Source organism: Hemitrygon akajei, chromosome 3, assembly GCF_048418815.1.
Source record: "Hemitrygon akajei chromosome 3, sHemAka1.3, whole genome shotgun sequence".
Lineage (NCBI taxonomy): Eukaryota > Metazoa > Chordata > Chondrichthyes > Myliobatiformes > Dasyatidae > Hemitrygon > Hemitrygon akajei.
Window position 1 is genome coordinate 209,417,469 of NC_133126.1, and position 108,997 is coordinate 209,526,465.

The following is a 108,997-nucleotide window of genomic DNA, read 5'->3' on the forward strand; positions in this document are numbered from 1 at the left end:
ATTTTCAAAAAAGATAGATCCAACCAAACAATATGTTATGACTAGTGTTAAACTCCTCTCAATTCTAAAGGAAAAAAATAAAACAGACAAAACAATGTCTGGGCAGACATAAAACGTAGATTAAACTTTCAACGATCCAGCTACAAAGGACTCCCAGCTAAGGATTAAGTGTTTAAGTTGCTTGCAAGACAGGCTTAAACTCCTTTATAAATTTCCAAGCCTCTTCTGGGGAGACAAACTGCTTTGGGCGAGCGTTAGGCGAGAAGATTCTCAAACGAGCCAAATAACGCAAAGAGGGAGGACAGTTCTTCTTATAAAGTTCAGCCATCACTTCCCGATATTTAATTCTTTCTGCATAAACCTCTGCGGCAGAATCTTCAATGATACGAATCTCTACTCCATTATAAATTAGCTTCCGCCGCTTCCTAGCATCTCAACGAATTGTTTCTTTAGTAGCAAAGTAATGCAGAAATAAACTCACCAGGCAGGGTTTCATCTCCACTGAAGGCTTTGATCAGAGGATTCGGTGAACTCTCTCTATCATCGGAGGAGCTTCGAGTATCTCACTAAAAAGTGAGTATAGCACATTCATAAAGAACTCTAGTGGCTCACAGGTTTCCATGTTTTCAGACAAACTCAGCATACGTAAATTCATCCAATGACTTCTGCTTTCCAGATCAAGCGTTTTCTTCTGAATTCTAAATAATCGCGAAGAAACCTCAACAATTTTCTTTTCTATATTAGATATCTTTAATTCTTGTTCTTTAATCACTTGAATCACTGCCTCATGTTCTCTTCCGATTCTATTAATGTCCTTTTTAAGCGTCTGATATTCAAATTCCAGATTCCTCAAAGATTCCTGGACAGCAGAGACGGTTGTTGCAAGCTTTTCATTAGCATTCGTCAGTCTATCAATTTTGCGTCCACCATTCTGATCCTGGTGTTGATATCTTGCAACAAAGAAAACATTTTGTTCTGACCGAGAGATTTCCTCAGCCTCCTTTGTCTGTTCAGCTTCAGAAGCAATTTTGCCACTGCGGTAAACTATGTATACCTGACTGGACAAGCCCCTCTGCTGACTGCTCCTGTGGCTCCTCCCACAGACCCCTGTATAAAGGCAATTAGAGGCACTGCTCCTCCCTCAGTGTCCGAGATGCCGTGCTCCATTTTGCTGCGAATAGAAGCCTATCGTTCACCTCCCGTCTCCGAGAGTTATTGATGGTGCATCAGCCACCTCTTAATTCGATTCCAGTTCGGTTTCCAGCCATTGTAATTACATCGTAAATCCTTCACTAACTGTAATAAATCTTCAAAGTTAAAAAAAAAAACTGGCAGTGGAGCGTAAGTTGTAAAAGGAAGGAATAGCCCCAACATGCGTCTTACTCCATGGGCTGCCGAAAGAAGACTCTCTAAATATTTAAGGGGAACATGAAAGAATTGCCTTCACTCAGAAGATGGCTGCTCGATTCAGCGTTTGGAAAATTAAATGCAATTTTATTGTCGTTATTTGCTGAAAACTCTACAAAATGCTTTTTGATTAAAATGACAACATCCAACAACCTAAAGACAATGTTAGTATATTGATAGGTCGCCAACGTGGTCGGCTATGTTTTTAGCATTGTATATTTTAATATCATGAGACATAGGAGAAGAATTATGCCATTCATCCCATTGCGTCTGCTCTGCCATTCCATTAGGGCTGACCATGGATCCCACTTAACCCCATTCACCTGCCTTCTTCATAATATCCTTCGATGCCCTGATCGATCCGGAAACGATCAACTTCCACCTTAAAAACTTCCACAGGTTTGGCCTCCACCGCAATCTGTGATAGAAAATCCCGCAGATTCACTACTCACTAGCTAAAAATAAATACTCCTTATCTCTGTTTTAAAGAGTTGCGCCTCACTTTTGAGGCTGTGGCCTATAGTTCTGAATACCTCCACCACAGGAAATGCCCTCTCCACATCCACCCTATATAGTCCTTTCAACATTCGGTATGCTTCACTAAGATCCATGCTCATTCTTCTAAATTCCAGGGAGTACAGGCCCCAATCTGCCAAATGTTCCTCATATGTTAACACCTTGAGTCCCAGAAGGATCCTCATGAGCCTCCTCTGAACTATCCAATGACTACATGTCCTTTCTGAGGTTACAGGCCCTAAACTGTTGGCAATACTCGAAGTGCAGACTGACTAGTGTCTTATAAAGGCTCAGCATTTCTCCTTGCGTTTTTAGTCATTTACCACTGAAATAATTGTCAACATTGTATTTACCATCTTTACCAAAGAATCAACCTGGAAATTAACACTCTGCCAGTTTTGCATGAGGGCTCCTAAGTCCCTCTTGCACCTCTGATGCTTGAATCTTCTCAGCATTTACATAATACTCCGCACTGTTGTGCGAAGGACGTCTGGAAAGAGTACCCCCAAATAACTAATTTGCTGAATTAACAACTTTTATATCAAACACATAAAATTTGTTTAAAGTCAGAACTCTAGATACGTGTTGCCTCTGGCATCCACAAAGCTCTCTGACTGATATCACACTCGAAGGCTGTTTACCAAGAGAACAGACGTCTTCTCAAGTTCTTCCGTTGGATAATTTTTATCTATCAGCTATGAGTTAAATCACGGCATGGCATGGTTACCGATGAATAAATAAATAGATACTCATGAGAAGATCTGTATGTTTTATTTGGGCTCTGAAAACGTGTTTGATCTTTATAATGCAATGTATTTCGATGTGGAAACATAGAAACATAGAAAACCTCCTACAGCACATACAGGTCCTTCGGCCCAGAAAGTTGAGCCGAACATGTCCCCACCTTTGCAATTCCTAGGCTTACACATACTCTCTATTTTTCTAAGCTCCATGAACCGATCCAAAAGTCTTGTAAAAGGCCCTATCGTATCCGCCTCCACCTCCGTTGTCGGCAGCCCATTCCACGCACTCACCGCTCTCTCCTTAATAAAACTTACCCCTCTGTACCTACACCGCAGCACCTTCAAACTTTGGCCTCTTGTAGAAATTATTTCATCCCTGAGAATAAAGCCTCTGACTATCCACACGATCAATGCCTCTCATCATCTGAAACACCCCTATCAGATCAGCTTTCATCCTCCGTCGCTCCCAGGAGAAAGCGGCGAGTTCACTCATGCTTCCCAATCCAGTCAACATCCTTGTAAATCTCCTCTGCATCCTTTCTACGGCTTCCACATCCTTCCTGTAGTGAGTCGACCAGAGCTGAGCACAGTACTCCAAGTGGGGTATGACCAGAGTCTTATATCGCTGCAACATTACCTTTCGGCTCCTGAACTCAATTCAATGATTAATGAAGGCCAGTACGCCATACACCTTCTTAACCACAGAGTCAATCTCCGCAGCAGCTTTGAGTGTCCTGTGGACTCGGACCCCAAGATTCCTCTGATCCTCCAGACTGCCCAGAGTCTTACCATTAATACTAGATTCTGCCATCATATTTGCCCTATGTTATGAAACCAGTAACTGGTTTCACTTACCAGCAAAGATAGATATGTCAGTTGAAGTCCAATGGTACTATTTTCAAAAGTTTTATTAATAAAGGGGCACAAAAATTAAGGTTAATACAAACATTCAGATAACATGCGTCAATACTCAATCTAAAACGCAGGTACATTAATAATCACTCAGAAATAAGCTCTTTCGTTGTCTAGGGTATAATACTGAGTCCAATTGGAAATATAAAGAGTCACTCTGAAGTCTGCAGGCTTTTCCCTTTTGGTTTCACGTGTTGGAGAGAGAGAGAGATAAAACGGAAAAACTTGCCCAAAAACATCCGTGGAATCAGGGGAGCGATCTTCCCCGTTGTTAGTTAAAAGCGATCTTCCGTTGGTTCCAGCCACAAACCCCGCATTCGGAATTTAACGCACGTGGCTTACTTCAAAATGGCTTCCCGTTCCCACGGGAAGCGGTATCGTGCTTCTTGGTGTCTCCTTGGTGCGTCTGAGGGTCGTCCTCTTTCAGACCCTTTATACTGCCTCACGGGATCTCAGGTGTCAATCAGGTTGCAGGTGATGCAATCTCTCTCAACCAGCCCACTTTGCCCGAGGGCTTTACAATGTCCCTGCGAGTTGGCACGTCTGCAGTTCCCAGGTGTCTCCTGAGAACAATGCCACAGTCACCAGCTTTTGTCCCAGTGGAATGCGGTATCCAGCACGTCGCTGTCTTTCCATTTCCTGTGTCCATTCAGCCTGTCTCTCTCTCTCTCTTGCTCTCCCTCTCTCTCGGGTCATTGACCCCCCTTTCACTAGGGCTCTTGCAATTCTCACAAAGGAGGGGGCTGGTATCATAACACCTACCAAAATGAACCACTTCACACATCTGGGTTAAACTCCATCTGCCACTTCTCAGCCCAGTTTTGCATCCTATCAACGTCCCGCTGTAACCTCTGACAGCCCTCCACACTCTCCACCACACCTCCAATTTTTGTGTCATCAGCAGACTTCCTAACCCCATCCATCCACTTTCTCATCCAGGTCATTTATAAAAATCACGAAGAGTAGTGGTCCCAGAACAAATCCCTAAGGCACACCACTGGTCACCGACTTCGATACAGAATTCTACCCGTCTACAACCACTCTTTGCCCTCTGTGTGCAACCCAGTTCTTGATCCACAAAGCAATGTCCCCTTGGATCCCATGCCTCCTTATTTTCTGAATAAGTCTTATATGGTGTATCTTATCAAATGCCTTGCTGAATCCATACACATTTGGAGACTGTTATTTCTCCTCTCTATCAAGGCAGTAGAATTGGCCACAGTACCTGCGTGCAAACTGCGAGGAACGTTCTTCGTTGTGTTTATCAACTCGTTGATGTCATGCTGGGAGGTTTCTACCCCATACATTATCAAACGGCTCTAGTGTGCAGTATAATACATTTCGATTTCAGCCTCAACCGGCTCGTTGCCTTCAGTAAGTGAATTTATATCTTAAACTCCTCCCGCACGCTAGGATTGATTCACATGATATGTAAGAATAATTCTGAGTTCGCTATGAAAATGTTGTCCCCATATTTAAAGCAGCATCTCGCGAGACAGGGGTAACCACCTGAATACAGGAGATTAGCGATTAGCGCGGCGATAATACTGTTCGAGGCATCGAAGTTTGGGGTTCAGCCCCGTCCCGTCTGTGAGATATGTGTACATATTCCCCGTTAATCGCGCGGGAAGCTTTGGTTCTCGCCCACACCCGTCCGGGCTTTCCGCGTACTGATTAGTAGGTTAATTGATTATTGTAAATTGTCAGGTTATAGGCTGGGGTTGAATCGGTGGATTTCTGAACAGCGCGGCTTGAAAGGCTGGAGAGGCCTGTTCTGCGATGTACCACTAAATAAGTAAGTAAATAAATAATTGATGACACTTTAGAGAGAAAGATAATAAAGAAATGAATAATAGAAATTGCTGCAAAACGTTTCAAAAATTATTAGTGGCATCATAGATGCTGGAATTAATATATTGTCGCCATTAGTAAGACTTGATTGAAGGAAGAACAGCACTGGAAGCTCAGTATTCCAGGGTACCGTTGTTTTAGACGCGACCCAGATTGACAGATGAAAGCAGAGACCAAAAGCGCCGATGGTTGGAGTAAAATGTACACATCGTGCACAGCCATCGAGGAACTGGCGTACATCTGCGATCGTGGTGGAGCACCAGAACCGGCTTCGCAGAAATTTCAGAGTTTATTATGCGTTCAGATTCCCGAAGTGGGCTGAGGTATAGGCCCACGGAAGGGCGTCCGGCCCCCGACATGTACGTTGGGTTGCCAGGCTTGTGATGTACGGCCTGGCGAACTTGTTTTCAAAGTCCAGAACGATCAGGGCGAGGATGTGAGGGGAAATATTGATAGGCTTAAGATCGGACTCCGTTTCAGCGAACATACAGCGAACGGATCTGACAGGGCTGTCTTACTGTTCTTGGAAAACAGTCAAAGGTAGTGAAGTTGAATTAGTCGAAGAAGAGAGCCCATCAAGCATGATGTTGGTCGCAAAGTGGTTTTATTGTGGTGATATGTGGCTCTGATGGTAATTCCATATCAAGAAGGTCACGGCGTTTTTCATCAGCCAAATTCTCTGTTCTCTAGGTCCATGTAATAGAGAGTACTTCCCTGTCTCATACTCCATAACAACACTGTGTAGCCTTCAGATTGCCCGAAAAGAAGGAACGAATGTTTGTCTTGTGGTCCAGTCACAGCTAAGACAGGATGAGGCACCATATCTCTCTCTCTCTCTCCCTCTCTCTCTCTCTCTCTCTCTCTCTCTCTCTCTCTCTCTCTCTCTCTCTCTCTCTCTCTCTCTCTCTCTCTCTCTCTCTCTCTCTCTCTCTCTCTCTCTCTCCCTCTCTATGTATCCATCTATCTATCTATATATCTATCTATCTATCTCTCTTCTTCGCTCTCTGTTGATATTTATTTTCTGACATGCAAAACATCTACAGACAATTGTATCTCTCTGGGTATTCTATTTTACTATTTCACTTTATTTTCTTTTACTTATAATGCAGGGCTGAACAAATCCCTCTCGTCCCTCGAGCTGCGCAAACCAGCAACCAATCCATTCAACCCAGGTCTACCCACCGGACAATTTATAATAATAAACTTACCTACTAACGGGTATGTCTTAACTTTGGGAGGTAACCGGAGTACCCGGAGAAGATCCACGCACACACGGGAAGGAAAGTACAAACGGTCTTACAGAGCAGGCCGGAATTGAACTCCGAACTACAACGCAGCGAATTGTAATAGAATCGCGCCAACCGCCGCACTATCATCGCTCCCCAATGTTTTATAAGACCATAAGACCACAGAATATAGGTGCAAAACTAGGCTATTGGCTCATCGGGTCTGCTCTGCAATCAATCATAGCTATTCTTTTCCCCCTACTCAGCCCGACCTCCAAACCTTCTCCCCTGTACCTTTGATTCCTTGGCGCATTAAGAACCTTTCAATCTCCGCCTTAAATAGAGTCAACGTGCAGGACTCCACAGTTGCCTGTGGTAACAAATTCCACAAATATTTCAGCCTCTGCTAAGAGATATTTTTCCGCTTCTCTGTTTTAAGTCGAAGAACCTCTTCGGCTTTGCCCTCATATCCGACACCACTCTTCCATGAAAAACAGCCATTCCACATCTGCTCTGTCTAGGCTTTTCAACAGCTGAAATGTTTTAAAGAGATCGTCCCTTATCCTTATGAATTCCATCAAGTACAGGCCCAGAGCCATCAAACATTCCTTATATGATAACTGTCATTCTCGGAATCATCCTTGTGAACATTCCCTGAACCCACTCTAGTGGCACTAAATCTTTACTGGGATAAGGGGCCCAAACTGTTGACAATACTCAAGGTGAGGCCTCACTGTGCCTGATAAAGTTTCATCATCACATTTCTGCTCTTATATTCTACACCACTAAAAATGGGTACGAACATTACATTTGCCTTCCTCACCACAGACTCAAGTTCCAAATTAACCTTTAGGGAGATCGGCACAAGAATTCCCGAGGGTCTTTGCGACTCAGATTTTTGGATTTTCCCTTCGGTTAGAAAATATTCTGCATATCTACTTCTCCCACCAAAGTGCATGGGCATGTACTATCCGACTTTGTATTTCATTTGACACTTTTTTGTCCATTTGCATAATCTACGTCCTTCTGCAGCTTTCCTATTTCCTAAACAATCTGTTTCCCATTCAACAAACTTTTTATTATCTGCAAATTTGTCAACAAAACCATCTATTCCATTGTTTAAATCATTGATATATAGCATAGAAATAACCAGTCCCAACATCGACCCTTATGAAAGCCCACTAGTCACTTGCAGTCTAACCGGAAAGGATCATTTTATTTCTAAACGTTGCCTCCTACCAATCAGCCTAAACTTTAACCATGCCAGTAACTTTCCTGTAATACCATGGTATGCAGCTTCATGTGTGGCAACTTGTCAAAGGCATTCTGAAGAACCATATACCCAAAATCCACTGCATCCTCTATATCTAACCTACTTGTAAACTTCTCTAAGAATTCTAACAGGTTCGTCACGCAAGGTTTTCCCTTAAGGAGACTATACTGACGTTGCCCTCTTTTGTTCGGCGTACCAGGTATTCCACAACCTCATTCTTAGCAACTGACTCCACCAACTTAAAAACATTGAGGTCGGGCTAACTGGTCTATAGTATACCTTCTACACTCATTTGAAATTTAAAACTGGCATTTGAAAATTTTATGTCGTCTGGATCCATGCCAGAGTTCAACGACTCTCAAAAGATCATGACCAATGCCTCAACAGTCTCTGCCGGAACCTCTTTCAGAACACTCGGGTGCAGTTCATATTGTTCCGGTGACTTATATGCCTTTGGGGCTTTCAGATTTTTGATCACCTTCCCCTAATGCTAACTGCACTTACCATTTACTTCTGGCATACACTTCAACGCCGAGCATTGCTAGCGTCTTCCACAATGAAAACTGATACAAAATTCTTAATTAGTTTATCTGCCATTTCCTTATCACCGTTGTTAATTCTCCAGCCTTATTTTCTAGCGTCCTTATATGCACCCTTGGCTCTCCTTTATTTTTTATGCAATTGAAAAAGTGTTTTTTTTCTATCCATCTTCATATTGTTTGCTAGCTTCCTTTCATATTTTATCGTTTCCATCCAGTGATATTACATGCGTTCTGTAGGTTTTTAAAAGCTTCACAATATTCTAAGTTACCGCTAACTAACGCTTATTTGTATGCTCCCTCTTGGCAGGTGTACAGACTTTACATGTTCCTGTTGTAATAAAAGGTAAGACTAACCGATTCATGGAACTTTGGTTTTCGAGGGATTGTGAGGCTCTGGCCTAAAACATCCTCAATATCTCTTTGTGAGTGTACGAGGAAGTCGAAGCGCGGGAAAAACGCACACAGCCAAGAAGAAATGTTTAACCTCCTTACGGACAGCAGCACAAGTGAACCAGGGCTGCTAACACTGCACATTGTTACGTTAACCACTACGCTATGCTCCAGATACAGGGTGGTCAAGTGAAGATGCGATGCGGTTAACTGAATAGAGAGCAAGTCTGTTGAGCTGAGTAACCCCCGCTTGCTATGAAGATCATGTGCTGGTAGGCCAGACTGCACTCTAGGTAGGGAAAAAGAGGCCGGAGATAAAGGGAGGTCGAGGAGTTGGTAGATGAACTAGATGAGTATTTTGCATCAGTCTTTACAGCAGAATGCACTAGCAGTGCCCAGATGTTGAGAGGTGTGAAAGAAGAAAAGTGAGTGGAGCTGCAATTACAAGGAAGAAGGTTCTCAAATAGCTAAAATAGCTAAGGGTACATAAGACACCCGGGCCAGAAGAAATGCAACCCAGGATTCTGAAAGGGGTAACCATACAGATTGTGGAGGCAATGGTAATAATCTTTTGAATATCATCGGACTCTAGCGTGGTGCAAGAGGAACGAAACTATGCAAAGGTCACTCCACTATTTAAGAAAGGCAATAAAAAGGAAATTATAGACCAGATAGCCTGATCTCGGTGGTTGGGAATATGTTGGAGTCAGTTTTGAAGGATGGCTGAAGAATTCTATCAGTCCATGACCGAATGGCAGAGCAGATTCGATGGGAAAAATGGACTACTTCTGCTGCTATATCGTCTGGTCTTATGGTCTTACATGGAAAATCCCTGACCCTCCAAACTGGTTTTACATTTCAGACGTCTTGGCTCAACTTGTTCCATGTAGCTCTAGACTCTCCTGCCATGAGAAAAAGCCTGGTACCTAGCCCCCCTTCCGTTTGCTACTCATAACTTTATGCACATCTGTAATGTCACCCGTTTTCAGGGCAGCTCGTCCACGTTTGGTCCCCACCTGGTGCTCACCTCTCAACTGTGGCTCCAAGTAGCTGTAGCACGCGCAACGGCTACACGCTGCTAAACTGTTTCGGCAAAAAAGCCAAACCAGGTGAGGGTAGACGACGGGTCTTCGACCCTCGGTGGGGTAGGGGATCTGCCTGTCCCAACGTGTGAAGTCTGGCCATGGCAGATTGAGTGAAAGAGACTGATTAATGCTCCAACGGTCAAGAAGGCAGACCAGCAGGCGTTATAGAGTACTAAGAACACGACAAGGAACTTAGACGTCCTCGTTATCGACTGCAAGAGGTGGTGATCTCTTTAAATTCACCCGGCAGAAAGTAAAGGCAAACCACTACTGTAACATACCACTACATGATTTCCCGATATGTCAGAGCGGCGTGGAGGGAAATCATCCGCCAACTGGAAATTCCTAACGACGAAAGACGAATCGCCAACTGCAACGTCAATCGCCGGAACAAATTTAGGTTGAATTCCACCTGCCTATGCTCAGCCCAGTTCTGCAGAAGAAATAAATTCAATAAAAACAATGCATGTTTCAAACTTAGAAACTTCTTCAATAAACGACATATTCACCGTCTTCTGCGATCATCCCGATCCAACGGTATTGGAAGCACAGTACAAGTCTGCCCAATACTTTGATCAGAACGGCATCACTAAGAACAGTTCTGAAGAACATTGGGATCTCACTCTTATCACTTAGGCAGGAGCAGGACGAAAAATAGCTACCCTGGAATTTAATGCACATTTTATACAACGGATTAAGCACATTTCTCAACTATTTGAGAAACCTCGATTAGAACCTCGGGGTAAATAGAGTAGGGTTGAGCGGAGCCCTCCACTCAACTGTTAAGCAAATTACATATCCAAGGAGGGTGTGAGGAAAGTGCTATATTTTTTTCAAAAATAAAATGATGCTATTGAAAGAACAGCTTTAAGTGTTTAGCTTTATTTAACCATATGACCATTTAACAATTACAGATAAAAACACAAAATGCTGGCAAAACTCAGCAGGCCTGACAGCATCTATGGGAGGAGGTAGTGACGACGTTTCGGGCCGAAACCCTTCATCAGGAGTGTCTTCTTACCCGGATCTGTACCTGCTAAATTAATGAGACTATGTGCCCAAAATAGCTACCAGACGTTTGGCAGAACTGCCGCTTGACCAGGGAAACTTTAACCCTTCAGCTTTCAAGCAGCCCAGCGCCTTCATCAGCCTCGCTTCATGTTCTTCCAAGGTTGATCCAAACACTGTGAGGTTATCCAGATACACCAATACATCATTTTTTCGGTCATCCGCTACAATGCCAGAATCTATCGATTCTTGAAAGATCATTGTTAGTACATCCGCAATCTCGCCAGCTACTGCCTTCGGAACTCGTGGGTGTATTCCATCAGGTCCAGGAGATTTATCCATCCTCTGACCATTAAGCTTCCTGAGCACCATCTGAGTCGTAATTTGCACTGCACAAATCTCCCTTCCCTGACACTCTTGAATGTCTGATATACTGCAGACGTCTTCCAGTTTGAAGACTGATGCAAAATATGCATTCAGTTCATCTGTCATCTTTGCATCACTCAGTACAATATCTCTAGCGTCATTTTGTATTTATCCTATATCTACCCTCTACACTCGTTTATCCTTTGTACACTTAAAAAACGCTTTTAGTATCTCCTTTGATATTAGTCGCCAAATTCAATTCATAATTCATCTTTTCCTTCCCAATGACCTTCTTAGTTTTGTTTAGCAAGTTTTCAAATGCTTCCCAATCCTCTATCTTTCCACTAGCTCTGGCTCATGCAAGTTCATAACCACTACCGTCTTCTCCATCAGCCACTGAAAGTTTGCAGTGGCTTCCGATATGCACTGGGACATCCTTTCGAACTGGAAAAATCCCAGGGGGCATATAATTGGCGTCTTCTCTTTGTCGGCCTCACTCATGGGGATCTGGTAATATCCACTGCTCAAGTCCAGCCGACTGAACCACTTCGCATCACTCAAGCTGTCAATCTCCGCAGCAGCTTTGAGTGTCCTATGGACTCGGACCACAAGAAGCCACTTGTCCTCCAAACTGCCAAGAGTCTTACCATTAATACTATATTCTGCCATCATATCTGTCCTACAAAAATGAACCACCTCTCACTTATCTGGGTTGAACTCCATCTGCCACTTCTCAGCCCAGTTTTGTATCCCATCAATGTCCCGCTATAAACTTTGACAGCTCTCCACACTATCCACAGCACCTCCAGCTTTTGTGCCATCTGTAAATTTACTAACCCATCCTTAAACTTCCTCATCAAGTTAAAAAAAAGAATCAGAAAGTGTAGAGGTCCAAGAACAGATCCCTGAGGCACACCACTGGTGACCGACCTCCATGCAGTATATGACCTGTCTACAACCACTCTTTGCCTTCTGTGGGCAAGCCATTTCTGGATCCACAAAAGAATGTTCCCTTGGATCACATGCTTTCTCACTTTATCAATAAGCCTTGCATGGGGTACCTTGTCAAATCCCTTGCTGAAATCCATATACCAGTGCCTAAAAAGAATATAAGTTGACAAATCTCACTCCTGTACTCACTTTCGTTACCACCTGAGATTCTACCAACAATGGTTTTATCGTCAGCAAATTGATAGAAAGTATTTGCGCTATTCCTAGCCATACAGTCATGTGTATATAGAGAGTAGAGCAGTGGGCTAAGTACATACCTCTGAGGTGCGCAGTGTTGATAGTCAGCGCGAAGTAGATGTTATCACTAATCCACACAGATTGTGGTCTGCTCTGGAAGTCGGGGATCCAATTGCAGAGGAATGTACAGAGTTCCACGCTCAGCATCTTCTCAATCAGAATTGTGCGAATGATGGTATTAAATGCTGAGCTATAGTCGATGAATAGCGTCCTGACGCAAGTGTTTGTGCTGTACAAGTGGTCCAAAGCTGTGTGGAAAGCCATTGAAATTGCGTCTGCCGTTGACCTATTGTGGCGACAGGTAGTTTGCAATGTCTCCAGGTCCTTCCTCAGGCAGAAGTTCAGTCTAATCATGACCAGCCTCTCAAAGCATTTTATCACTGTCGATGTGAATGTTACCGGGCAATAGTCATAAAGGCAGCCCACATTATTCTTCTCAGGCACTGGTACAACTGCTGCCTTTTTGATGCAATCGGGAACTGCCGCCCGTAGCAGTGAGATGTTGAAAATATTCTTGAATACTCCCGCCAGTTGGTTGGAACAGGTTTTCAGAGGCTTGCCAGGAACTCCAGCGGGAACCTTCCGCCTTGCCAGGGTTCACTCTCTTTAAAGACAGCCTAACATCCGCCTCTGAGAGGGAGATCACAGGGTCATGAGTTGCAGCAGGCTCTTCACAGCTCTAGTTGTGGGTTTTCCCTTTCAAAGCATGCATAGAAGACTTTGAGATCATCTGGTAGTGAAGCATCGATTCCATTAATGCTGTTGGGTTTCACTTTGTCGGAAGACATGTCTTGCAGACCCTGCCAGAGTTGCCGTATATCGGATGCCGCCTCCAACCTCGTTCGAAATGTTCTCTTTGCACTTAAAGTAGCCCTCTGCTAACCATACCTGTTTCTCTGGTGCAGGCCTGGGTCACCAGACTTGAATGCCACAGATCTAGCCTTCATCAAAAGACGTACCTCCTGATTCATCCACGGATTTTGGTTTGGGAATGTACAGAAAGTTTTTGCTGGCACGCACGTATCCACATAGGCTTTACTGAAGTCGGTAACAACTGCAGCATACACATCGAGGTCCAGCTAATCGACATTCCTTCGCCCAGTCCCTGGCATGGGATTGCTGTAAAACAATACTTTTTTTATAACGATGATTAGTGAGAGATCTATGTTTACTGACAGGAACCTTTATTTATTAAAATAAAAATTACGTGAATTCATACACTAAATGCCTTGTGTGCGCATCCTGACAGCCTAAGTATACCTGACTCTCCTGAATAATCAAAGAATAGCAAAGGTATTACCCGACAAAGGAGTCTACGCTGGCCAGGCATTCTTCGTGTTCCCGATTCACTCGCCACGTGTTTCACGCAGGGTTGCTCACGCTTGTATCTGCGATGCTTATTCTTAGAAGTTACTGCTACAAACACACGAAGTGTCCATTTTTATATCCATTCCTTATCAATCCAAATATTACATTCCAGTGCCATTGGCCATTGTGTCTGTTCTTTAACACCTTGTTATTGGCTCTGCTCCAAGCCAGCAAATGTTTGTTGCCCTCTTCCCATCAAGTGACAGTCAATAATGTATGGCTCTTTCTTCTCTTTCAGCAACGAGCTTGAATCGTTCCAGGAAGGCAGCAACCCCGACATTCACAAACCTGCATATTATACCATCCGAAGAACATCTCTCAAATAACTTCTTACTTGGAAGTTATCGTCAATCCAGCAGATTACCTAAAGTATCATTCTGTCTTCTTTAAACGTTGATCAAGGCTTGCTATCATACTCACAAAGTGGAGATTAGAGTGTCTTTATAAAATGGCAGTCTCAAGCATGAGGCAAGAACAAAGACAATAAGTCTGTCTGCTTCTACTGTTCACTGATTTGTAGACTTTCATGCTTTCTGGCCAACAGGGGTCCTTCCTTATGATGGTGGGTTTTTCTTGAGAGAGTTAAAGCTGATAGCAAAGTGTCCGATTTCATACTCGTCCCTTACTAATTCAAATATTGCATTCCACCATCATTGGTTGCAGGTCATCTGACTGAACTTTAACACCTTTGCATTCGTTCTGTTCCAGGCCAGCATCCATTTATTCTTCTCTTCCCAGCAAGTGACAGACGATAATTTATGGTTATTTGTTCTCATTCCGCAACCAGCTATAACCACTCCAGACAGGGAACAACCCCAACATTCACAAACCTGGATATTATATCCAACCAAAGAACATCTGACAAATAGCATCTTATTTGGAAATTATCTCCGGTTAGCAGATTACCTGAAGCATCACTGAGTCCACTTCAAAATACAGAGAGCAAAGCAACTCCATTTCTCAAAATGGAGGATGTAAAACAGTTCCCCGTATTGGTAGCGTCCTTCTCCAAGCAAATGGCAGGAGCAAAACCAATTGATCTGTCTGCTTCCACTGTCCTTGACCCATTCGAGTTTAACGTTTTAAATCCGCTTTGGCCAGCACAGGACTCCGAGAAAGTTAATTTACGGTTAGTCTGTGGTAAAGAAGGCAAATGCAATGTTGGTTATTTATTTCAAGGGGAATAAAACATAAAATCAATGAGATAATGCTTAGATTCTATAAGGCTGTAGTAATACCACTCTTACAGTATTATCAATATTTTTGGGCCAAATATCTCAGAAAGGACGTGTTCTCATTGAAGAGAGTCGAATGGATATTCACAGGGATTATTCCGGGAATGATGGGGTTAATTTCTGAAGTCACAGATGTTCAGTGATTCAAGGTGAAAGGTTAAATAAGTAAAGGAAACATTAGAGAAGCGTCTTCACTCAGAAGGTGTATATTACCTCCCCCGTTGGAAAAATTAAATGCCGTTTAAATTGTCATTATTAGCTGACGACTCTGCAGAATGTTTTTTGACAATTGATAACTTCTAACAGCATAAAGATAACAATGACAATAGCAGCGTATAGTTGAATTCTGAAAAATCGTTACCTGTGGCTTTAGCATTGAATGTTTTGTGTAAATTGCGCCTATAGAGAGTTCTCCCAAATACCTTATTCACTGAGGTAGCAACTATCATGTCAGTCACAGAAAATTTAATTAAAATCTATAACCCAGACACACGTTGCCTCCCGCATGTAGAATTCTCCTTGATTTCCGTCTCACTGCACACCTGTTTATCAAGAAAACAGAAATATCCTCCGGTTATTCCGGTGGGATGATTTTATCCGGCAGCTGCGAATTCAATCACATCTGCAATGCTTGTTTACCAATGGGTATATAAACAGGTATTCATCAGAGGATCTGTATTATATTGTGAGTGTGCTTCGAAAAGTTGTTGAAAACATTTATAATGCAGTTTCTGTCGATTTGGAGACTATTATTTCTCTTCTCAATCAAAAACGCAGATTCTGCCAAAGGAACTACGTGCAAACTGCGAGGAAAGTTCAATCGCGGCATTTCTCAACTCGGAGATGTCATGCTGGGAGGTTTATTCCCCATACATTTTAGAACGGCTCCAGTGTACAATACATTTCGATTTCAACCTCAACCTGTCCGTTGTCATCAGTAAGTAAACTAATCAGTTATTAATAACTAATCAACTCCCACCCTCACGATAGGATTGGTTCACTATATGGTGCAATTTTTTTACAAATAATTTTCAAGTTGCCATGAAACTGAATCATCAAATCAGGACCTAGCGAGAGCGGGATTAACAACTGAATACAGTGGCTTCGCAATTAGCGAGTCGTTATTACAGCTCGGGGCATCGAGTTCGGAGTTCATTCCCCGTCTCCGTCTGAAAGGTATGAGTACTTCGTCACGGGATGCCAGCGGTATGTTTTTGTTTCCTCCAACTTCATTAGGACCACCAGATGATAGGTTAATTGGTTGTTGTAAATTGTAATTTTATTAGCTAGATTGAAGTCGCTGATTTACTGAACGGCACCACTCGTAGGGCCAGAAGGGCCGGTTCGGCGACGTACCACTAAATAAATAAGTATAAAAGTAAATGAATGATAGATGGATTGATAGATAGAGAGACAGACAGACAGACAGACAGACAGATAGTATAAAAATACAACTCTAAATAAATGATCTGATTGAAACATAATATAACATATAAGATTATTAAAGGATTGGACACGCTGGAGGCAGGAAGCATGTTCCCGCTGATGGGTGAGTCCAGAACTAGAGGCCACAGTTTAAGAATAAGGGGTTGGCCATTTAGAACAGAGGTGCGGAAAAACTTCTTCACCCAGAGAGTGGTGGATATGTGGAATGCTCTGTCCCAGAAGGCAGTGGAGGCCAAGTCTCTGGATGCATTCAAGAGAGAGTTAGATAGAGCTCTTATAGATAACGGGGTCAAGGGATATAGGAAGAGGGCAGGAACGGGGTACTGATTGTGTATGATCAGCCATAATCACAGTGAATGGCGGTACTAGCTAGAAGGGCCGAATGGCCTACTCCTGCAACTATTGTCTATTGTCTACTGTCCTTTGAATGCCAAATGCTGCAAAATGTTACAGATGTTATCAGCGGGCATCGGAGAAGCTGAATTATGATAGTGTAGTGAATAGTAAGACTTGGTAGAATGAGGGGCGGGACTGGAAGCTCAATGGGGCGCCGTTGTTTAGAAGCCACACAGCGGGAGAGATGAAAGGAGGCGTTACTATCCAATGACTATATCACAACAGTGCTCAGTCAGCACAGTCTGGAAAACTCGCCTAGTAAGGCGTTGTGGTTGGAACTGAGTAATAAATAAAGGTATCACCACGTTAATGGGATTAGAGACTACTCAGCGATCCGATGGATTTAGATGAGCACATTTGTAGAGAGAGCGCAGACTCCTGAAAGCAACATAAGGTTGGTATTACTCAGTTCCAAGCATAACGCCTCACAAGATGAGCTCTCCAGTATATTCTGACTGACACAGCTGTGACTTTCAAATTTGCACATATTTGCTGGGAATCCCATTCTATAAAAGGACTAAATTGGCTAGGGTTTCTCAGATGCGTTCAAGAAAGTTTTCTTAATCAGCACATGGACGTCCCAGCGAGAGAGTGTGTGATATCTGATCTGCTATTGGTGAACTAGAAAAGGCAAGTGATCATAATATAATTAAATTCATGCTGTAATTTGAGAGAGGGGAGCATAAGTCACATGTACCCGTATCGCAATTGAATAAAGGCATGAGAGACGAGCTTGCACAGCTAGATTGGACGGGGATACCATCGAGGATGACGGCGGGACAAAGATGGCTGAAGCTTCTGGGGGTATTTCACAGGACGCAGGGTAGATATTATCATATAGGAGAAGATGTCCTCAAATGGCAGAAGTAGGTACCGTGGCTGTCAAGGAATGTTAAGGAAAAGCCAAGTAAAGGGCATATAAGTTAAAGAAAAAGTGAGTGGGAAGTTGGATGATTGGGAGGCATTTTAAATCCAACAAAAAGCTACAACTAAAGCTCTAAGAAGCGAAGAGACTAAATATGAGGGCAAACTATTCAACAATATAAAAGAGGTCTGAAGGTGGGAAAGTCACCTGGTCCAGAAGTCTTGAGAGAGTCTTGAGAAAGATTGTTGAAGAGATAGCGGATGTTTTGGTCATGATCTTTAAAAAAATCACTTGATTCTGTCAGGGTCCAGGAGGACAAGAAAAATTGTACATGTCACTCCACTCTTTAAGAAGGAAGGAAGACAAAAGAGATGAAATGAAAGGACAGGTATCCTAAACTCAGTGGTTAGTAATGTGCTGGTTTCTGTGAAGGGAAATCTTGCCTCACAAACCTTTTAGAACGCTTCGAGAAAGTAGCAAGCTAGGACGACAAAGGAGACGCATTAGATGTCATTTACCTGTATTTTCAGAAGTCATTGGATAAGGTGCCACACATGAGGCTGCATAACAAAATAAAAATCCTCTGGCGTCACAGGAAAGGTACTGGCATTGATATAGGAATAACTGACAGGCAGGAGGCAGCGAGTGGGAGGAAGGATGCCTTTTCAAGCCGGCTGCCAGTGATTAGTGGTGTTTATTGAGGTCAATACGGGGTTCGCTACTTTCCAATTTTGGCAATAATTTTGATAACGGCATGGATGGGTTTGAGGTAATATTCGCGGATGATACGAAAATAGGTGGAGGTGTAGGTAGTGCTGAGGAAGTAATGCGACTGCAGCAAGACTCAGGCAAATTTGAACAATGGGCATAAAAATGGCAGAAGGGATACAGTATTGGGAAATGTATGATAACGCATTTTGGTAAAAGGAACAATAGTGCGGACCATTATCTAAATGAGGAGAAGGTTCAAACAGCAGAGGTGCAGAGAGACTTCACAGTCTCTAATTTACAGTTTGAATCTCCGGTAAAGAGACCAAATGCAACGTTGGCATTTATTTCAAGGGGAATAGAATATAAAAAACATATAATACTGAACATTCATAAGACAGTAATTAGGCCGCCCATGCAGTATTGTCAACAATTTGGGTCCCCATATCTGAGAAAGGATGTGTTATCATTGGAGAGAGCCCGAAGCAGTTTCATGTAGATGATTCCAGGAATGGGGGGAAATTAGCATATGAGGATCGTTTGAAAGTTTTGAGCCTGTACTCTGAAATTTGGAAGAATACGGGGCGCAGGTTTGGGTGGAGGAGAGGATCTCATTGAAGACTACACAATGTTGTAACGATGAGATAGGGTCGATGTGTGGAGGATATTTTGTCTGATGAGGGTACCCAGAACTAAAGGGCACAGCTTCCAATTCGAGGGCCGACATTTTGGAAGAGAGGAAAGACTTTTGTCGCCAAAGATTAATGAATCTGTGAAATGCTCTGCCACAGACGGCGGGTGGATGCCTGGTCCGTGGGTACAATTAAGGTAGGAGTTCGTAGTTTTCTGATCAGTCATGGCGTCAAAGAATGTGGCGAGAAGGAAGAAGTATGGGGATGAGTGGGATCCGGGATTAGCCGTGACAGAGTGGCGGAGCAGACTCGATGGTCTGAATTGCCTAATTCTGCTCCTATATCTTATGGTCTTATGCTCACAGAAGATTGTGTTGGTGAACACTTTCCATCTAGTGATCACATTGCCATTAATTTCAAAGTCAATATGCAAAGAGATGAGTTTGCTTCACGAGGTCAGATTTTAAATTGAAGAAAGGTCAAATTTTGTCGGATCAGAAATAGTCCATTAAGACAGTCTGATCTCTGACAAAAGTGTACTTGGTAAGTGGAGCCTTTAAAAGTGAAAGTTCGAGAGTATGAACATTTTTGTGCCTATCAAAGTAAAAGGTAAAGACAACCTAGGTTTTAATAGATATTGAGGTTCTGGTTAAGAGCAAAAAGGAGGTGCACAGCAAGCATAAGGGGTAGGAACATATGAGGTGGTTATGGAGTACAAAAATGCAAGATAATAAAGAAATCAGGAGGGCAAAAAGAAGTCATGATATTGCCTTAACAGGCAAGTGAAGGATAACCCTGAAGGGTTCTGAGATGTGTTAACAAGAAAAGGATTGCAAGCGATAAAATTGTTCCTCAGGAGGATCAAAATGCAATCCACCGTGGAGTTAAAAGAGATGGCGGGGGATCTTAAATATATATCTTTCCGTCTGTATTTACTAAAGAGACGGGCACAATGTCTATAGAACTAAAGCAACTTCAGCGAAGGTATGCAGATTAGAAATCAGTATGTGTTTACTGTCTTTACGCAAAGTAAGATGAATAAATCACCAGGGCCTAACAGTGTGTTCTTTCGGACCCTGTCAGAGGAACGTGCAGAAGTGCCGGCGCCCTACCAGTGACATTTAAATCATCCTTAGCTGCAAGTGGGGTGCCGCGGGATGGCGGGATAGCCAATGTTGTTCCGTTGTTTAAGAAAGGCTCTAAACATGAACCAGGAAACTGGAGGCCGATTATTGGAAGGTACTCTAAGTGACCGGATATATAAGTACTTGGTTAGACATGGACAGATTAAAACCCATCAGCATAACTTCGTGTGTAGTGATTAACGTCTAAGCAATCTTATGTTCTGAGTTCCAACCCAGTTCAACGCTCCGAGTCCCAGTACAGGCAAGACTCCGAGTCCAAGTCAAGTCCTAGTCCGCCTCCGTGCATGTGTCCTCCACTTGGGTTCGCCCCCAGTCCCTCCTTGTAACAGCCAGAATTCCAAGCAAGGCACAAAGAGTAAATATTCCTGACTGAGAGCCCTGATGAAGCGTCTCGGCCAGAAATGATGACTGTTTACACTTTTCCATTGATCCTGCCTGGTCTGCTAAGTTCCTCCAGTACACTGTGTGTGTGTTTCATGGATAGCAGCGGGAACTGAACCAGATGGAAAAAGGGCTGAAATGGCAGATCGAATTTAATGCCGATAAATGCCAGTTGTTGCACTTCGGTTGTGCCAACCAGGGTCGTCTTATACAGTAAACGTCAGGGTTCTGAGGAGTGTATTGGATCAAATAGATCTCGGCATGTAGGTCCCGAAATCATTGAGAATTGCGTCACAGGTCTATATGTCTCGTAACGAAAGCTTTTGGTGATAGGCCTTCTAAATCAAATACTGAATACAAGAGATGAAATGTCATGTTGAAGTTGTATAATGCATTGGTGAGGCATAATTTAGAATATTTTGTTCATTTTTTGTCACCTACATACCCAAATGTTGCATATAAAGTACAAATGATGTAAAAATAAATTTCTAAAGGATGTTGCGGGCTCTTGGGGGACCTGGGCTATATCGAAAGATTGACTACGTTAGGATTTTATTCCTTAGAAGTTAGAAGATTCAGAGGACATTTGATAGAGGTATGCAATATTATGAGGGGTTTAGATAAGGTAAATGCAAGCAGACTGTTTCCATTTAGGTTGAGTGGGACTACAACTGGAGGTCATGAGTTAAGTGTGACAAATACAACTTTTCTCGGGAACGTGAGGGGAAACCTCGTCACTCAGAGTACTGTGAGAGTGAAACGGTAGAAAACGTGAAGGTCATGGGGAAAGTGAGTGGAAACTTCTTCACTCATCAAGACCGTAAGACTGAAAAGAGTGAAGAGTAAAAGATGTTAACTTTATTGGGAAGGTGAGGGAAAACCTGTTCACTACAGGACTATAAGTGGGTGGAATGAGTTTCCTGCGCAAGAGGTGCATGAGAGCTTGATTCAAACGTTTAAGAAATGTTTGGATAGTTACATAGAAAATAGAGGTATGGCGAGCCATTGACCTGGTGAAGGTAGACTGGAGAAGTTATTTTAAGCGGCTTGGTACTAACAAGATGGGCCGAAGGGCTTACTCCTGTATTGTACTTTTCCATTAATGTACACGGCATCACAGAAAATGAATCAGCTGGAAGGTCGAATTCAGGGAGTCAACATCTGTTGTATATCTTTTCACCTGCTGAATAGCTATTTGTCTTGATTGACAGGGAGATACAATGATTGAGGAAATTTCACCGTATACAACACTGGTGTTAACTTCCATACGGGAATTCACAGTTCATAAGAAGACAAACCAATGAAATCCCGCACGTAATAAGACGGACAAACAACCAACGTGCAAAAGACAATGAACTGTGCAAATACACTAAAAGGTCATCTATTGATAATAATAAATAAGCACGAAATATTGAGAACGAGTTGAAGAACTCATCTCCATAGCTCCTGGACTCTCTTACAAACACTCTTCACCTCACGTTCACTTCAAGATCCATTTCATTGAACTATAGAAAAGTACAGCACTGTGGTTCAGGCCCTTACCACTCTCCACTTAAATATCTGACCGTCCAGTCTTCTTTCAAATTTCCCCACTCTTGGCTCAAATCGTTCCATCCAGATTTAGCCTCCCCTGCCTTGGGAAAAGACTGATGATCTGAGGGGAGATGCTCAGAATTTTATAAGCATCTATAAGGTCACTCTTCGTCCTCCTCCATTCCACTGAGAATAAACGCATCCGATACAATCTCTCCTTTTAACTATGGTGCTCTATTCCAGGCTGTAATCCACTGAATCCCTTTTCCACTCTCTCTGTTACGACCACGTAACGTGAAGAGCAGAATTATACACAGTGCTATGACAGTGTGGACTGACTAATATTTTTGCATGTCTCTCCAATATGATGACAGATCTCTTGTATATTTACTAGATTCCGGCAAGGGGAGCTCGGTTGGGCACAGACGATGATTTTCGCAATTGATGAAATAAACCAGAATCCGGATCTGCTTCCCAATATAACTCTTGGCTATAGGATCTTTGATAGCTGCCATGCACACTCCGAATCGCTCAAAGGAGTCCTCCAGTTACTGAACCAGGAAGATGAACCTGAATCCAGTTACACTTGCTCAGCACTCCCAGCAGTGGCCATTGTTGTGGGCGACGCCGCGTCTTCGGAATCAATCGTTGCTTCCCGCCTGTTGGCTCCGTTCAATATCGGCCTGGTAGGATTCCTTAATTTACTGTAAGCTGTACGGTCTGTAGAAAATAGTGTCTGGCCTAAACTGTACAGGCTGTGCTCTACAGTCTGTTGAATGTCACGAGGTATAAGTAGGCGGAGCTGAATGGCAAGATTATTGATTGTCTGCATTGTCTGCATTGAAGCACGTAGAATTATTTGGTTACAAATTTACTGACATAGGTTATTTTACTATCACTAATGGCTACCTATAACTTCCATTGTTAGAACATTTCTAGGTTGAACTCCTCCTGCCACTTCCCAGTCCGGCTCTGGATCCTGTCAATGTCCTGTCGTAGCCTATCAATCTCCACACTGTTCAAAACTTCACTATCCTTCCTGTCATCTGAAAAATGACACCAAGGATATCGTGTGCGTCCAAATACCCCGATCCTTCAGCACCTTCGCAACCACTGAGATCAGACTAACTGGCCTATAATTTCCTTTTTTTTGTCTCCTTCCGATCTTAAAACATTTGATTTTTGAAAGATCATTACTTATACCTCCAGAATCTCTTTTGCCACCTCTTGCAGAACCTTGGACTGTGTACCATCTGGTCCAGGGAGCTTAAGTACGTTACGACCTGTCTGATTCTGAACCATGGTATCCATTGTAAAGGGAACTTCACACACTTCTGCCCCCTGACCCTGGCGAAATTCCGGCATGCTGGCAGTGTCTTGCACAGTCACGACTGATGCAAAATACTTATACCGTTTCGTCCGCCATTTTCTTGTCCCCCATCACTCCCTCTCCAGCATCACTTTCCAGCAGTCAGATGTCCACTCTCGCCTCTCTTTCATTACACGTTTTAGTTGCCTTCTGGTGGCTTTTCAAAGCTTCCCAATCCCTTAAATTTCTTTGACGTTTCCCTCTATCATATGCCCTCTATTCAAATGTTATGTTTTTTTTTACTTCTCTTCTTTAGCCAAGGTAATGTCACTTTCTCTATAGAATACTTCTTCCTCTTTAAGAGGAGTTTCTGCGCCTTCAAGTCGCTTCCAGAAATTCCAGAGATTGCTGTTCTGCTCTCATCCGGCCAGTGTTTTTTTTTTCAGTTTTGGCTAGCCCCACTCTCATGCCTCAGCAATTCCTTTTATTCTATTTTAATACTGATACATCTGACTTTAGTCGCTCCTTCTCAAATTGTAGTGTAAATATTATCACATTGTGTTCATTCTCCCTTAAGAGTACCTTTACCTTAAGCTCTCTAATCATCTCCAGATCGTTTCTCAACACCCAATCCAGAATAGCTGACCCTTCAGTCGGCTCAAACACGAGGTGCTTTAAAATACAATTTCGTATGCATTCTAGAAATTCCCCCTCTTGTGATCCAGCATTCACCCCATTTTCCTAATCTACCTGCATACTTAAATACCTCGTGATGATTGTAATATTACCCGTTTGGCGTGCATTTTCTGACTCCCGTTGTAACCTGTAGAACACATCCCTGCTACTGTTTTGTAGACATTTAACTCCCATCAGGGCTTTGTTTACATTTGCAATTCTTTGGCTCTACCCACAACGGTTCACACCTACTGTCATCTCTTTCTAGTGATTTACTTATTTTTGACAGCAGAACATTAACAGCCCCCCTGCTACCTGCTTCTACTTTCGATACAAAATGGATCCTTGGCTGTAAAACTCCAAGCTATAATCTTCCTTCAACCACAATTCAGCGATGCCCACAATATTATACGTACCAAACTGTAATGTGCTGCAAGTCCATCTTTTTCCGTCTATTGCAACCATTCCGATATAAGAATATAGCATATAATTCTTATGGAATATATAATTGAAATGTAATACCATAGCATATAATTCTTATAAGTGTTATTGTGCAGAAATAGTGTTGATTATTTTTTTTAGTTTTCAGTTCCACAAGGTGCAGTTTAACTTGTGAAACGATTGGAGATGTTCCGAAATGTTAAAGAAGTTACCTGAGTATATTAAACACAACAGACTCTCACATACCAGAATGCACAGGAAATACTGGAGGAACTCAACGTGTTTAGCAGCATCGATGGAGGGGAATGCATGTTCAACATTTCGAACAAAGACCCGACATCAGGACTGGTCTCAGTTTAATCTGCTGCTTTCTGTTAAATGCTTGATTCCAAACGAATGTGTTTCCTCCAGGTGCTCCGATTTGCTGCCTCAGCCCAATTGCCTGTCGGTTCGGATTAGTGAGAAGTGAGCATGAATTGGTGGCACCCTAAACGTGGCAACGCTTACAGCTTCCCCCAGTGTAATCCCGTGAATTTGATTTGACCGAAAACAGAGCATTTCTCTGTATGTTTCGATGTATGTCAAATAAAGCTAATCTCTTTAAAGCTAATACTTCAACAAGATTTTAGTTTTTTTAAAAAAATATAGTTCTTTTTCAGTGTCTCCTTATAGCCGAATTTACTCTGACAGACTAATGAAAATAAATTTTGCATAACCAAACTGTTTTACCCCAAAGTCGGAATCAAGGACTCTCAAATGCTAGAGAACTGTGCTTGATGTGCTGTGTAACATGTGTTTTCTCTTCCAGATCAGCTACTCTTCTTCCTGTACCTGCCTAAGTGACAAGAGAGAGTTCCCAACGTTCTTCAGAACTGCTTCTAGTGATGCCGTTCAGATCAAAGCCTTGGTCAGACTTGTACAGCGCTTCCAGTGGCTTTGGATCGGGATTGTCGCTGATAACGGTGAATATGGTCGATTCGCGATATTGTCGTTTATTCAAGAAGTTTCTAAGTTTGAGACATGCATCGCTTTTATTGAATTTATTTCTTCTGCAAGCACCAGATCTAAGCTGATACAAGTGACAGCGACGATGCAAAAGTCCTCTGCTAAAGTGGTAATTCTTTTCACTTTTGAAAGCGATGCAATGTCCTTGGTGAAGGAAATGCGTCTACAGAACATTACTGACATTCAAATCATAGCGAGCGAGGGCTGGATAACATCGGCCCATCTGTGGTCTGAGGAAAGCCGTGAAATACTTTCAGGAACTATCGGGTTTGCGATCAAGAAAGAGGAAATTACTGGTCTGAGAGAATTTCTGGTCAAACTCCATCCGTCCTCGGCACCAGACCACCCATTTGTGGATGAACTGTGGCGGGATGTTTTTGGCTGCAGTCCAAAATTGTCAAATCAGATTCTGTACGGAAACGCGTCGTTCTCTCCAAATAAACTGTGCAACGGTTCGGAGAGTCTAGAGACGGTGGAAAATACATACGCTGACGTTTCACAGTTGAGAATCTCCTACAATGTGTATAAAGCTGTGTACGCTGTGGCGCATGCTCTTCATAATTTACAATCGTGTACAGACGGAAACGGACCCTTTGTGAACAAAACCTGTGGCCAAAAATCAAACATTTTACCCTGGCAGGTAAGCAACAAGCGGAATATTCCCGTCTGGCAAAAAGTACTTTCTATATTAGTCAAGAAAATTTACGGAGCGATAGCATAGCGGTTAAGAGATGTTTTACATTCCATTGGGGTTCAATTCAAGGATCGAAGATTAAGGATCAACTTTATTTGGTACTGGGCGGCACAAAAGCACAACAGTTAGCGTAACGTTTTCCAACGCCAGTACCAGGGTATAAATCCCACCGCGGCCTGTAAGGAGTTTGTCCATTCTCCACGTAACACGTGGGCTTCCTTCGGGTGCTGCGGTCTCCTCCCACTTTCTAAAATGTCAAACTGGTAAGTAAGGTTTCATAAGTTGTGGGCACGTTTTTTGTCATCGGAAGCATTGCGACACCAGGAGAGGTTCACCTGTGTTAATTGTGGAAAGGAAGTACGTGTGTGAGGCAGGTGTTCTCTGCTCGGTTTCAGATTTGGGAAGTCTTGAAGTCTCCCAGCCTCCCGGAAGGCCATACCTGCAGCCGGCGTGTCGAGCTGCAGCTACTAAGGGACCGCGTTAGGGAAGTCGAGTTGCAGTTCGATGACCTTCGTCTGATCAGGTGGAGCAGGGAGGTGGTAGAAAGGAGTAATATGCAGATGGTCACACCGGGGCCTCGGGAGGAGAGGGAAGGGGAAGTGCCAGGTATGAGAGACTACCCCTTTGGCTGTCCCCCTGAACATAAGTACACCGGTCTGAGTACCGATGACTGGGACAGCCTACCTGGGGGAAGCAACAGTGGCCGTACCTCTGGAACAGAGTCCGGCGCTGTGGCTCAGAAGTGTCGGGAAGGAAGAGAAAGACAGTAGTGATAGGAGACTCTATAGTTAGTGGATCAAACAAGCGATTATGTGGACGCAGTGAAGAAACTCGGATGGTAGTTTGCCTTCCAGGTGCCAGTATCCAGAATGTTTCAGATCGCGTTCACGATATCCTGCAGTGGGAGTGAAAACAACCAGAGGTCGTGGTACATATTGCTACTAAGGACACAGGTAGGAAAAGGGAAGAGGACCTGAAAACAGACTACAGGGAGATAGGAAGGAAGCTGAGAAGGAGGACCGCAAAGGTAGTAATCTCGGAAATACTGCCTGTGCCACGTGACAGTAATTATATGAATAAAATGATGTGGAGGATAAATGTACGGCTGAGGAATTTGGAGCAGGGGGTAGGGATTCAGATTCCTGAATCATTGGTACCTCCTTTGGGGCAGGTGTGACCCATACAAAAACTTGAATCCTAGGAGGACCGATATCCTGGTGGGGAGGTTTGCTAAGGCTACCAGGGAGATTGTGGAAGAGCTGTTTGGCTCACAAATAGAGAAAGCTTGGAGACAGTGTGTGAAGGAGGATAGGCGGGTGATAGAGAAGGGATGCACTCAGACCGACGGTTTGAGATGTGTCTATTTTAAGGCAAGGAGTATTGTGAACAAAGCGGATGAGCTTAGAGCATGGATCAGTACTTGGAGCTATGATGTGGTGGCCATTACAGAGAATTAGATGGCTCAGGGACAGGAATGGTTACTTCAAGTGCCGGGTTTTAGTTGTTTCTGAAAGGACAAGGAGGGAGGCAAAATAGGTAGGGACGTGACACTGTTGATCAGTGATAGTGTCACGTCTGCAGAAAAGGTTGACGTCATGGAGGGATTGTCTACGGAGTCTTCGTGGGTGGAGGTTAGGAATAGGAAGGGGTCAATAGCTCTTCTGGGTGTTTTATAGGCCCCCAATATTAACAGGGATATCGAGGAGCAAATAGGGAAACAGATCCTGGAAAGGTGTAATAATAACAGAGATGTCGTGGTGGGAGATTTTAATTTCCCAAATATCGATTGGCATATCCTTGGAACAAGGAGTTTAGATGGAGTGGAGTTTGTTAGATGTGTTCAGGAAGGTTTCTTGACACAATATGTAGATAAGCCTACAAGAGCAGAGTCTCTGCTTGGTTTGGTATTGGGAAATGAACCTGGTCAGGTGTCAGATGTCTCACTGGGAGGACATTTTGGAGATAGTGAACATAATTGAGCACTGGAGAGAGATTAGAACAGAGAAGTTAGAAAGGCGTTTAATTGGAATAAGGGGAATTATGAGGCTATCAGACAGGAACTTGGAAGCTTAAATTGGGAACAGGTATTCTCAGGGAAAGGTGCAGGGGATATTTGTGTGGAGTTCTACAGAGGGACGTTCCAATAAGACGGGGACGTTATGGTAGAGGCAGGATTTATGAACATTTGGAGAGGTATAATATGATTAGGAATAGTCAGCATGACTTTGTCAAGTAAAGGTCGTGCCTTGCGAGCCTGATAGAATTTTTTGAGGATATGACTAAACACATTGATGAAGGAAGAGCAATAGATGTAGTGTGTATTGATTTTAGCAAAGCATTTGATAAGTTACCACATGCAAGGCTTATTGAGAAAGTAAAGAGGCATGGGATTCAAGAGGACATTGCTCTGTGGATCCAGAACTGGCTTCCGCACAGAAGGCGAGGGTCATTTATAGATGGGTCATGTTCTGCATGAAGGTCGGTGAACAGTGGTGTGCCTCACAGATCTGTTTTGAGACCCTTACTCTTCGTGATTTTTATAAATGAGCCGCATGAGGAAGTGGAGGGATGGGTTCGTAACTTTGCTGATGACACAAAGGTTGAAAGTGTTGTTCGTAGTGTGCAGGGCTGTCAGAGGTTACAGCGGCACATTGATAGGATGCAAAACTGGGCTGGGAAGAGGCAGATGGAGTTCAACCCAGATCAGTGTGAAGTGGTTCATTTTGGAAGGTCAAATATGATGAGAGAATATAGTATTGATGGTAAGACTCTTGGCAGTGTGGACAATCAGAATGATCTTGGGGTCCGAGTCCATAGGACGCTCAAAGCTGCTGCTCAGGTTGACTCAGTGGTTAAGAAGGCTTACGGTGCATTGGTCTTCATTAGTCGTAGAATTGAATTTAGGAGCCGAGTGGTAATGTTGCAGCTATATAGGACCCTGGTCCGACCCAACTTGGAGGACTGTGCTCAGTTCTGGTCGACTTACTGCAGGAAGGATGTGGAAACCATTGAAAGGGTGAAGAGGAAATTTACATGGATGTTGCCTGGATTGGGGAAGCATGCCTTATGCAAACAGGTTGAGTGAAATCGGCCTTTTCCCCTTGAAGTGACGGAGGATGAGGTGACCTGATAGAGGTGTATAAGTTGATGAGAGGCATTGATCGTGTGGCTAGTCAGAGTCTTTTTATAACCATATAACCATATAACAATTACAGCACGGAAACAGGCCATCTCGGCCCTTCTAGTCCGTGTCGAACGCTTACTCTCAGCCAGTCCCACTGACCCGCACTCAGCCCATAACCCTCCATTCCTTTCCTGTCCATATCCCTATCCAATTTTACTTTAAATGACAATACCGAACCGGCCTCTACCACTTCTACTGGAAGCTCGTTCCACACAGCTACCACTCTCTGAGTAATGAAATTCCCCCTCTTGTTACCCTTAAACTTTTACCCCCTAACTCTCAACTCATGTCCTCTTGTTTGAATCTCCACTACTCTCAATGGAAAAACCACATTCACGTCAACTCTATCTATCCCCCTCATAATTTTAAGTACCTCTATCAAGTCCCCCCGCTCAATCTTCTACGCTCCAAAGAATAAAAACCTAACTTTTTCGATCTTTCCCTGTAACTTAGCTGCTGAAACCCATGCAACATTCCCAGGTAACTTTTTTCCCAGGACTGAAATGGCTGCCGCAAGAGGTCACGTTTAAGAGTCTTTGGAGTAGGTACAGAGTAGATATCAGTGGTAAGAGTTTTATGCAGAAATTGGTGAGCGCAGATAAAATAGGGTCGTTTAAGAAGCTTAGGATAGGTACATGGATCTTAGGAAAGTCGAGGTCTATGGGTAACACTAGTAATTTCTAAGTAGGGACATGTTTGGCACGACATTGTGGACCGAAGGGCATGTATTGTGCTGCAGTTTTCTATGTTTCTTTGACACTTGAGGGTTATCCCCAGCACGTTCTCGGTCGGTGTTGGTCCTTGACGCAAACTATGTATTTCATTGCAGTTTTCGATGCTTCGATGTACTGGACATGTGAAAAATGAATGTAATATTCATTGCTGTCTTTCAAGTACAGATGTGTGCACTGTTTTAAACTCCAGTCAAAAGGAACCTGGTTTAATATAGTTATTTTAGATATTAAGCATTATTCAATGAGTAAAAGGTTTAACTTAATGAATGTTGTTGTATCTGCAGCTGTTGCACTATCTTCGGGAGGTCCGCTTCACCAATCAGTTCGGAGAACAAATAAGCTTTGATGAGAATGGAGATCCCATCGCTTCCTATGACGTGATAAACTGGCAAGGACGAATGGACGGTTCAGTGGAGTTGGTTAAAGTTGGATATTACGATGCTGCCCTGCCTCCGGGGAACGAATTTACCTTAGAGGAAAGTGAAATCGTTTGGCACGGATCTGGACACAATGTAAGGAACTCAAGTTTATTATCACGGACATAAGTTGAAAAGATTGTTCTGATGCTTTTACAAATGTATTTTCTTTATTCAAATGTGTATATATAATATGCAGTATAAACCAAAAAATCAAAACACACTGAGTAATTGTACATTGCAATGTATGATTATGATAAAATATTACTATGAGATATATATAGTGCAAAAACAGTGGGGGAAAAACAATACTCACCGGTTCCTTGTACATTCAGAAACCTGACGGTGGACGGTAAGAAGCGGTTCCTAAAATATTAAGTGTACAACATAATACTCTCCACATCATTTTGTTGTCGGTTGGAATTTTTATTCCTTTTCTCAAGTGCAGTTTTATATAAGACGAAACCATCCGTTTACTCAACACACCTGCCAGAGTTCAGAATCACAGACGTTACTGCAGCCGCGGGACACACAGGTGAGAGTGTTCTGCAGCAGCGTACCAGGGCTTAGAAAGAAACTTCCTCACTACAATCCAAATCAATCTACGGTCCTCATCTGATCTCTGTGCTAAAGTTGCAAAGCAAAAAAAGTGATGCAAACTATAAATCTCGGCCCCACTGAAACGGGCCCTTCAGCACATCTCATCCATGGCGACCAAGATATTTATGCTCGCTTCCTACGTACAGCCGTGACAGTACACAAGCTTTGCAAATTTCTTTAAGTTCCCTGACTTCCCGGTGAAAGATGTAGTCAAGGGCTCTCATACGGATCCTGTCTTTTTGTCTGCTACGTGGAACAATCCATGTTCCAATCCTACACCGGAGTCGCTCACCAAATCTGCCTACGCTACATGGATGATTGCATTGAGGCTGGTTTGTGCTTCATGGTCAGCTCGTCGATTTCGTCAAAATTGCCTCTAACTTTAACTCTGCCGGCAAACTTACGTAATTCATTTCCGACACTCTCTCCTCTTTCTCGATCTCTCCGCCTCCATCTCTGCAGACAGTCTATCGGCTGATATCTTTCATAACCCACTGACTCTAACAGATATCTAGTCTTTTCCTCTTCCAAACGTTCACTTAAAAGATTCTACGCCTTTCTCTCAGTTCCTCTGTCGTTGCCACAACAGCTCTCAGGATGAGGATTTTCCTTCCAAAATAACCAAGATATCCACTTTCAAAAAAGGAGGCTTCCCATCCTCCACAATGAATACTGCCCTCACCCATATACCGTTTCGCGCTCATCTATTTATACCCCATCCTCTCGCCGTCATACAAGGATAAGGTTCCTTTTACCCTCACCTACCAGCCCACTAGCCTCCCCATCCAGCACATAATTCTCTGCCATCAGAAACTTCCGCAATCTTCACGGGATCCCAGCACCCAGCACAGCTTTCTCTCGATGATCCATTCCGCCCCCACCCCCCCAATTCTATTTTACTCTTCTTCCAAGGTTCGCACCCGAAACGACTCTCTTATCTGTTTGCCTCTCTCCACTGATCTGCCTCCTGGTACATAGCCTTCCAAGCGTAACGAGTGCCATAACTGCCCCTACACGTCCTGCCGAATTACCATTCAATAGGTTTCAATATATACATTGAATGTCAAAAAAGGCTTCATCCCTGATGCAATGTTTTTCATTGAAACATCGGTTATGCTCAATACCTGTACCCAGCTGGAAGCTCGAGTGGAGTTTATTCCTTTTACAATCCATCTGAGTAACCTCCTACCTGTTAGCATGAATATCGATTTCCCGAAATTCCCGTAATGCCAGCTCTCTTCTCCCTCACCATTCCCCATTCTTTTTTTTTTCCTTTCCTACCTTTGTCTCTGTCCCTGCCCATTCGCTCATCTTGTTCTCCTCCACCTTTGGTTTCTTCCAAGATTTTCTATCTTCTCCTATCAGTCAATTCTACAGCCCTTGACCATTTTTCACCAATCAACTACACCCATTCTCTTCTTCCAGCTTCACGTATCACCTGCCACCATGTACTTCTTCCTCCCCGCTGCCCAACCTTCTTAACCTGACTTCTCCCTTCCTTTCCAGTCCTGGAGAGAGGTCACGGTCTGAAACTTCGTCTGTTCACTGAACATAGATGTCCAGTGATCTGTTAAATTCCTCCAGCGCTGTGCGTTTTGCTTTTGATTTCCAGCATCGGCAGATTTCCTCATGCTTGTGATATTACTCGTTCTACGAACTCTGTACGACAGATGCATAACCTGAAGAAGTTTCAATCTTCCGTTAGACGGGAGTTCAATGAAACCCTCTCTCACTGTTCCCCCTCTGTGACCTCTGCTGCCCTCCGCCATCTTCGACCATTGTCTCATCTAGACCTGCTACCACAACCATGCAACCTTCCTGGGATTCGTCTCCGCCGCCAGGTTGTACCATATTGCTTCCAGATCAGTTTCCAAACTTGTCGATTTAGAGCCTCTGAGGACCCCAGTTATTCACTTTCAATTGATGCTTCCCCACCTGCTTTTCATTCCATACTCTAGAACACCGAACATAGAAATCTATAGCACATTATAGGCTCTTCGGCCCGCAATTTTGTGCTGAACATGTTACCTACTCTAGACACTGCCTAGAATTACCTTATTGCATAACCCTCTGTTTCTCTAATCTCCATGTACCTATCTACGAGTCTTTAAAAAGGCCCTATTGCATCCACTTCCACCCTGTTGCCGGCAGAGCATTCCTCGCACCCACCACTCTTTCTACGCGCCACTCTTTCTAGAATGCGGAGAAATCTAGTGGTCCTGTCGAATCGCTGCCACAGATCCGGGATTCTCACTCCTCCAGACGCAATAGATCTCTCCAATACTTTGTCTCTGCCGGATCCAAGTTTTCGATCGCTGGTTCCTCGCCTTCCCCGCGTCAGCAAGGATCGGCAGATGGCTCATCTGAAGACTGCGGAGCCGTCGTCTTCAAAGCCGACGGCCCACTAGGGCCCTAGACTGCAATCCCTGCTACCTCAGAATTGAGCCTCGATTCAGTTGGATGCCCCTAGATTTCGAATTTCTCCGCATCACTTACCGTCCCCGATGGCTCTGGACATCGTCAACACTGGTCCCACTGATCCTGAACGGATTCAAAACCCCAATTCTACCGCCGGCAATGCGTGTTCCAACGATCCCGGACAACTTCGAACTGCTAAAAACGCTGTATCCAACTTTGCCTCCAGCCTAGAACCTAACGGACCGCACGTCCAAGCCGAGAATTAGGCGTTGTCACTGGAACCCTAGTATCAAATTTCCCCTCACCACTATGCAATCTCGTGTCTCTGAGGCCGCACAATGGACTCTTTGTGTCCGACCAGTTTCCATCTTCGTCCCACCATAGATACCCTCAACACTCTCCCCACACCTCCTCAGACCACCCTCCTCCACCCTTTGGTCCCAGCTCTTATTGGTGAAATTTGAGCCTTTGATTGCAGACTGCAATCAAGGGCCTTTTCTGTTGACCTGACAGTTTACCGTAGAAGTACTATTTTGTGGGAGAATGCTGCACCAAACCAGACAGTAATTCCGAAAGAGCATAAGTTTAATGTGACAGTGGAATGATTAAACCGGGAGCTAATGGGCATGTTTTTTTTTCATCCAGTAGGTAGTTAGTATATGAAACGAACTGCCAGAAGAAGTAATTGAGGCAGATATAGGACTTGTATGTTTCCACGACAAGCGGGCAGGGAAAAAAAAATATCGTGGAGACTACCCACTCAGCAAGCTCTTCTAGAGTTCCCTTTGGAAAAAGTGATGAGGCTATTAACATAAACAACGACTTAAAAGCTTCTTTCCCTATACAATTAATCTGATCAAGCATTCTCGCTAGCCCTCCCGTTCCCATCTTTCTATTACAATGCGCTGCAAACACTTTAAACCAAGTCTTATTATGCATTTACATTTTAAATACATGATGGTATTTATGTATCTGTGTACAGTTATTACATATTGGCAGCTTTTCTATTTTTCACAAAACTTTATTTCTTCTAACTTTTCAATTTTTTTTTGTTAGAACATAGAACATTGATATCTACAGCATATTACAGGCCCTTCCGGCCACAGTGTTTTGCTAACAATGTAACCTACTGTAGAATCTGCCGAGATTTACCCTCTTACTTTCTATACGCTCAACTGTTTCAGTCTGCTGTAAGTCGTCCTCAGAGTTAGCAAGATCCTTTTCCCTGGTGAAAACTGAAGCAAAGTATTCATTAGATGCCTACGCTACCTCCTCCGAGTCCATCCACTTGTTTCCATTGTCGCACCAGATTGGTCCTCTTCTCACATGGCTATCCTCTTGCTCTTCACATAGTTGCAGAATGCATGGGGATTATCCTTAATCCTACTCGCCAAGGCCTTCTCATGACCCCTTCAAGCTCTCCTATTTTAATTCCTATGATCCTTCCTGGCAACACTAATTTTCTAGAGCTTTGTCAGTACCTTGTTCGTTGAACCTTTCGTAAGTCTTTCTTTTCGGCTAACTTGCTTTTGTACACCTTTTGGACACCGTCGGTTTTCTACCCTATATCTTTTATCTGACTCACTGGAACAGACCAGTGCAGAACGTCATGATAATAATCCCTGAACATTTGCAACATTTCTGCTGTGCATTCCCAAGTTTATGCCTAATAGCACCATGTTTACCCATAGCCCAAATAAATTATTTCCCACATTCTCTGCATTTATCTCTCTACAGCACTATGGTAAAGGAGATAGAGTTGTGATCATTAACTCCAAAATGCTCCAACACCGAAAGGTCTGATACATGACCAGGTACATTTCTCAAAACCAGATCAAGTACACCCACAACTGCAGATCAGCACCATGTTGTTGCCTATTGCACCAACACACCACAACAAATTCCTCATACATATGAATATATATGACGAAAATGTTTCTTCTTATTTCGAGATACAGTAGATGGAGGCCCTTCCAGCCTAAAGAGTCCGCGGCACCCAATTAGACTCAGTTGCCCAATTAACATGCTAACCTGTATGCCTTTGTAATGTGGGAGGAAGCCGGAGCACCCGGAGGAAAGCCACACAAACACGGGATGAACAAACTCCTTACAGGCAGCGGCGGGAACATAACCCGGGTCACCTGCGCTCCAAAGCTTTACGCAGATCAGTATCCTATTACCGCCCCTCTACTGGATAAAGTTAATCTTTAATCCTGGAAAGAAAAACTCACAAAAGCGTGACATGTCCTGCGATTGCGCATTAAGGGAGTACCGTTCAGTGAGGAATGTTCTGACTCCACAGGTTCCAGTATCTGTCTGCAGTGAACCGTGTGCTAAAGGTACAAGAAAGGGAGCTCGACAAGGTCAGCCCGTCTGCTGCTTCGATTGCTTACCCTGTTCTGACGGAGAGATTAGCAATCAAACAGGTAAAGTACGCTGATCGAATTAGAGCCGATTGTATGCCAAAGAATGACAGTGTAACACCTCCCACTATAGCTGATCACATTGCATTTTCCATCCACAGGTTCCACAGAATGTATCAAGTGTCCTGTGGATTACTGGTCGAATGATCGAAAAGACCGTTGTGTTCCCAAGCAGATCGAGTTCCTCTCCTTTCGCGACAGCATGGGAGTAATACTCGCGGCCATGTCCCTGTTTGGGGCTTGCATCACGGGAGCTGTCGCTGCTGTGTTCCTATATTTCATAAACACGCCCATTGTTAGGGCCAACAATTCGGAACTGAGTTTCCTTCTGTTGGTCTCGTTAATTCTCTGCTTCCTGTGTTCCATTGCGTTTATTGGGCAGCCATCAGCGTGGTCGTGCGCAGTGCGTCACACTGCCTTCGGGATTAGTTTCGTGCTGTGCATTTCCTGCATTCTCAGCAAAACCCTGGTCGTCCTGATGGCCTTCAAATCTACCTTGCCGTCTAGCAATGTGATGAAATGGTTCGGGCCTACACAGCAAAGATCCATTGTCCTTCTCTCCACATTGATTCAAGTTATTGTGTGTGTGATCTGGCTACTAACTTCCCCTCCATTCCCGGCGAAAAACACCAAATATCAAAGTTCAAAGATTATTCTCGAATGTGCTGTGGGTTCCACTGTTGCTTTCTTCTGCGTCTTCGGCTACATCGGACTACTAGCGTGCGTATGTTTGATCTTAGCCTTCTTGGGCAGAGCATTACCGGACAAGTTTAACGAGGCTAAGTTTATAACGTTCAGCATGCTCATCTTTTTTGCAGTGTGGATAACATTCATTCCAGCGTATGTAAGCACTCCCGGGAAGTACACCGTCGCTGTGGAAATCTTTGCAATTTTAGCATCAAGTTTTGGATTGTTAAGCTGCATCTTTGTTCCAAAATGTTACATTATTTTAATCAAACCGGAAGAGAACACGAAGAAACAGTTGATGGGTAGAGCAGAGAGATTATAGAATAATATACATCGACACATCACAAAAAGAAATGTTTTGCCTTATGTGTCCTTCGTGTGATTTTAAAGATTTAATTCTACATGTAGCGTATTATATGCAGCTTTATAACACTGCGGTTAAATCACATCTGGTCCATTTTGCACATATAACACATATAATTGCGTTGTCAGAAAAAACATCGTCACAAACTAATGAAGTTAGTAATACTCTAGCTATCGTTCGTGAGTGTCAAAGTTTGTGGATTTATCGTGTATGGATTCTTTCCTAGGCCCACATTAATGCAAGTACAAACCTGAGCAGTTTTGAGTAGACTGTTGATAGGGACTGCACATAGACAACAGGAGTGTGGAAAGCTGTCTCTCGGGTTCATAACGATGCAACCAGTCAGATTAGATGGGCTAAGAGGCCGGTTTCTGGCTGTCGTGTTCTATGACACTACTCGTTCTTTCCATATAACATCCTTGTAGACCTTAACCGTGCCCTCTCTTGCTTAATCTTATCTTGTTAAAGGAAACGTCGAACTGAAGATTTTTAACTTTAATGTACATGTATATAGTGAAGTGTGTTGAATATTTCACTCGCAAACATTACCATTGATCAGAGGTGTATCGTGTCTTTATCAGAACATAGAAAACACAACAATACAACACAGTAACAGCCCTTCAGCCCACAATATTGTGCCAAATAAACTAATTTAATATACAGCTAAACTAATCATTTCTGCATACACAATGGAGCTGCAAGGCCGCGTCGCAGTTGACGTATCACTATAACACCTGCGATCACTGATTGGGGTTCAATTCCTGCCACTCTGTGTAAGGAGTTCATACCTTGTCCCCACAACTGTATGGATTTCCTCCCACATTCCCAAGTTGTACAGGTTAAGGGTAAGTGAGGTGTTCGCATGCAATATTGGCACCGAGAGTATCGTGACTTTTGCAGTTTTCTTTTTTTTTTGTTACACAGTCCACGCTGATTTGATTTTCCACAAATGGCAGATTTCACTGTTTTCTAGGTGTTGGAGACTTGGAGACTTGAAGTTCTTGGAGTCTTAGGTAGCTCGAGTCTAGAGTCTTGGGGCATGGAGTTTTTGAAGGCTTGGGTCTTGGGGTTTGGAGTTCTTGGAGGCTTGAGACTTGGAGCTTCGATTTTTTGGAGGCTTGAGTCTTGGAGCTTCGAGTTTTTGGAGGTTTGAGTATTGGGGCTTGGAGTTCTTCGAGGCTTGAGTATTGGGTTCTTCCAGCTCGACTACTGGGCGGGTAGCGGGACTCCTGGGCAGGTCAAGGGACACAACCGGACCGAGGCAAGAAACTGGAAGGGATGGAACCAATCGTAGGGTAACGGCAACTGGCCAAGCTCACCCAACGGCGGCGAGGAACAGGAAGGGGCAGAACCATCCGTAGGGTAACGGTAAAGGGCCTGGCTTACCCGACGAAGGCAAGGGACAGAACCAACCGCTGGGTAACGGCAACTGGCCTGGCTTACCCGACGGAGGTGAGTGACAGGAAGGGAGCTCGGCCTCGGGTGGCTCCAAGATTCGAGGCTGCCGGTAACCTCGGCGGGCTACGGAACAGCCAAATCCATAACTCACTGAGTGAACGAGCCTTCCACTGATGGGTTACTCCAAGTGGAGACTGACGAGATGACCCCCCCCCCCCCCCAACTACACTCAATCCCAGAGCCACTTATATTCCCAGCCACAAGATGAGCATCAGGTGCAAATGCTTGAGCCCAACTGAAACAAGGGACAGTTGGAGGACCCGGAGTCCGTAGTCCGCAGACCGGAACCTGAACCGGAATGCAGACTTTGGACCAGACCATGACAGGTACTGGACATTTCACCCTGGGGAAGTGATAGCAGTCGCTACTCTGTGCCTCACATAAAACTAAAAAATCCCGAAGAGATCTTTTCGCAGTCCCATCATTACAGCGAACACAACACAAATTTATCCAGGCCTTCCACATACGCATGCCCTTAAATTCAAACAATATCCCGGTAAACATTATGTGCACCCGCTCTACAGACACAACCTCCTTCGTAAAATGAGGCGACCGCAACAGAATACAATACTCTAGATCGATACAATACTCTATATCGAAGCAAGACGCTGAGAGGGAAGGAGTAAAGGCATTTCGGGGAGAAGTCATTTCTTCTTTACTGCTCGGGAAAAATAAACTAGACTGCGCAGGTGCGTGAAGTAGAGCGCCAAAAGTTTAAAAAAAGACCGCCATATACAGTGGTCATCGTCAGAGTGGACTGAGTCAGAGTGGGACGGCTTTGGCACATCAGGCTTCGGCGTGAACGGGCAGAGTCGAGGGTAGGTTCCAGCAAGTTTTCTTTTGTTTGTTTCGAGTACAGAGAATGCCAGGCAGTATGTTGGAATGCACCTTTTCCAGGATGTGGTCAGTCAGGGAGACCTCTGCTGTCCCTGACAACGACACCTGCAAGAAGTGCATCCTGCTGCAGCTCCTAACAAACCGTGTTAGGGAACTGGATCAAGAACTGGATGACCTCCGGATCATGAGGGAGAATGAGGAGTTTATAGATAGTAGTTTCTGGAAGGTAGTTACGCCAACGCAGCAGCGCACAGGTAATTGGGTTACCATCAGGCAAGGGAAAGTGAAAGTGCAGGCAGAGCAGGGCTCCCCTGTGGTCATTCCCCTCAAAAACAAGTATACCGATTTGGATACTGTCGGGTGGGATGACTTACGTGGGGCAAGCTGCGGCAGCCGGATCTCTGGCACTGAGTCTGGTTCTGTAGAGCAGAAGTGACGGTGGAAATAGAGGAGAAGGGTAGTGATAGGGGACTCGATAGTTAGAGATACAGACAGGAGATGCTGTGGTCGTAACAGAGACTCCCGGATGGTTTGTTGCCTCGCCAGTGTATTATAAAGCCTCAGCATCACATCCATGTTCTTGTAATCTAGCTCTCCTGAAATAAATGCGAACATGGCCTTTGCCTTCCTCACCACCCACTCTGCAATTTAACCTTCGGGGTGTTCTGGACAACGACACCCAAGTCCCTCCTGCATCTCAGATTTCTGGAATTTCACCCCGGTTAGAAAATAGTCCGCACATTTACTTCTACTACCAAAGTGCATGACCATGCACTTTCCAACATTACTTTTCATTTACTAATTTCATTCCCATTCTCCTATTCACCATCCTTCTGCATCGTTCCGCGTTCTACTTATTTCCTCCTCACTACCTGCTCATCCACCAATCTTCGTATCAAAGCCATCTATTCCATCATTTCAATCACTTATATACAGAATGGTGTGAAGTGGTCCCAACATCGCCCCCTGCAGATTACCACTATTCACTGGCAGAAAACCAAGAAAGGATCCTTCTGTTCCCATTCGCTGCCTTCTACCAATCAGCCAATGCTCTATCCATGTTAGTAAATTTCCTGTAATACCATGGGCTCTTAACTTCTGAAGCTGCCTCATGAGTGGCACCTTGTCAAAGGCATTCGGAAAGCGTCCATTTCATCCCTTTTATCTCTCCTGCTTGTAATCTCCTCAAAGAATTCCAACAGTTTCGTTAGGCAGGATTTTCCCTGAAAGAAACTATGCTGACGTTGTATTATCTTGCCCTGTGTCACCACTCCATCACCTCGTCCTTAACAATTGTCTCTAACCTCCTTCCCTACCACTGAGGTCAGGCGAACCTGTCATTTAAAGTAATATGGATAGGTATATGGACAGGAAAGGAACGGAGGGTTATGGGCTGATTGGGGGTCAGTGGGACTATGTGAGAGTAAAGTTCGGCACGGACTAGAAGGGCCGAGATTGCTTGTTTCCGTGCTGTAATTGTTATATGGTTATAATTCCCCTTCTGCTGCCTTCTTCCTTTTTGAAAGAGTGGAGTAACTTTTTGCAGTTTTCCAGTCCTCTGGCACCACGCCAGACCTTTGATTTTTGGTATATTCTAGTCCTCTTGAAATAAATGCTAACATCGCATTTGCCTTCCTCGCCAATGACTCAATCTGCAATTTAACCGACAGAGAGTCCTGCTCAAGGAATCCCAAAACCCTTTGCGTCTCAGTCTTTTTATTTTGTATTTTCTCCCCATTTCGAAAATAGTCAGCCCTTTCATTTCTTATTCCAAAGTGCGTAACAATACATTTCCCGATACTGTATTCCATCTGCCATTTATCTGCCATTATCCGAATCTGTATAAGTCTTTCTCTAGCCACTCTACTTCGTCAAAACTACCTGACCCTCGGCCTGTCTTCTGTCAGTGGGTGAGCATCTGGGGGACAGTGATCACCGCTCCCTGGCCTTTAGCATTATCATGGAAAAGGATAGAATCAGAGAGGATAGGATTTTTTTTAATTGGGGAAGGGCAAATTATGAGGCTATAAGGCTGGAACTTGCGGGTGTGAACTGGGATGATGTTTTTGCAGGGAAAAGTTCTATGGACATGTGGTCGATATTTAAGGATCTCTTGCAGGATGTTAGGGATAGATTTGTCCCGGTGAGGAAGATAAGGAATGGTAGGTTGAAGGAACCATGGGTGACAAGTGAGGTGGAAAATCTAGTCAGGTGGAAGATGGCAGCATACATGAGGTTTAGGAAGCAAGGGTCAGATGGGTCTATTGAGGAATATAGGGTAGAAAGAAAGGAGCTTAAGGAGGGGCTGAGAAAAGCAAGAAGGGGGCATGAGAAGGCCTTGGCGAGTAGGGTAAAGGAAAACCCCAAGGCATTCTTCAATTAAGTGAAGAACAAAAGGATGACAGGAGTGAAGGTAGGACCGATTAGAGATAAAAGTGGGAAGATGTGCCTGGAAGTGTGTGAGGTCCTCAATGAATACTTCTCTTCGGTATTCACCAATGAGAGGGAACTTGATGACGGTGAGGACAATATGAGTGAGGTTGATGATCTGGAGCATGTTGGTATTAAGGGAGAGGAGGTGTTGGAGTTGTTAAAATACAATAGGACGGATAAGTCACCGAGCCTGACGGCATATTCCCCAGGCTGCTCCACGAGGCGAGGGAAGAGATTGCTGAGCCTCTGGCTAGGATCGTTATGTTCTCATTATCAACAGGAATGGTACCGGAGGATTGGAGGGAGGAGAATGTTGTCCCCTTATTCAAAAAAGGTAGTAGGGATAGTCCGGGTAATTATAGACCATTGAGCCTTACGTCTGTGGAAAAGCTGTTGGAAAAGCTGTTGGAAAAGATTCTTAGAGATAGGATCTGTGGGCATTTAGAGAATCATGGTCTGATCAGGGACAGTCATCATGGCTTTGTGAAGGGCAGATCGTGTCTAACAAGCCTGATAGAGTTCTTTGAGGAGGTGACCAGGCATATAGATGAGGGTAGTGCAGTGGATGTGATCTAAATGGATTTTAGTAAGTCATTTGACAAGGTTCCACACGGTAGGCTTATTCAGAAAGTCAGAAGGCATGGGATCCAGGGATGTTTGGCCAGGTAGACTCAGAATTGGCTTGCCTGCAGAAGGCAGAGGGTCGTGGTGGAGGGGGTACATTCAGATTGGAGGGTTGTGACTAGTGCTGTCCCACAAGGATCTGTTCTGGGACCTCTACTTTTCGTGATTTTTATTAACGACCTGGATGTGGGGTAAGAAGGGTGGGCTGGCAAGTTTGCAGATGACACAAAGGTTGATGCTGTTGTAGATAGTGTAGAGGATTGTCGAAGACTGCAGAGAAACATTGATAGGATGCAGAAGAGGGCTGAGATGTGGCAGATGTAGTTCAACCAGGAGAAGTGTGAGATAGTACACTTTGGAAGGACAATCTCCAAGGCAGAGTACAAAGTAAATGGCAGGATACTTGGTAGTGTGGAGGAGCAGAGGGATCTGGAGGTGCATGTCCACAGATTCCTGAAAGTTGCCTCACAGGTAGGTAGGGTAGTTAAGAAAGCTTATGGGGTGTTAGCTTTCATAACTCGAGGGATAGAGTTTAAGAGATGCAATGTAATAATGCAGCTCTATAAATCTCTATTTAGGCCACACTTGGAGTACTGTGCCCAGTTCTGGTCGCCTCACTATAGGAAGGATGTGGAAGCATTGCAAAGCGTACAGAGTAGATAGTATGGATTATCATCAGAGATCAAGGGATCTGGTGCTTTACTCTTTGGAGAGAAGGCGGATGAGAGGAGACATGATAGAGGTGTACAAGATATTAAGAGGAATAGACAGAGTGGACAGCCAGCGCTTCTTCCCCAGGGCACCACTGCTCAGTACAAGAGGACATGGCTTTAAGGTAAGGGGGGGGGAGTTCAATGGGGTTATTAGAGGAAGGTTTTTCACTCAGAGAGTGGTTGGTGCGTGGAATGCACTGCCTGAGTCAGTAGTGGAGGCAGATACACTAGTGAAGTTTAAGAGACTACTAGACAGTTATATGGAGGAATTTAAGGTGGGGGGTTATATGGAAGGCAGGGTTTGAGGGTCGGCACAACATTGTAGGCCGAAGGGCCTGTACTGTGCTGTACTGTTCTATGTTCTATGTTTTATGTTCTATATTGTCTCTGACGGCACAAACTCAAATTGCATGGGGCTCAAAGCTCCTGTTTCTCAATGTATTGTAACTTACTTGAATGATCAAAATCGATTAAAACAATTAGTGATTTATGATGATACTGGGGACTTTGCTGCACTTAATCCAAGGGGAATAGAACTGGACCACTTACACCACTTTGTCAGAGGTGCTTACAGGGTTTCTGGATTGCGGAACTTCTGCTGTCAGATGTTTGTTTCTCAATACGCAATTTCCTCGGACTGAATCCCAGCAGAATTATTCGCCCGTTCCTTTACTGGATCTCTCCGTATTTTTACCTCTTCTCTGTTTGATAGCCGCTGATTTACTTTCCGAAGATTTGTCTGTCCCTAGCACTCCCGTTTGAAATGTCCATCTTTTCCACAGACAATACCGATCACTTCTCTGGTCATGGCTCTACATTCAGCAGAAGCCCTCCGATTGAAATGTCCCATCAGTGGGTTAGGTTCCCTATCGGCTTAGACATTCGTGGGACAGTACTCGCCGATATCAACCGAGATACCTCAGCTCTCAAATCTGCCACAACCTCCGTTTCTGGGACAACAGTGGTTTCTATGTTTTATGTTCTACCAGCAATACATTCACAATAACGTTGTGATCAGATTATAAATCCTTTTCGCCCTGAAACAGGACCCAAAAAGAAAATAAAAACCCCCAACGTTATCCTTGCACTCCCATCTTTACCCTGTAGCGATGTATTACATACAGAGCTAGAGATAACGACACGCTGTCGGTAAGTCGTTTCGAGACTAGTTTATTCAAACTTCGCGGCGCTGGCATTTAATCCCTAGCGCCCGTCTTCACCAGGCGCAAATGAGGTCAGAGGTGCATTACCAAAGTCTCTCCCCGCGCGCTGGCTATTTGTGAGCCGGTTCGCCTGCGGAGAAAGTGGGTCGCCACAACCCCATATTACCGTTATTCACCCACAAATATCAACAGACATCAGTCTCATTTCCTTTGTGCAATCTCGCATCATTTCTTCACAAACATGTTCATAGTACATGCAACCATTAAGAGCGTTCGACCATTATGAGGCCAATCATCAGTCGTATTCCAACACTAATTGTCATGGGTCGTTCAGAAATCCGCATTCCAGTGCACGGCCTGGTTCACGTACTCCGGACTCCAGGTTCTTTGGATGTCCGTAGTTTCGGTTGGACTTATTCAATAAGCACCTGATGCTCATCTTGGGGCTGGGAATATCAGGGCCCTGGGATTGACTGTGGTTGGGGAGCCGTCTTGTCAAGATTCCGTGGGGGCAAAAGGCTGGTGGAAGGCTAGATCGGCCACTTGCCATCTTTAGGACGCGTTGGAGAACCATTGCTTCCTGGAGCCTTGCTGTCAATAGTCGGAGCCGTCATTGCGGTATGGATTCGGCCGTTTCCCGGGCCAGCTGCGTGGCCGTCAGCCATTCCGAGCTAGGTAGTAATCCGGTTGTTTCCATAGCCAGCCATGGTTGCTGGTCATAACTGGGACTCAGAACAACCCCGATGCAGAGATGGAACTGTTTGTCATTCTTCGGTGTCTGTCTCTTACTGTCCTCGCCCCGTGGGGTAGGTCTAGCCGTTCTGCCGTTGCCCTGCGGGGGAAATCTGTCTTGTCTTTGCCTCTGTCGGTAGGTCTGGCCTTTCTGCCGTCACCCGACGGATGGACCTGCCCCATCTTGGTGTGGAGTGAAAGTTGAGTCCCGGCTTATCTAAGGATAAGTCCCGGCTCTATGTTGATGTACAGTTCCTAGTCTGCCTCCAAGACCCCAGCCTCTAGCCTCAAGCCTCAAGACCACAGCCTCCAGCCTCAAGACCCCAGCCTCCAGCCGCAATCCTCAAGACCCCAGCCTCCAGTCTCCAGCCTCAAGCCTCAAGACCCCGGCTTCCAGCCTCAAGCCTTAAGCCTCAAGACCCCGGCTTCCAGCCTCAAGCCTTAAGCCTCAAGACCCCAGCCTCCAGCCGCAAGCCTCAAGACCCCAGCCTCCAGTCACCAGCCTCAAGCCTCAACACCCCGGCTTCCAGCCTCCAGCCTCAAGCCTCAAGACCCCGGCTTCCAGCCTCAAGCCTCAAGACCACAGCCTCAAGAACCCAGGCCTCTTCACGTCTTCGCCTGGTTTGGGGTCCAAACCCGAGCCACGACCCACGTTTTGGGTCCTTGTGCAGTCTCGGGCTCGGAATCCATGCCCAGGCTCCTTGTTCCCCGTCCCATTTCCTGGTCCTGCTTCCCTAGCCTAGTCTGCGACCTGCTCCCGTCCTTTAGTTTGTCCGGTCTGTTCCTAGTACTTCAGTGTCTGTGACCTGCATTTGGGTCCATTCCCAACGCCCCGCCCCCCCCCCCCCACATTTACACCAATCATTTCTGAACAGTGAGGAACAATTTGGCTTGTATCACAGCTTTCGATTGGCAGGTTTTCCTTCATTACCACATTAACTGCTAGCTGAGACAATGTTTGTCCTCCAAAAGTCAGATCTAAAATCTGGTGAAATCGTGATTTTTCAAAGGCATTATTTACATCCATTGCATTTAACTTTGGTGCTGCTGTTATACAATATGTCTCTGTCTTCATTGCATATTGTAAGGAAAAAATATTATTCACAAGCGAAATAAACAATGACAAGTTTCTATAGGTAGTGAAAGCACAATTTGTAAGTTTTGTCTCTTGAATTTACCCACATCGGGTGAACCTTTTCACTCTAATTGCCCCTTGTACAATATTCGCCTGTGTAGAGTTACTACTGTTCAAGGCATCCTTTGAAAAATACTTGACTGCAGCCAGCTCAACGGATATAGTCACTCGAGCATTTCTCTTCCCATCCTATATACACGAGGAACTGTATACAACAAGATAAAAGATTTTTCCTTTGTGTTTTGTTCTCGAGTATTGGTTCCTCATCTTCTTCCACCGCTCCCCTTATTGGTCATTTGCTATCAAATCGCAATACCCCAGAACAATGAAGATTACCTGCACGGAAGGTAGAAACTTTAATGCCCTTTCCATCTGTATGCCAGTCCTTCGGCGCCAAGGATAACTGATGAAGACATTTAAACTCAAACATCTAGCTGTAGTGGCAAGTTAAATGTCTGTTTTAAGATGATGAAGGAATTAATGCTGAAATGCTGTGTGAACCCTCCACTTGAAATTTACATGACAAAATACTGATCACTGCAAAATTATTTTCCAAGGAATCTGAAACTTAAAATCAATGTCAAAAGTCTTGAACAGCATCTTCCATGTTCTGTAAAAGAAAGCAGTCTTGTTAGTTAAATATTTTTAGGATATCTCCTTGAATACTCCAATCGTCACAAAATTATTAATTTCAAATTCGCAATTGAACTATAGAGTAATAAACAAATTCTCTGGATGCCACTTTTCACACAGAAATATGGGCATCTCATTTCCGGATTAGAGGTGCAGAAATTTCCATTTCAAGTAAGATTACGTATGGCCCACATGGATTCCAGGATTCCCTAAAATCAGTTCCATGGAAAGCAAATATGAAACACAAACTAAAACACAGAAGTCCATGCTTACACTGTTTTTCCTACAGAACCTTCCTCAATGAACTACAAAACTTAAAATAACCATTAATTTCCATTATGCAAAACTTTTCCTAAGAACCAAGAAAAAAAAACGATAAGACCATAAGACAGAAAAGCAGAATCAGGCCATCTGGCCCATCGCCTTTGCTCCACCATTCAATCATGGCTGTTATTATTTCTGTCTCCTCCTCAATCCCAATTCCAGGCATCTCCCCGTAACCTTTGATGCAATGCCTAATCAAGAACATATCAATCTCTGCCTTAACCACACCAAACGACCTGGCTTCCACAGCTTTACGTGGCAATGACTTCCAAAAATTCACCACCCAGTCGCTAAAGAAATTTCTCAACATCTCTGTTTTGAAAGGACGCCCCTCTATTCTGACGTTGTGCTCTCTTGTGCTAGACGATCCCACCACGGGAAACATCCTTTGCACATCTATTCTGTCTAGGTCTTTCAACATTCGAAAGTTTTCAATGAGATCCCTCCTCATCCTTCAGGATTCCAGCGAGTACAGACCCAGAGCCAGGGCAGGACTTTAGGCAAGGCTAGTCTGGGCTGCAGCCAAGGGGCCAGGGTTGCAGAGGGGCCCAAAATAAACTAAATATATAAATAAATGCGTATGAATTTTATTTTTCGCAAATACCTTTACTCTGGTCGCTGTGCTTCGCGCGTGTTTTCAATGTCAAAAGACCTATGGGACAAGCCCTGGGAAGCAGTCATCTGATTTGTTTAACGGTATGTCTATCAAATTTGCCTATGGGTTATTGGTTTAAACTTTTGTCAGTGGGAGGGTTACAAGGTCGTGCTCAGCATCCCTACATCACTGATCCTGCTCCCTGGGGAAAGGAAATTTTTGATGATTCAGTCCGAACATACTGGGCTAAGAAAGGGCCGGAGTCCTGTCAGAATAAGGATATGGATATCAAAGCTTTGGAACGAGAATACAAACAGCAGAGACGTTTTTTCTCCAAATTTCATTTCGAACGCAAGTTCGTAAATGGCGAGTATGGTACATATCAAGGCAATGGCTCTTATATTCCCCTTCCGTTGGAAGGGGAGTACTTCGTCTTCCTCATAACTTTACTAAGCCAACTAAGCCTAAGTCAATTTTTGAGAGCATTAGATGCTGCCCTTCAAACTAAGAATCTGCATTACTTTCTGTCCTCCCTCTTAAGGCCTGTAGCTTCATAGCCTACGTGTTGTACTAAACCAATTGTCATGGTCCGCTCCGAAGTCCGCGTTCCGGTTCACAGTCCAGTCTGCGGACTCTGGACGCCGGGTCCTCCGGCTGTCCCTTGTTTCAGTTGGACTTAACCATAAGCATCTGATTCTCATCTTGAGGCTGGGAATATAAGTGGCCCTGGGATTGAGTGTGTTTGGGGGGTCGTCTTGTCAAGATACCGTGGGAGCAAAAGGCTGGTGGAAGGCTAGAACGGCCACTTGCCAACTTAAGGCCGCGTTGGAGAAACATTGCTTCTTGGAGACTTGCTGTCAGTTGTCGGTGAGGTCACTGCGGTATGGAATCGGCCGTTTAACGGGCCAGCTGGGTGGCCGGCAGCCACTCCGAGCTAAGTAGGAATCTGGTTGTTTCCATAGCCAGCCTAGGTTGCTGGCCGTGACTGCGACTCGGAACAACCCGATGCAGAGATGGAACTGTCTGTCGTTCTTTGGTGTCTGTCTCTTACTGTCCTCGCCCCTTGGGGTAGGTCTAGCCGTTCTGTCGTTGCCCTGCAGGGGAAATCTGTCTTGTCTTGTCTTTGCCTCCATCGGGTAAGTCAGGCCGTTCTGCCGTTACCCGTGGATGGACCTGCCCCACCTTGGTGTGGAGTGAAAGTTGAGTCCCGGCGTTTTGAAGGAGAAGTCCTGGCTCTATGTTGATGTACAGTTCGTAGTCTGCCTCCAGGCTCCAGCCTCCGAGTTATGCAAGCCTCAAGACCCCAGCCTCAAGCCTCAAAATCCCAACCTCAAGCCTCTAGACCCCAGCCTCCAGCTCCAAGAACCCAGACCTCGTCACGTCTTCGCCTGGTTTGGGGTTCGAGCCCGAGTCAAGACCCAGGTTCTGGGTCCTGGTACAGTCTCGGGCTCGGAGTCCACGCCCAGTCTCCTTGTTCCCAATCCCTCGTCCTGGTCCTGTTTACCTGGCCTAATCTGCGACCTGTCCCGTCCGTTAGTCTGTCCCGTCCTGTTCCTAGTACTTCAGTGTCTGTGTCCTTCATTTAGGTCCATTCCCAACGCTCCCCGTTAAATGTCTTGGACCACAGCTTTGACATTTAGACCAGTACGACCGTTACTCTTCTTCTTGCCTTTTTTTGCCTGGAACAGCAGCATTTTACGGTGTCGGCAGGGGCCTATCAGGGCCTCCAGCCCAGTGGCTCCGGCCCCACTAATTCCGGCCCTGGGCCAAAGCCATCAACACTTCCTCGTATGAGAACTTTCAATTCCTGTATTCATCTTTGTGAACCTCCACCGGGCCTTCTTCAATGCCAGCACATATTTTCTAAGATATGAGGCCCAAAGCTGTTCACAATACTCAAGGTGAGGCCTCTCCAGTGCCTTAGAAAGACTCGGCATCACATCGTTGGAGCTTGATGGGAGCGCCACATTAATGCATTGATGCAACCTTTTTAGAGCACAGCCATTTAGAAGTCTTTGCACTTTCTCAGACACATTCTGTCTGCACTTATGCAATACTCCACCGGGTCACCTCGATTAGCCCCATGCAGCTTCTAACATAGCCTTGTGGCGGCTCGCCCTGCTCGACTCAGTGTGTTGTTTTCACTCGTTGCGTATCACCACGGCTACAGCCTCCTGTAAATCCCCTAGTGTCCCCTGGCCTTGTGCCTATTTCTCTGGTAGGACTGGGTGTAATACTGAAGTTAAACACAGAAGGGTTAACTTCCGTTCCTCCGTTTTATCTTTACTTCTGAATGCACTGGAAAGTTCCCTAGGGTCGTCACCCAATTCCACACTTTGGTTTTCTCGTAGCTACAATAACCAATTGGGACACACGGAAAAGGGGTAGGATACAGTGTCACAACAAGTGCCCCTGACAGTGGTGTTTCCTGAACTCTCTCCATTATCACGGGCGCCATTGGTGATTTCTATACTTACTCTTGGAAAAATCGATAGGGGGAGGGCCATTTCCCCAATCATCCTCACTATTGTAATGTGCGACCTCATGCGCTAAGTCACCCAATCTATATCGCCATCACCATCAGCCCTCGCACTAAACTCCTCTCTGAGTTGAGTTGAGATTGCAGCTTTTCGATTTGTTTTAAACACTTAGTGTTGTCAGCGCTGCCTTTGTTCTGTAGGGCGTTCATTGCAGTCCGTAAACCCTGACAGTGACTTTTCCATTCCCCCATTTCTGTACTGTCCGTTGTATATTCCTCTTTCCGCTTCTCCTTTTCCCGCGTTCTCACTGAGTCTGAAACTCATCCATGTGGATCAAATTCTTCTGATCCTGCGCCCTCGGAATATCATTTCCTTTTCTCTTCTTCTCCGGTTCTTCCTTTCACATGTACAACCCCTCTGTCAGTTTCTGGCTTTCTCTCTCCACGTCAATTTGATGACCCCGCATACATCCATTTATAACGGCTTTTCTTCAGTAACCCCTTGCAATTTATTTAAATTATTTTCACTAACTGCTTCGAACAATGCATCACCCAGTGTACCTGAAACTCCACTCTCAATCTTTGTTATCCATGCCTCATAGTCGGGCCATTTTCTCTGCATGGAGGTCGGTGACCGTGGTGTGCCTCGGGATTCTACTCTGGGACCCCTACACTCTGTGATCTTGATAAGTGACCTGGATGATGAAGTGGAGAGAAGGGTTACTAAACTTGGTGATGACACAGGTTGGGGGTGCTGTGGATAGTGTGGAGGTCTATCAGAGGTTACAGTGGGACATTGATAGGATGCAAAACTGGCCTGAGAAATGCCAAATGAAGCTCAACCCACATAGGTGTGGTCGATCATTTTGGTAGGTCAAATGTGATGGCATAACATAGTATTAAAGGCAAGACTCTAGGCAGTGTGGAGGATCAGAGCGATCTTGGGGTCCGAGTCCATAGGACCCTCAAGGCTCCTGCGTAGGTTCACTCTGTGGTTAAGAAGGCATACGGTGCATTGGCCTTCATCAATCGTGGGACAGAGTTTAGAAGCCGAGAGGTAATGCTGCAGTTATATAGGACGCTGGTCAGACCCCACTTGGAGTACTGTGCTCAGTTCTTGTCACCTCACTAGAAGAAGGATGTGGAAACCATAGAAATGGTGCAGAGCAAATTTACAAGAATGTTGCCTGCTTACGGGCATAGGTTGAGTGAACACGGACTTGGAGCGGCGGAGGATGAGACATGACGTGATAGAGGTGTATAAGATGATGACAACCATAGATCGAGTCAGAGGCATTTTGCCAGGGTTGAAGTGGCTAGCACGAAAGGGCACAGTTTTAAGGTGCGTGGAAGTAGGTACAGAGGAGAAGTCAGGGATAAGATTTTTTTTTATTCAGAGAACAGTGAGTGTGTGGGATGGGCTGCCGGTGACGGTGGTGGAGGCAGATACGATAGAGTATTTTAATCGACTCCAGAGTAGGTACGAGGAGCTTAGAAAAATAGAGCACAATGGGTAACCCTAGGTAATTCCTAGGGTAAGGACATGTTCAGCCCAGCTTTGTGAGCTTTGTGAAGGGTCTGTATTGTGCTGTGGGTTTTCTATATTTCTAAGTTTCTAAATATTTTAGAAACTTGCCCCTCCAATTGTCAAAACCTTTGTGCTTATCTTGACCTCTACTTTTCCCATTTTAATATCGTAACGACGTGAGTGGTTCAACTTGAAACTAAGGGCCCTGACCTTTTTCTCGAGAGTACCCTGGGACACCAAATTGTTTATATAACCAAATAACTATATCACAATTACAGCACGGAAACAGGCCATCTCGGCCCTTCTAGTCTGTACCGACGCTTACACCCACGTAGTCCCACTGGCCCGCACTCAGCCCATAACCCTCCATTCCTTTCCTGTCCATATACTGATTCAATTTTACTTTAAGTGACAATACCGAACCTGCCTCTACCACTTTTACTGGAAGCCCATTTCACACAGCTACCACTCTCTGAGTAGATAAATTCCCCCTCGTGTTGCCCTTAATCTTTTGCCCCCTAACTCTCAACTCATGACCTCTTGTTTGAATCTCCCCTACTCTCAATGGAAAAAAGCCTATCCACGTCAGCTCGATCTTTCCCCCTCATTACTTTAAATACCTCTACCAAGTACCCCCCTCAACCTTCTGCGCTCCAAAGAATAAAGACCTAATTTGTTCAGCCTTTCCCTGTAACTTAGGTGCTGAACCCAGGTAACATTCTAGTAAATCTTTTTCTGTACTCTCTCTATTTTGTTGATATCTTTCCTATAATTCGGTGACTAGAACTGTACACAATACTCGAAATTCGACCTTACCAATGCCCTGTACAATTTTAACATTACATCACCACTTCTATACTCAATGCCCTGATTTATAAAGGCAAGCATACCAAAAGCTTTCTTCACCACCCTATCCACATGAGATTCCACCTTCAGGGAACTATGCACAATTATTCCTAGATCACTCTGTTCTACTGCATTCTTCAATGCCCAACCATTTACCATGTATATCCCATTTGGATTATTCCTACCAAAATGTAGCACCTCACACTTATCAGCATTAAACTCCATCTGTCATCGTTCAGCCCACTCTTCTAACTGGCCTAAATCTCTCTGCAAGCTTTGAAAACCCACTTCATTATCCACAACGCCACCGACCTTAGTATCATCTGCATACTTACCAATCCAATTTACCACCCCATCATCTAGATCATTAATGTATATGACAAACAACATTGGACCCAGCACAGACCCCTGAGGCACACCACTAGCCACCGGCCTCCAACCTGAAAAACAGTTATCCACCACTACTCTCTGGCATCTCCCATCTAGCCACTGTTGAATCCATTTTACTACTTCAATATTAATACCTAACGATTGAACCTTCCTAACTAACCTTCCGTGCGGAAGCTTGTCAAAGGCCTTACTGAAGTCCATATGGACAACATCCACTGCTTTACCCTCGTTAACTTTCCTCGTAACCTCTTCAAAAAATTCAATAAGATTTGTCAAACATGATCTTCCACGCACAAATCCATGCTGACTATTCCTAATCAGACCCTATCTATCCAGATAATTACATATACCATCTTTAAGAATACTTTCCATTAAGTTAGCCACCACTGACGTCAAAATGACAGGCCGATAATTGCTAGGTTTACTCTTAGAGCCCTTTTTAAACAATGGAACCACATGAGCAATACGCCAATCCTCCGACACCATCCCCGTTTCTAATGATATTTGAAATATTTCTGTCAGAGCCCCTGCTATTTCTACACCAACTTCCCTGAAGGTCCTGGAGAATATCCTGTCAGGGTCTGGAGATTCATCTACTTTTATATTCCTTAAAAGTGCCAGTACTTACTCCTCTTTAATTATCATAGTTTCCATAACTTCCCTACTTATTTCCCTTACCTTACACAATCTTTCTCCTTAGTGAATATCGAAGAAAAGACATTGCTCAAAATCTCCCCCATCTCTTTCGGCTCCACACATAGCTGTCCACTCTGATTCTCTAAGGGACCAATTTTATCCCTCACTATCCTTTTGCTATTAATATAACTGTAGAAAACCTTCGGATTTATTTTCGCCTTACTTGCCAAAGCAACCTCGTATCTTCTTTTAGCTTTTCTAATTTCTTTCTTAAGATTCTTTTTACATTCTTTATATTCTTCGAGCACCTCATTTACTCCATACTGCCTATATTTATTATACATCTCCCTCTTTTTCCGAACCAAGTTTCCAATATCCCTTGAAAACCATGGCGCTCTCAAATTTTTAACCTTTCCTTTCAACCTAACAAGAACATAAAGATACTGTACCCTCAAAATTTCACCTTTAAATGACCTCCATTTCTCTATTACATCTTTCCCATAAAACAAATTGTCCCAATCCACTCCTTCTAAGTCCTTTCGCATCTCCTCAAAGTTAGCCTTTCTCCAATCAAAAATCTCAACCCTGCGTCCAGTCCTATCCTTCTCCATAATTATATTGAAACTAATGGTATTGTGATCACTGGACCTGAAGTGCTCCCCAACACATACGTCCATCACCTGACCTATCTCATTCCCTAACAGGAGATCCAACACTGCCCCTTCTCTAGTCGGTACCTCTATGTATTGCTGCAAAAAACTATCCTGCACACATTTTACAAACCCCAAACCATCCAGCCCTTTTACAGAATGGGCTTCCCAGTCTATTTGTGGAAAGTTAAAATCTCCGACAATCACAACCTTGTTACAACCTTGCTTACTACAAGTATCTGCTATATCCTTACAGATTTGCTCCTCCAATTCTTGCTCCCTATTAGGTTGTCTATAGTACACCCCTATAAGTGTTATTACACCTTTCCCGTTCTTCAATTCCACCAAAATAGTCTCCCTAGATGAGCCCTCTAATCTATCCTGCCAAAGCACCGCTGTAGTATTTTCTCGGACAAGCAATGCAACACCTCCCCCTCATGTCTCTACAAGATAGGCCTTGTCCCTACCTTGCGCAGCTGGATCCTAGACTTGTAAGAGTGAGCTCCCTCACCTCCAACGCTCCGACACTCAATACAGAAGGCCCCTCAAGGCTGCGTACCGTTCCCTCCTTTTCCCTCTGCATACACATGACCGTTTCGACACCCGCAGCTCCAATCTACTAATTACGTTTGCTAACGACACTGCATTGATTGGCCTTATCTCAAACAATACTGAGGTGGCCTACCGGGAAGAAGTTATCTCTCTGACACACTGATGTCAAGACACAACCTCTTCCTCAAAGTCGCAAAAACAAAGGAGATGGCTGTAGATTACAGGAGGAATAGAGACGGGTTAATCCCTATTGACATCAATGGTTCTGGTTTTTAGAGGGTAAACAGCTTAATTTCCTCGGCATCCACATCACCGAATACATCACTGTACCTCCGTTAATCGCAGGACACTTCAGACAACCCAGCGCATTGGTAGTTGTGAACCTCTCATGATTCCGGACATATACAAGGATAGGTGTGTAAAAAGGGCCCATAGGATCAGTGGGGACTCAAGCCATCCCAACCATAAGCTATTCTAGTTGCTACCATCCGGGAAGGAGTACCGTAGCATAAAAGCGAGGACCAACAGGATCCGGGACAGCTTATTCCAGCAGGTCATCAGACTGATGAACTTACGCTGATTTAAGTGTACTCTATATTACTTTGACTATTCTATTTACTATAAATTATTGTAAATTATTATGATTGCACATTGCACATTTAGATGGATTCGTAACTTTAAGATTTATACTACCCATTTATGTGAAAGATGTAAGAAATAAAGTCAATTCAGTTCCATTCAATTCAAATACCTTGTGTGCACGCCCGCTATGTATCCCTGACTCTGCTGAATAGTACAAGAATTGCAACGGTATTACCCGAGCAAAGATGTCTACGATGGCCAGACGTTCCTCGTGTTCACTATTCACTCCTATTCACTCGCCACGTGTTTCACGCAGAGTTGCTCAACCTTGTATTTGTTATTCTTGGAAGTTACCGCTACAAACATACACAAAGTGTCCAATTTTATATCCATTCCTTAACAATTTAAATATCGCATTCCACTGTCATTCCCCACAATTCACGTGTCTGTCCTTCAACACCTTGTTATTAGCTCTGCTCCAAACCAACATCTATTTATTGTCCTCTTCCCATCAAGTGACAATCGGTAGGTCATATCTCCTTGTTCTCAATCAGCAACGAGCTTGAAGCACCAACCCCAACATTCACAAACCTGTATATTACAGCCATCTAAAGAACATCTCACAGGTACATTCTTATTTGGAAATTATCTCCAGTTCAACATATTACCCGAAGTATCATTGTGTGTTCTTTAAACCTTTGATCAAGCCCAGCAGTTCCACGTAATGTTACCCTCCATTTCCAAGCACATGGTAGCGACAAAGACAATTGATCTGTCTGCTTCCACTATCCTTGACCCATTCAAGTTCAAAGTTTAAATCCGCCATGGCCAACATAAGACTCTCAGAAGGTTAATTTACAGCTTACTCTGAGATAAAGAAGGAAAATGCAAAGTGGGAAATTATTTCAGGGGGAATAGAATATAAAATCAAAGAGAAAATGCTTAGACTTTATAAGGCACTAGTCAGACCGCACTTGCAGTATTATCAACAGATCTAGGCCATATATCTCAGAAAGGATGTGCTGTCGTTGGAGAGAGTCCAGAGGATCCTCACAAAGATCATTATGGGAATGAAGTGGTTAATATGGGAGGAACGTTTGGCAGCTTCAGGCCTGTACTCACTGGAATTAAAAGAAAGTAGGGGATCTCATTGGTGATTCCATCGTGAGGGGAACAGACAACAGATTCTGCGAGCCGAACAAGGATACCCGAATGGTGTGTTGCCTCCCTGGTGCCAGGGTGCGGGATATCTCGGATCGGGTCCAGAGTATTCTGAGAAGAGCGGGCGAGCAAACAAAAGGCTTGGTACATGTTGGTACCAATGACGTAGACAGAAAAAGAGAGGAGGTCCTGAAGGTATTTTACTGGGAGCTAGGAAGAAAATTGAAATGCCAGATCTCCAGAATAATAATCTCAGGATTACCGCCTGAGCCGCGTGCCAATGTGATAAGAATAGCAGAATTAAGCAGATGAATGTGTGGCTAAGTAACTGGTGCAGGGGGCAGGGCTTCAAATTTTTAGATCACTGCGATCTATTTTGGAGGAGGCATAACTTATACAGAAACAATGGGTTACACCTGAACTCAAAGGGTACTAATATCCTGGCGGGATTTTTTAATATAGTTGTTAGGGAGGGTTTAAACTAAGTTGGCAATGGGAAGGAAAATGAGTGCTAGGGTCGAGGAAGAGGAAAATAGAAATAAGTCAAAGGTACTGTGCAGCAAAGTTGGCAAGAAGGACAGGCAGGTGAATAGACAGGATAATTTGCTGTGCGATAGACATATAGCAAAATCAGTAACAGATACTGATCTAAATTTACTATATTTAAATGCCCGCTGCATTAGAAATAAAGTGGATGACCTTGATGTACAGCTACAGGTTAAAAGATATGACATAGTAGCCATCACTGAGTCATGGCTAAATGATGGATGTGATTGGGAGCTGAATGTTCAAGGACACACAGTGTATAGGAAAGATAGGAAGGTGGGTAAAGGGGGTGGCGTGGCCCTGATGGTAAGCAATGATATCAAATCAGAAGAAAGAAGGGACATAGGATCAGAAGAAGTAGAATCCCTATGGGTCGAGTTAAGAAATGGCAAGGGTAAAAAGACACTAATAGCAGTTATATACAGGCCTCCAAACAGCAGCCGGGATGTGGACTACAAGTTACAGCTGGAAATAGAAAAAGCTTGTCAGAAGGAAAATGTCAAGATAATTATGGGAGATTTTAAAATGAAAGTGGATTGGGAAAGTCAGGAAGATACTGGATCTCAGGAGAGGGAATTTGTAGAATGCCTACGGGATTGCTTTCTCGAGCAGCTTCTCCATAAGCCCACCAGGGGATCAGCTGTTTTGGATTTGGTGCTGTGTAATGAGCCTGAAGTGATTAGGGAGCTAGAGGTTATGGAACCCCTTGGAAGTAGCGATCATAGTATGATCGAGTTCAGTTTCAAATTTGAAAAGGAGAAGCTGGTATCAGGTGTATCAATATTTCAGTGGAACAGAGGAAATTACAGTGATATGAGAGAAGAACTGGCCCAAGTTGATTGGAAAAGTAAGCTAAATGGAGGGGCAGTAGAGCAGAATTGGATGAAATTCCTACAAGAAGTAAGGAGAGTGCGGGAAAAATATATTCCAAGAAAAAAGAAAATCATAAAAGGAAAAATGACACAAATGTGGCTAGCGAGAGAAGTTACGGTTAAAATAAAAGCAAAAGAGCCAGCGTACAATGAAGCAAATATTAGTGGGAAAACTGAGGACTGGACGAATTTTAAAAATTTACAGAAGAAAACTAAGAAAATCATTAGGAAAGAAAAGATGAATTATGAAGGAAATTGGCAATTAACATTAAAAAGGACAGTAAGAGTTTTTTTAAATATATGAATGGTAAAAGAGTGACACGGGTTGATATAGGACCTATTGGAAAGGATGCTGGAGAAATTATAATGGGTAACAAAGAGATGGCAGAGGAACTAAATGAGTATTTTGCATCAGTCTTCACAGTGGAAGACATTAGCAACATACCTGATAGCCAGAGGTCTCAGGGAATAGAATTAGGTACAGTCAAGATTACTAGAGAGGAAGTGCTTGAGAAGCTAAATGGACTAAGGATAGATAAGTCTCCCGGACCGGATGAAGTTCATCCACGCGTTCTGAAGGAGGTGGCTTTAGAGAATGTGGAGGCATTGGAAATAATCTTCCAGGAATCAATAGATTCTGGCACGGTTCCGGGGGGCTGGAAGGTCGCAAATGTAGCTCCGTTGTTTAAGAAAGGGGGCAGGCAGCAAAAAGAAAATTACAGACCAATTAGTCTGACATCGGTAGTTGAAAAGTTATTGGAGTTGATCCTCAAGGATGAGATTATGAATTACCTTGAGGTGCATGACAAAATAGGCCCAAGCCAACATGGTTTCATGAAGGGAAGATGCTTCTTCACCAACCTATTGGAATTTTTCGAGGTAATCTCAAATAAGATTGACAAGGGGAGGCTGTGGATGTTGTGTATTTGGTCTTTCATAAGGTGCCGCATAAGAGGCTGCTTAATAATATGAGGGCCCATGGAATTACAGGAAGGATATTGGAATGGGTGGAGCATTGGCTGTTAGGCAGAAAGCAAAGAGTGGGAATACAGCGATCCTATTCTGGTTGGTTGGTTGCCGGTTACTAGTGGTGTTCCGCAGGGGTTGTTGTTGGGGCCTTTCTTTTTACACTGTATATCGATGGTTTAGATTTTGGATTAAATGGTTTTGTGGCTTAGTTTGCGGATGACACCAAGATAGGTGGAGGAGCAGGAAGTGTTGAAGAAACAGAAAGGTTGCAGAGAGACTTGGTCAGTTTAGGAGAGTGGGCAAAGAAATGGCAGATAAGATACAATGTTGAGAAATGTACAGTTGTACATTTTGGAAGAAGAAACAAGCGGGCAGATTATTATTTAGATGCAGAGAAAATTCAAAAATTGGAAGTGCAAAGGGACTTGGGGGTCTAGTGCAGGATACCCTAAAGGTTAACCACAAGGTTGGATCGGCCGTAAGGAAAGCGAATGCAATGTTGGCATTCATTTCATGAGGAATAGTGTATAAGAGTAAGGAGATATTGATGAGTCTGTATGGGGCACTGGTGAGACCCCATTTGGAATACTGTGTGCAGTTTTGGACCCACTATCTTAGAAAGGGTGTGCTAATGCTGGAGAGAGTTTCTGAGAAGATTCAGTAGGATGATTTCTGGAATACAGGGACTAACATATGAGGAGCGTTTGTCGGCTCTTGGATTGTATTCATTAGAGTATAGAAGAATGAGAGGGGATCTCATAGAAACATTTCTAATGTTGAAAGGATTGGACAGAGTAGATGTGGAAAGGCTGCTTTTCTTGGTGGGTGTGTCCAGGACAAAAGGTCATAGTCTTAGAATTAGAGGGTACCCATTTAAAACAGAGATGAGGAGAATTTTTTTAGCCAGAGGGTCGTAGATTTATGTAATTCGTTGCCACGTACAGCTGTGGAGGCCCAATCATTGAGGGTGTTTAAGGGGGAGATTGATAGGTATCTAATTAGTAGGGGTACCAAGGGATATGGGGAAAAAGCCGGAAATTGGAAATAGATGGGAGAATAGTTTAGCTCATGGTGGAGTGGCGGAGCAGACTCGATGGGCCGAATGACCTACTTCTGCTCCTTTGTCTTGTGATCTTGTTATCTTCTGAAAACTACGAGATGTTGAAAGCACTAGATAGGTTCCTGTGTTGGGGATGTCCAGAACTAAAGGGCAACGGCCTCAAAACTGAGAGGCGACCCGTTAGAACAGAGGTATGGAGCATTTTTTTTTTAGCCAGAGAGTGATGATTGTTTGGAATGCTCTGCCACAGACAGTGGTGGAGGCCAAGTCCCTGGAATATTTAAGACGGACGTTGATATTTTCCTGGTCGGTCAGGGCATCGAAATACGGCAAGAAGGCAGCCGTAGGTGTTTGAGTGGGATCAGGGTTCAGCCATGACGGAAGAGCGAAGAAGACTCGATAGGCTCAATCGACCCAACTACAGGAATGCTGCCGCAGCAACAACCTGGCACTCAAAGTCAGTAAGACCGAAGAGCTGATTGCGGACTTCAGGAACGGCAAGATCAATCGTCATAGAGGGATCAACAGTGAACAGAGTGAGCAGCTTCATGTTTCTGGGTGTCAAAATCTCTGAGGATCTAACTATAGAACCATAGAATATTATTGCACACAAACAGGCATTTTGGCCGTTCGTGGCTGCGCCGAACCATTTTTCTGTCTAGTCCCACTAATCTGCACCTAGACCATTTCCCTCCACTCACTTCTCATCCATATACCTGTCCAAGATTTTCTTAAATGCTAAAAGTGAGCCTGCATTCACTACTTCAACTGGCAGCTCATTCACACTCCCAATATTCTCTGTGTGAAGAAGCTCCCCCTAATTTTCCCTTTAAACCTTTCCCTTTTCATGCTTAACCCATGTCCTGTGTTTTTATTTTGTCCCCTTGCCTCAGTGGGAAACGCCTGCTTGCATTCACTATATCTATACCCATCATAATTTTATGCACCTCTATCAAATGTCTCCTCATTCTTCTACGCTCCAGGGAATAAAGTCCTAACCTACTCAACCTTTCCCTGTAACTCAGTTTCACAGGTCCCGGAAATATCCTTGTAAACCTTTACTGCACTCTTTCAACCTGATTAATATCCTTCCTGTAATTAGGTAATCAAAACAGCACACAATACTTCAAATTCGGCCTCACCAATGTCTTATACATCCTCACCATAACATACCAGCTCTTATACTCAGTACGTTGATATATAAAGGCCAATGTGCCACAAGATCTCTTTATGACCCTATCTACCTGTGATGCCACTTTTAGGGAATTACGTATCTCTTTTGCCAGATCCCTCTGTTCTATTGCACTCCTCAGTGTCCTATCATTTACCGTGAATGTTCTACCCTAGGCTGTCCTTTCAAAGAGCAATACCTCACACCTGTCTGCATTAACCTCCAGCTGCCATTTTTCAACCCATTTTTTCAGCTGGTCCAAATCCCTCTGCAAGCTTTGAAAACGTTCCTCACTGTCCACTACACCTCCAGTCTTTGTATCATCAAATCTGCTGATCCAATCTACCACATTATCATCCAGATCATTGATATAGATTGTTATGAGAGATGAACAGCTCTGATGGGCAGAAGGGTGCAGAGTTGCCTATGTTCCCCCATATTATGACTTCTGAAAGACTTATGGCTTCTGAAAGGATTGTTTACCTTATACTATTCTGTTCATTAAAATTCCTCGGCGAACAGCCAGAGTGGGCTGGTTTGATGGACAAAGCCATTCAAAACTGATTGACACCTGAGACCCCGTGAGTAGGGATAAAAGTGAGGTCTGGGGAGACACCCCTCAGACACACCAGGAGACACACTAGTGAGCACTGCTTGAGTGTTGGAACCCACGTGAAGGTGTGGGGCATCGGAGACCGAACAAAGGATCGGTCAGTTTAACTCACAGTGTTATAGCAGGGCCGGTGGGGGCTTGTGTGTGTGTCCGGCCTTGCCTGGGTGACGTGTACACCACAGAAGAACGGTCCAGCTGAAGGACAGAGGTGTCATACATGAATGGCCACAACACATCGACGGATCAAGAACGTAAAGGAAGGTTTGCCTGTCTGTAGCCTTTACTGCTCGTTCGCTCTCTCTCTCTCTCTCTCTCTCTCTCTCTCTCTCTCTCTCTCTCTCTCTCTCTCTCTCTCTCTCTCTCTCTCTCTCTCTCTCCAACAATTACAACACAACGAACACAACGACCAACGTCTACCTCAGCAGGTATGAACTGAACTGAACTTTATATTCACATATGACAATTCATTATCCCCTAGACATCGAGAGAGCATGTTTATTATTGATTATTATTATTATACCCACACTTTTAGGTTTAGTATTGCTAACGTGTATAATCTATATATTTGCATTGTTGATATTGATTTGTGTATTTTACTAATAAACACTGTTTGAAAATAGTACTACCAGACTCCAACGGATACTTCTTTCTCTACTGGTTGGACACCCAGTTACGGGGTACATAGCAAGTTGACAAATAACAATGGGCCCAGCACTGATTCCTGTGGCACAACACTAGTAACAGGCCTCCACTCCGAGAAGCAATCCTCCACTACCATTCTCTGGCTTCTCCCATTGAGCCAATGTCTAATCCAATTTACTAGCTCACTTATGTATATCTGCCGAATAAATCTTACTAACTAACCTCCCCTGCGGGACCTTGTCAAAGGCCATGTAGACGTCATCCACTGCCTTCCTTTCATCCACTTTCCTGGTAACCTCTTCTAAAAACTCTAATAAATTGGTTAAACATGACCTACCACGCACAAGGCCATGCTGACTCTCACTAATAAGTCCCTGTCTATCCAAATACATTTAGGTCCTATCTCTTAGGACCCCTTCCAAGAATTTACCTACTACTGACGTCAAATGTACCGGCCTATAATTTCCCGGATTACGATTAGAGCCATTTTTAAATAACGGAAAAACATGAGCCAACCTGCACTCCGCCAGAACCTCACCCGTGGATACATCGTCCAAGGCCCCTGCAATTTCAAAACTAGTCTCCTTCAATGTCCGAGGGAATACCCTGTCAGTGCCTAGGGATTTATCTACTCTGAGTTGCCTCAAGATAGCAAGCACCTCCTCCTCTTCAATCTGTATTGTTTCCATGACCTAACTACTTGTTTGCCTTATTTCCATTGACTCCATGCTAGTTTCCTTAGTAAATGCAGAGGAAAAAAAAAACATTTAAGGTATCCCCCATTTCTTTTTGTTCCATACATATCCGACCACTATGATCTTCAAGAGGACAAAATGTATCCCTTACAATCATTTTGCTCTTAATATACCTGTGGAAGCTCTTAGGATTACCCTTCCCTTTGACTGCCAAAGCAATCTCATGTCTTCTTTTTGCCCTCCTGATTTGTTTTTTTAAGTATTTTTTGCAGTTTTTATACTCCTCAAGCACCTTATTTGCTCCCTGTTTACCATACATGTCATACATTTATCTCTTCTTCTTTATCAGATTTCAAATATCCCTAGACAGCCAATGATCCTTATTCTTATTCACTTTGCCTTTAATCCTGACATGAACATACAAACGCTGCACTCTCAAAATTTCTCCTTCGAAAGCCTCCCACTTACCAATCACATCCTTTCCAAAAAACAACCTGTCCCAATCCACGCTTTTTAGATCCTTTCTCATTTCTTCAAATCTGGCCTTTTTCCAGTTTAGTACCTCAACCCGAGGACCAGATCTATCTTTATCCATGACCAAGTGGAAACTGATGACGTTATGATCACTAGACCAAAAATGTTCCCCCGCACACACTTGACTACCTCGTTTACTAATAGGAAATCTAATATTTCATTAGGAACTTTGGTCCCAACATATTGATGTAGTCTTAAAGAAGGCAAGACAGAGACTATACTTTATTAGGAGTTTGAAGAGATTTGGCATGTAAACAAGTACACTGAAAAACACCTATAGTTGTACCATGGAGAACATTTTGACAGGATCCATCACTGACTGGTATGCAGGGGGTACTGCACAGAACCAAAAGAATCTGCAGAAGAGTGTATATCTAGTCAGTTCCATCTTGGACACTAGCCTACAATGTACCCAGGACATCTTTAGGGAGTGGTGTCTCAGAAAGGTGTGTCCATTATTAAAGAACTCCAGCACCCTGGGCGTGCACTTTTCTCACTGTTAGGAGGTACAGAAGCCTGAGGGCACACACTCGGCGATTCAGGAACAGCATCTTCTCCTCTGCCATCCGATTCCTGAATGGAATTTGAATGTTTGGACATTACCTCACTTTTCTTTTTCAATACACAATATGTGTATTTTCAATATGGAGTAAATATAAGCGAGCTGTTTCCACAGACGTTGGCTGAGACTATAAGTAGATCACACGGGTTCAAGGTGAAAGGTTAAATATTCGAAGGGAACATTAATGGAAATGTCTTCACTCAGGTGGTGTGTGTCCGCCCCGCGTTTGGATATATAAAATGCATTTTAATTGTCATTATTGGCTGATGACACTGCAGAATGCTCTTTGACAACTGACAACTTCTTACAGCCGAAAGACAACAATGACAATCGCGTCATATAGATAAGTTCTCAAACGTCATTCCCTTTGCTTTTAGCATTGAATGTTTTGTATAAAGGGCATCTATAGAGAGTTCTCCAAAATTCCTTATTCGCTGAAGTAATATCTTTCATATTAATCATAGAAAATTTCATTAAAATCTAAAATCCGGGGACACGTTGCCTCCGGCATGCAGAAACCTCTCTGATTAAGTCTCACTCCACAACTGTTTATCAAGAACACAAAAATTTCCTCCAGTTATTCCGGTGGGATGATTTTATCCGGCAGCTAGAATTCAATCACATCTGCAATGCTTGTTTACCAATGGGTATATAAACAGGTACTCATCAGACGAACTGTATAATATTGTGAGTGTGTTTCGAAAAGTTGTTCATAACCTTTGCAATGCAGTTTCATACGATTTGGAGACTATTATTTCTCTTCTCAATCAAAAAGGCAGATTCTGCTACAGGACCTACGTGCAAACTGCGAGGAAAGTTCAGTCGCGGCATTTCTCAACTCGGAGATGTCATGCTGGGAGGTTTATTCCCCATACATTTTAGAACGGCTCCAGTCTATAATACATTTCGATTTCAACCTCAACTGGTCCGTTGTCATCAGTAAGTAAACTAATCCGTTATTAATAACCAATCAACACCCACGCTCACGAAAGAATTGATTCACTGTATGGTGCATTTTTCTCAAATTATTATGAAGTTGCCATGAAACTGAATCATCATATGTAAATCAGGACCTAGGGAGAGCGGGATTAACAGCTGAATACAGTAGCTTCGCAATTAGCGAGTGGTTATTACAGCTCGGGGCATCGAGTTCGGAGTTCATTCACGAGGAAATCCGCAGATGCTGGAAATTCAAACAACAACACACACAAAATGCTGGTGGAACACAGCAGGCGAGGCAACATCTATAGGGAGAAGCGATGTCGACGTTTCGGGCCGAGACCCTTCGTCCTGACTAGCCTGCTGTGTTCCACCAGCATTTTGTGTGTGTTGTTGTCGGAGTTCATTCCCCGTCTCCGTCTGAAAGGTGTGAGTACTTCTTCAAGGGATGCGAGCGGTATGTTTTTGTTTCCTCCAACTTCATTAAGACCACCAGATGGTAGGTTAATTGGTTGCTGTAAATTGTAATTTTATTAGCTAGATTGATATCGCTGGTTTACTGAACGGCACCACTCATAGGGCCAGAAGGGCCGGTTGGACGACGTACCACTAAATAAATAAGTATAGAAGTAAATGAATGATAGATAGATAGATAGTACAAAAATACAACTCTAAATAAATGAATGTCAAATGCTGCAAAATGTTAAAAAATATTATCAGCAGCATCGGAGAAGCTGAATTATGATACTGTAGACATTAGTGAGACTTGATAGAAACGGGAGCTGGACTGGAAGCTCAATGCAGTTCCGTTGTTTAGAAGTCACACAGCGGAAGAGATGAAAGGAGGCGTTACTATCCAATGACTACATCACAACAGTGCTCAATCAGCACAGTCTGGAAAACTCGCCTAGTAAGGCGTTGTGGTTGGAACTGAGTAATAAATAAAGGTACCACCACATTAATGGGATTAGAGACTACTCAGCGATCCGATGGATTTAGATGAGCACATTTGTAAAGAGAGCGCAGACTCCTGCAAAGAACATTAGTTTGTTATTACTCAGTTCCAACCAGAGCGCCTCACAAGATGAGCTCTGCGGTATGTTCTCACTGAGCACGGCCGTGACTTTCAACTTTGCACATATTAGCTGGGAATCCCATGCTATAAAAGGACTAAATTGGCTAGAGTTTCTCAGATGCGTTCAAGAATATTTTCTTAATCAGCACATGGACGTCCCAGCGAGAGAGTGTGTGATACTTCATCTGCTATTGGGGAACTAGAAAGGGCAAGTGATAATAATATAATTAAATTCATACTGTAATTTGAGAGGGGGAAGCATAAGTCACATGTACCCGTATCGCAATTGAATAAAGGCATGAGAGACGAGCTTGCACAGCTAGGTTGGACGGTGATACCAGGGGGGATGACGGCAGAACAGAGATGGCAGAAGCTTCTGGGGGTATTTCACAGGATGCGGGGTAGATGTTACCGTGTAGGAGAAGATTTCCTCTAATAGCAGGAGTAGGAATCCGTGGCTGACAAGGGAAGTTAAGTAAAAGCCAAGTAAAGGGCATATAAGGCAGTAAAGGTTAGATGGAATTTGGATGACTGAGAAGCATTTAAAATCCAACAAAAAGCCACTACTAAAGCTCTAAGAAGCGAAAATACGAAATATGAGGGCAAACTAGCCAACAATATAAAGCAGGTCTGAAGGTTTGAAAATCATCTGGTGCAGATGGATTATATGACAGAGTCTTGAGAAAGGTTGTTGGAGATATATAGATGTTTTGGTCATGATCTTTCAAAAATCAGTAATTCTGGCAGGGTCCAGGAGGACAGGAAAATTGCATATGTCACTCAAATCTTTAAGAAGGAAGGAAGACAAAAGAGATTAACTGAAAGGCCAGATAGCCTAAACTCAGTGGTTAGGAAAGTGTTGCTTTTTGTAAAGCGAAATCTTGCCTCACAAACGCATTAGAACGCTTCGAAAAATTAGCAAGCAAGGAGGACAAATGAGACGCAGATGTCATTTACCTGGATTTTCAGAAGGCATTGGATAAGGTGCTACACATGAGGCTTGGTTAACAAGATAGAAATCCTCTGGCGTTACAGGAAAGGTACTGGCATGGATAAACGAACGGCGGACAGGCAGGAGGCAGCGATTGGAAAAAAAAAGAACCTTTTCAAGCTGGCTACCAGTGACTACTGGAGTTTCTTCAGGTCAATAATCGGGATCGCTACTTTCCACATTGTTGTCAATAATTAGGATAATGGCATGGATGGCTTAGAGGTAATTTCTGCGGATGATACGAAGACAGATGGAGGTGAAGGTAGTGCTGAGGAAGCAATACGAATGCAGCAGGACTCAGACAAACTTGAAGAATGTGCCACAAATTGGCAGAAGGGATATAGTGTTGGGAAATGTATGATAACGCATTTTGAGAAAAGGAACAATAGTGCAGACCATTATCTAAATGATGAGAAGGTTCAAACATCAGAGGTGCAGAGAGCCTTCACAATCTCTAATTTACAGTTTGAATCTCTGGTAAAGAGACCAAATGCAACGTTGGCATTTATTTCAAGGGGAATAGAATATAAAAGAGAGATAATACTGAGATTCATAAGACAGTAGTCAGACGCACATGCAGTATTGTCAACAATTTCGGTCACCATATATGAGAAAGAAAGTGTTATCATTGGAAAGAGTCCAAAGCAGTTTCATGCAGATGATTCCAGGAATGGGGTGATTAGCATATGAGGAACGTTTGAAAGTTTTGGACCTGTGCTCTGAAATTTAGAAGAATACGGGACAGGGGGTTGGTGGGAGGAGAGGATCTCATTGAAGACCACACAATGTTGAAACGTCGAGATAGGGTCGATGTGTGGAGGGTATTTCCTCTTTTAAGGGTATCCAGAACGAGAGGTCACAGCTTCCAATTCGAGGGCCGACATTTTGGAACAGAGGAAAGATTTTTTGTCGCCAAAGATTAGTGAATCAGTGAAATGCTCTGCCACAGACGGCAGGTGGATGCCTGGTCCGTGGGTACAATTAAGGTAAGAGTTCGTAGATTTCTGATCAGTCAGGGCATCAAAGAATGTGGCGAGAAGGGAGAAGTATGGGGATGAGTGGGATCCGGGATGAGCCATTACAGAGTGGCGGAGCAGATTCGATGGTCTGAATTGCCTAATTCTGCTCCTATATCTTCTGGTCTTATGCTGACAGAAGATTGGTGAACACTTTCCTTCTAGTGATCACATTGCCATTAATTTCAAAGTCAATATGCAAAAGGGTACGTTTGCTTCACGAGATCAGGTTCTAAATTGGAGAAAGGCCAATTGTTATGGCATCAGAAAGATTCGATTAGGACAGGCTGAGCACTGACAAAAGTGTACTTGGTAAGTGGGACCTTTATAAGTGAAAATTTGAGAGTACGAACATTTATGTGCATATCAAAATAAAAGGTAAAGACAACGTTGGTTTTAATAGATATTGCGGTACTCGGTAAGAGCAAAATTGAGGTACAGAGCAAGCATAGGGAGCAGGAATATATGAGGTGGTTATAGAATACAGAAATGCAAGATTAGAAAGAAATCAGGAGGGAAAGAAGAAGTCATTATGTTGCCTTAACAGGCAAGTGAAGGGCAATCCTACAGGGTTCGAGATGCGTTAACAGAAAAAGGATTGCAAGCGACAAAATTGTTCCTCTTGAGGATCAGAATGCAATCCACGCGTGGAGTTTAAAAGAGATGGCGGGGGATCTTAAATATATATTTTTGCGTCTGTATTTACTAAGGAGACGGGCACAGTGTCTATAGAAGTAAGGCAAATTCAGCGACGGTATACAGATTACAAATCAGTATGTGTTTGCTGTTTTTACGCAAATTAAGATGGGTAAATCACCAGAGCCTAACAGTGTGTTCTTTCGGACCCTGTCAGAGGAACGTGCAGAAGTGCCGGCGCCCTACCAGTGACATTTAAATTATCCTTAGCTGCAAGTGGGGTGTCGCTGTATGGCAGGACAGCCAATGTTGTCCGTTCTTTAAGAAAGGCTCTAAACATAAACCAGGAAACTAGAGACCGGTTATTGTAAGTTACTCTAAGTGACCGGATATATAAGTACTTGGAGGGACATGGATGGATTAAAACCCATCAGCATAACTTCGTGTGTAGTGATTAACGTCTGAGCAATCTTATGCAGTTCTTAAGGAAGTACCAGGAGGGTTGATGAAGACAAAGCAGTGGATGTGTTCCACATGGACTTTAACAGAGTATATGACAAGGCACCGCTTGGGAAGTTGGTCAATTAGATTCAGTCACTCGGCATTCTAGATGAGTTAGCAAATTGGAGTGGGCACTTTCTTTGAGAGAGAATCCGGACAGTGAAGTAGATGGTTGCACCGCTGAATGGAGATCAGTCACTAGTGTACTGGCACAGCGATCGGTATTAGGTCTGTTATTTTTTGTCGTCTAACTCTAATACTAACCCTCACCCTAATGCTCCGGATGATAATGTGATTAACACTACTTTTGTGGATGACACCAAGATCTGTGATGTTGTGGGCAGTGAAGAACACCTTCATGGCTTGTAACGGAGATACGAGAAAATTTGCAGATGCCAGTGGCATGGTCTGGTCCGGTAACTACTCATTTCAGTTAATTTCCTTTCCCCGTGTTCCACTGTTCTCCTAATCCTCATTCGAACCGACAGCATAAGAACTCCGGCTTACATCTACTCGCTGCTGGTTCGTCACCTCAGCAGTCCGGTCATGCTCGTTCCGGGTTGCCGAGAGTGAGTCGAGTCGAGAGCCTTCCTGTCTAAGTTCCGGGGTCGAGCCGACAGCCCGTCATCCGCTGTTCCTTCTTCGTGTCAAGATGCTGGATAGTCACTGTGGCCAGGACGGCGATAAAAGTTCCAAGCCGCCGGATAAAGGGACCGTCTTCAGAGCCGCCAAGAATAAGGGGCCGACTTCATGAACTTCCCCGTGTCGAAATACGTTTTGACTGTTGTTGTTTGTTTTTGTCTTCTCGTGTCCAGCTGAGTGTTGCCAGCCGTTTTGCGGCTGCTCTTAGCCGGGATGCGAGTGGTCTGACCTTGTTTTCTTTTGTTGGCTCTTGGTCCCAGTCTAAGTCAAGGCTCAAAGACCCTGTCCAAGGCTTCAGGCCCCAGTCCAGTTCAAGGTTCCGGGTCCCAGTCCGGTCAAGTGTCTGGATCCCACTCCGGTAAAGGCTCCGGCTCCACGTCCTAGATCTGAGTCCAAGTCAAGTCCTAATACGTTTCCTTAACTGTGTTCTGCACCTGAATTCACCCCCAGTCCTTCCTTGTAACAGCCAGAATTCCAAGCAAGACACAAAGAGAAAAGATTCCTGACTGAGTGTCCTGATGAAGCGTCTCGTCCAGAAATGATGACTGTTTACCCTCTTCCATTGATCCTGCCTGGTTTGCTAAGTTCCTCCAGTGCTGTGTGTGTGTGTTTCATGGATGGCAGCGGGATCTGAACCAGATGGCAAAAGGGCTGAAATGGCAGATTGAATTTGATGCCAATAAATGCCCGTTGTTGCAATTCGGTTGGGCCAACGAGGGTCGCTTTATACAGTAAACGTCAGGGCTCTGAGGAGTGTATTGGATCAAAGGGATCTCGGAATACAGGTCCAGAATTCATTGACAATTGCGTCACAGATCGACAGTCTCGTAACGAAAGCTTTTGGTGATAAACCATCTAAATAAACGTACTGAATACAAGAAATGAAATGTTATGTTGAAGTTGTATAGTGCATTGCTGAGGCCGCATTTAGAATATTTTGTTCAATTGTGGTCACCTACCTAACGGAATGCTGCAAATAAAGTAAAAATAAAATTTAAAAGGATGTTGCGGGCTCTTGGGGGACCTGGGCTATATGGAAAGATTAACTACGTTAGGATTTTATTCCTTGGAAGTTAGAAGATTCAGAGGATATTTGATAGAGCTATGCAATATTATGAGGGGCATAGATAAGGTAAATGCAAGCAGACTGTTTCCACTTAGGTCGAGTGGGACTACAACTGGAGGTCATGAGTTAAGTGTGACAGATACAACGTTTCTCGGGAACGTGAGGGGAAACCTCGTCACTCAGACTGTGAGAGTAAAACGGTGGAAAACGTGAGGTTCATGGGGAGAGTGAGTGGAAACTTCTTCACTCATGAGGCCCATAAGAGTGAAGAGTAAATGATGTGAAGTTTATAGGGAACTTGAAGGGAAACGTAAACACAAAAGTACACTGCAGATGCTGGGGTCCAGGTACCACATACAACACGATGGAGGAACTCAGCAGGTCGGGTAGCATTCGTGGAAACAAATAGTCAATGTTTCGGGCCGAGACCCTTCGTCAGCACTGAAGACGTGGGGGCATGGGCCCTATAAATAAGTTGGGGGAAGGTGGGGAATGAGAAGGCTGGTAGGTGCCAGGTGAAAAACCAATCAGAGGAAATATCAAGTGGTGGGGGAGTGGAAGCAGGGAGGAGACAGGCAAGAAAGGTGAAGAAAGAATGTAAGGGGAAAGCACTATGTGCAGTAGAAGAAGGCAGAAATATGAGAGAGGTGATAGGCGGCTGGAATGGAGGAAGGAAGAGGGAGGGAATTACTGGAAGATGGAAAATTCGATGTTCATGCCAAGGGGCTGGAGACTACATAGACGGTATATGAGGTGTTGCTCCTCCAGCCTTAGTTTGGCCTCATCATGGCAGTAGAGGAGGACATGTATGGCCATATCTGAATGGGAATGTGAAGCAGAGTTGAAGTGGGTGGCAACCGGGAGATCCTGTCTGTTGTGGCAGACGGAACGAAGGTGCTCGGCGAAGCGATCCCCCAATCTGCGTCGGGTTTCGCTGATGTAGAGGTGGCCGCATCGGGAGAACCGGATGCAATAAATGAACCCAACAGACTCACAAGTGAAGTGTTGCCTCACCTGGAAGGACTGTTGGGGAAACTTGTTCACTATAGGACTGTGGGAGTGTGTCATGAGTTTCCTGCGCAAGAGGTGCATGAGAGCTTGATTCCAACGTTTAAGAGATCTTTGGATAGTCACATAGATAATAGAGGCATGGCGGCCAATTGTCCCGGTGAAGGTAGTTTGGAGTAGTTATTTTAAACGGCTTGGCACTAACAAGATGGGCCGAAGGGCTTATTCCTATATTGTACTTTTGCATTATCACAGAAGGCGAATCAGCTGGAAGGTAAAATTCAGGCAGTCAACATCTGTTATATCTCTTTTTACCTGCTAAATACCTATTGTCTTGATTCACAGGGAGCAACAATCATTGAGGAAATTTCACAATCAATTAGTCGGATGATATTTTTTGCGATTAATAGCCTTCTCTGTCCTTTATTCCTTTAGCCCTGAGACCTCTGTAACTAGAGCATTTCTACAAGTAAAAATTTTAAGTTCAATACGTGTTTTTCTCGTTTTTTAAAAGGTTATTGAACTGCAGTGCGTGCGCCCCAGTAAAGAGCCATTGAAACATTCTATGGCATTATTCAAAATCAAAGTTCAAAGGTTTATCGGCAACACACATATATGCCACCATTTACAACACTGGTGCTTGCTTCCATACGGGCATTCACAGTACATAAATAGACAAACCAATGAAATACCGCACATAATAAGATGGACAAACAACAATGAACAGTGCAAACACACTAAAATGTCATATATTGATAATAATAAATAAGCACGAAATATTGAGAACGAGTTGAAGAACTCATCTCCATAGCTCCTGGACTCTCTTACAAACACTCTTCACCTCACCTTCACTTCAAGATCTATTTCATTGAACTATAGAAAAGTACAGCACTGCAGTTCAGGCCCTCACCACTTTCCACTTAAATATCTGACCCTCCGGTCTTCTTTTACATTTCTCCTCTCTTGGCTCAAATCGTTCCATCCAGATTTAGCCTCCCCTGCCTTGGGAAAAGACATGATCTAAGGAGAGATTCTCAGAACTTTATAGGCATCTGTAGGTCACTCTTCATCCTCCTCCACTGCATTGAGAATAAACGCAGCCCATACAATCTCTCCATTTAACTATGGCGCTCTATTCCAGATTGTAAACCATTGAATCTCTTCTCCATTCTGTCTATTGCAACCACATCCTTCCAGTACCGTGAAGAGCAGAATTGTACACAGTGTTGTGAAACTGTGGACTGACTAACATTTTTGCATGTCTCTCCAATATGATGACACATCTCTTGTATATTTGCTAGATTCCGGCAAGAGCAGCTTCGTTGGGTGCAGACAATGATTTTCACAATTGATGAAATAAACAAGAATCCGAATCTGCTTCCCAATATAACTCTCGGATACAGGATCTTTGACAGCTGCCATGCACATTCCGAATCGCTCAAAGGAGTCCTCCAGTTCCTGAACCAGGAAGATGAACCTGAATCCAGCTACACTTGCTCAGCACTCCCAGCAGTGGCCATTGTTGTGGGCGACGCCACGTCTTCGGAATCAGTCGCTGCTTCACGCCTATTAGCTCCGTTCAATATCGGCCTGGTAGGATTCCTTAATTTACTGTAAGCTGTACGGTCCGTAGAAAATTGTGTCTGGCCTAAACTGTACAGGCTGTGCTCTACAGTCTGTTGAATGTCATGAGGTATAAGTAGACGGAGCTGAATAGGAAGATTCATGATTGTTTGCATTGTCTGCTTTGAAGCACGCAGAATTATTTGGTAACAATTTTACTGACATAGGTTATTTTACTATCACTAACGGCTACCTATAACTTCCATTGTTAGAACATTTCTAGGTTGAACTCCGCCTGCCACTTCCCAGTCCGGTTCTGGATCCTGTCAATGTCCTGTTGTAGCCTATCAATCTCCACACTGTTCATAACTTCACTGTCCTTCCTGTCATCTGAAAAATGACACCACGGATATCGTGTGAATCCAAATACCCCGATCCTTCAACACCTTCGCAACCACAGAGATCAGACTAACTGGCCTATAATTTCCTTTTTTTCTGCCTCATTCCGTTCTTCAATCAATTGATTTTTGAAAGATCATTACTTATACCTCCAGAATCTTTTTTGCCACCTCTTACAGAACCCTGGGCTGTATACCATCTGGTCCAGGTAGCTTAAGCACGTTAAGACCTGTCAGATTCTGAACCACTGTATCCATAATAAAGGGAACTTCACACACTTCTGCCCCCTGAGACTCGCGAAATTCCGGCATGCAGCCAGTGTCTCAACACAGTGACGACTGATGCAAAATACTGATTCCGTTTCGCCCGCCATTTTCTTGTTCCACCATCACTCCCTCTCCAGCATCACTTTCCAGCAGTCAGATATCCACCCTCGCCTCTCTTTCATTACACGTTTTAGTTGCCTTCTGGTGGCTTTTCAATGCTTCCCGATCCCCTAAATTCCTTTGACGTTTCCCTCTATCATATGCCCTCTATTCAAATGTTTTTTTTTACTTTTCTTCTTTAACCAAAGTAGTGTCAATTTCTCTTTAGAATACTTCTTCCTCTTTCAGAGGTATTTCTCCTGCACCTTTTATCGTTTTCAGAAATTCCAGCGATTGCTGCTATGCTGTCATCCCGGCCAGTGTTGTTTTGTTTTTCAATTTTGGCCAGCCCCACTCTCATGCCTCAGCAAATTCCTATTGCAATACTGTTAAATCCGACTTTAGCTTATCCTTCTAAAATTGTTGTGTAAATATTATCGCATTGTGTTCATTTGTCCTTAATAGTTCTTTTACCTTAAGCTCTCTGATCATCTCCAGTTCGTTGCTCAACACACAATCCAGATTAGTTGACCAACCAGTAGGCTAAAAATCACGCGCTGCTTTAAAATTCAATATCGTATGCATTCTAGAAATTCTCCCTCTTGCGATCCAGCCTTCACCCTATTTTCCCAATCTACCTGTATACTTAAATCCCTCATGGTGATTGTAATATTGCCCCTTTGGTGTGCATTTTCTATCTCCATTTGTACTTGTAGTACACATCCCTGCTACTGCTGCTTAAGCTTAAACTCCCATCAGAGCTTTGCTTACATTTGCAATTCTTTGGCTCTACCCACTAAGGTTTACACCTTCTGTCATCTCTTTCTAGTGATTTACTTATTTTTGACAGCAGAACTTTAACAGCCCCTCTGCTACCTGCTTCTACATTCGATACAAAATGGATCCTTGGCTGTAAAGCTCCTCGCTATAATCTTCTTTCAACCACAATCCAGTTATGCCCACAATGCCGTACGTACCAAACTGTAAAGTGCTGCATGGCCGTCTTTTTCCATCTATTGCAAGCATTGAAATATAAGAATATAGCATATTATCATTATACAGATTTAATTGTTATTGTGCAGAAATAGAGACCTTTTTTTTAGTTTTCAGTTCCACAAGGTGCAGTTTAACCTGTGAAACGATTTGAGATGTTCTGCAATGTTAAAGGTTAAACACAACAGATTCTCACATACCGGAACGCACAGCAAATGCCGGAGGAACTCAACGTGCTTAGCAGCATCAAAGGATGGGAATACACATTCGACATTTCGAGCCAACACTCGACATCAGGATTGGTATCAGTTTAATCTGCTGCTTTTTCTTAAATGTTTGATTCCAAACGAATGAGTTTCCTCCAAGTGCTCCGATTTGCTCCCTCAGCCCAATTGCCTGTCGGTTCGGGTTAGTGAGAAGTGAGCATGAATTGGGGGCACCCTAAGTGTGGCAACGCTTACGGCTGCCCCCAGTGCAACCCCGTGAAGTTGATTTGACAGAAAACGAAGCATTTCTATGTATGTTTCGAAGTACATGTGAGAAATAAAGCTAATCTCTATAAAGCTAATCTTACAACAACATGATTTTATTTTTAAAAATATAGCTCTCTTTCAGTCTCTCAAAGCCGAATTTTCTCTGACAGACGAGTGAAAAAATGCACAAACAAATTGTTTTACCCCGAAGTCGGAATCAAGGACTCTCAGATGTTTGTGAACTGTGCTTTAATGTGTTGTGTAACATATGTTTTCTCTTCCAGATCAGCTACTCTGCTTCCTGTACCTGCCTAAGTGACAAAAGAGAGTTCCCAACGTTCTTCAGAACTGCTTCTAGTGATGCCTTTCAGATCAAATCCTTGGTCAGACTTGTACAGCGCTTCCAGTGGCTTTGGATCGGGATTGTCGCTGATAACGGTGAATATGGTCGATTCGCGATATTGTCGTTTATTCAAGAAGTTTCTAAGTTTGAGACATGCATCGCTTTTATTGAATTTATTTCTTCTGCAAGCACCAGATCTAAACTGATGCAAGTGACAGCGACGATGCAAAAGTCCTCTGCTAAAGTGGTAATTCTTTTCACTTTTGAAAGCGATGCAATGTCCTTGGTGAAGGAAATGCGTCTACAGAACGTTACTGACATTCAAATCATAGCGAGCGAGAGCTGGATAACATCAACCCATCTGTGGTCTGAGGAAAGCCGTGAAATACTTTCAGGAGCGATCGGGTTTGCGATCCGGAAACAGGAAATTCCTGGTCTGAGAGAATTTCTGGTCAAACTCCATCCGTCCTCGGCACCAGACCACCCATTTGTGGATGAACTGTGGCGGGATGTTTTTGGCTGCAGTCCAAAATTGTCAAATCAGATTCTGGACGGAAACGCGTCGTTGTCTCCAAACAAACTGTGCAACGGTTCAGAGAGTCTAGAGACGGTGGAAAATACATACGCTGACGTTTCACAGTTGAGAATCTCCTACAATGTGTATAAAGCTGTGTACGCTGTGGCGCATGCTCTTCATAATTTACAATCGTGTACAGACGGAAACGGACCCTTTGTGAACAAAACTTGTGGCCAAAAATCAAACATTTTACCCTGGCAGGTGAGCAACGAGTGGAATATTCCCGTCTGCCAAAAAGTAGTTTCCATAATAGTCAAGAAAATGTACGAAGCGGTAGCGTAGCGGTTAAGGAATGCTTTACATTCCGTTGGGGTTCAATTCAAGGATCAAAGATTAAGGATCAACTTTATTTGGTACTGGGCGGCACAAAAGCACAAGTTAGCGTAACGTTTTCCAACGCCAGTACCAGGGTATAAATCCCACCGCAGCCTGTAAGGAGTTTGTCCATTCTCCCCGTGACACGTGGGCTTCCTCCGGGTGCTCCAGTCTCCTCCCACTTTCATAAAGTCGGACTGGTAAGTAAGGGTTCATAAGTTGAGGGCAGTTTTTTGTCATGGGAACCATTGCGACACCAGGCGAGGTTCACCTGTGTTAATTGTGGAAAGGAAGTATGTGTGTGTGGCCGGTGTTCAATGCTCAGTGTCAGATTTGGGAAGTCCTAGAGTCTCCCAGCCTCCCGGAAGACCATATCTACAGCCGGCGTGTCGAGCTGCTGCTCCTAAGGGACCGCGTTAGTGTACTGGAGTTGCAGCTCGATGACCTTCGTCTGGTCAGGGAGAGTGAGGAGGTGATAGAAAGGAGTTATAGGCAGGAGGTCACACCGGAACCACGGGAGACAGACCAGTGGGTAATGGTCAGGAGAGGGAAGCGGAAGTGTCAGGTAGTAGAGAGTACCCCTGTGGCTGTCCCCCTTAACAATAAGTACGCCTGTTTGGGGACTGTTGGCCTGGACAGCCTACCTGGGGGAAGCAACAGTGGCCGTGTCTCGGGAACATAGTCCGGCGCTGTGGCTCAGAAGTGTACAGAAAAGAAGAGAAAGACAGCAGTGATAGGAGACTCTATAGTTAGGGTGCCAGACAGGCGATTCTGTGTCATAAGGTGGGCGCGGGGAGCGGACCCAAATGCAAGACACAGATACTGAAGGACTAGGAACTGGACTGGACTAGAGATAGGGACGGGACAGGGCACAGACTAGGATCTGGGACAGGAACTCAGATTTGGGCTATGGCTTTGGATAGGTAAGCGGGACCAGGACAAGGAACTGGGAACTAAAAGCCTGGGCTTGGACTCCGAGCCAGAGACTGGACAAGGACCCAGAACCTGGACCCCGGAACTAGGCGAGGACATGACGTGGCTACAGGACTGGACATGGCTTGGGTTCTTCGAGGCTTGGCTACCGGACTAGGCGAGGTTTGGGTTCTTTGAGGCTTCGCTGCAGGACTAGACATGGAACTCCTGCACAGGACAAGGCACAAGGATAAGACAAGAACCCAAAGCCTTGTCTCGATCTTAAAACACCTGAACAAGGAGCTTAGGTCTTGAGATAACAGGAACACGGGTCCTTGGTCTTGAGTGAACAGGAACAGAGGGTCTTAAGAGAGACAGGAACAGGGGTACATGGAACACAGAGCCGGGACCCCTCCTTATGAACAGGGCTTGGGGCCGGTGTTCTACACAGAGTCAGGAGTAGGACGTAGGGCCGGAACTCGTAGAGACAACACAAAGAAACGGTTCCCAACTTAAGGTAGCGGCAAACGGCAAGACCTACCTAGCGAAGGTGTGGACACAGAGACAGTTCCAAACAACGATAGACAATTTATTTTCTCGCTACAGCAAGGTTCCGGTCTTGCCCCAGCGGTAGAACACCACAATACAGGCGAGAACGCAGGCGATGTTGCAGGCAAAGCTTCGGCCAAAGGCTTCAGGAGGATGGTGAAGGGAACAGTCCAGCAAATGAAGCTGAACCGGGGAGCTATTTATGTAGCCAGCCCAAAATGAGAATCAGGTGCCTCAATTAGAGCACAGAACAGGGGGAAACCGGAAAACCTGGAAACAGGAAAGATGGACCAGACCGTGAATCAGAATGCGGACCACCGACAGAACCATGACATTTTGGGGGAAGCAGGAAATAAATTCGGATGCTAGTTTGCTTCCCAGGTCTCAGCATCCGGGATGCTTCAGGTCGCGTTAACTATATCCTGCAGTGGGAGTGAGAATAGCCACAGGTCGTGGTATGTATTGGTACTAATGACATAGGCAGGAAAAGGGAAGAGGTCCTGAAAACAGACTACAGGGAGTTAGGAAGTTAGCTAGAAGCAGTACCGCAAAGGTAGTAATCTCGGGATTACAGCCTGTGCCACGTGACAGTAAATATCCGAATACAATGAGGTGGAGGATAATTGCGTGGCTGAGGGATTGGAGCAAGGGGCAGATATTCAGACTTCTGAATCACTGGGAACTCCTTTGGGGCAAATGTGACCGATACTATAAAGGATAGGTTGCATTTGAATCCTAGGGGGACCGATATCCTTGCGGGGAAATTTGCTGAGTCTACTACGGAGAGTTTGAACTAGAATTGTTGGGTGGTGGGCACCGGACTGAAGAGATTGGGGAAGAGCTGGTTGGCTCACAAATAAAGAAAGCTTAGAGACAGTGTGTGAAGGAGGATAGGCGGGTGACAGAGAAGGGGCGCACTCAGACCGACGGTTTGTAATGTGTTTATTTTAACACAAGGAATATTGTGAACAAAGTGGATGAGCTTAGAGCATGGAACAGTACTTGGAGCTATGACGTGGTGGCCATTACAGAGAATTGGATAGCTCGGGGACAGGAATGGTTACTTCAAGTGATGGGTCTTAGATGTTTCAGAAAGGACAGGGAGGGAGGCAAAAGTTGTGGGGGCGTGGCACTGTTAATCAGAGATAGTGTCACGGCTGCACAAAAGGTGGACGTCATGGAGGGATTGTCTATGGAGTCTTTGTGGGTGGAGGTTAGGAACACAAAGTGGTCAAGAAGTCTACTGGGTGTTTTTTCATAAGCCGGCTAGTAGGCCTATAAAAAACACCCTGTAGTAACAGTGATATCGAGGAGCAGATAGGGAAACAGATGCTGGAAAGGTGTAATAATAAGAGAGATATCATGGTGGGAGATTTTAATTTCCCAAATATCGATTGGCATCTCCCTAGAGCAAGGAGTTTAGATGGGGTGGAGGTTGTGAGCTGTGTTCAGGAAGGTTTCTTGACACAATATGTAGATAAGCCAACCACAATATGCAGAGCGGAGACTCTACTTGATCTGGTATTGAGTAATGAACCTGGTCGTCTGTCACATCTCTCAGTGGGAGAGCATTTTGCAGATATTGATCATAATTTTATTTCCTTTTGCAATAGCATTGGACCATTTGCAATAGCATTGAAAATAGGAACAGACAAGTTGGAAAGCGTTTAATTGGAGTAAGGGGAATTATCAGGTTATCAGACTGGAACTTGGAAGCTTAAATTGGGAACAGTTGTTCTCAGGGAAAGGTACGGAAGAAAAGTGGCAAATGTTCAGGGGATATTGTGTGGAGTTCTACAGAGGTACGTTCCAACGAGACGGGGAAGTTATGATAGGGTTCAAGAACCGTGATGTTCAAAGGCTGCAGAAAATCTAGTCAAGAAGAAAAGAAAAGCTTACGAAAGTTTCAGAGATCTAGTTAATGTTAGAGATCTAGACGATTATAAGACTAACAGGAAGGAGCTAAAGAAGGAAATTATGAGAGCCATCAGGAGCCATGAAAAGACGTAGCGGGCAGGATTAACTAAAACCTCAAGGCATTCTACAAGTATGTGAAGAGCAAGAAGAAAAGACGTGAACGAATAGGGCATATCAAGTGAGAAAGTGTGTATGGAACCGTTGGAAATAGTAGATGTAATGAATACTTAACTTCAGTATTCACTGTGGAAAACAGACTGGTGACTGTAGTGATGACTTGCAGCAGACTGAAAAGCTCGAGCATGTAATAAGAAAGAGGATATCCTGGAGTTTTGGAAAGCATCAAATTGGGTAAGTCGCTGGGACTGGATGAGGTGTACCCCAGGCTACTGTGGGAGGAGAGGAAGGATATTGCTGAAATTCTGGCAATGATCTTTGCAACATCAAGAGGGACGGGAAAGGTTCCGGAGGATTGGAGGGTTTCAGAAAAGGGAGTAGAGATAGCCCAGGAAATTATATACCAGTGACTCTTCCTGCAGTGGTTGGTAAGTTGATGGAGAAGATCCTGAAAGGTAGGATTTATGAACATTTGGAGAGGTATAATATGATTAGGAATAGTCAGCATGGCTTGGTCAAGGACAGGTCGTGCCTTACGACTCCAATTGAATTTTTTGTGGATGTGACTAAACACATTGATGAAGGAAGAGCAATAGATATAGAACATGGATTTCAGCAAAGCATTTGATAAGGTACCCCATGCAAGGCTTATTCAGAACGCAAGGAGCCATGGGATCCAAGGGGACATTGTTTTGTGGATTCAAAACTGGCTTGCCCACAGAAGGCAAAGAGTGTTTGTAGACGGGTCATGTTCTGCATGAAGGTCGGTGACCAGTAGTGTGCCCTAATGGGAGCCTTACTCTTCGTGATGTTTACAGACGACCCGCATGTGGAAGTGCAAAGTTGGGTGAGTAAGTTTGCTGAAGACACAATGGTTGGAAGGTTTGGGAATACTGTGGTGGGCTGTCAGAGGTTACAGCCGGACATTGAAAGGGTGCAAAACTGGGCTGAGAAGTGGCAGTTCAACCCAGATAAGTGTGAAGTGTTTCATTTTGGAAGGTCAAATATGATGGCAGAATATAGTATTAATGGTAAGACTCTTGGCTGTGTTGGAGGATCAGAGGGTTCATGGAGTCCGAGTCCATAGGACGCTCAAAGCAGCTGCGCAGTTTGACTCTGTGGTTAAGAAGGCATCCGGTTTGTTGTCCTTCACAATTCGTGGAATTGAGTTTAGGAGTCGAGAGGTAATGTTGCCGCTATATAGGACCCTGGTCAGACCCAACTTAAAGGACTGTGTTCAGTTCTGGTCAACCTACTGCAGGAAGAATGTTGAAACCATGGTAAGGGTGCAAGGGAAATTTACATGGATGATGCCTGGATTGGGGAGCATGCCTGATAAAAACAGGTTGAGTGATCTCGGCCTTTTGGTGCGACGGAGGATGAGAGGTGACCTGATAGAGGTGTATAGAATGATGAGAGGCATTGATCGTGTGGACAGTCAGAGGCTTTTTCCCAGGGCTGAAATGGCTGCCACAAGAGGGCACAGGTTTAGGTTGCTGGGGAGTAGATACCGAGGAGATATCGGGGTAAGTTATTTTACGCAGAGATTGGTGAGCGCGTGGAATGGGCTGCCGACAACAGTGGTGGAGGCGGATACGATAGGGTCTTTTAAGAGACTTTAGATAGGTATATGAATCTTAGGAAAATAGAGGTCTATGGGTAACTAGAGTAATTTATACGGTAAAGACATGTTTGGCACAACTTTGTGGGCCGAACGGCGTGTATTGTACTGTAGGTTTTCGATGTTTCTTTGACACTTGAGGTTTTCTCCAGCACGTCCTCGGTCTGTGTTAGTCCTTGACGCAAACTACGCATTTCATTGTAGGTTTCGATGTTTCGATGTACTGTACGTGTGAAAAATGAATGTAATATTCATTGCTGTCTGTCAAGTACAGATGAGTACATTGTTTTAAACTTCAATTAAAAGGATCCTAGTTTAATATAGTTCTTTAGATATTAAACCTTATTCAATGAGTAAACGGCTTAACTTAGTGAATGTTGTTGTATCTGCAGCTGTTGCACTATCTTCGGGAGGTCCGCTTCACCAATCAGTTCGGAGAACAAATAAGCTTTGATGAGAATGGAGATCCCATCGCTTCCTATGACGTGATAAACTGGCAAGGACGAGTGGACGGTTCAGTGGAGTTGGTTAAAGTTGGATATTACGATGCTGCCCTGCCTCCGGGGAACGAATTTATCTTAGAGGAAAGTGAAATCGTTTGGCACGGATCTGGACACAATGTAAGGAACTCAAGTTTATTATTATTGACATAAGTTGAAAAGATTGTTCTGTTGCTTTTACAAATGTATTTTCTTTGCTCAAATGTGTGTATATAATACACCGTGTAAACCAAAAAATCAAAACACTTTGAGTTATTGTACATTGCAATGTTTAATAAAATATTAATATAAGATAAATATAATGTATATAAATATATATATACTCTGTGTATGTATATATATATAGATACAGATATACATATACATATGTATATCTTGTATTAATATTTTGTCATCATTATACATTGCAAGAAGCTTTAAGAAGCTGTTCCCAAAATATTAAGTGTCCCATAGAATTCTCTCCACATGATTTTGTTGAGGGTTGGAATTTTTAATCCTTTTCTCAAATGGAGGTTTATATAAGAAGAAACAATCCATTCACTCAGCACACCCCGCCTGAATGCATAATCACAGGCGTTACTGCAGCTGCAGGAGACACAGATGAGGGTGTTCTCAGCAGCGTATCAGGGCTTAGACAGAAACTTCCTCACTACAATCCAAATCAGACTACGATCATCATCTATTCTCTGTGCTGAAGTTCCAAAGAAAAACAAGTAAATAAAAACTATAAATCTCTGCCGCAATAAAACGGGCCCTTCAGCACATCTCATCCATGGTGACGAAGATACCGATGCGCCAGTCCTACGTACATCCGTGACGTTTCACAAGCTTTGAAAATGTCTTTAAGCTCCTTGACTTCCCCACTAAAGGTATAGTGAAGGACACTCTAAGGATCCTGTCTTTTTGTCGGCTACGTGGAACTGTCCATGTTCCAATCCTACTCCAGAGTCGCTCACCAACTCTGCCTACGCTACATCGATGATTGCTTACAGGCTGGTTCCTGCTTCAAGCTCAGCTCGTCAATTTCATCAAAATTGCCTCTAACTTTAACTCTGCCTCAAAATTTACTTAATTCATTACGGACACCTCTCTCCTCTTTCTCGATCTCTCTGTCTCAACCTCTGCAGAGAGTCTTATGGATGATATATGTTATAAATCCACTGACTCTAACAGATATCTAGTCTATACCAGGCTTCATCCCTGCTGAAAATGCAATGTTGCCACTATGTACTTCTTCCTTCCCGCTGTCCAACCTTCTTAAACTGACTTCTCCCTTCTTTTCCAGTCCTGGAGAGCGGACTCGGTCCGAAACGTCGTCTGTTCACGGACCATAGATGCCCAGTGAACTGTTAAGTTCCTCCAGCGTTATGTGTGTTGCTTTTAATTTCTAGCATTGGCAGATTTCCTCGTGCTTGTGATATTACTCGTACTATGAACTCTCTTCGAGGGATGTCTATCCTGAAGAAGTTTAAATCTTCCGTTTGACGGGAGTTCAATGAAACCGTCTCTCACTGTTCCCCCTCTGTGATCTCTGCTGCCCTCCGCCTCTTCGACCATGGTCTCATCCAGACCCGTTGCCACAGCCTTGCAAACTTCCTGGGATTTCACTCCGCCGCCAGGTTGTACCATATGGCTTCCAAATCAGTTTTCAAACTTGTCGATTTGGAGCCTCTGAGGACCCCAGGTACTCACATTCAATTGACTGCTTCCCCCGCTGCTGCTTCCTCCACATTCCAGAACACAGAACATTGAAATCTACAGCACATTATATGCCTTTCGGCCCACAATCTTGCCCTGACCATGCTACCTACTCTAGAAACTGCCTATAATTACCCTGTTGCATAACCCTCTATTTTTCAAAGCTCCATGTACCTATCTAAGAGTTTTAAAAAAGCACTATTGCATCCACTTCCCCCACCGTTGCCGGCAGTTCAATCCACGCACCCACCACTCTTGCCACGCGCCACCCTTTCCACCATGCGGAGAAATCTGGTGGGACTGTCGGAGTCGCTGCAACAGATCCGGGATTCTCACTCCTCCAGACGCAATTGATCTCTCCAATACTTTATCGCTGCCGGATCCAAGATTTCGATCGCTGTTTCCTCGCCTTCCCCGCATCAGCAAGGATCGGCAGATAGCTCATCTGCAGACTGCAGAGCCGTCGTCTTCAAAGCCGACGGCCCACTAGGGCGCTAGACTGCAATCCCTGCTACCTCAGGATTGAACCTCGATTCAGTTGGATGCCCCTAGATTTCGAATTTCTCCGCATCACTTACCGTCCCCGATGTATCTGGACATCGTCAACACTGGTTCCAATGATCCTGAACGGATTCAAAACCGCAGTTCTACCGCCGGCAATGCGTGTTCCAAAGATCCCTTACACCCTCAAACTGCTAAAAACGCTATATCCAACTTTGTCAACAGCCTGGACCTTCACTGACCGCACGTCCAGGCCGAGAACTAGTCGTTGTCACTGGAACCCCAGTCTCTAATTTCCCCTCACAAATCTGCAATCTCGTGTCTCTGAGGCCCCACCGTCGACTCTTTGTGTCCGTCGAGTTTCGATCTTCGTCCCACCATAGATACCCTCAACACCCTCCCCACATCTCCCCAGACCAACCTCCTCCACCCTTTGATCCCAACTCTCATCGGTGAAATGTGTGCCTTTGATTGCAGACTGCAATCAAGGGCCTTTTCTGTTGACCTGACAGTTTACTGTGGAAGTGCTATTTTATGTAAGAATGTTGCGCCAAACCATACAGTAATGCCGAAAGAGCATAAGTTTAATGTGAGAGGGAAATGATTAAACCGGGAGCTAATGGGCATGTTTTTTTTTCATCCAGTAGGTAGTTAGTATATGAAACGAACTGCCAGAAGAAGTAATTGAGGCAGAAATAGGACTTGTATGCTTCCACGACAAGCGGGCAGGGCAAAAAAATATCGTGGAGACTACCCACTCTTCTAGAGTTCCCTTTGGAAAGAGTGATGAGGCTATTAACATAAACAAACACAGCACTTTAAAACATTCTTCCCCTATACTATTAATCTGATCAAGCATTCTCGCTAGCCCTCCCATTCCCAACTCTCTATTGCAATGCGCTGCAAACACTTTAAACCAAGACTTATTATACCTTGATATTTTAAATACATGATGGTATTTATGTACAGTTATTGCATATCGGTACCCTTAAAGATATATTTTACACAAAACTTTATTTCTTCTAACTTTTCAATCTGTTTTTTGATAGAACATTGAGGTCTACAGCATATTACAGGTCCTTCGGGCCACAATGTTTTGCTAACCATGTAACCTACTGTAGAATGTGCCGAGAATGACCCTGCAGCATAGCCTTCTATTTTTCTAAATTCCACGTACCTATCGAAGAGTTTCTTAAAAGCCCCTATTGTACTCGCCTCCACCACCGTCGGCAGCATAGCATTCCACACACACACCACTCTCTGTGTGAAAAACGTACCCCTGACATACCCTCTCTACCTACTTCGAAGTACCTTAGAACTATGCCCCCTCGTGTATGCCATTTCAGCCTTGGTCCTAAGCCTCTGGCTATCCACATGATTAATACCTTTCATCATCTTATACACCTCTATCAAGTCACGTCTCATGTCCTGTGGATTCAAGGAGAAAAGGTAACCTATTCTCATAAGGCAAGCTCTCCAATCGACGCAACATCCTTGTAAATCTTTCTACAGAATCCACAACCTTCCTGTAAGTGACCCCACTCAAGTGAGATCTAACCAGGGTCTTGTATTAGGCAGCTGTCTATCCCAGCGGATCATGTGTTTGAGCCTCTGATTGACTGTGTCCTCCCCAGGGCACAAACCTTGGGGGGAGAGTGAAGATGTGAAGAACTGCCTATTGTCCACGCAGTGAGATATCCTTCTCCACATCACTGATTTAGCTGAGCCACAAGTGAAGGCCAAGAATTGAACTTGACTGTGAGAGGCTGTTAGGAACGCACACCATTTTGAGCACTTTATCGTTCTGTACTGTGGGTAGTGGGAACTTCTCCACACTTCCAGCCCGGCTGTGACAACCGGGTCTTAAATTACTGTAACAATATCTCACGTTTATTGAACTCATTCCTACGGTTAGTGCATGCCAACTCACTATAGGCCTTCCTAACAGCACCGTCAACGTGTGCAGCAGCTTTTTTTTATACTATGGACACAGACCGCAATTTGTACCTGATCCTCTACACTGCCAAAGTCTTAATATTATTATTATATTCTGCATTCAAATTTGCCCTTCCAAAATGAACCACTTCACAATTTCCTTGTTGAACTCCACCTGCCACTTCTCAACCGAGTTCTGCATCCAATCAATGTCCTACTGTAACCTCTGACATCCCTCCCAGCTATCTACCTTTGTGTCATCTGCAGACTTGCCAACCCACCATTCTACAACTTTATCCAGGTAATTAATAATAATCAAAATGAGGAGAAGTCCCAGAACAGATCACTGCAGACAATACACTTTGCCTTCTGTGGGCAAGCCAATTATGCATCCGCAAAGCAAGGTCGCCTTGGAACCCATGTCTCCTTACTTACTGAATGAGGCTTGTATGGGAAACCTTATCAAATGACTTACTGAGTTCCATTTACAGTACATCCTCTGTTCTCATTCATCAGTGTGTTTTGTACCATCCTCAAAGAATTCAGTCGGGCTCGTAAGGCACGACCTGCCCTTGTCAAAGCTATGCTCACTATCTCAAATTAGATAATGTCTCGGCAAATTTTCATAAATACTGCCTCTCAGAATCTTCTGCAACAACCTGTCCACCACTGAAGTAAAACTCAGTCTATAATTTCCTGGGTAACCTCTCCTCCCTTGTTGAACAAGGGAGCAACATTTGCAGACCTCCAGACCACCGGTACTTCTTCCATCCCTATTGATAATGCAAAGATCATCGCCAGAGGCTCAGCAATCTCCTCCCTCGCCTCTCACTGCAGCCTGTGGGTATATCTCGTCCAGTCTCGGTCTCTTCTCTAACTTAATGTTTCTCAAAATTCCCAACACATCTTCTTGCTTTCTATATGCTCAACTGTTTCAGTCCGCTGTACGACGTCCGCAGAGTTAGCAAGGTCCTTTTCCCTGGTTAATACTGAAGAAAAGTATTCATTAGGTGCCTACGCTACCTCCTCCGACTACATGCACGTTTCCACTGTCGACCTGATTGGTCCTATTCTCACATGACTATCCTCTTGCTCTTCACAAAGTTGCAGAATGCATGGGGATTATCCTTAATCCTACTCGCCAAGGCCTTCTCATGGCCCCCTTCCAGCTCTCCTAATTTAATTCCTATACTCCCTCCAGGCAACACTAATTTTCTAGAGCTTTGTCAGTACCTTGTTCCTTGAACCTTTCGTAAGTCTTCCTTTTTGGCATAACTTGATTTTGTACACCTTTTGAACACCGTCGGTTTTCTACCCTATATCTTTTATCTGACACACTGGGACATACCAGTGCAGAACGTCATGAGAATGATCCCTGAACATTTGCCACATTTCTGCCGTGCATTTCCAAATTTATGCCTAATAGCAGCATGTTTCCCCATAGTCCAAATAAATGATACCCACATTGTCTGCACTTATCTCTCTCCAGCACTATGGTAAAGGAGATAGAGTTGTGATCACTACCTCCAAGATGCTCTCCCACCGAAAGGTCTGATACGTGACCAGGTACATTTCTCAAAACCAAATCAAGTACAACCACAACTACAGGCAAAGCTATGCTGACTATCCCTACTCAGATTATGTCTCTCCAAATCACGTAAATCCTGCCTGTCAGAACCTTCACCAACAGCTTACCTGCCACTGATGTAAAACACACTGGTCTATAATTTCCTGGGTTATCCCTACTCACTTTCTTGAAAAAGGGAACAATATTTTCAACCCTCCAATCCTCTGGTACTTCTCCAGTCCCTATTGATGATGCAAAGATCATTGCCAGAAGCTCAGCAATCTCCTATTTCGCCTCCCACAGTAGCCTGGGGTATATCTCCTCCAGTCCCGGCGAATTATCCAATTTAATTTTTCTCAAAAGCTCTAGTACATCCTCTTACTTAACGTCTATACACTCAAACGTTTCAGTCCGCTGTACGTCATCCCTACAGTTACCAAGGTCCTTTTCCCTGGAGAATACTGAAGCAAAGTATTTATTAAATACCTGCACTACCTCCTCGGTCTCCATGCACATATTTCCACTATTGCACCTGATAGGTCCTATTCTCACATAGCTATCCTCTTGCTCTCACATACTTGTAGAATTCCTTGGGGTTCCATAATCCTGCACGCCAAGACCTTCTCATGGCCCCTTCTAGCTCTCCTAATGTCAGTCCTCTACTCCTTGAAGGCAAACCTATAATTTTCTAGAGCTCTGTCGGTACCTAGTTTCTTGATCCTTTTGTAAATTTATCTTTTCGTCTTAACTTGATTCTCTACATCCTTTGTACACCATGGTTCTTTTACCCTACCATCCTTTCCCTGCCTCAATGGAACATATCAATGCAGAACGCCATGCAAATTTCCCTTGAACATTTGCCACATTTCTGCCGTTCATTTTTTTGAGAACATCTGCTCCCAATTTATGTTCTCAAGTCCCTACCTAATAGCATCATATTTCCCCCTAGCCCAATTAAATGATTTCCCAAATTATCTGCCCCGAACCCTCTCCAGCGCTATGGTAAAGGAGATGGAGTTGTGATCACGACCTCCAAAGCGCTCTCGCACCGACAGATCTGACACGTGACCAGGTTAATTTCTCAATGCCATATCAAGTACAGACTCAAGTAAAGAATAAGCACAATGCTGTTGCCTATTGCGCCAACACAAAACAAAAAAAATCCTCATACATATGAATACATATGGCGAAAATCTTTTCTTTTTATTTCAAGATTCAGTACATTGAGGCCCTTTCGGCCTAACGAGTCCGCGGCACCCAATTGGACACAGCTGTCCAATTAACATGCTAACCTGTATGCCTTTGGAATGTGGGAGGAAGCCGGAGCACCCGGAGGAAAACCGCACAGACACGGGATGAACAAACTCCTTACAGACAGCGGCGGGAACATAACCCGGGTCACCTACGCTTTAAAGCTTGACGCTGACCAGTATCCTATTACCTCACCTCTACCTGACAAAGTTAATCTTCAATCCTCGAAAGGAAAACTCACAAAAAAGTGACATGTCCTGCGATTGCGCAATAAGTGTGTCGTTTAGTGTACAATGTTCTGTCTCCACAGGTTCCAGTATCTGTCTGCAGTGAACCGTGCGCTAAAGGTACAAGAAAGGGAGCTCGACAAGGTCAGCCCGTCTGCTGCTTCGATTGCTTACCCTGTTCTGACGGAGAGATTAGCAATCAAACAGGTAAAGTACACTTATCGAATTAGGGACGATTGTATGCCCAGAATTTTCGGATAACTTCCTTCCCACTGTAGATCTTCACATTGTATTTTCCATCCATAGATTCCACAGAATGTATCAAGTGTCCTGTGGATTACTGGTCGAATGATCGAAGAGACCGTTGTGTTCCCAAACAGATCGAGTTCCTCTCTTTTCGCGACAGCATGGGGGTAATACTGGCGGCCATGTCCCTGTTTGGGGCTTGCATCACGGGAGCTGTCGCGGCTGTGTTCCTATATTTCATAAACACGCCCATTGTTAGGGCCAACAATTCGGAACTGAGTTTCCTTCTGTTGGTCTCGTTAATTCTCTGCTTCCTGTGTTCCATTGCGTTTATTGGGCAGCCGTCACCGTGGTCGTGCGCAGCGCGTCACACTGCCTTCGGGATTAGCTTCGTGCTGTGCATTTCCTGCATTCTCAGCAAAACCTTGGTCGTCCTGATGGCCATCAAATCCACCTTGCCGTCTAGCAATGTGATGAAATGGTTCGGGCCTACACAGCAAAGATCCATTATCCTTCTCTCCACATTGATTCAAGTTATTGTGTGTGTGATCTGGCTACTAACTTCCCCCCCATTCCCGTCGAAAAACACCAAATACCAAAGTTCAAAGATTATTCTAGAATGTGCTGTGGGTTCCACTGTTGCTTTCTGCTGCGTCTTCGGCTACATCGGACTACTAGCGTGCATATGTTTGATCTTAGCCTTCTTGGGCAGAGCATTACCGGACAAGTTTAACGAGGCTAAGTTTATAACGTTCAGCATGCTCATCTTTTTTGCAGTGTGGATAACATTCATTTCAGCGTATGTAAGCACTCCCGGGAAGTACACGGTCGCTGTGGAAATCTTTGCGATTTTAGCATCAAGCTTTGGATTGTTAAGTTGCATCTTTGTTCCAAAATGTTACATTATTTTAATCAAACCGGAAGAGAACACGAAGAAACAGTTGATGGGTAGAGCAGAGAGATTATAGAATAATATGCATCGACGAAACGCACGAAGTGTTTTGCCCTTTTTATCCTTCATGTGTCCTTCGTGTGTTTTTAAAGATTTAATTCTACATGTAGCGTATTATATGCCGCTTTATAAAACTGCGGTTCAATCACATTTGGTCCATTTTGCACATATAACACATATAATTGCGTTGTCGGAAAAACATCGTCACAAACTAATGAAGTTAATAATACTCTAGCCCTCGTCCCTGAATGTCAAGGCTTGTGGATTTATCATGTATGGAATCTTTCCTGGGCCCACATTACTGGAAGTACAAAGCCACAGCAGTTTTGAGTAGACTGTTGATAGGGACTGCACATAGACAACAGGAGTGTGGAGAGCTGTCTCTCGGGTTCATAACGATGCAACCAGTCAGATTAGATGGGCTAAGAGGCAGGTTTCTGGCTGTAGTGTTCTATGACACTACTCGTTCTTTCCATATAAAATCCTTGTAGACCTTAACCGTGCCCTCTCTTGCTTAATCTTATCTTCTTAAAGGGAACGTCGAAATGAAGATTTTTAACATAAATGTACATTTCTATAGTGAAGTGTGTTGAATATTTCACTCGCAACCATTACCATTGATCAGACGTGTATCGTGTCTTTATCAGAACATACAAAACACAACAATACAACACAGTAACAGCCCTTCATCCCACAATATTGTGTCAAATAAACTAATTTAATACACAACCCAACTAATCATTTCTGCATACACAATGGAGCTGCACGGCCGCGTCGCAGTTGACGCATCACTCACACACCTGCGATCACTGATTGGGGTTCAATTCCTACCACTCTGTGAAAGGAGTTGGCACCTTGTCCCCATAACTGTATGTCTTTCCTCCCACATTCCCAAGTTGTAAAGGTTAAGGGTAAGTTTGTTGTTGGCATGCAATATTGGCACCGCGACCATCGTGACCTCTGCAGTTTTTTTTTTGTAACACAGTCCACGCTGATTACATTTACCACAAATAGCACATTTCACTGTATTTTTCAACCGACGTATGATAAACAGAGTTATATTTTTTATTTAACATTCATAACATTCCATCTCTTGCAAATTGATGACCCTATCTAACAGACTTTCTAAAGCTTCTGTCGTGGTTTGCAACATCACTTCCCAGGGAAGAGGATTCCAGGCACACGTCACTGTCTGTAAAAAAAAACTTGCCCTGCAAATCTCCAATGAACTTTCCCTTTCTTACTTTAAATGGTCGCCCTCCGGTACTGGAAATTTCAACCTGGGGAAGTGATACTAGCCGCTACTCTGTGCCTCACATTAACCTTTAAAACCGGAAGAGATCTTTTTGCAGTCCCATAATTACAGCGAACACACCTTTATCCAATCCTTCCACGTATGCATGCCCTTAACTTCAAACACTATCCGGTAAACGTTATGTGCACCCGCTCCACAGACACAACCTCCTTCGTTAAGTGAGGTGATCGCAACAGAATACAATACTCTATATCGAAGCAAGAGGCTGAGAGGGAAGGAGTGAAGGCATCTCGGAGAGAAGTCACTTTTTCTGCACGGGTAAAAAAGGCTAGACTGCACAGGCGCGTGACGTAGAAAGGCAAAGGTTTAAAAAGGAGAGGAATTTTTCAACGGTCTTTTTAAATCGAAGCAAGAGGCTGAGATTGAAGGCGTAAAGCCATCTCGGTGAGAAGTCATTTTTTCAATCCTCCGGGATAAGATGCTAGACTGCGCAGGCGCGTGACGTAAGCGCCAAAGGTTTAAAAAAAGACGTCCATTTACAGCGGCAATCCGCATAGTGGCCATCGTCAGAGTGGGACGGCTTTGGCTCAACAGGCTTCGGCGTGAACGGGCAGAGTCGAGGGTTGGTTCCAGCAAGTTTTCTTTTGTTTGTTTAGAGTACTGAGAATTCCAGGCAGCATGTTAGAATGCTCCTCTTGCAGGATGTGGGGAGTCAGAGAGACCTCTGCTCTCCCTGACACGACACCTGCAAGAAGTGCATCCAACTGCAGCTCCTAACAATCCGCGTTAAGGAACTGGAGCAGGAGCTGAATGACCTCCGGATCATTAGGGAGAATGAGGAGTTTATAGATAGTAGTTTCAGGGAGGTAGTTACGACAAAGGAGCAGCGCACAGGTAATTAGCTTACCGTCAGGCGAGGGAAAGTGAAAGTGCAGGCAGAGCAGGGCTGCCCTGTGCCCATTGCCCTCAACAACAAGTATACCGATTTGGATACTGTCGTGCGGGATGACTTAACTGAGGCAAGCTGCATCAGCCGGATCTCTGGCACTGAGTCTGGTTCTGCAGAGCAGAAGGGAGGGGGGAAGAAGAGGAGAACGGTAGTGATAGTGGACTCGATAGTTAGAGGTACAGACAGGAGGTTCTGTGGTCATGACGGAGACTCACGGATGTTTTATTGCCTCCTGGATGACAGGATCAGGGATGTCTCTGATCGCGTGCACAGCATTCTGAAATGGGAGGGTGAGCAGCCAGATGTCATGGTACGCAGCGGTACCAATGACGTAGAAAGAGAGTGTGAGGAGGTCCTGAAGAGTGAGTATGGAGAGCTTGGTAGGAAATTAAAAAGCAGGACCTCGGGGATAGTAATCTCAGGATTACTACCTATGCCACGTGCCAGGGAGAGTAAGAATCGGATGCTCTGGAAGATAGTCACGTGGCTGAGGAACTGGTGTAGGGGGCAGGGTTTCATTTCAGGACCATTGGAACCTCCTCTAGGGCAGGTAGGAACTGTACAATAGAGACGAGTTACACATGAACTACAAGGGAACCACCATCCTTGCAGGGAGGTTTGGTGGGAGGGTGGTTTAAACTAGATCTGCAGTGGGATGGGAATAAGAGTGCCAGAGCTGATGGTGGAGCGGGGGTGTAAATAAATGATTTTAAAGGTTCCTGCAAAGTCACAAATAGAAGGGCTGTGTGTGGTGGTAATAATCTTCTGAGGTGTGTCTATTTCAATGCGAGGAGCATTGAGGAGAAGTCTGACGAGATGAGGGCATGGATTGGCACGTGAAATATGATATTGTAGCCATTAGTGAAACTTGTATACCGAGGCCATATGGGTGGAGCTGAGAAACAGGAAAGGTGCGACCACATTAATGGGGTTGTATTATAGACCACCGAATAGTCAGCGAGAACTAGAGGAGCAAATCTGCAGAGCGATAGCAGACAACCACAGGAAACATAAAGTTGTGATAGTAGGGCGTTTTAAATTTCCACATATAGATTGGGACTCCCATACTGTTAAAGGTCTATAAAAGTTAGAGTTCGTAAAATGTGTTCAGGAAAGTTTTCGAAATCAATATATAGTGGTACTGGTAGAGAGGATGCAATGTTATATCTCCTATCAAGAAACGAGTTAGGACAGGTGACGGAAGTGTCTGTAGGGGAACACTTTAGTTCCAATGATCATAACACCATTAGTTTCAACTTGGTCATGGACAAAGATAGATCTGGTCCTCGGATTGAGGTTCTAAACTGGAAAACGGCCAAATCTGAAGAAATCAGAAAGGATCTAAAAAGCGTGGTTTGGGAAAGGTTGTTCTCTGGCAAGGACGTGATTGGTAGGTGGGAGGCTTTCAAAGGAGAAATTTTGAGAGTGCAGAGTTTGTATTTTTCTGTCAGGATTAAAGGCAAGTTGAATAAGAATAAGAAAGCTTGGTTTTCTAGGGGTATTGTAGCTCTGGTAGAGAAGAAGAGAGAGATGTATGACATGTATGGGAAACAGGGGCAAATCAGGTGCTTGAGGACTATAATAAATGCAGAAAATACTTAAGAAAGAAAGCAGGAGGGCTAAAAGACATGGGATGTTTTGGGAGTCAAGGTGAGGGTAATCCAAAGAGCTTCTGCAGCTGTATCAAGAGTAAAAGGATAGTAAGTGATAAAATTTTTCCTCTTGCAGATCAGAATGGTCGGCTACGTATGGAACCAAAAGAAATGGGGGAGATCTTAAATGGGTTTTCTGCGTCTATATTTACTGAGGAAACTGGCATGGAGTGAATGGAAATAAGGCAAACCAGTAGTTAGGTCATGGAACCTTTCCAGATTGAAGAGGAGGAGGTGGTTGCCATCTTGAGGAAAATCAGAGTAGATAAATCCCCAGGACTTGATAGGGTATTCCCTTGGACCTTGAAGGCGACCAGTGTTGAAATTCCAGGGGCCATGGCAGATATATTTAAAATGTTCGTATCCACGGGTGAGATGCCGGAGGATTGGAGGATAGCGCATGTTTTTCCGTTGTTTTAAAATGGCTCTTAAAGTAATCCGGGAAATTATAGGCCGGTAAATTTGACGTCAGTAGTAGGTAAATTATTGGTATGAGTACTGAGTGATAGGACCTACAAGTATTCGGATATAAAGGGACTTAATAGGGAGAGTCAACAGAGCTTTGTGCGTGGGTGTTGTCTACATTGACTCCAGTAAGGCCCGCCTTCTCCCTACATCTTTTCAAGCCCCTAACATTCAAGAATCGTTCAAACCCGACCTTAAATATACATAAAGACCCGTGACAAACAGTTCGATAGATTCACCACTCTCTGGCTGAGGAAATTCTCTGTTCTCCAAGGACGCGCCTCTATTCTGTGCCTCTGTTCTCTGATCTTAGACTCTCGCACTATATGACACATCCTCTCCATATCCAGTCTATCAAAGTCTCTCAACATTCAATAGGTTTCAATGAGGTCCCCCCTTGTTCTTGTCATTTCTCAGCGAATACAGGACCAGAGGCACCAAAAGCGCTTCATGTGACAACCCACGTCATACTGGAATCGCTCTCGTGAACCTCCTTTGAACACTCTCCAATTTCCTTTCTAAGAAAATCGTCCCAAACCTGCTTACGATTCTCTAAGAGAAGACCCGACAGTGCTTTATAAATTCCCAACATTTCTTCCTTGCTTTTATGGTAGAAGACCATAGACTATAAGATACAGAAGAAGAATTAGGCTATCCGGCCCTTCGAGTTTGCTACGCCATTCAACAAAGGTTGATCTTTTTTTCTATTTCCTCCGCAACCCCAGCTCCTGGCCTTCTCCCCGTAACCTTTGATGCCATGTTCAATCAAGAACCTATAAATCTCTGCCTTAAAAGCACCCAGCGATCTGGCCTTCGCAGCTGCATGTGGCAACTAATTCCTAAAATTCATCACCCTTTGGCTAAAGATATATCTTCACATCTTTGTTTTGAAAGGGTATCCCCTGTATCCTGAGGCTATGGCCATTTGTCCTAGACTCTCCCAGTATGGGAAACATCCTTTTCACATCTACTCTGAAAGGTTTCAATGAGATCAGCCATCATCCTTCGGAATTCCAGCGAGTACAGACCCAGAGCCATCAAACGTTACCCGTAAGGCAGCCGTTTCATTCCTGGTATCATGATTATCATTGTGGGCCTCTGCTAGACTCTCCCCAATGCCAGCACGTCCTTTCTAAGATGACGGGCCTAAAAATGCTCATAATACACAAGATGAGGCCTCGCCAGTGTCTTATAAAGCCTCAGCATTACATCCATGTACTTGCAATCTAGTTCTCTTGAAATAAATGTATTTCCTTCCTCACCACCCACTCTGCAAGTTAATCTTCATGGTGTTCTGCACAAGGACACCCAAGTCCCTCCTGCATCTCAGATTCTTCGATTTTCAACCCGGTTAGAAAATAGTCCGCACATTTACTTCTGCTAGCAAAGTGCATGGCTATGTATTTTCCAACATTGCATTTCATTTACTAATTTCATGCCCAGTCTCCTAATCTCCATCCTTCTGCATCGTTCTGCGTTCTACTTGTTTCCTCAGCACTACCTGCCCATCCACCAATCCTCGTATCAAAGCCAACTATTCCATCATCTAAAACACTTATTTACAGAATGGTGTGAAGTGGTCCCAACACCGCCCCCTGCAGAATACCACTATTCACTGGCAGAAAACCAAAAAAAAGGATCCTTCTGTTCCCACTCGCTGATTTCTACCAATCAGCCAATGCTCCACCCATGTTAGAAAATTTCCTGTAATACCATGTAATAACCGATAGAGTCCTGCACAAGGAATCCCAAAACCCTTAGCGCCACAGTCTTTTCTTTTGTATTTTCTCTCCATTAGCGAAGGCGAAAAAAACTGTTGTATTTGAAATTGCTAGTAGGTTGGAACTTAAAGGTATATCGAGCTCTACATCAAAGGCTCTAATACAGAGAACAGTCGCGTCACACTATGTAGATTCGGGTGATTTTGATGAATCGGTTTTAGATTCGTTTCCAATAAGTACTCTAAAGATACAGTTACAAATTGAACAAATGAAGTGGGAACAAAGTAAATCAGACTTGTAGCGTTGTAGGTTCGAAACAGAAAATAAAAAAAGGGAATTTGAATTGGCCATAACCGAATTAAGGTCTGCGAATCAGTCTCCTGGTTCTAGGAAAACGTTTGTTGTTAGTCAATTACTTTGGTCCCTCCATTTAGTGAAAGAGAAGTAGAAAAATATTTTCACATTTTGAAACTATTGCTCTGATTTCAGAGTGGCCAGAAGAGAAATGGTCAGTGTTGTTACAGAGTGTTATGAAAGGCAAAGCACAAAAGGTTTATACAGATTTAACTGCTGAGCAAGCTCTTGATTATGATATTGTGAAGCATCAGATATTGAAGGCACATGAGTTGGTTCCAGAAGCTTACAGAGAAAGATTTAGAAATTTGAAGAAATCTGTGGAGAAAACGTATGTGGAATTTGCCTATGATAAAGCTATGTGTTTGGGGAGATGGGTTTCCTCTAAAAATGTAAATGGGGACTATAATAAATTGAAAGAGCTGATTTTAAAGGAGGAGTTTAAAAGGAGTATTCCTGATGAAGTAAAGACATACTCAAATGAGAGAAACACGGAAACACAGGACTCTACTAAATTAGTTGATGAGTATGCTTTAATTCATAAAGATAAATTTTCTCAAGGTAGAACTTTTAAAAGGAAAAATAACATAGTGAATCAAGGTAAATCAGTAATTAAATCGAAAGTTAGTGTGAAGGGTAAAGAGGAAGGAAAACCTGTGAAGGAAAGACAATTTTGTCAGATTTGTAAATATTGTATGACACCTGGTCACGTAATAGCTAACTGTTTCCGATTGAAAAAGAAAGAAAAGGAAGCAGTCCCAGATGCTTGTGTGCAACATACTGAAACACATGTAAATCCACAGGGTTTAATAAACGCAAATGAGGTTTTCTTAGTCTGACCAAGTTAAAAGCGGTTATGATCATTTTATAACTGAAGGATTTGTATTCTTTAAAGAAGGATCTACTCTGGTGCCAATAAAAATCCTTAGGGATACTGGAGCTTCTCAGTCACTGATGTTAGACAGTGTGTTAAAGTTTAATGAAGAGTCTGATACTGGTGAGATAAATTTTATACAAGGTGTTGGGAGAGCCCTTATGCCTGTACATCTGCATAAAGTGAATTCAAAGTCAGGGTTAGTTATGGGACTTGTTGAAGTAGGATTACAGCCTAGCTTACCTGTGAAGGATATTACTTTATTGTTAGGTAATGACTTGGCAGGTGGACAAGTTTTTCCTGAATAGCATTTGACAATAAAGTTAGAAGAACCACAGTTGGATTCTAACACAGATTATTCCTGTGTGATAACGCGAGCTATGGCTAAAAAGATTGATGCGCAGGATGAGTTTGTTACCCATGATTGTTCAACTCTGGATTCGAGTTTTGAGGATGTGTCAGAAACTTTCTAACCTTCATTGTTTGAACAAGATTCTTGGAGTAAGTCTGACCATGAAGATTTGTCTCTGTCTCGAAAGGAGACGATAGCAGAGTAGAGACCCTGAGATTATAAAATTAAAAGAACAAGCTCTTCCAGATAGGGAAATTGAGAAGGCGCCAGTAGGATATTATTTTGAAAAAGGAGTGTTGATGAGGAAGTGGAGATCGCCTACAATTCCTGCAAGTGATGAATGGAATATTGTTTACCAGGTAGTTGTTCCTAAAGTTTATCGAAATGAGATTTTAACTTTAGCTAATAGAGTGCCCTTAGGTGGAAAGCAAGGAGTAAGGAAAACTCTGGATAATATTTTAAAACATTTTTACTGGCCTAAAGCTATATAAAGCTTGTAGCTTAGCTAGGGAATTTTTTAAATTGACTGAGTAGAAAATGAAAAACTTGTACGATAAAGAAGCTAGGATGAGGACGTTTAAACCTGCAGATAAGGTGCTGGTTCTTTTCCCAGTGCAAACGAATCCTTTACAAGCTAGATTTCATGGCCCTTATGAAATGGTGTCTAAAATCAATGATGTGGATTACGTAATAAAAACTCCAGATCGTAGAAGGCCAACACAACTTTGCCATATAAATATGATAAACTCATATTATGAGAAACAGTCTGCTACTATGACAGTTGTGGTCAGTAATAATGAGTCTGATCTCACAAGGGACATAATGGATAATTCATCTGAAACTCATTCTAAACCCAACATTGTTTCTGCCAGGTTACCAAACTCAACCGTTCTGGAAAATATTGATGAGAAATCAGCACATTTACAACCAGAGCAGAAACAGCAGGTGAAACAATTAATTTTTAAATATAAGGATTTGTTTCCAGATTTTCCTGGTATAACTACCATAGCTTCACATGACGTAGATGTTGGAGATGCCAAACCCATTAAACAACATCACATATAGGATGAATATGGAAAAATGTGTACTTGCTGAGAAAGAAATTAAATATATGCTATCGAATTATATTATTCGACCTTCTAACTCAAATTGGAGTTCAACTTGTGTTATGGTGCCGAAACCAGACGGTAGTATTAGGTTTTGTACGGACAATAGGAAGGTGAATGCTGGAACGAAAACAGATGCATATCCAATTCCTAGAGTAGATGATTGTGTAGATAAAGTGGAAAAAACAAATTTCCTTACAAAGATTGATTTATTGAAAGGGTATTGGTGTGTTCCATTAACGGATAGTGGTAGAGAGATTTCTACATTTGTAACTCCATCTGGATTATATGAATATAATGTTCATCCATTTGGGATGAAGAATGCCTCAGGTACTTTCCAGAGGATGATTAACACTGTGATTCAGGGATTGAAAGATGTAGATGCTTATATTGACGATTTCGTGACAGGAAATGATACTTGGGAAGTACACATTATTGTGGTTGAGAAATTATTTGAAAGGCTTTCCAAAGCTAACTTAACTATTAACTTAGCTGAAAGTGAATTCGGACATCCCACTGTGACTTTTCTTGGTTATGTTGTGGGTCAAGGTAAGGTAGCTCCATTTCAGGCAAAAGTTCGGGCAATTTTAGAAATTCCCACTCCAACTGGAAAAAAAAAACTCTCAGAAGATTTCTGTTTATGGTAGGATATTATCGAAAATTCTGTAAGGATTTTGCTAATGTGGCCCTTCCATTAACTAACCTCTTGAAGAAGAATGAAAAGTTTGTGTGGACAGTGCCTTGTCAAGAAGCATTTGAGAAATTGAAAACTATGATATGTCAACAACCTGTGCTCAAGGTATCTGACTTTGAAAACCCTTTTTCATTAGCTGTAGATGCTAGCGATGAGGCTGCAGGAGCAGTGTTATTGCAAAGAAATGAGGGTGATGAGGTTGATCATCCAGTAGCTTAATTTTCTAAGAAATTTAATGAGCATCAAAGAAGATATCCGACTCGATATTCGATAACGAATTGGTATCTCTTGTTTTAGCCTTAGACCATTTCGACGTATATGTTGGTGCAACTCAAAAACCACTTATCATTTACACTGATCAATATCCGTTAGTGTTTCTGAGTAAGATGAAAAACAAAAACAGAAGGCTATTAAATTGGGATTTAATGTTACAAGAGGTTAATATTTTGATAACTCATATTAAAGGTAAAGATAATGTTATTGCTGATTGTCTATCTCGATGTTGAATGTACAATGTAATTTTATTTATGGAGTGATGTTTTAACATTTGTAACACTCCTGTGTAATAATTTGTAAGTTGGTGTGTGATAATACTATGTATACTGTATATGTTGTAAATTTTATACATTTGTTTTTTTTGTAAATAGTTAATTGTTAAAATTTTGTTCTTGACAGACCAATTTTTTTTGGAAGTAGGTGTAACGTTCCCGTGGGTATCTTGTACCTGTCACGAGACCGTGATGTAATTGAAGCTATGCTGGAGATGAGGTAATGGTCTTGTGATGGGGAGTGACGTCATTTTCCCCGCCAGTGAGAGGTCATGTGATAGGTTTTTCAACCGGATATAAATGGAGAATCCCAATCTGTGACGTACGCAGTTCGTGGCTGAATTCACCACTGACTCTATGTTGCTGCGTACTCCGATATTATGACGCAGTTTTATTCAAAAGCGGAGTTTTACTTTCTGTTTTAAGTATCAAAGGTTATTGCCGGCAGTTTCGCTATAATACTGCCAGTTTGGTCAGTGGAGAGTGAAGATTTTAAAGGAGTTCGGAAATCCCGAAGGATTGGAAAAGTTAATGAAGGATGAGAGCTGACCTGATAGAGGTGTGTAAGATGATGACAGCGATAGATCGAGTCAAAGGCTTTTTGCCAGGGTTGAAGTGGCTAGCAAGAAAGGGCACAGTTTTAAGGTGCGTGGAAGCAGGTACAGAGGAGAAGTCAGGGATAAGTTTTTTTTTTATGCAGAGAATGGTGAGTGCGTGGAATGGATGCTGGCGACTGTGGTCGAGGCGGATACGTTAGGGTATTTTGAGAGACTCCTGGGTAGGAACATAGAGCTTAGAAAAATAGAGTGCTGTGGGTAACCCTGGGTAATTTCTAAGGTAAGGACAAGTTCAGCCCAGCTTTATGAGCTTTCTGAAGGGTCTGTATTGTGCTATAGGTTTTCTATTTTTCTATATTCCTAAATATTTTAGAAACCTGTCCCTCCAATTGTCAAACCCTTTGTGCTTATTTTGACCTCTCCTTTTCCCATTTTACTATCGTAACGTCGTGAGTGGTTCAGATCGAAACTAAGGGCCCAGACATTTTTTTCTAGAGCACCCCGGGACCTCAAAATATTTTGACCAAAAAAAGACCAAAGTAACATGCCTGAACGACTGGCGTCTTGTCTCAAATGCTTTGACAGGCTGGTCAAGGATTACATCCGCAGCTTGCTATCATCCAAACTGTACCCCCTACAATTCCCCTACGGACACAACCGATCAACAGATCACGCAATAGCCACTGCTCTACATACCGTCTTTATACATCTGGAAAAGAAGGATGCTTATGTGAGAATGCTGTTCTTGGACAACAGTTCAGAACTCAACATCATAGCTCCATCCAGGCAGGCAAGAAGCTCAGAGATAGCGGCCTTGTCCCTGGACCCTCGACTTGTAAGAGTGGGCTCCCTCACCTCCAACACTCTGACTCTCAATACAGAAGGCCCCTCAGGGATACGTACAGTGCCCTCCTTTTCCCTCTGTATACACATGGCTGTATTGCCACCGGCAGCTCCAATCTGCTAATTAAATTTACCAACGACGCTACGACACTACATTCATTGGCCTTAACTCAATGGTGACCTACCGGGAAGAAGTCATCTCTCCGACACACTGATGTCAAGAAACAACCTCTTCCTAAAAGTCGCAGAAACAAAGGAGCTGGTTGTGGATTACAGGAGGAATAGAGACGGGCTAATCCCTATTGACATCAATAATTCTGGGGCTGAGAGGGTAAACAGCTTCAGTTTCCTCGGCATCTACATCACCGAATACATCGCTGTACATCCGTTAATCGCAGGACTCTTCAGGGAGTGGTGCGAACAGCCCAGCGCATCTATAATCACATGACCATATAACCATATAACAATTACAGCACGGAAACAGGCCATCTGTTCCCTTCTAGTCCGTGCCTAAGGCTAACTCTCAACTCGTTCCACTGGCCCGCACTCAGACCATAACCCTCCATTCCTTTCCTGTCCAGATACCTATCCAACTTTACTTTAAATGACAATATCGAACCTGCCTCTACCACTTCTACTGCAAGTTCGTTCCACACAGCTACCACTCTCTGAGTAAAGAAATTCCTCCTCGAGTTACCCTTAAACTTTTGCCCCCTAACTCTCAACTCATGTCCTCTTGTTTGAATCTCCTCTACTTTCAATGGAAAAAGCCTATCCACGTCAACTCTATCTATCCCCCTCATAATTTTAAATACCTCTATCAAGTCCCCCCTCAACCTTCTACGCTCCAAAGAATAAAGACCTAACTTGTTCAACCTTTCCCCGTAACTTAGGTGCTGAAACCCAGGTAACATTCTCGTAAATCTTCTCTGTACTCTCTCAATTTTGTTGATATCTTTCCTATAATTCGGTGACCAGACTGTACACAATACTCAAAATTCGGACTTACCAATGTCTTTTACAATTGTAACATTACATCCCAACTCCTATACTCAATGCTCTGATTTATAAAGGCCAGCATACCAAAAGCTTTCTTCACCACCCTATCTACTCGAGATTCCACCTTCAGGGAACTATGCAACATTAATCCTAGAACATTCTGTTCTACTGCATTCGTCAATGCCCTACCATTTACCATGCATGTCCCATTTGGATTATTCCTATCAAAATGTAGCACCTCACACTTATCAGCATTAAACTCCATCTGCCATCGTTCAGACCACTCTTCTAACTGGCCTAAATCCTCTTTGTAAGCCTTAAAAACCTATATCATTATCCACAATGCCACTTACCTTAGTATCATCTACATATTTACTAATCCAATTTACCACACCATCATCCAGATCAGTAATGTATATGACAAACTATATTGAACCCAGTACAAATCCCTGAGGTACAACACTAGTCACCGGCCTCCAACCTGACAAACAGTTATCCACCACTACTCTCTGGCATCTCCCATCCAGCCCCTACTGATTCCATTTTACTACTTCAATATTAATCCTAAAGGTTGAACCTTCCTAAATAATCTTCCGTGCAGAACCTTGTCAAAGGCCTTACTGAAGTCCCTATAGTCAACAACCACTGCTTCACTCTGGTCAAATTTCTAGTAACCTCTTCAAAAAATTCAATAAGATTTGTCAAACATCACCTTCCACGCACAAATCCATGCTGACTGTTTCTAATCAGACCCTGTCTATCTAGATAATTATATGTACCCTCTCTAAGAATACTTTCCATTAATTTACCTACCACTGACGACAAACTGACAGGCCTATAACTGCTAGGTTTACTCTTACAACCCTTTTTACACAATGGAACCACATGAGCAATACACCAATCCTCCGGCACCATCCCCGTTTCTAATGACATCTGCAATATTTCTGTCAGAGCCTCTGCTATTTCTGCACTAACATCCCTCAAGGTCCTAGGGAATATCCTGTCAGCTTCCGGAGATTTATCCACTCTTATATTCCTGAAAAGCGCCAGTACTTCCTCTTCTTTTATCGTCATAGTTTCCATAACTTCCCTACTTCCATACACAATTCAATAACCTTCTCCTTAGTGAATACCGAAGAAAAGAAATTTTTCAAAACCTCACCCATCTTTTTCGGCTCCACACATAGCTGTCCACTCTGATTCTCTGAGGGACCAATGTTATCCATCACCATCCTTTTGCTATTAATATACCTGGAGAAACACTTCGGATTCATTTTCACCTGATTTGCCAAAGCAACCTCGTATCTTCTTTTAGCTTTTCTAATTTCTTCCTTAGGATTCTTCTTACATTCTTTATATTCCTCGAGCAACTCATTTACTCCATGTTCACTATATTTATTGTAGATATCTCTCATTTTTCCTGACCAAGTTTTCAATATCCCTCGAAAACCATGGCTCTCAAACTTTACCCATTCCTTTCAATCTAACAGGAACATAAAGATTCTGAACCCTCAAAATTTCACCTTTAAATGACCTCCATTTCTCTATTACATCCTTCCCATAAAACAAATTGTCCCAATCCACTCCTCCTAAATCCTTTCGCATCTCCTCAAAGTTAGCCTTTCTCCAATCAAAAATCTCAACCCTCGGTTCAGTCCTATCCTTCTCCATAATTATATTGAAACCAATGCCATTGTGATGACTGGACGCGAAGTGCTCCCCAACATATACCTCCGTGACCTGACCTGTCTCATTCCCTAACAGGAGACCAACACTGCCCCTTCTCTAGTCGGTACCTCTGTGTATTGCTGCAAAAAACTATCACACACACACACTTTATAAACAAAGTTTGTAGTTGTGAACTTCTCATGATTTAGGATATATACAAGGATAGGTGTGTAAAAAGGGCCCATAGGATCATTGGGGACCCAAGTCATCCCAACCACAATCTATTCTAGCTGCTACCATCCGGGAAGCGGTAACGTAGCATAAAAACCAGGACCGACAGGATCCGGGACAGCTTCTTCCAGCAGGCCATCAAAATGATGAACTCACGCTGCTTTGACTGTACTCTATATTACATTGACGATTCTATTCACTATAAATTATTATAAATTACTATGATTGCACATTGCACATTTAGATGGATTCGTAATGTTAACATTTATACTACTCATGTATGTGAAGGATGTAAGAAATAAAGTCAATTCAGTTCCTTTCAATTCAAATACCTTGTGTGTACACCCGCTATGTACCCCTGACTCTGCTGAATAGTACAAGAATTGCAACGGTATTACCCGAGCAAAGATGTCTACGCTGGCCAGACGTTCCTCGTGTTCCCTATTCACTCGCCACGTGTTTCACGCACAGTTGCTCACCCTTGTATCTGTTATTCTTGGAAGTTACCGCTACAAATATACACGAAGTGTCCAAATTTATATCCATTCCTTATCAATTCAAATATCGCATTCCAGTGTCATTCCCCACAATTCACGTGTCTGTCCTTCAACACCTTGTTATGGCTCTGCTCCAAACCAACATCTATTTATTGTCCTCTTCCCATCAAGTGACAATCGGTAGGTTGTATTTCCTTGTTCTCAATCAGCAACGAGCTTGAAGCACCAATCCCAACATTCACAAACCTGCATACTACAGCCATCTAAAGAACATCTCACAAATACCTTCTTATTTGGAAATTATCTCCAGTTCAGCATATTACCCGAAGTATCATTGTGTCTTCTTTAAAACATTGATCAAGCCCAGCGGTTCCACATAATGGTAGCCTCCATCTCCAAGCACATGGCAGGAACAAAGTCAATTCATCTGTCTGCTTCCACTGTCCTTGACCCATTCAAGTTCAAAGTTTAAATCCGCCATGGCCAATATAAGACTCTCAGAAGGTTAATTTACAGCTTACTCTGTGATAAAGAAGGAAAATGCAATGTTAGAATTTATTTCTGTGAACAATGTTAGAATTTATTTGAATATAAAATCAAAGAGAAAATGCTTAGACTTTATAAGGCACCTGTCAGACCGCACTTGCAGTATTATCAACAGTTTTAGGCCATATATCTCAGAAAGGATGTGCTGTCGTTGGAGAGAGTCCAGAGGATCCTCACAAAGATCACTACCGGAATGAAAACTGAATATGGGAGGAACGTTTGGCAGCTTCGGGCCTGTACTCACTGTAATTAAAAGAAAGTAGGGGATCTCATTGAAAACTACGGGATTTTTTAAATATCCCTGGAATATTTAAGGTGGACGTTGATATGTTCCTGGTCGGTCAGGGCATCAAAATACGGCAAGAAGGCAGCCGTAGGTGTTTGAGTGGGATCAGGGTTCAGCCATGACGGAAGAGCGAAGAAGACTGGATGGGCTCAATCGACTCAACTACAGGAATGCTGCCACAGCAACAACCTGGCACTCAAAGTCAGTAAGACGAAAGAGCTGATTGCGGACTTCAGGAACGGCAAGATCAATCGTCATAGAGGGATCAACAGTGAACAGAGTGAGCAGCTTCAAGTTTCTGGGTGTCAAAATCTCTGAGGATCTAACTATAGAACCATAGAATATTATTGCACAAAAACAGGCATTTTGGCCGTTCGTGGCTGCGCCGAACCATTTTTCTGCCTAGTCCCACTGATCTGTACCTGGACCATTTCCCTCCACAACCATCTCATCCATATACCTGTCCAAGATTTTCTTAAAAGTCAAAAGTGAGCCTGCATTCACCACTTCAACTGGCAGCTCATTCCACACTCCCAATACTCTCTGTGTGAAGAGGCTCACCCTAATATTCCCTTTAAACTTTTCCCTTTTTCTGCTTAATCCATGTCCTCAGTTCTTGTTTTCTCCCTTAGGCTCAGTGGAAAAAAACCTGCTTGCATTCACTCTATCTATACCCATCATAATTTTATACACCTCTATCAAATTTCCCCTCATTCTTCTACGCTCCAGGGAATAAAGTCCTAACCTATTCAACCTTTCTCTGTAACTCAGTTTCTCGGGTCCCGGCAATATCCTTGTAAACCTTCTCTGCACTCTTTCAACCTGATTAATATCCTTCCTGTAATTAGCTGACCTAAACTGCACACAATACTCCAAATTCGGCCTCACCAATATCTTCTACAACCTCACGATAACATTCCAACTCATACTCAATACTTTGATTTATAAAGGCCAATGTACCAAAAGTTCTCTTTACACCCTATCTACCTGTGACACAACCTTTAGGGAATTATGATCTGTATTCCCAGATGCCTCTTTTCGATTGCACTCCTCAGTGTCCTACCATTTAACTTGTATGTTCTACCTTGGTTTGTCCTTCCAAAGTGCAATACCTCACACCTGTCTGCATTAACCTCCAGCTGGACCAAATCCCTCTGCAAGCTTTGAAAACCTTCTTCACTGTCCACCACACCTCCAATCTTTGTATCATCAGCAAATCTGCTGATCCAACTTACCACATTATCATCCAGATCATTGATATAGATGAAAAATAACAATGGGCCCAGCACTGATCCCTGTGGCACAACACTAGTCACAGGCCTCCACTCCGAGAAGCAATCCTCCACTACCATTCTCTGGCTTCTCCCATTGAGCCAGTGTCTAATCCAATTTACGACCTCACCACGTAGATCTGCCGAAGGAATCTTCCTAACTAACTAACCTCCCATGCGGACCTTGTCAAAGGCCATGTAGACATCATCCACTGCCTTCCCTTCATCCCATTCCTAGTAACCTCCACTAAAAACTCTAATAAATTGGTCACAAACATGACCTACCATGCGCAAGGCCATGCTGACTCTCCCTAATTAGTCCCTGTCTATCCAAATACATTTAGAACCTATCGCTTAGGACTCCTTCCAAAAATTTACCTACTACTGACGTCAAATGTACCGGCTTATAATTTCCCATATTACGTTTAGAGCCTTTTATAAATATCGGAACAACATGAGCTATCCTTCACTCCTCCGGCACCTCACATTTGCCAAGACCCTGCAATTTCAAAACTAGTCTCCTTCATAGTCCGAGGGAATAACCTGTCAGGTCCTGGGGATTTATCTACTCTGAGTTGCCTCAAGATAGCAAGCAGCTCCTCCTCTTCAATCTGTATAGGTTCCATGACCTCACTACATGTGTGCCTTATTTCCATTGCCTCCATGCCAGTTTCTTTAGTAAATGTAGACGCAAAAAAACATTTAATATCTCCCACATTTCTTTTGGTTCCATACATAGCCGACCTCTATGATGTTCAAGAGGACCAATTTATCCCTTACTATCCTTTTGCTCTTAATATAACTGTGAAAGCTCGTAGGATTATCCTTCCCTTTGACTGCCAAAGCAACCTCATGTCTTCTTTTTACCCTCCT

General features: G+C 43.6%; 2 protein-coding genes across 2 annotated transcripts; both read left to right on the plus strand.

The window, feature by feature from the left end:
- The first annotated feature begins 15,892 nt into the window (after window positions 1–15,892).
- On the plus strand, window positions 15,893–37,184 carry LOC140724527 (extracellular calcium-sensing receptor-like). Its single transcript, XM_073038973.1, has 6 exons — window positions 15,893–16,107; window positions 22,671–22,962; window positions 25,510–26,346; window positions 30,603–30,830; window positions 36,055–36,178; window positions 36,277–37,184. Exons 1-6 carry the CDS (start codon window positions 15,893–15,895, stop codon window positions 37,182–37,184), a joined length of 2,604 nt encoding a protein of 867 aa, XP_072895074.1.
- Window positions 37,185–45,074: 7,890 nt separating this feature from the next.
- LOC140724681 (extracellular calcium-sensing receptor-like) lies at window positions 45,075–91,272 on the plus strand. Its single transcript, XM_073039106.1, has 7 exons — window positions 45,075–45,129; window positions 65,141–65,300; window positions 73,537–73,828; window positions 76,313–77,149; window positions 82,772–82,999; window positions 90,142–90,265; window positions 90,365–91,272. Exons 1-7 carry the CDS (start codon window positions 45,075–45,077, stop codon window positions 91,270–91,272), a joined length of 2,604 nt encoding a protein of 867 aa, XP_072895207.1.
- The last annotated feature ends 17,725 nt before the right edge of the window (window positions 91,273–108,997 follow it).

Bases quoted from the DNA above. Each gene is read 5' to 3' on its own strand.
- LOC140724527 (XM_073038973.1), top strand. From the start codon at position 15,893: ATGCAGTTTCTGTCGATTTGGAGACTATTATTTCTCTTCTCAATCAAA. The intron at 16,108-22,670 runs GTAAGTAAACTA...TATATTTACTAG, and splicing joins CAACCTGTCCGTTGTCATCA to ATTCCGGCAAGGGGAGCTCG. The intron at 36,179-36,276 runs GTAAAGTACGCT...TTCCATCCACAG, and splicing joins AGAGATTAGCAATCAAACAG to GTTCCACAGAATGTATCAAG.
- LOC140724681 (XM_073039106.1), top strand. From the start codon at position 45,075: ATGGATTCGGCCGTTTCCCGGGCCAGCTGCGTGGCCGTCAGCCATTCC. The intron at 45,130-65,140 runs GTAGTAATCCGG...TCAAAAAGGCAG, and splicing joins CGTCAGCCATTCCGAGCTAG to ATTCTGCTACAGGACCTACG. The intron at 83,000-90,141 runs GTAAGGAACTCA...CTGTCTCCACAG, and splicing joins GGCACGGATCTGGACACAAT to GTTCCAGTATCTGTCTGCAG.